At 33.1% G+C, this 121,896-nt stretch overlaps 4 protein-coding genes and 1 long non-coding RNA gene across 8 annotated transcripts; 3 read left to right on the top strand and 2 right to left on the bottom strand.

Annotated features, from left to right (window-relative positions):
* The first annotated feature begins 689 nt into the window (after positions 1-689).
* On the top strand, positions 690-55,938 carry LOC101898919 (potassium channel subfamily K member 1). Of its 2 annotated transcripts, XM_059122938.1 has the most exons (6): positions 690-897; positions 28,283-28,506; positions 50,948-51,088; positions 51,154-51,363; positions 51,985-52,188; positions 55,425-55,938. In XM_059122938.1, exons 2-6 carry the CDS (start codon positions 28,284-28,286, stop codon positions 55,706-55,708), a joined length of 1,062 nt encoding a protein of 353 aa, XP_058978921.1. In that variant the 5' UTR covers positions 690-897; position 28,283; the 3' UTR covers positions 55,709-55,938. The 2 variants fall into 2 exon arrangements, with proteins under 2 accessions (XP_058978921.1, XP_005175081.2); XM_005175024.4 differs by lacking the exons at positions 690-897; positions 28,283-28,506 and adding an exon at positions 43,703-44,388.
* Positions 30,249-37,600, bottom strand: LOC131802597 (uncharacterized). The gene is made up of 2 exons (XM_059122940.1): positions 37,404-37,600; positions 30,249-32,353 (listed from the first exon to the last, which is right to left on the bottom strand). Exons 1-2 carry the CDS (start codon positions 37,430-37,432, stop codon positions 31,597-31,599), a joined length of 786 nt encoding a protein of 261 aa, XP_058978923.1. The 5' UTR covers positions 37,433-37,600; the 3' UTR covers positions 30,249-31,596.
* A 13,306-nt stretch (positions 55,939-69,244) lies between the features above and the next one.
* On the top strand, positions 69,245-70,661 carry LOC131802599 (uncharacterized). Its single transcript, XR_009342284.1, has 3 exons — positions 69,245-69,945; positions 70,005-70,518; positions 70,578-70,661. It is a non-coding gene; the product is annotated as an uncharacterized LOC131802599 (long non-coding RNA).
* Positions 70,662-70,973: 312 nt separating this feature from the next.
* On the bottom strand, positions 70,974-84,436 carry LOC101898460 (nucleolar protein dao-5). 3 transcript variants are annotated; one of them, XM_059122936.1, is made up of 5 exons: positions 83,588-84,436; positions 73,587-77,013; positions 73,036-73,517; positions 72,800-72,974; positions 70,974-72,381 (listed from the first exon to the last, which is right to left on the bottom strand). In XM_059122936.1, the coding sequence occupies exons 2-5, from the start codon at positions 76,966-76,968 to the stop codon at positions 72,164-72,166; spliced, it is 4,257 nt and encodes a 1,418-aa protein (XP_058978919.1). In that variant the 5' UTR covers positions 76,969-77,013; positions 83,588-84,436; the 3' UTR covers positions 70,974-72,163. The 3 variants fall into 3 exon arrangements, with proteins under 3 accessions (XP_058978919.1, XP_058978918.1, XP_011290231.3); XM_059122935.1 differs by having other exon boundaries at positions 70,974-72,384; positions 84,204-84,436; XM_011291929.3 differs by having other exon boundaries at positions 71,577-72,384.
* Positions 84,437-90,878: 6,442 nt separating this feature from the next.
* LOC101898750 (HIG1 domain family member 2A, mitochondrial) lies at positions 90,879-91,540 on the top strand. The gene is made up of 2 exons (XM_005175023.4): positions 90,879-91,100; positions 91,183-91,540. Exons 1-2 carry the CDS (start codon positions 90,953-90,955, stop codon positions 91,347-91,349), a joined length of 315 nt encoding a protein of 104 aa, XP_005175080.1. The 5' UTR covers positions 90,879-90,952; the 3' UTR covers positions 91,350-91,540.
* The last annotated feature ends 30,356 nt before the right edge of the window (positions 91,541-121,896 follow it).

The raw sequence follows: 121,896 nt of genomic DNA, 5'->3' as shown, positions 1-121,896 counted from the left end.
TTTGATTAAAGTAAAAAGTTTTGTGAAATACGTCAAAAGTGGATTAAATTTTAAGTAACAAAGTTCTCACTCATTGCCTCTCGCTTGCTCGCTCACTCGTTCTCTTTCTCTGGAGGAGCCCCTCTAATCCCAAACAGATGTGTTTTGGTCCTACCTAAACTTAAACAGAACGTTTTTCGGCCCACCAGTAGAAGAGGAAGAAGAATTATTTTTGTAATTAACTTCGTGTTTTTTTCTTTCGTTTCTCGTTGGATACGAAAATACCCAATCGGTAAAAATACTCTTGGAGTTCTCACACAAACCGAACACCCACACAAACACAAAAAACAACCAAACACTCGCCTGGAATTCAATGTTAACAACATTCATTTAATGGCTGAAAGTGAAAACATCCTGTGATCCGTTCAATTAAAAATAGAACAACGACAGTAGCGACAGAGTGTGAGCGAGGAAGGAAGGAAGGCGCCGACAAAACCTATATGCCAACCTATGCCAACCTCCCCCACCATTAATTCATCTTTAAGGCGATTATTAAGTGATTTAAGGATTTAAGAAGCTTTAAAAGCACTACAACTTCTCAAGTAAATTGAAAATTAATTGCTTTGCTGCAACAAACTAAAGTGAAACCGAGTAACCGGAGGGCAAACGATTAAACGTTAAATGTGAAAAGAATATTCGAATTACTACAAAATCGTAACAGAAAGTTCCCAAATTACTTAAAGTACGCCGTCCGACCGAAAAAAAAAGTGTTTTTACTTATATTAAACCTTTTTAAAGTGCGAAGTTGACTGTGTGTTTTGCAGGCAACAACAGGAAAGGGAGAGAAGAGAAAAACCAAAAAAAAAAAACTACTAAATATTTTTTTTCGGCATCAACTTACAGCAGCGGAAGTTTCATGTAAGTAGCAAAAAAAAAAAAATACGAGAAAAAAATACGAAGGCAGAGAGTGGTTTGTGGTCTCTTGTTTAAAATATTTGAAATTCCTCCAAAGATTATTAACATTCCTGAAATTGTGAAAAGCTGAAGCAATGCTCAAAAGAATGTTTTAAATCCAAAAGGATATACTGGGTTACCGAAAAGCAAAAATATTTAAAGTTAGTGTAAATGTCAGCGTCAACCCACGTAAGCTTTAAACTATGATAATTTTTCGTAGAAAATTCGTATGTATATGTTTTTTGCGGTGTCCAAAGTATGAGATTTTGAAATGTATTTATAATTTTAGTTTGGCACTGAATTTGAGTAACACTTTGCTATAATTTAAAATGATTAATGTTTTTAAGAAACAGACTCGACCTCCTCAGCAAAGAATATAGGTTGCCGGACTATATAATCTGTTAAAATGTACTTCGTTTAAACTATATTTTTACATTAAATCATCCTTAGGGTAGTTGATAGAAAAGAATATCGGTACAGTTAAAGTATGGCCTCCTATCAAATGGTTATCAGAATTTTGAAGTAATTTCCTCCAATATCTGCTTAATATTGGTCTCCTATTAGGATGGATGGGGACATATCACAAAGTGGATTTTTATCCTCTGTACCTTTTTTATACCCTTCAACATACATAATATGGAGGGTATATTCAGTTCGTCATTCCGTTTGTAACTCATCGAAATAATAACTTTAGCGATGACAAAGTATTCTTGATTAGCGTAAAATTCCGTCCGTCTGTCCGTCTGTTGTAATCACGCTAGAGTCAAAACGAATTAAGATAGGAAGCTAATATTTTGCACAGATCAGTCTGTTGTCTGCAGGCAAAGATGGGCTATACGGTCCACGATATCGTATGGCCCCCATATAACGGTAACGCCCCGATATTCGGTATTTTGATGATTTTAGCACATTTTTCAATGGAATTGTCTAAAATTCTATACAAGGAGTTCTTTGTGGGCACTTTACCGCCTGTAACAGAATCGGTCCACGATATCGTATATTTCCCATATAACGCTACCTCCCGATATTCGGTATTTTGATGTTTTTAGCTGCATTTTTCAGTGGAATTGTTGGGTGTACTTTACCGCCTGGAAAATAATTGTTTATATAGGTCCATGATATCGTATAGCCCCCATAAAACAGTACCTCCCGATATTCGGTCTTTTCATGATTTTAGCGACAATATTCAGCGGAATTATTTCATATTTCGTATTCAAAGTTAGTAAGGGGTACAACAGTCTATGCCGAAAAATTCATATGCATATAACGGTTCCTCCCGATATTCGGTATTTTGATAATTTAAGCTACATTATTCACCGGAATTTTTTCAAATTTCGCATTTGAAAATTTTAATGGGTACTACATTCTATGACAAAAAACTACTTATTGTCCCCATATAACGGCTTTCATTTAAGCGGTATCTGTCGGTTTTTTTCGTAAATTTTCAATTTCCTTCCAAATGATGGAGAGTATTAAGAGTTCGGCCCGGCCTAATTTAGCTGCTTTTTACTGGTTAAATATTTAAAAAGTTAAAAAGTATCAGTCGATTTTGCCGACAGATGTATACCCTCCTCCCATACCAGCTTATTTATATATATTGACTGTTAAAGGTTTTAACTTTTTATGGGGGAGGTTCCGTATCAGACCTAAGTCTGATATAAACATTGCAAGGTTTGGCCTGTATCGACTAGCGCGCCATATACCAGATCCTAATATCTAGTATCTGGAAAATGGCGCACATTTAAACATTTTTCAAAAATTATCACATATTGAGTCGATACAGGCCAAATCTGGAATAGTGGTTAGTCAAAAGCTTAGCCAGAAGAATTGAACCGAAATATTTATAAGATATATGGTTAACAAAAATATTGAGACACACGAAATTTTATAAAAAAATCGCTGACTTCTCTCACATGTTATGAGAGATATAATTATTCAAAACTTTTATCCTTTGTGGACAAGATACCAGAAGGAGTGAACCAGATCTTGTGTTAGTAAAATATTGGAATGCATGAAGTTTAGAATGAATCGGATGCGTATTTCACATTTTATGATCGTTTCGGTTATTCAAAAATTTGACCCCTTGTAGGAGAGTTACCAGAAAGAGTCGGCGGATATCTATCCATCTCCGCAACAGATACTGTATTGATAGGAATATTGAGATGTGCTGAGTTTGAAAGATATCGGATGCTAATTTCACATTTTACTACTTTCATGGCTATTGAAAATTTTGAACCGTTGTGGGGGAGGTAACCGAAAGAGTGGACCGATATATTACGACTTCTTGGGATGTATGAAATTTGAAGAAAATTGAATGGCTTTTTCGTATTTTATAAGGCGTGTAACTATTCAAAATGTTAACCTTTTGTGTGAGAGGTATATGATGGAGTGGGGGGCAAATATTAGGATTTGCAAGTTGGAGCAGAATCGAATGATCCTTTTCTCTTTATGACCCCCACAAAGATTTAAAATGTTGACCACAAAAGGTCCTATAAAATGTCATGTAAAAGTGCGATTGTTTTCGAAGGATCGACATTTTGAGTAATTGTATCTCTCATAGCATGCGAAAGAAATTTGGTTTATCTAAATAAAGATATCTCTCAACAAGAGATCTGATGAGAATATGGTATTTATCGACCTACTCCTTCTGATACCATTACAAGAGGCTAATATTTCCGTCTGACAAGAGATCCTAAATTATTATAACACATGAAACAAGTCAGCGATTTTCATCCAACTTCGTATACATATATATACAGGGTGAGATAAAACAAATGCGACATAATTTTTACATTTTTTTTTATTTTATTGAATGAAAGCAAAAAATGTCGGAAATAGCATCAAATTTTAGAATAAGTTGAGATTTGTTCGAATTGGTCACCCTTGGCACGAACTATGGCCTTCAAACGGCCAATGAAACCGTCACACGCTGCCCAAATATTACTTTGCGGTATTTTGACCCATTCCCGGCGAAGCGCTTGCTTGAGGTGATTGACACTTTGGTATTTTTTAGTGCCAACCTTGCTTTCCAAAATTCTCCAGACACAATACTCCAACGGATTGGTATCCGGAGATTTTGGTGGCCATTGTGCACTGGAATTGAAGCGAAAAAACTCATTTTGTAACCATTCTTGGGTGGCGCGTGCTGAGTGTGATGGTGCTGAGTTCTGTTGGAATGTCCAAGGTCTACGGCAAAATGTTTGCTCCCCATGGCTTTAATACACCCTCCAGAATATTTTCGCGATAATATTCGGCATTTATTCTGATGCCACGGTCGTTTAATACGAGCGGAGAGTGACCATCGGCTGTTATGGCGGCCCACACCATCACCATGGCCGGCGCTTGAGTTCTGGTGGCCAACATAAGGTGCACATTTTCAACTGACCTCTTTGGCAAATAAACGCGATCATTCTGTTTGTTTACAAACTGCTGGACAACGAATGTTTTCTCTTCGGAGAGAACCGAATTCGGCAGTCCACCACTTTCGGACAAGCGAAGCATCTCTTTAGCTCCTTTGAGTCTATTTTCTTCCTGTAGCGTTGTAAGTTCTTGCACTTTTTGAATTTCAATGGCTTTAGCCCGAGCTCATTTTTCAAAATAAGCTGAGCTAAAATTTTGCACAGACCAGTCTTTTGTGTGCAGGCAGGTCAAGTTCCAAGATGGGCCATATCTGTCTACGATATCCTATAGTCCCCATAAGGGGACGGTACCTCCCCGATGTTCGGTATTTTGTGATTGTAGCCAAATTTTTCAATGAAATTGTCTTAAAATCCACACAAGGAGTTCCTTCTGAGTAGTTTGCTCCTCTGGACGAGAATTGTCTATATGGGTCCACGATATCGTATATCCTCCATATAACGATGCCTCCCGATATTCGGCATTTTGATGATTTTAGTCACATTTTCAAATGGAATTGTCTGAAAATTCACACAAGGAGTTCCGAGTACTGAGTGCTTTTATCTCCTGAAATTGAATGAAATCTATTCGGTATTTTTAAGATTTTAACAAAATTTTTAATGGATTTTATTTATTAGAACAGTGTGGCTTGTTTGTTCGGGATACCGTAATATGTTGTTGTTGCCAAAATGGTCAGGCTTTATCCCTTTATTGTTGTTTTTATGAAAACAACGTTTGTTTATTAGTGGAGAACGATGGTAATGTTTACCAGGGGGTAAGGCAGGGAATACCTAGGTTTCGGAAAGAGCCACCAAGTTTTTATTTATTTTTTTTTTGAAAATTTCCTAATTCGTTCCAAATGTTGGAGGGTATAAAAACTTTCTTACTGTTTTTTTACTTGTTTTTAAAATTGCATGCCACCCGAATACCAGCTGCTGGTATTGAACTAGCAATCCTCTGATCAACATCTTAGCCATTTTACAATTTGTTCTTTTGTTGTCGTTGTCGATGCCGAGTCTCGAACTCGCAACCTTCCTTTTTGGATCTAGCACATTTTTAAGGAAAACCCCGTTATTTTCAAACTACTGGTAATGCAGAATGTAGTTTGTTTACATCACCATATAATGACTTATTCGACGTATAAAGCTGCCAAATTTTTGCTGAGTATTTATATAAATATATTGTAGTGTATTACAACCATTTATAAAATCCCATCCCGCATGCCCATATCTCCGAAACTGGCATAATTTCCTTCCCCAGAATCTAAAATATTACAAATGCGTGCCTTAAAGAGTGAGTCATTTTCTTGTAAAATATTAAATAAGAATGTAATGTAGAAAATAGATTTGCTGCCGGCAGTAACTTATTTCAAAATGTTTTGCATATTTTTTTTTGTAATAACGATACTCCAACATTTTCTTCAATTCACAAACAACACAAATACACACACACCGAGCAGAGAAGAAATTTGTCAGATGCTCTTCTTGGTCCGGGGTAACGCCTACGGCTGAATTAAATTGGCCATTTTTAATGTCAAGAAATGTTTCAGAAAAAAAACAAACAAAAAAGTCCACAAACAAAACGGCAAAGTTTATTTTTAGTAATGAAGGCAGATGAATCGCACAAAAAGGATAATGAACGTGGCTTTACTTATTTTTCAATCTCTCTCTTATCTTTTGCAACTACATATTTGCGGATAAGTTCTAGCTTTGTAATGTAGGCCCAACAAAAAGTAGTGGCATGAATGGTTTATTTATTTTTAGCCACACCATTATAGAATTGTTGGAAATGTTTTCTTAAAACAAAAGGTATACAAATATGGAAATTAAAGTGTTTTATTAGAAAGATCTAGATTTAGGACCTGTTTATGTATTTTGATAGGAAATGAGTGCGAAGAATTATACATTCCGAAAATTTAAATTTTTATATCTAACAGGTTGTTAGTTAGACTATAATACTGAAAGTATTTTTTCCCAAAAGCATTTTTATACCCTACAACACAATGTGTTGGGGGTATTATAAGTTTGATTGGGCGACAATAAATTTGTAACACCTCGAAATACTGGTTTCCAACATAGGAAACTATATATGGATATTCCTGTCTGCAGTTGCTCTATAGGCCACAATTATGAACCAATCGACGCGGAAATTTTTCATGAAGTTAAAGTTTAGGGCTGGACAGAAGCTAACCAATTTGGATGGTAATTGAACAATATTTAGCGGTTAAAATAAACCATAACTTTTATGTTAACAAATACGACAATTTCCCGACCAAATCACAAATACATTAAAAGGTCACTTCTGGCCATTACAGGGATGCTAATAGTCAAGATATCGGGTATTCTTCTTATATCCAGCGTAAAAATATGCCAAAAAAGTGAATATTTTTTGTTACATTTTTATACCCTTCACCATAGTATGGAGGGTATATTAAGTTTGTCATTCCGTTTGTAACACCTCGAAATATACATTGTAGACCTCACAAAGTATACATATTCTTGATCAGCATAAAATTATATGTCGATTTAACGATGTCCGTCCGTCTGTGGAAATCACTCTAGCTTCCGAACGAATTTAAGTAGATTGATAGAATTTTACTCAAATGTATGTTATGTCTACAGGACTTTTGGCACGTTTTGGTATAGTTCTCATATAACGGTACCTCCCGATATTCGGTATTTTGATGATTTTAGCGACATTATTTACAGGAATTGTTTCAAATTTGATATTCGAAGTTCGTAATGGATACTACAGCATAAGACAGAAAGTGGGCCATGTAGGTCCACGTCTTCGTATAACGGTACCTCCCGATATTCGGTACTTTGACGATTTTAGCGATATTATTTACCGAAACTATTTCAAATTTAGTGTTAAAAGTTCGTAATGAATACTACAGCCAAAGACAAAAAATTTTCTGTGCAGGTCCACATCTTCGTATAGCCCCCATATAACGGTCCCCCCCGATATTCGGTATTTTGATGATTTTAGCGACATTATTTACCGGAATTGTTTCAAATTTCACATTTGAAGTTTGTAATGGATACTACAGCCTAAGACAGAAAATTGTCCATGTATGTCCAAGTCTTCGTATAGCCCCATATAACGGTATTCCCGGTATCAATTTTTTTATAGAAGTTCGTAATGGATACTACAGCCTATGCCAGAAAATTGTCTGTGCAGGCTTATGACAAAAGTTGCGTATGCAGATCCACGTCTTCGTATAGACCCTAATATACGGCTACTTTCAGTATTTTTAAGATTTTAACAGAATTTTTAATGGATTTTACTTTTTGAAAATTGCCAAATTTGTACCAAATGGTGGAGGGTATTCAAAGTTCAGCCCGGCCGAAATTATAGCTTTTTTACTTATTAGCTATAAATTGGACCACAACATTCGTTGTTTTTTGATAACCTAACAATTTGTATAAACTCCACCATTCTATTGAGGGCATATTAACTTTGTATTCCGTTTGTTACACCTCGAAATATTCATGTCAGACCCAACAGATTATATATATATATATATATGAGAAAATCGCGTATGCAGGTCCACATCTTCGTATAGCCCCCATATAACGATACCTCCCGATATTCTGTATTTTGATGATTTTAGCGACACTTTTTAGCGGAATTGTTCCAAATTGCATAGTTGCAACTTGTAATGGATGCAACAACCTATGACAAAAGTTTTTCTATGCAGGCCCACCTCTTCGTATAGCATCTACATGACTGTACCTCCTAATATTCGGTATTGTGATGATATTAGCGGCATTACTCAATTCGTATTGAGTTTCTAAATTGGTATTCAAAATTCGTATTCGTAAGTTCAGAATGGGTTCTACAGCCTATAACAAAACATTATAATAAAAGATCACGTCTTCGTACGGATTTTTTTTTTTTTTTTTTTAAATTTCAAGTTCCTTCAAAATGGTAGAAGGTATTAAAAGTTGGGCTCGGCTGAACTAAGCTTCTTTTTTAGTTGTTTTCTTTACTTATATTTGAGGGTATCAAAGCTTGGTCCCGGTTATACCATAATCCTTGTTATTAAATTCGAACTATAAGTGTACTAAATGTACTAAATGTGGTACATAGTGTAGAAAAAGCTGAATTTGCACATTTTGATATTTGTATAACTGTTAGTGTAAGGTGTTTAGATGGGGGCATGGATTTGTGTGTAACTATGGCTGAGATAATGCATAGTTTTTGGATAAACGAAAGTAGGAAATTCGGGAGTGTAGAAATAGAGCTAGAAATGTAAATTTTGGTATTAAGATCACGGTTTTACATAATGAGGCCGATTTGCAAATGCTTACTACAATATCTACGAATAATTATATCTCTCGTGAAATACAAAATGGCCACCAGATTCTCTTCAAATTTCACACACCACAATATTTTTACCAACGAAAAATCTGTTGTGAAAGTGGGATGTATCGGTTCACTCCTTCGGGTACCTCCGCAACAAAGGGGTTATAGTTTTGAATAACCAAAATGCTCACAAAATGCAAAGTAAGCATCCGTTTCCTTCTAAACAATATTGATACAACTACAACATCTGTGAAGACTGAATGTAGCGGCCTTTCGGGTACCTCTCTCACAAAGGGTAACAAGTTTCAAATACTTACATCTCTCATAACTTGCAAACCAGTTAGAGATTCTTTTCAAACTTGATGTGTCTTAATATTTTTCTCAACCAGATATCTGATGTGAATATCAATTTATCTCTCCACTCTTTCTCTTACATCTCCCACATAATCTTCAAATTTTGATTAACAATAATAACTCCCATAAAATGCAAAATAAGTATCCGTTTGTCTTCAAATTTGGCACGTCTCAATAATTTTACAAACTCAAGATCTGGTAACTCAGGCATATTTCAACAGTTTTTAACAAGTAAAAAAACATTAAGCTCGCCTGGGCCAAACTTTTAATACCATCCACCTTAGGGTAAAGGAAACATTAGAACCCATTGTGTCCCACAAATACCAATTTTTAGACATATTCGTGGGAAAATGTCACAAAATCATCAAAATATTGAATAGCGGAAGGTACCGCTATATGGGGCTATACAAAAACGTACATACAATGTTTCGCCTAGAGCTAGAACCTATTAACCGGGCTGTATCGTGATTTCAACAGACAGACGGACAGACATCGTTAAATCGACTTAAAATTTTATGCTGATTATGAATATATACTTTATGGGGTCTACGACGAATATTTAGGGATGTTATAAGTGGAAGGTATAAAAGTTATAATATATCTCATAAAATGTTGAGGAAATGCTCGATACAGTTCAAGTAGGCACGTTGTAAAATTTATATCAGACAATATTGACACACACCTTCGGAACCTCCCCCATAAGTGGTCAACAGTTTGAATAATCATAACGCAAGGCCGAGGGTATTTATACTTGAAGAAAAATTTGTTAATTTTTTCTCGAAATTTCCTGGACAAAATCGTTTTTAACTAGTTGCTAGCTAAAATTCTGTAAGTATAATTCTTTGAATACTTGAAGAATTTCAGCTGGGAACTCCTAAAAAACCATTTTCCCATGCCAAATATTACAAAACTTGGGAGATTTCTGTACTTTCCAAATAATAATAATTTTACCATATGGTAAGTAAATATGAACGTGGTTGGAGTTATAAATCTGTCTGCGTGAGGACTCACGTTAACTTGTATTATTTGAGTTTCCATCAACATTTAAAAATTTGCTTATCTTAGGCTAATTATTGACTTCAATTCAACAAACTTCAACGGCCCAAAGCCTTTAACCAAACATTAAATTAAATTATAATTAGTTTCCCTTTAAATTATGGCTTTAAATTGTTGCAAACAGTACCGCACCCTATAATCATTTACATATTCATCTCTGTTTTTTTGTTTTTGCGATATGTTTAAAAATAGTATCCCATATCAAGTAGTCTTTGTAATTTACATTTCATTATCATACATTGTCTGCCAAAGATTCCTCGGAGAGTGCTACTGAGAGTCAATGTTCTCCATGCCATAAGGAGCGACACCATCTGCAGCGGCTCTCCTGGGGATTTATGGCCAACCAACCAACCATAATAAGCAACGGGTCTTTTTGTTTTTGTTCTCCTTGTTCTTATTCCGAGAACAAGTAATTTTCTCTCATCTTTCAAGTTTGTCGTTCCGTTGTACATGGCGCGTATGATTTATAGATGTGAATGCAATTTAATATTCATATTGCTCATACGTAGGCGTGGGTGGCAGAGATGGGCAGATGTCAGTTCGGGAGTGTGTGTGTATTGTTGGTGTGATTGGTTGTCAGTTTGCTTGGCTGGATGGATGGATGAATGAATGAATGAACGAGCGAGCGAACGGTTGAATGTTAATGATATTTTTAACACTGAATCATTTATTCTCCACAAAGAGAGAGAGGGAGAGAGTGAGTGGCAGAGAGGAGGTCCATGATTACCTTATAATCGTTATCTTTTATGAGATAATCTAGGCAAGATTGAACAGGATGTCTGAATTTCCATTAGTGATATTATGGCGATAAAAATGCGGATATGCTAACAAGCTGCTTGTTTCTATTTTATGTGTGAAAAGATAAATTGATGTCAAGAAATATGTACAGAGAAACGGTGAAGACATCAAAGTATCTACGGCAGTGTATGTACATATGTATTGGTGCCTCTAAGGTATAGTAAAAAGGAAACAACATTGGCGATAATTGAGGAAATTCGATATATAAATATGTTAGAAGACATAAATATTTACTTCTCGGTGAGGAAGAAATGTCTATATTTAGCGATTGATATAAAAACATGTTAATAATTGAACAAGTTAGAAAATATTAACTTTGCTGTTATTTGCTTTGCTGTGATGTAAATTTGTTGCCATGGCATCATCAATTATTAAAAACTGTGAAAGTAGAATTTTTAACAAAAAAATTAAAAAAGGGTGAGATAAAAAAAACTATTGAATGAAAGCAAAAAATGTCGGAAATAGCATTAAATTTTAGAATAATTTAAGATTTGATCGAACTGGTCACCTTTGGCACGAATTATGACCTTATAATGGCCAATGAAACCGTCACACGCTGCCCGAATGTTGCTCTGCGGTATTTCGGCCCATTTCCGGCGAAGCGCTTGCTAATCGATAATCGACACTATGGTATTTTTTATTGCCAACTTTGCTTTCCAAAATACTCCAGACACAATAGTCCAACGGATTGGTATCCGGAGATTTTGGTGGCCATTGTGGGATGGAAATGAAGCGAGGAACGTAATTTTGTAATTATTCTTGGGTGGCGCGTGCTGAGTTCGATTATTCTGAGTCCTTTTGGAACGTTCAAGGTCTACGCCCAAAGTGTTTGCGTGCCCAAGGCTTTAATACATCCTCCAGAATATTTTCGCGATAATATTTGGCATTTATTCTGATGCCACGTTCGATTAATACGAGCGGAAAGCGACCATGTGCTGTTTTGGCGGCACACACCCTCACCATGGCCGGTGCTTGAGTTCTGGTGGCCAACCGAAGGTGCACATTTTCAGCTGACCTCTTTGGCAGGTAAGCACGATCATTTTGTTTATTTGTTTGCAAACTGCTAGACAAATAATATTTTCTCATCGGAGAAAACCAAATTCGGCAGTTCACCACTTTCGGCCAAGCGAAGCAACTCTTTAGCTCTTTTGAGTCTATTTTCTTTCTGATGCGGTGTAAGTTCTTGCACTTCTTGGAATTTCAATGGCTTTAACCCGAACTCATTTTTCAATATTTGCCGAATGGAATATTGCGATATGTTCAGCTCAAGAGCCATTTTTCGACCACTGCGACGCGGGTGTCGATCAAGTCGCTTCTTTACTTTTCGAACCATTTCTGCTGATGTTGCTGTTTTCTTCCGTCCACTTCCTTGACGTCGGGCTACGCTACTAATATCACGGTAACGAGCAATGGTACGAGACACAAAAGATTTATTCACATTTAAATGATGGAGTCACTTGTGGTTTTCCAGCCAGACATAAAGAAATCACTCTATCACGCTTAACTTTTTTTCTGGCAATTTCTCACCGAAATGCTTTTGTACACTTGTAAACAATATAATGAGTTGTCACTGGAACAATTTTAACAACTGTCGCACGAGTGGCATAGAAATGACAGCAGTCTGAAGTTGGTTGCAGTTTTTCTATCTCACCCTGTACTTATACCCTCAGCCAATTATTAATTATTTAAATTTATTTTGAATTCTGTTATGATTTTTCAAATTCTTGACCTTCTATAGAGTTAGTTCTGAAGGAAAGGACCAATATTTTCCATTTCGTATCGTACCTAAATAAATATGATATAAATATTGCGACGTGCCAGATTTGAACTTTATTGTTTACTTCCTACACTTTTTGTGAGATATGAAATAATTTTTTTAAAAATGTTAAAATTTGCGTGAGGTGTCAGATGTAGTCGACTGAAGTATTCCATTGTCATATTTCATCTAATACTGCTAAAATATTGGTATGAGTAAAATTGCAAGAAAATCGGAAATTTTTATATCCAATTTCATTCGAAATCATAAATTCCATATTCATCTCAGGTTTCTGGTTGAGAGAAATATTTATATATAGCAAGTTGTAAAGAATCGCTGACTTGTTTCCCAAGTTATGACAGATAAAAGTATTGAAAATTGTAACCTTTGTGGGTGAGGTACCAGAAGGGATTAGCATATATATATCATCTTCAAAACAGATCTTGTGTTATCTAAAATCTTTGGATATGTGGAATTTGAAGAGAGTTGGATGCTTATTACATTTTCTTTAGGTGTTTCGTTTCTCAAAACATGAACCTTGTGCAGGGGAGGTACCAGAAAAGATAGCCCGATTTCTACTATCTTTATAACAGATCTTGTGTTGATGGAAATATTGAGATGTACCAAGTCTGAATGGAATCGAATGTTAATTTCGCGTTTTATGAGCTTCATAGGTATTTAAAATTTTAACACTTTGTGGGGAAGGTACTAGAAGGAATGTACCGTTATATCCCATATCTTGTGTTGGTAGAAATAATGGGATGTGTGAAATATGAAGAGTACCGGATGCTTATTTCGAATTTTATAATCGTTTTGGTTATTCAAAATGTTGACCCTTTGTCGAGGAGATACCAGAAGGAATGGTCCGATCTCTACCATCGTTATAAAAGATTATGTGTTGATAGATATATTGAGATGTACCACGTCGAAATGGAATTGGTTTTTAATTTCGCATTTTATGAGCTTCATCGATGTTTAGAATGTTGAACCTTTTGTGAGTAGGTACCAGAAGGTTTGGACTCATATATTCTATCTTCCCACCAGATATTAGGTTAATAAAAATATTGCGACGTGTGTAATTTGGACTTTTACATCTTACTTTATAAGAGTTATAATTATTCCAAATTTTTGGCCCTTTGTGGGAGGTACTTGATGAAGTGGTCCGGTATTGTCCATTCTCGCACGTAACCTAACACTGATGCAAATATAAGGATTTGTAAAGTTGGAGCAAAATATGATTATCTTTTCTCTGTTTGTGCAGTAAAATATTTTCTTTGAAATGTTCGACCTTTTGGAGGGAGGTACCAGAAGGAGTGGACTGATATTGACCATCTCCAAACTCGATCTAACTTTGATAATAATATTACGATATACCGAACGGATGGACATCCCTAGATCGACTCCAAATGTCCTGAAACGAATTTGGTCCAAAGAGACCTAGGGTCTAAAACCGTTATTTCGAATAGGCACGTTTTGGCCGTATCAAATGATATATACCCTTTGTAACCATATGGCTGAGAATATAAAAATGTACAGGATTTCGATTTTGCCGACACGTTTATAGCATCAGTCAGGAATATACGCCAAAAGGCTGGGACCTTGATCTTTTTGAAAATTGTTACTTTTCGAAAACATTTTTAACGCTTTATGGGACAATTATTCATTCATTATACCCTCAGCTCTATGGCTACAGAGTGTATATATCATTTGATACGGTCAAAACATGCCTGATCGAAATAACCGTTTTAAACTATGGACCAAATTCATCCGTTTCAGGACATTTGGAGTCGACTAGGGTTGTCCGTCTGTCTGTATGACTGGCGCACGATAACTCTCGAAGGGGTATCCGATTTTGTCCAAACTTAGATCAAGTTCGGAGATGGGCAATATCGGACCACTTCTTTTAATACCTCCCCCAAAAATGGTCAAAATTTTCACAGAATGTAATTTACCTCATAGAACAAGAAAGGATTATCCATTTTTTTCCAAACTTTGGAAATCCTAATAATTGTATTAATGCTAGGTCAGGTGTGAAAATTGGCTTTATTGGCCCATTCCATCAAGTATCTCAACCACAAAGGGTCAATATTTTGAATATTCATAATGTAAAATAATATCCTAATTGTCTGCAAATTTCGCACATCCCAATATTTTTATCAACATAAGATCTGACAAGAAGATGGAATATGTCAGACCACTCCTATAAGTACCTCCCCCAAAAAGGGTCAACATTTTAAATAACCATGATACTCATAAAACGCGAAATGAGCATCCGATTATTTTCAAACTCGGCACACCCCAATATTTCTATGAACACAAGATCTGGTAAGAAGATGGAATATAGTGAACCACTCTTTCACGTACCTCGCCCCAACGGGTCAACATTTTGAATAGCCATAGAACTCGTAATATGCCAAATTAGCATCCGATTATTTTCAAACTCAGCACACCCCAATATTTCTATTTACACAAAATGCTGGTAAGAAAATGGAATACAGTGGACCACTCCTTCGAATACCTTCCCCACAAAGGGTCAACATTTTGAATAACCATGAAGGCCATAAAACAAGAAACGAACAATCGGATGTTCGTTTTTCAAAAATCAATCAATCAAATTCAGCACAACCCAATATTTTTATCAACACAAGATTTGTTGTGAAGATGTAATATGTCGAACAACTCCTACAACGTGTCAAAATTTCGAATAACCATGAAGCTCAAGAGCATCCGATTACTTTTAAATTTGCCACATCTCGATATTTCTATCAACACAAGAACTGTTGTGAAAATGGTAGATATCGGCCCACTCCTTCTGGTACCTCCCCCACAACGGGTCAAAATTTTGAATACCAAATCGCTCGTAAACTGCCAAATTAGCAATTTGCTAACACAAAAGGATGAAAGATATCGGTCCAAGCCTTCTGGTGTATTCCTCATAATTGTCAATATTTTCAATTACTATCAGAGGTCTGATGTAAAAATGGCCCACTACTTTCTGATACTTTCTCCACAAAAGATTAAAATTAAAATTGAAAATGTATGTTCGATTTTCCTTAAATATTGCACATATTTACAGATATTTTAATCAGTATTTGATGAAATGGAATACATGTAAAAATTTATTATAATAAACAGATATAGGCTGAGGGTCTACATCTGTCAGCAACACCGACTGATATTTTTTAATTTGTTTTTGAAGGGCTGTAACTGGATGACTCAAATTTGGATTGTGACCATATTATGTCTTAATGTTTTATGGTATATTTCTTAACAATTCCAGTCATACATATAAACCCAATTTCGAGATACAAACTTTGTAATGCGTATTTTTCAAAACAGACAAATGAAACACTTGAACCTGACTCTGACGAAATGCGAACATACATTCATATATTTAGTGGCATGTGTATGTATACAACAATGTTATATTGCCACAAAACTTTTTCGAACCATTAGGTTTGTTTGTAACATTCACTCGCATTTAACGAACTCCCATTGTCAACAACTTTTCCCAAATTAAAAACAAAAGTTTAACAACAAAATTAATTTTAAATGTAATTAATTAAATATTAATAACAAGACATGTGAATGGGTGTACAGGCGGGTGGATTTGGTCATGGTTACCTTACATAAATGTATCTGTGAAGAAATGGGAAGTGTAAATTAAATCCCTTATATGGAGGCTAAGCGAATAGATCTCAGCAGGTTTCTCAGGATTTATGTGCTAGAAATTGGGTAATACCGTTATGCAAAGGATTACATTAAAACATGAACCGATACTGTTCATTTTCACCTATGTCCTACCCACTGACAACAGACACTTATTTTACGTTTACGAAGCAGTTGGCCAATATTCTCCAATTCGTATCTGACACAAGTCTGATATAAATATTAGAATCTGCCATATTTGAACTATATTGCCTACTACCTATACTTTATATGAGATATGCGCAAAATTTTGGAAAATGTAGAAATAAACGTTAAGTGCCAGATATAGCGGACCGAAATATTCATCTAAAAAAATTAACGAAAATCGAATATTTATATACAATTTTATACGAAATCATAAATTCCGATAAATTACACATTTATATCAGATTTCTGGTTAAGAGAAGTATTTAGATATAGCTTGTTGTATAGAATCTCCGACTTATTTCTGCCATAACTTGCGAAAAAATCGGCGATTCTATACAACTTGCTATATCTAAATACTTCTCTTAACTGGAAATCTGATATAGGGGTTGTCAGATATCAGATTTTGCGTCAGAAAAAAGGTTCGTTTCATGAGCGTTTTGTTTTTAAAAATTTTGATGCTTTGTGGGGAAAGTACCAGAAGGAGTGGACCGACATATTCCATCTTCATAGCAGATTTTGTTTTAGTAGAAATAATGAAATGTTTGAAATAGGAAGAAAACCGAATGCCAATTTCGGATTTTATGATCATTTTTGTTATTCACAACTTTGACGATTCGTGGGGGAGGTATCGATCTCTACCATCCTTATAACAGATCTTGTATTGATAGAAATATTGTAATGTGCCAGTTCTGAATGGAATCGAATATTGATTTGGCGTTTTATGAGCTTCATTGATATTCAAAATTTTGACCCTTTGTGGGGGAGAAAGAGTGGACCGATATATACCATCTTCATACCAGATCTTGAGTTAATAAAAATAGTGTAATGTGTAAGGCAATCGGACTTATACATCACATTTTATAAGAGTTATATTTATTCAAAATTTTGACCCTTTGTGGGGAGGTACTTGATGAAGTGGACCGATATCGTCCATTTTCGCACCTAACCCAAAGTTTGAAAAAAATCAGATGACCCTTTCACGTTCTATACGGTAATTTTTTTACCTTGAAAATGCTGACCTTTTGTGGGGAGGTACCAGAAGGATTGGACCGATGTAGCCCATCTCCGAATTCGATCTAAGTTTGATAATAATATTAGGATGTACCAAGTTTGGGTTTGGGTCATGCGTGCCAGCCAACCAGAGAGACAGGCGGACGGACATCGCTAGATCGACCCCAAATGTTCTGGAACGGATTTGGTCCAAAGAGACCTAGAGTCTAGAACCATTATAATGGGTTCTAGCTCCGGCGGCGAAACATTTTTGTATAACCCCAATATTTGGAATTTAAGAAGATTTGGTTGATGACAATCCTTGAAGTACAAAATTATCTGTGGAGGTTCCCATTTTGATATGGCACCCATATAACGGCCCACTTTATGGCTTTTTTGAAAAGTTTAACAGCATTATCCAATCGGTCTTACTGGTATTTGTAGTTTAAAGTGGAACACGCTTGAATTCAGATATTTTTATAGGAAAATGTTTTCTTTATCCAATTGTGGAGAGTATTTAAAGTTCGGCCTGAACTTAATGTTTTTTAACTTGTTTTCCACTCATTTACACTCTTAGAGTAAACTCTTGCTCGATTTTGAGCGATTCTGCTCACACTATAATTTTTCAAACAGGAGTGACACGGGTGTGCTCCCACACAAAACAGTAGAGTGACGAGTAGATGCTCTAAAAAACTCCCACTATTCGAGCAATGCTGTTGACGAGCATGTTTCATGCTCGTGTGAAAATGAGGCAATACTCCTTTGGCATCTACTCCTTCTGGCATCTCCCCCTCTGATTCTCACTGGTTCTCTTCAAACAAATCATTTTTAAATATTTCTATCAACCCTATATCTAGAGCGAAATGGATCACCACTTCAAATCACCTTCCCGACAAAAGGTCATAATTTTGAAAGAGAAAACAATTAAAAAGGAAGCTAAGTTGGGCCAGGGCGATCTTTTAATACCCTCCACCATTTGAAAGGAACCTGAGAAAATTCAAAAAATTACTAAAAATACCGTTTTATTTTTATATGGCGGCTATACGAAAACGTGGACCTGCATAAGTTTGAAACAATTCCAGCGAATAATGTCGCTAAAATCATTATCAAAATACCGAATAAAGGGAGATACCGTTTTATGGGGGCTGTACGAAAACGTGGACCGACATGGCCCATTTACGAACTCAACCTGCATGCCTGCCTGCCTGGGAAAATACACATGCGTGCAAAATGTTAGCCTTCTATCTCAATTCGTTCGAAAGATAATGTGATTACTACAGACAGGAACACAGACAGATGGACATCGCTAAATCGTCTTAGAATTTTACGCCGCTCCAGAATATATTTACATTGTAGGGTCTACCATAAATATTTCGAGGAGTTATAAATAATCTGAATAAGTATCCTCTTTTCAAACTTCTCACATTTCAATAATATAATACCTAAAACTGCGAATATAAAATATGCGGTCAATTTCTTTTGGCGCCTCCTCTAAAAAGTTGAAAGATTTAAAAAGAAAATTCAAAAAAAAAAAAAACAAAAAAAAACTTTTAATTCGGCCGGGTCGAACTTTGAATACCCTCCCCCATTTGGAACGAATTTGGCACTTCACAAAAACAATAAAATCCGTTAAAAATTCTGTTAAAATCTTAAAAATACATGGACCTGCATAGGTAAATTTTGTCATAAGCATTACAATATTCAAATGTGAACCAAAAAAATCGGTGAATAATGTAGCTAGAATCATCAAAATGCCGAATATCGGGAGGTACCGTTATATGGGGGCTATACCAAAACGTGGACCTACATGCTCCATTTTCAATACCAAAAGTCCTGCAGACATAACATACATTTGAGCAAATTTTTTTTTTTTTAAACGGACAGTCGGACGGACATCGCTAAATCGATATAGAATTTTATGCTGATCAAGAATATAAATACTTTGTGGGGTCTAAAATGTATATTTCGATGTGTTACAAACGGTATGACAAACTTAATATACCCTCCATACTACGGTGTAGGGTATAAAAAACTTAGGTCAAACCATATGCAGGTATAAGATATATACTCTACTCCGCAAACCGACTCATGCTATCGTATCTTTAGTTTACGCAGAGTTTCGAGATGTAATCTACGTCAGTAACAAAACTTGACAACTCATATAAATCTTCTATCACACCCCTCGTCCTTCCCTTCCCTTCCCACAAAGTGTTCAAAATTGGAAAATTCATTTACGCTCATTGATTCTCAATCATGGCGACCATCCGTGTCCTTCTTTTCAAAAGTTTGGCAGGAGAAAAACCAATGCACGAACATTCTAACCTCATTACAGCACATATATATAATACTTACAAACACTGCCATATCAGTTTGACTTTTCTACCAAATTTTTGTAGCAATAAAGCGATCAATTTACGGGAACCGAGGTATATTTTTTTGGAGAAGGCTAAATATGGATGTTGGTTTTTTTGCACTTATATAAAATAAACCAGTAAGGTCAAAAGTCGGGCGGGACCGACTATATGATACCCTATACCACCACTATGCATATTTAGTAGAGTTCCCGTAACAAAATAATTTATTTGAAGTAGATCATACCACCTATCAACATTTGGCTTTAGAGCATTTATAGTTTTCAGAGGGAATTAATATATCAGAGGCATATCCAAATCTGAATCGATTTTCACTAAATTTGACGGAGACATTTTTATCATTTATACCGAATAACATTGCTATAGAGTGCATGATACCACCTTGATAAGGATCATATTGAACAAAAAATGATTATATCGGGGCCGAGTTCCACCAAATGAAAACGTAAGTCCTGAAATTCACTTCATTTGGGCTGATATCCAGTTCTGAGTCAATTTTGATAAAACTTAGCAACGGTATTTCCAAACTCTATAAGATATCAGGTACCAAACATCGTTGTTGTCGAATGCATATTACAAATGTGAGGGACTTAAACATCAAATCGGATGAAACATATATATGGGAACTATAGGTATATCTGAAACGATTTTCACCAAATTTAATGTACTTGCTTCTAGACTGAATTCGGTGGGATATGCAAAAATTCAGGTCATTTGGGTTGATTTTAGATTTAGATTTTGTCGGATTAAGAAAAATACAGGGTGAGATAAAGAACTGCAACAAAGTCAAACGCCATAATTTTTACATTTTTTTTAATTTTATTGAATGAAAGCAAAAATGTCGGAACTAGCATCAAATTTTAAATTGAGTTTAGATTTGTTCGAATGGGTGGCCTTTGGCACGAATTATAGCCTACAAACGGCCAATGAAACCGTCATACGCTGCCCAAATGTTGCTCTGCGGTATTTTGGCCCATTTCCGGCGAAGCACTTGCTTAAGTTGATCGACACTTTGGTATTTTTTAGTGCCAACCTTGCTCTTCAAACGACTCCAGACACAATAGTCCAATGGATTGGTATCTGGAGATTTTGATGGCAATTGTGCGCTGGAAATGAAGCGAGGAACCTCATTTTGTAACCAATCTTGGGTGGCGCGTGCTGAGTGCGATGGTGCTTACTGAATCCTGTTGGAATGCCCAAGGTCTGCGGCCAAAATAAGGCTTTAATACACCCTCCAGAATATTTTTGCGATAATATTCGGCATATATTCTGATGCCACGGTCGATAAATACAAGCGGAGAGCGACCATCGGCTGTTATGGCGTCCCACACCAACGCCATGGCTTATGCTTGAGTTCTGGTGGCCAACCGAAGTTGCACTTTTTCAGCTGACCTCTTTGGCAAGTAAACACGATCATTTTGTTTGTTTACAAACTGCTGAACAACGAATGTTTTCTCATCGGAGAGAGAGAAAACAAATTTCGGCAGTTCACCACTTTCGGCCAAGCGAAGCAACTCTTTGGCTCTTTTGAGTCTATTTTCTTTCAGATGCGGTATAAGTTTTTGTACTTTTTGGAACTTCAACGGCTTTAATCCGAGCTCATTTTTTAAAATTTTCGGAACGGAATATTGCGATATGTTCAGCTCACGAGCCATTTTCCGGCCACTGCGGCGTGAGTTTCGATCAAGTCGCTTCTTTACTTTTCGAGCCATTTCTGCTGATGTTGCTATTTCTTCCAAACCCTCGAATTAGACAACCCTGTTCTATTGTTTAAAATCCATTGTAACTCTTTTTACTGTTTTCTTTTTTTCAACTCAAGTTAAAAAGTAAAAGTATTGCATTTTTTTTTTGTTGGCTTCTCTGCGACAACACAACAGAGCTGAGCTGAGAACAAAAACAAAAGAAACACAACAACAAGAACAAAAACAAATACTTTTTTCAGTTGCAGTACGTAAAGTGTTTTAAAGTTCAAATCTTTTGACGTCAAAATTTATGTGGATACGCAAACTCAAACACACACAGACACATTAATGTACGAAATATGTATGTGTGAATGTTTAAAAATGTATGCATTGAATCGGAATGCCAACATACAGTGTCGGTTACAGTTTAGAAACTTTTTTCGGTGTTTTATATGGAGTGTAGTATAAATCGCTTGTAAGTTAAATAAAACAGAAAATATCATTTAGTTTGTGGACAGACCAATTATACATGTTTCTGCGATTGGAAAGGTATAGAAGAAAAATTTCATATTATTTCCTAAATATTTATCGAAATCCTGTGGGGTATTGATCCATACGCCTATATAGTGACTTCGGGAATTTTGAACTGAACTTAAAAATTCGTTTTAGGTTGTGAGTATCAAAAGAGCCAATATTCTACGCAAAATGTTGCTATAAATCTCAGGATAAACTATACCTCTAAGTACAATAGTTTTAAAGGAAACAAGTTAAAATGTATCAGTCGGTTTTGCCGACAGATGTGTTGTACCCTCAGCCAATGTTCGATGATTTAAACATATTTTGACTTCTGTAATGATAATTCAAATTGTTGACCCTCTATGAAAAAGATTCCGAAGGAATGGGCCAATATTGTCCATTTCGTATCGGATCTAAATAAATATGATATAAATATTGCGACGTGCTAGGTTTGGACTCTATCGACAACTTTCTTCACTTTATATGAGATATGTAATATTTTTTAGAAAATATTAAAATGTGCGTAAGGTACCAGATATAGTCGATGGAAGTATTCCATTTTCATACCTCATCTAATACAGATAAAAATACTGGTATGGGTAAAATAATAAGAAAATCAAACATTTATATCCAAAACCATAAATTCCATATTCTTATCAGATTTCTGGTGAAGAAAAATATTTGGATATAGCAAGTTGTGAAGAATCGCTGACTTGTTTCGCAAATTATTATAGACCAAATATTGAAAATTGTGACCCTTTGTGGATGAGGTGCCAGAGGGGGTCCGTAGATATATATCATCTTCACAACAGATCTTTCTATAGAAAAACAAGTAAAAAAACTGTAAGTTCGGCCGGGCCGGACTTTGAATACCCTCCACAATTTGGAACGAATTAGAAAATTTTCAAAAAAATTAAATCCGTTGAAAATTCTGTTAAAATCTTTAAAATACCTAATATCGGAAGGTGCCGATATATGGGGGCATATACGATATTGTGGACCTATATAGACAAATCTATGCCTGTGGGTAAAGTACTCACAAGGAATTCCTTGTGTGGATTTTCAGATAATTCCATTGGGAAATGAGGCTAAAATCATCAAAATAACGAATATCGGGGGTACCGTTATATGGGGGATATACGATATTGTGGACCTATATAGACAAATACCTTTCAGGGGTTAAAGTGCTCACAAAGAACTCCTTGTGTGGATTTACATACCATTGGAAAATATAGCTAAACTCATCAAAATACCGAATATCGGGGGTACCGTTATGTAGGGGCTATACGATATCGTTTACCTATATAGACAACTCTCTTTCAGGGAGTAAAGTACTCACAAAGAACTCCTAATGTGGAATTCCGTTGAAAAATGTGGCTAAAATCATGAAAATATCGAATATCGGAGGGTACCGTTATATGGGGTTACATCGTGGACCTATATAGACAATTCTCTTTTAGGGGGTGGAATACTCATAAGGGACTCCTTGTGTGGAATTCCAGACAATTAAATTGAAAAATGTGGCTAAAATCATCAAAATACCGAATATCGGGGGTGGTTACCTTTATATGGGGGCTATACGATATCGTCGACCTATATAGATAATTCTCATCCGAGGTATAAAGTACCCACAAGGAACTCCTTGTGTGGATTTCCAGACAATTCCGTTGAAAAATGTGGGTAAAATCGTCAAAATACCGGATATTGGGGGGTACCGTTATATGGGGCTATACGATATCGTGTATCGATATAGCCCATCTTCGAACTTGACCTGCCTGCAGACAAAAGAAAGATCTGTGCAAAATTTTAGCTTCCTATCTTAATTCGTTTAGACTGTAGCGTGATCATAACAGACGGACGGACAGGGCTAAATCGTCTTAGAATTTTACGCTGATTAAGAATATATATACTTTCTTGGGTCTAAAATGATTATTTCGATGAGTTACAAACGGAATGACGAACTTAATATACCCTCCATACTATGTATGGTGGAGGGTATAAAAAATCATCCTGAGAATTGTGGGTGAGGTACCAGAAGGAACTGGCTATATATCATCTTCTCAACAGATCTTATGGTAGCAAACATAAGTGGATGTGTGAAATTTGAAAAGAGTTGGATGCTTATTTCGATTTCTTTGAGCGTTTTGTTTTTCAAAATCTTGAACACTATTTGGAGGAGGTACCAGAGAATGGTCCGATCTCTATCATCTTTATAACAGATCTTGTCTTGAGATGTGCCAAGACTGAATGAAATTGGATATTAATTTCTTGTTTTATGAGCTTCATGAACATTCCAAATTTTGACCCTGAAGGAGGGGGGGGGGGGGGGGGGGTGGGTTGTACCAAAAGGACTGAACCGATATATCCCATCTTCACACCAGACCTTGGGTTACCCTGGAGTATCGGTCCATTGTCCATTTTCGCACCTGACCTAGCACTGATGCAAATATTAGAATTTGCAAAGTTGAAGCGAAATCGGATTATCTTTTCTCTTTTTGTGCACTAAATTATTTTATTTGAAAATCTTAACATTTTGTGGAGGAGGTACCAGAAGGAGGGGACCGATATTGCCCATCTCCGAACTCAATCTAAATTTGACAATAATATTACGGACGGCAGACGGACTAGCGGACTGACGTACATCGTTAGAGATCGACCCCAAATGTCCTGAAACGGATTTGGTCCAAAGAGACCTAGGGTCTAAAATCATTATTTCGATAGGACACGTTTTGGCCGTATGAAATTTATGTTGAGATAAAAAAACTGTAACCAACTTCAGACTGCTGTCAGTTCTAAGCCACTCGTCCGACAGCTGTTAAAATTATTCCAGTGACAGCTCATGATATTGTTTACATAAGCATTTTGGTGAGAATTTTCCAGAAAAAAGTTATTCGTAATGGAGTTCAAGCGTGATAGTGTGACTTTTTATACCCTACACCAAATAGTGGTAAGGGTATTATGTCTTTGTGCATTTGTTAGTAACATGGAGAAGGAAGCGAGATAGACCCATAGTTACTTTGAGGATCTCCATAGAATCACTTTCTGAGTTGATTTATGCATGTCAGTTCGTCTGTTCGTCCGTCCGTCTGTCCATGTATTCTTGTGAACAAAATGCAGGTCGCATTTATTATCCGATTGAGATGAAATTTTCCAAACAACATTCGTTTGGCCCAAGGACGAACCCTATTGAAATTGGAGATAATCGATCAAAATTCAGATATAGCTCGCATATATATATCTTCGTTCGATTTGCCTTTTATTGTGCACCAAACGTGTAATATCAGCTCGAATAGTATGGAATTTTGCACGTACAACCAAATCAGGCCTGAAATTAAGTATGCCAAATTTGATCGAAATCGGTTCAGATATAGCTATAGCTCCCATATATATTGTTCATCCGATTTGTTATTTTTGTCCTCCGCAGCCGTAATATGCACTCTGTAACAACAATATTTGGGGAAATATATCAAATACAGCTCAGAAATACATTTGCTAAATTTTATCGAGATCGGTTCAGATTTGGATATAGCACCCATATATAACTTCTTCCGATTTACCTTTTATTGTGCACCAAACGTCTAATATTTTTCCAAATGGGATGGAATTTGACACTTACGACCGAATTGAGTCTAGAAGCTAGTATACCAAATTTGCTGAAGATCAGTTCAGATATAGCTATAGCTCCCATATATATTGTTCATCCGATTTGTTATGTTTGTTACCCACAGCCGTAATATGCACTCCGTAACAACGATATTCAGGGGCATATATCAAATACAGCTCAGAAATATCTTTGCCCAATTTTATCGAGATCGGTTCAGATTTGGATATAGCTCCCATATATATCTTTATCTGATTTCAAATTAATTTTGCACCAAATGGGCAATACAATTCCGAATTTAAAAGATACAAATGCTTCGGCATATTTAGTCTTTTGAATTTTAAATAATAATTATAATCATAGCGTGTATGATTGAATTATCCCATAAAAACTTTTTATTGTTATGTGGAGCTCTACTAAATTAGCAAAGTGGTGTAGGGTATCATAAAGTCGGCCCCGCCCGACTTTAAGACTTTCATTAATGGTTTGTTATTATTTTCTCGAACTTTTTTCGATTTGATGCATGAAAGTAACCTAAAGTTTCGTTTAAGGCTGAAAGTGTCAAAGGCAGAAATATTCTGTACAAAATTTCTGCATAAAATCTCGGAATGAACCATACATCTAGGTATAATAGTTTTTAAGAAAATAACATTCGTAATTTATGTCGTACAAGTGAAAAATATATGTTCTCTCTCAGTCATATGGCTGATTATTGCCAAACTTAGATCATGTTCAAAGGTGTTACTTCTGGTACCTTCCACACAAAAGGTCAAAAATTTCACATACAATAATTTAATTTATAGAACATGGTAGGATCATCCGATTTTGTGCTAACTTGGCAAATTCTAATATTTTTATCAGACCTCGGTCATGTGCGGGCAATATCGCCCCACTTCATCAAGTACCTCAACAGAGTCAACATTTTAAATAATTATAACTCCTATAAAATGTACGACAAGAGTTCGATTGTAATCAAATTTGGTACGTCCCAATATTTCTACCATCAGAAGATTTGGTAAGAAGACGGAATATTGTGTCACACTCCATCTGGTATCTACTCCACAATGCACAGAGGTTTGAAATAACAACAAAAAAAACAAAAACAAGTTAAAAAGTATTAGTCGGTTTTACCGATTTCGTGTGGCAAATGCTAAATTGGGTACATTTGTATTCCCCTTCACAATACACAGTATAGAGGGTACAATAAGTTCTTCATTCCGTTCAAAATCATCGAAATAATAATTTTTTAATAATTTCGCCCTGTCCGTCTGTTGTAATCACTCTAGAGTATAAACGAAATAAGATAGGAAGTTAAAATTTTGGACCGATCTGTCTTTTACCTGCAGGTGAAGTTCGAAGATGGGCTATATCGATATATAATGGTGACGCCCAATACTCGATATTTTGATGATTATAGGCACATTTTTCAAAGTAATTGTCTAAAATTCTACATAAGGAGTTCCCTGTGAGCACTATACCCCTGAAAGGGAATTGTTTATGTAGGTCCGTATAGCCGCAATACAACGGTACCCACACCCCCTCACCCGATATTCGGTATTTTGATTATTTTAGCGGCATTATTCACCGGAGTTGTTTCAATTTTCGTATTTAGAATTTGTAATGAAAAAAATTTAACAGAGCAATTTTTCTTATTTCTAGGGATGGTTGGTATTGAAAATGAGATATATCGGTTCACGTTTTGGTATAGTCCCCATAAAACGGTACCTCCCGATATTCGGTATTTTGAAGATTTATGACACAGTTTTTCACAAATTTCTCTGAAAATTGGTAGTTGTAGGTCATAATGGGTCCCAGTTCGCGTGGCGAATCATTGTAATTATAGGTCCACGTTTTGGTATAGTTCCCATATAACTGTACCTCCCGATATTCGGTATTTTGTTGATTTTTGCCACATTTTTTCACGAATTTCTCTGAAAATTGGCATTTGTAGGTCATAATGGGTTCTAAAGTTTCCTTTACCCTAAGGTGGAGGGTATTAAAAGTTTAGCCCGGCCGAACTTAATGTTTTTTTAATTGTTTATGTGTAAAATTATTATTTTTTTTTTTTTGGAAATTTTCAAGTTCCTTCAAATTGGTGGAGGATATTAAAATTTACGCCTATTCGAACTTAGCTTCTTTTTACTCGTTTATATTTATGAGCCTTTGAAATAAAAGTTTACGTTGGGTGCTCTTGTATATTGTTGTATAAACTAGCCTTTTGTGGTAAATTTTACCTTCATATACAGATTTTCATATAACCCGATTTCGATTTTAAATCACTCCACTAAAATTTATCATATTTTCATTCCTATTAAATTATTTAAAAAAAATAAACTCAACAACACGCCATGTGTTTGACCCAGTAAAGCATGCACTCCTTATAAATTTAATAAAATACAATCACTACTGTGTTGACATCAAATGCACACACACACACACACGAGAGAATACACGTTATGTATGTTTATATATATTCACATATATGCACATGTCTCCTCTCGTTTTTTGTTTTTTTAATATGACTTGTCAAAACCATATTGCAATGCATGGTTAAAAATAATTCAATACCACAAACCTGTGCTGTGCTGCTGCTGCTGCTCTTCACATGAAAGTCAAACAATTTTTTAATATCTTTTTGTTTTCTTTATTTTTCAATTCTTTACAGCATGCTTTTAGGAGCATTTCCGATTAGCTCGAAAAATTCATCAGCCACGTCCGCCAACAAGAGCGGAAGATGTCGGTTTTGCTTTTTATGCGGCGGTTACGTTCTGTTTTTGGTCTTGGGCGCCGCCATGTTCTCAGCCATTGAAGCGCCAAAAATTGATGTGATTTCGCAACGGGTGGAAACGTTTCGCAATCAATTTCTGGATAAGCATTCGTGTTTAAATGGTAAGTGTTGTACAATTCTTGCGGTACTCGTTTTTTTTTGTTTTGTTTTAAAGATAAGGGTATGGGAGTGGGGTAGATATTGGATTGGAAGTGAGTGCTGAAAGGAAATCAAAGCGGTGGAAATATTTGAATGATCATGAAATTTGAATATTTATTTACGGTGGGCCCACCATGTGATTCAACCACCCTTGCTGTGTAAAGCACTGAAGAATATCCATTTACAAGAAACATTTACGGGTTGGTAATATTATATGTAATAATAACAAGTAAAAAAGCAGCTAAGTTTGGCCGACCCGAACGTTGGGTAAAGAAAATATTTTTATATAAAAGTATCGGAATTCAAACGTGTTCCACTTTAAACTACAAATACCAGTAAGACCGTTTGGATAATGCAGTTAAACCTTTAAAAAACCATAAAGTGGGTGAGGCCGTTGCTTGGGGGCCATACCAAAACGGGAACCTCCATAGACAATTTTATACTTCAAGGGTTGTCATCGACCAAATCTTTTAAAATGCTAAATTTCAAACAATTTCGTGGGTAGATGTGACTAGGATTATCAAAATACCGAATATCGGTGGGTATCGTTATATGTGCGCTATAGGAAAATGTGGACATATGCATTCAATGTTCTGCTGCCGGAGCTAGAACCCATTATGAACTACAAATACCAATTTTTAGACAAACAAAAAAGTGGCAAAAGTCATGAACATATCGAATATCGAAATATCGATGGCTATTCCAAAACGTGGACCTATATGTACTATGATCCGCCACCAAAGCTAGAACCTATTGCGAACAATAAGTACCAACTTGGAGACAAATCCATGTGGCAAACATCATCAAACTAACGAATTTCGGAAGGTACCGTTATATGGAGGCTATATAAAATCGTGGACCTATACTTAAAATATTTCGCGGCTGGAGCTAGAACCTATTACGAACAATAAATACCAATTTTTAAACAAATTCGTGCAAAATGTGGCAAAAGTCATCAAACTACCGAATTTCGGGAGGTACCATTTTACGGCGGCTATACGAAAACGTGCACCTATACATACAATGTTCCACCACAAGAGCTTAAACTCATTAAGCACTACAAACACCAATTTTTAGACAAATCCTTGGGAAAAAGTAGCAAAAATCATCAAAATACCGAACATCAGGAGGTATACGAAAACATGGACCGATGTATCTCATTTTCAATACACAATACAAAGTGTCCTGCCAAATTTTGAAGCTCTACGTCAAGTAATTTGGGCTTTATCGTTATTTCAACAGACAGACAGACAGACGAACATTGCTAAATCGACTTAGAATTTGATGGTGATCATGAATATACAGGGTGAGATAAAAAAAACTGCAACAAGGTCAAACGCCATGATTTTTACAAACTTTATAAATTTTATTGAATGAAAGCAAAAAATTTCGAAAATAGCATCAAATTTTAGAATAAGTTTAGATTTGTTCGAATTGGTCACCTTTGGCACGAATTATGGCCTTCAAATGGCCAATGAAACCGTCTCACGCTGCCCGAATGTTTCTCTGCGGTATTTTGGCCCAACCCCGGTGAAGCGCTTGCTAGAGGGGATCGACACATCGGTATTTTTTAGTACCAACCTTACTTTCCAAAATACTCCAGACATAATAGTCCAACGGATTAGTATCCGGAAATTTTGGTGGCCATTGTGCGCTGGAAATGTAGTGAGGAATCTCATTTTGTAACCACTCTTAGGTGGCGCGAGTTAACTTCCGTACCGCCGAAAAATCAGAAAACAAGAATTATTCTGTTTTAGATGCCAAATACAACTGATGCTTTATTCAAAAATTCTTATATTTAAGCGATTTTACAATTATTGATTTTTCTTAGAGTTAACAAAGAACAAAGGAACATAAAATCTAGAGCTATCAAGAAAAATACTTAAGCTAAAAATTTGTATTGGGTACAGTAAAAGTAAACATTTCTTTTTGGGTTATTTCCGTCATAGTTTTATTACTAGTGTTGTTATTGTGATGTTGAAGTGGAGAATTATTGCTGACGAAATAATGTCAACAATATTGGTGTTAGCTCTTTGGTGCTTATGACAATGTTGTAACTAATAATGATGTTAATAATAATGATATTAATAATAATGATGTTAATAATAATGATGTTAATAATAATGGTGTTAACAATAATGATGTTTTTAATAAATGAGGTTGTGGTTGAAAATAATGAACTTAATAATAATGTTGTTTATTGGTGGCTGTAGGTAACTCCTCCCTCTCCAGAATGAAGTGAGGGCCAAAGGGGCTTCGGATCATTTGTGGCCAGAACTTCATTATTGTTGTGGGTTATGGAGTAGATTAATTTTATAGGCTTTCTTATTACTAATATTATTGATAATATTATGATTATAGAACTAATTATACCAAATGCGGAATAAGAAATTGTTTTGTAATTGTCAGAGTCTGTTTGAAGAAATTCGATATTTGCTTTATTTTGGAATCTGTATTGATCTAGTTTGGGTAATGTTAGTTCGTCTCTTATGGAGAGTGTTGTAATATTGTTTGAGAAGCTAGTTTGGAAGGTTATTGTGCTAATGTTTTCTTGGTGAATATTCGGTTTATCTGTATACCAGACATTATTAAATAAGATTTTGCATTCATTAAAATTAATAACAGAGGAAGACTTGATTGGTAGACTCTTAGTTACGTTGTTACATACTGTGGTTATGTTTCCTATTGGAGGGTTTATAAGCACTAGGTAATTTGGTTCTGGATATATTATGTCCGTAGTTAATCCTATGTCTCTAAGGTGACATGCCACCGTTTCTTCTCTAAGCAAAATTGATTTTAGGCAATCTCTATTTCTTTCGTATTGAGTTTCATAGTTGCAGTAAAATTTTTGTTCTATTTGTTTGCATCGGTTGTCGAAAAGATAAAGGTTATCATTGTTTATTAAAGCGTATTCACCGGTTATTATTTCTAAGGTGTTATTTATGGGGGTTTTGATTATGTGTAATAATTTAAATAGTTCATTAGAAATTATAGGAATTTGTATGTCAAATATTATGTTTGTGTCGTTATAATATGCTGTCAGTTGTAGTAATTCATATATGTTCTGGTGATATAATGTCCGTTGCATTGTTAAGTATGTTGTGTATTTCATTCAGTTCGTCAGTAGTTAATATTAATTTTGGGACGGTGTTAAGCCTTGCTAATACTACTGATTCTGCGATATCATTAAGATGGTCGGTAAGTATATCTATGTTAAAACTGATTTGAAGTAAATTTTGCATTTGGATTATTGCATTAACCGAGGGGTTTATGGCATTTCTTGTCTGGTTTTGAATCATCATTATAGAACGTTCTATTAGGTTTTGTTCTTCATTTATGTGATTGGTAATGTTTTCGAATCTTGTTATCATTTTGTTATTTAACATCATTTGGTTTTTAAGCGTTGTTTTTATTTGGGTATTTCCTCTAGTTAAATTGTCAATGTTTTTATTTAGTTCTTCTGCATCTTTGTAGTCCATATTTCCCGTTATGAATTTGATTGCTGATCCTAAGGCATTTACAAGTCCCCGTTTTTTCCTATAATTTGGGGTTAATATATCCAATTTGGCTGAGAGATTATTCAGTTTCAGTTTCGTAGTTCTAAGTTGTGATGCTGTAAATCTTGTCTCCTCTATTCGATCCAAAGTTTGCTTTATAGTGTTAATATTGTCGTTATATGTTTTAAGGTTAATAACATGGATTAGATGTTGAAAGTCTGTGATTAATTTAGCATCGCCTAGTTGTAGTGGTATAAGTCCCTGAGTCTGCGTTATGTTTGTTATTGTGACGTCGGATTGTACAGGTACGAACCTAAAAGACAAATAGAAGTCAGTTTATGTAAGACGTTTTCTTTTAATTTTGGCTTTATGTAGTTTTTGGTTATTTGACGTTATCAGCGTCACTTTCTTGTTTTCCTTGACTACCCTCTTTGAGAAGCGAGGGGTCATTTTGTTCCTCCCTGATTCCCTTCTGTATATTGTCTGGTTTTCAGTTAAATCTTCTGGTTCTTCCCTATTTGCGTTTAGTTTTTTTATACGTTTGTCAGTGTCCATGGATAATTTATCTTTAATAATTTTGTGTAAGTCATTTTGAAATTCTTGTAGTCTATTTAAGTAGTCATGTTCAGAGTTATAGCTTAATGTCTTTTCGAAGTTATAAGTCCTACCATAGAAGAGTTCAAATGGGGTTAAATTTGTAGCACTATGGATTGCGTTGTTATAGGTAAAAATGACTTCTAATAGTATTTCGTCGTGATTTAGTGGTATTTCTGATGACTTATACTTTTCGTAAACTATTCTGTAGGTCTCGGTAATGGTTGAATGTAATCTTTCTACGGGAGAGTTTCCTGTACTTTGATGAAATGATGTATAATGTAAGGTTATCTGATGCATTTTACAAAAATCTTTTATAATGGATGCATTAAATTCAGCGCCCTGATCACAAACAATTTTCTTGGGTATGCCGTGTAGGCTTATGAAATGTTTGAAACTTTTCAGAATTGATAGGCTATTCCTAGAGTCTAAAGAGTAAGCGGCTGCAAATTTAGAAAATTTGTCTATGATGGTAAGTATATTACGCTTGTTTATACAATAGATATCTGTGTGGATAATATCCAGTGGTTTTTCGGGAATTTCAGGTTTTTGAAATTTGGGTTTTGGTGGTTTCCTGTCATATTTTAAAGTTTGGCATGTATGACAATGATTAATACAATTTTGTATTTTGTTTTTCATGAAAGGGAAGTAGTACTCTCGTTTTAAGTGTGCATATGTCTCTTGAATACCTCTATGGTTATGGTTCATATGGTATTCATTAATTATTTTGTCTTGCTCATCAATGGTTCTTATGTCTTGTAGAATGTCCATGCATCGTACTAACTTAAATAGTTTGCTGTTTGCAAAGTATTTTGAGTAGGTGCTTTGAATTAATTTAAATGTATCGTCATCTGCCATAAGCGCAGAGACTTTATTTGGTGTTATATAAATTTGGAAAATGTTAGTCAATGTTTGTTCGTCGTACTTTTCTCTACGTATAGTCTTGCGTATTTTATTTTTAAATATTGTTTCTAAGGTTATTGGTGAGCCACCGATTTGAGTTTGAAATATAATTTGAATATTAAATTCGTTAATTGGTCTTTCTGATATCGGTATTCCATCGTCAACATTTTCGTCGGAGGAATGGATTGTTGTTCCTTGTGTACCATGGTTTGAGATGTTATCAACTGAATTAGTGTTTATATCGACATGTTCATTTACAGATAGATTGTCTAATTTAATACGACTTAGTGCGTCTGCGTTAGTATTTAATTTTCCTTTTTTGTAGATAATTTCATAGTCATATTCTTCTAGTTTTAATCTCCAGCGGATTAATTTTGAATTTGGTTCTTTTAGACTCATGATCCATGTAAGGGGCCTATGGTCGGTAATTATTTTAAATTTCCTTCCAAAAAGGTATGGCCTGAAATATTTTGTCGCCCATACGATAGCAAGTAATTCTTTTTCTATCGTCGAGTAATTTATTTCGCTATTCGATAATGTACGACTTGCGTAACATATAGGCTTGTCACTACCTATTGGTCCTTGGGAAAGTATTGCTCCTAAAGCAAAGTCGCTAGCGTCGGTGGTTAAATTAAATGGTTTTGAAAAGTCAGGATATTGGAGCAGTGGGTCGTTCATTAAAAGATTTTTGCAAGTAGCAAATGTGTTCAAATATCTCTCGTTTAATATTATTTTTCTCCCTTTCTTAAGACATTCTGTGAGGGGTTTCGTTAATTTCGAGAAATCTTGAATAAATTTCCTGTAATAACCTAGTAGTCCTAAAAATGATTTTATTTGTTTTTGTGTTTTTGGTACGGGGAAAGCTTTTATGGCATGAATTTTATCAGGGTTGGGTTTAATACCATCAGTGGAAATAACATGTCCGAGAAAAGAACATTCTTTCTTTAGGAATTCTGATTTGTCCAGTTGTATCTTAAGATTGGCTGTACGTAATTTACCGAGTACTTTTTTCAAGTGTTGTATGTGCTCCTCTAAGGAAGTTGAATATATAACTATGTCATCTAAATATACAAGGCAGACTGTCCCGATCAAGTCACTTAATACATTGTCCATTACCCTTTGGAAAGTGGATGGAGCATTTTTTAATCCAAAAGGCATCCTTACGAATTCATAGTGACCTCTATCGACAGAAAATGCTGTTTTACCAATATCTTTTGGGTGCATTTCGATCTGGTGAAAACCGCTAGCTAAATCTAAAGTTGTGAAGTAGAGACTTCTCCCCAATTTATCTAATATGTCAGTTATGTTGGGTATGGGATATTTATCAGAAACAGTTTTCTCGTTTAATTTGCGATAATCTATAACAAGTCTCCATTTTTGTATATTGCTCGAGTCTAATTTTTTTGGTACGATCCATATAGGAGCACTCCATGGTGAAAAACTTCTTCTAATTACACCTTGTTGCAACATTTTATCGATTTGTTTGCGTATTTCCTCTTTGTGTATGTAAGGGTACCTGTATGATTTTGTAAAAATGGGTTTGTCGTCAGTTGTCCTTATTTGGTGTTTGATTTGATTCGAGAATGTCAATTGTTCTCCCTCCTTGAAAAACACATCTTCAAAGCATTTGCAAACCTTCAGCAAAGCTTGTTTTTCCTCTTTATTAAGATGACCGGTCCTTATCGAATCTAAAATGTCATGATTATCATTCATACAGTTGTGTTCTAAACTGAAGTTATTAACTTCGATGTAATTCTGGTCGTTGTATGGTGTCGTCTTTATTGGTTGTTCAATGTATGCAATTTTATCATGTCCAGAAGTATTAACTATTTCCACAAGGCTGTACCACTTTTTAGAATGATACAGTCCCTCTGAAATAAAGAGGTCAGAACCCAAAAAAGTCCTTGGGAGAAAAAAGCTACCATTTTGTGTGTCTACCGGTACATTAATAACAACTCTGGAAGAGCTTGGAATAATGAATTTCTCAGAAGTGAAATTGGGTTTGAGATGAATAGGTATGATGGCTTGACTTGTTACTAGAGTTTTGTTACCTAGGTCTATTTTAGCTTTGAGAAAATCTAATATGTCCAATCCTATTAGTCCATCGAAATAGTTGTGAAATTTGAAGACAAAAAATTCTGTATCTCCTTTTTGTTTGAATTCCGTAAATAAGGGTAGTTTAATTTTTTTTGTCCAGTGAGTGTTTAGTTAAAATTGTTGTGATTGTAATTGGTTTGCAAGTCATACACTCTTCGTCATTTACAAATTCTGGGTTTATGAATGATGACGATGCTCCAGTATCTATTAAAAATTTCAGGGGTCTACCAAATGGGGAGGATATGTTAATATAGGGTAATGTGTGTCCATGTTTGTTAATATCTAAGTATCCCGTTGGTGTGGGTAGGCATTCATATGAAAATTTTCATTATCAACTATTACATTTTCGTATTCCGTTCTAATACCATTATTTTGTTGGTCTTTTAGATCGTTCATGTCATTATCATCATTTTGATGATAAGTGTAGTTTTGTTCGAAGTCATTGTCATGTGTTTGTCCGTGGTAATATCCGTCTAGATCATTATGGTAAGCTTGAGACACATTGACGTTGTTTAGGTACGATGTCTGTCTCGTTTGTGTAGTCATAGGTTTTCTTAAATGACTATAACCAGAACTAACATCCATTGGTTCTGGTGGTGGTAAGGGTTTGGTCGTAAGCTGTTGCTGCCTGAAGTTGCTGAATTTGCTCTGTCCGGACCCATTGTGAGAAAAGGTATTTCCATTAGGTGCTTGAGGTCCCTTTTGTGAAAATGCATTAGTTATTGGATTATATTGATTTCTTCCCTGAGTATTAACCGTGTTTTGGAATCTATTTATATTGTTTTGTGCGTAATGGTGAATTTGTCCGTGTGTAAATCTATGTGTGTTATTCATATTTGGTTGGTAATTACGAGCAGGGGCATAATTCCGTGTATTCTGTCTATACCTTGGTTGGTAGAATGGTTGGTTGTAAGTAAGTCTTCTTGAATATTGTATATTTTGTTCCTGAATGCAGAATGTTAATGCTTCATCTAATGAATCGGGTCTCATAGACCTAATCATTGAGCCAAGGGGTTCTCGGAGGCCTATTAAGAATGCATCTAAGCACATTTTAGCGTTAAATTCGCGCCTCGAGTTTATGACATGTTTGTTAGTTTCATGAATTGATATATTATTATTTATTGCTGCCTGTAGCTCTATAACTGAACCATAAAATTCTTGCACAGTCTGATTATTTTGTCGTAAATTGTGGAGTTCACGCACAAGGGAGGTTTCACTCCTTTTATCCGAATATTTAAGTATTAGATTCGCTTTAATTACCTCCCAAACTAACGGAGTACCGGATGAATTAAGTACTTCATTAGCTTCTCCCACTATTTTGTTTCTGATGGCTCTAAGCACTACTGTTGCTTGGTTAGAACCATCGATATTCGCTAATATTCTTAAAATCTCTTCAACGTTTTCTAAAAAATCATTTAGTTGCCTTGGATTTCCATTAAATGTTGGTAAATCTTTTACGGCATCTGGAATTTTTAATGTTTCGTATGCTTGAGAGGATTGTGACGGTTGTTGAGATTGTAGCGCCTGAGGGGCACTAATGTCATTAACGGTAGTCATTTCTTGTTGTTCCGGTATTGCAGTTAAGTATCGAATAGAATATGGTCTTGGTCTTAGTCTTCGCATTTAATATAATTACCCTTTTTATTGATTTGAGATATTTTGATTAGCCTTTTTCTTTATAATTGAAATATTTCTTTGCTTATTTCTGTTTTATATTTTATAAAGTAATATAATAGTGATAAATATTATAATTTTCTTAAAATAATTACCCTAGTATTATCATAATAAATAATTTCATTGTTGATTTCCAAGGTTTTTATCTGCTTCTTTCCTCCGATGAGACCTGTATAAGTTGCTTGTAGATATGGACTGCTTCAGGACTATTTCTTGTTCTTCACTTGTAGTTGTTGTTTGTTGTTTTAATTGTTGCTTGTTTTTGTTTTTTTTTTTTTTTTTTTTTTTTAGTTTTTTTTTTTTTGTTTTTGTTACGGTTGTTGTTATTGTTATATGTTATTAACTTTTAATTGTTATTTTTAGTTGATTTTCCTTTTTTTTTTTTTGATCTTCACTGTATTGTTATTTGTTTTTGTTAGTTGGTTTTTTTCTTGTTTTATCTGATCTGATCCACTATGACCGTATTATTTGTTGATATTCCTTCAACGATTTTCATTAAATATTTATTCCAACCAAAAAGATATTCATTCTCTCCGGATGGTAATATTTGTTGATATTCCTTCAACAAAATATTATTTATGAATTTATATATATTTTTTATTTAAGATATAATTTGTTGATATTCCTTCAACAATTTTTATTAAATATTTATTCCAACCAAAAAGATATTCATTCTCTCCGGATGGTAATATTTGTTGATATTCCTTCAACAAAATATTATTTATGAATTTATATATATTTTTTATTTAAGATATAATTTGTTGATATTCCTTCAACAATTTTTATTAAATATTTATTCCAACCAAAAAGATATTAATTCTCTCTGGATGGTTATATTTGTTGATATTCCGTCAACAAAATATTATTTTTGATTTTAAATATATATTTTTATTTAAGAGATATTCCTTCTCTTCTTATAGTAAATTGTTGATATTCATTCAACAAAATACTATATTGTATTGGCACTTGATTTTCTCGGTTGTACGGACGTAGGTTCTTTTTTTTTTTTTCCGATTGTTGGCGCACGATTTTTCTCCTTAAGGATTACTTGATATACCGTCAAGCCTAATTAATTTAATATATTTTTTTCTTCACCAAATTTTTCTTAAAAAAAATTTTTATGTCCTTTAAAGGATAGTTCACTGTTTTTTCCACAATTAACTTGTCACTGTTTTTTTTTTTGGTTTTTTTTTTCTGTTTTAAGGATACATTTATTTAATTATATTTTTTTTTCACTTGAGAAAGACCGCACCAACAATGGCCGTACGACTGCGCCAGTTAACTTCCGTACCGCCGAAAAATCAGAAAACAAGAATTATTCTGTTTTAGATGCCAAATACAACTGATGCTTTATTCAAAAATTCTTATATTTAAGCGATTTTACAATTATTGATTTTTCTTAGAGTTAACAAAGAACAAAGGAACATAAAATCTAGAGCTATCAAGAAAAATACTTAAGCTAAAAATTTGTATTGGGTACAGTAAAAGTAAACATTTCTTTTTGGGTTATTTCCGTCATAGTTTTATTACTAGTGTTGTTATTGTGATGTTGAAGTGGAGAATTATTGCTGACGAAATAATGTCAACAATATTGGTGTTAGCTCTTTGGTGCTTATGACAATGTTGTAACTAATAATGATGTTAATAATAATGATATTAATAATAATGATGTTAATAATAATGATGTTAATAATAATGGTGTTAACAATAATGATGTTTTTAATAAATGAGGTTGTGGTTGAAAATAATGAACTTAATAATAATGTTGTTTATTGGTGGCTGTAGGTAACTCGCGTGCTGAGTGCGATGGTGCTGAGTCCTGTTGGAATATCCAAGGTCTGCGGCCAAAATGTTTGTGTGCACAAGGCTTAAATACACCCCTGCAGAATATTTTCGCGATAATATTCGGCATTTATTCTGATGCCATGGTCGATTAATACGAGCGGAGAGCGACCATCGGCTGTTATGGCGGACCACGCCATCGCCATGGCCGGCGCTTGAGTTCTGGTGGCCAACCGAAGGTGCACATTTTCAGCTGACCTCTTTGGAAAGTAAACACGATCATTTTGTTTGTTTACAAACTGCTGGACAACGAATGTTTTCTCATCGAAGAAAACCAAATTCAGCAGTTTCTGTTTTTTATTATTGCTTAAGATATGTGTTTGTTTGTTTTTTGTGGGAATGTAAATTGTATTTGCTCATTTGTGTACACGCTTATCTCTTTTTTTTACTAATGCTTATCAGTCGAATTTCAAACTGAAGAAAAGATCGCAGCGGATTTGTAAATACGAATGTCTGTATGTACGGATATCTACTAAAAAGTACACAAAAGTTAGTGTAATTCATAATCTTTAGGATGCCCATGCAATTGAATTGAATGGACCCCCATCTTGGTTTGTGTCCGCCGTTCATGTTTGACGAAATTGTAAACGTTACTTAATTAGTCGCATGTCTAAGCGGGATAAATAGCTGATTTGTTTTTTTTTTTATTTATGTAAACAATAAACACAACAACAATGGCAATAGCAATAACAATAAGCAATATGAGCAAATGCTGCACAATCAGATTCATTCTTTGCTTCCGAAGCATATATTCTGAGAATTTTTTTGTAAGCAATCCCAAGATTGGCGGTGATGGGGTGGCCAGGGTTGCCATTGGGGGTTTTTAAAGTTTTAAAGTGTTTGGGCTTTATAGCAAAGAGTATTATAAAGGGTGATTTTTATACCCTCCACAATAGTATGGAGGGAATATTAAGTTTGTCATTCCATTTGTAACACCTCGAAATGTACCACAAAGTATATATATATTCTTGATCAGCATGAAATTCTATGTCGATTTAGCGATGTTCGTCCGTCTGGGGAAATCACTCTAGCTTCCGAACGAAATGAAGTAGGTTGATAAAATGTTACTCAAATGTATATTATGTCTGCGGGACTCTTGGTACTAAAAATGGGCCATGTAGGTCTACGTTTTGATATAGGTCCCATATAATGTAACCTCCCTATTTTCGATATTTTGTTGATTTAAGCGGCATTATTCACCGGAATTGTTTCAAATTTGGTATTTGAAGTTCGTAATGGATACTACAGCCTATGACAGAAAATTGTCTGTGAAGGTCCACGCCTTCCTATAGCCCCTATATAACAGTACCTCCCTATACACCAGGGTTCGTGGTTTGTTTCAAATGTCTTTAGCTTGGTCTATAATTTTGCCATACATATAAAAGAGTGGTGAAATAACTGACTGAGAATCAATGCCCAGACGAAACGACTGAACCTAGAATATTGAAACTTTGCACGAGGGTCAGTCGTGGCGTATAGACGTGTGATATGAAATTCGTACTAAAACGGTACAGAAAATACTAAAATGCATTAAAAATTGGAAACTTTGTATTGGACAAACGGAATGAACTAGAAATTTAGAAATGAAAGTCACTGATGGTTTCCAGGATAAATGTACCAATAGGTTTTTGGAAATTCCATCTTTAGATAACGAAAAGTTCTAAAATGGTACTAAACCTCTAAAATGGTACCTTTTGGTATTACGTAAACGAAAACTTGAAATTTGGTATGAGAATCAAGGTTGGAAAGTATATTTAATATATGAAGGTAGCTTTTGAAATGTGTACCAAGTTTGCGAACTGTACCAAATGGTACCAAATTTGTAACTTTTTTTTGGGGTGAACGGATAAAGCAGGTATTTTAAAATTTTGTATCGGGGTCCCTTTTTGGGATAGGTTCGTGATACAGAGGTGTTTTTGGAAATGGGTACTGCAAGTGCACAAAATGTACTAAATAGTACAATATTTGCCCTAATTTTTTTCCATATGTGTAGCGTTGACATATGGAGGTAGTTTCGGAAATGTGTACTACTATTGTACGAAAAGTACTGAATGGTACTATACTTGGTATTATGTAAAGAAAAGAGATAAAGTTCTGAAATTTGATATTTCGATTACCGGTGGTATCTGTGTTTGAGATTTGGCGGAGATTTGAAAATGCGTCCTTTATTAGTACGAAAGTACTAAATGGTACTAAATTTTATGTTGGGTGAATGTAAGAGCTGGAATCCTGAAATGTGATATTTAGGTCTCTGTTGGTATCAGGAAAGAGAGATATGGAGATGGTTTTGTAAATGTGTACTATAATTGTAAGAAAAGTACTAAAAAGTACCTAAATTTGGTATTGGGCGAAGGAGTACAACTGAAATCCTGAAATTTTTTTTATAGATATCACAGTTGGTGTTCTTGGTTAAGATATGGAGGCTGCTTTGGAAATGTGTCCAGTATTTGTACGAAAAGTACTAAATGGTATTAAATTAGATATTGGGTGAAGGGATAGAGCTGAAACCGAGGAATTTTATATTGCGATAACTTATGTTGTATAGGATTGAGATATGGAACGTTTTCGAAAATCAGTACTAAAATTGTACTAAAAGTACCAAATGATACTTAATTTGGTATCGGGGGAAGGAATAGGCCTGGGATCCTCAAATTTGATATTGAGGGCTCTGTTGGTATCTGGAATTGAGGCATGGAGATGGTTTTGGATATGTGTACTATAATTGTATGAAAAGTACCAAATAGTACCTAAATGTGGTATTGAGTGAAAATTTGAAACAGATGTCAAAAATCTGAAATTTGATATACAAGTCTCTGTTGGTCTCAACTGCATACTATAATTGTTCGAAAAGTACTAAATGCTACTAATTTTGTATCACTGTTGGTATCTAGGTTGGAGAAACGCATATTAAACAGGATTTTAGATATGCGTACTAAATGTTACAAAATTTTGTATTGGCTGAAGAGATACATCACAAATTCTGAAATTTCATATAGAAGCCACTGTTGGTTTCTACGGCTTATTTATGGAGATTTTGACATAATTTCGGACAGCAACATTGGATGTGGGTCATTGTTCAATAATCTTGCTAATATCATCCTCGATAAACTACCGAAAAAAGGAAAAACTTGAACTTTATGATCTTCTGTCTTAGGAGCACCTGTAAAAGGGTTTCTGTCTATAAAATTTGTGTAAGATGTTTTCTGTCTGTAGAAGACCTAGGAGAGGTATTATATCTGAAGATGACATATCAAGGTGGCATATCAATAGAAGATCTGTTTTGTCCATAGAAGTCCTGTAAAAGGTCTTTAGTCTGCAGAAAGGGGGTTTTGTTTATAGAAGACCTATAAAAGGCTGTAGAAGATCTGTTAATGATCTTCTTTCTATAGAGGACCTGAAAAAAGGTTGCTATCTATAGAAAACATCTGAACGACCTTCTGTAATAAATCATTTGTCTGTAGAAACCCTGTAAAACGTTTAATGTTAATGTCTGTAGAAGATCTGTAAGTGATTTAATGAAGATTTAGAAGATTAGATAATGATCTTCTGTCTATAGAGGATCTGAAAAGAGTCTCATATCTATAGAAGACCTATAAAAGGTCTTCTGTCTACAGAAATGGTCTTCTTTCTACATAGGACCAGTAATAGATCTTCTCCCTTTAGAAGAACCGTAGAAGGTTTAATGTCTGAAAAAGATCTGTAAATGGCTTAATATCTGAAGAAGACTTATTAATGATCTTCTGTCTATAGTGGACCTGAAAAAAGTCTCCTATCTATGAAAGACCTGTAAACGATCTTCTGTCTTCAGAGGCCCTCTATAAGGCCTTCTGTCTATAGAATAGAGAAGAAGACGTTGTTTTATCTACGGAGAACCTGTAATAAATTATCTGTCTATAAAAAAACTGTAGTAGGTTAAATGACTGTAGAAGGCCTGTAAATGATTTAATGGCTGTGGAAGATCTATTAATGATCTTCTGTCTATAGTGGACCTGATAGAAAACTCCCATGCAGAGGCTTTTCTTTTTTTAAAGAAGACCTCTATAAGGTCTTCTCTCTGTAGAAGGACCCACAAACGGTATTTTGCTTATAGAGAACCTCAAAAAGGCCTTCGGTAAGATTATGGCCTATAAAAGGCCTGTAAATATCTTCTGTTAAAAGAGGTAATTTAAAGGCCTTCAAAGACATATAAAGGTCTTTTTGGATAGAAGACCTGTAAAAGGTATTGTTTAGGCTATCTATAGATGAAGCTTTTCCATTTATAGAATATCTCTAATATGGCTTTTATCTTTAAAAACTCCAAAAAAATTATCACAATAAATTCCGACCACTTTCTTGAAAAAAAAATCTCTAAACGGCAACCCCCATATACTGGACAACTAGCTGACTGATACTCTTCAGCAGACATAACTGAAAATGACAAAACAAAAACGCCAACGAAAACGAAATATGAGATAATACAGTAACGTAATAAAAAAAAACCTAGAAAGAACCCCACAAATGCAGCGAATGAATAAACAACAACAGATAACAGAGAAGCTAAAAAATTTGAATTCACATTTTAGTCTGATCTTGGACATGGACGGGTGTATTTATGACAGTGAAACCACATTTTAAGAAAGAATTCAAAAAAATATATATGCTACACATATATAAATAAATTGTTGATTGTGCAAAAATATTGAAACAAAACAAAAAATATTTAAACAAAAAAAAAAAAGAAAAATAAAACAAATCAAATACAAAAAAATAAAATGCCGCTCAAAGAAGGCTATGATAATTTGGAAGGCTTCGACAATGGCCATCCCGCATCAACGATAATAACAAATGAAACACCATCGTCCGCCCCAATTGGTCGTCTAATTTCCATGTCTGATCCTAGTATTTATAAAAAATCCACCTCATCGTTGCGAACACCACACAATTGCGTTCGAAAAAAATCTAATATAAGTTTAAATAACGGTGTCAGTATCGGTTCGATATGTCTGATACGTTCCACCTATCAAGAATCGGATGACGGTACAACGGCACATCTCGTGCCCGGTTCAACGATCGAGTGTTGCCCACCGAAATATCGCAAAGAACGTCTTCTGTTTATGACATTCGTATTATTTTATATCGGTTTCTTGGCCCTCGGTGCCGTGCTATTTCGTCACATAGAATATCCTATGGAGTTGAAGGAACGTTCAGCCATTACAGCCCTGCGAAATAGTTTTTTACAGAAATATACACAAGTTAAGGGTAAGAGAGGGAGATATAATTTTTATTTATTTTTTTTTTCTTCTGGATCAGAACACACTGTCAACTTATGTTTATTCGTCTGTTTTCAAATTATGCCTATTCGACTGTTTGTCTTTCTTTGAATTCCTGCTCTTGAGGGGAAATTTAAGCCATAAAAATATTTTCTACGATTCCACAATACGATTTGAAACAATAAAAGTTGACGCGCATATAAATACAATAGAAGCCCTGGCTGACCAAATTCAAGCTATAATTTTGAAATTCTGAGTTAACATAATTATCAACTTTGTTCCGTTTACAAACAATCTAGAAGAATTAGTCGATCCGCTGATAGATACATGTAATCAATATATAATCATTTATAAACATTGCGAAATGTTTTAAGGAAGTCATTGGAAAAAAATGTTTTCACAAAAAATCCAATTTTTTTGGCAGAAAGTTCTTAAACAACTTAAATCTTTTTGACATGAAATCTTTAACAGAACTTCTTAAAAACTTCACGAGTTTTGGGAATCAAGTCCTTGAATAAACAAAATCCATCCATGTTTTATACCCTCCACCATACTATGGAGGGTATATTAATTTTGTCATTCCGTTTGTAACTCCTCGAAATACTCATGTCAGACCCAACAAAGTATATATATTCTTGATCAACGTAAAATTATAAGACAATTTAGCCATGTCCGTCTGTGTGTCTGTCTGTCCGTCTGTCTGTTGTAGTCACGCTATCTTTCAAACGAATTGAGATAGAAGTCTAAAATTTTGCTTACATGTATATTTTGCCAGTAGGCAGGTTAAGTTCGTAAATGGCCCATGTAGGTCCACGTTATCATATAGCCCCCGGAATCGTTTCAAATTTTGCATTTGAAGTTCGAAATGGATACTACAGCCTGAGGCAGAAAATTGTCTGTGCAGGTCCACGTCTTCGTATAGCCCCCATATAACGGTGCCTCCCTATATGCGGTATTTTGATGATTTTAGCGACATTATTCACCGGAATTGTTTTAATTTTTTTGTTTAAAGTTCGTAATGAATACTACAGCCTAAGGAAGAAAATTGTCTATACAGATCCACGTCTTCGTATATGGGGGATATAACGGTACCTCCCGATATTCGGTATTTTGATGATTTTAGCAACGTTATTCACCGGAATTGTTTCGAATTTGCTATTTGAAGTTCATAATGGATACTACAGCCTAAGACAGAAAATTGTTTGTGCAGGTCCACGCCTTCGTATAGCCCCCATATAAAAGTCCCTCCCGATATTCGGTATTTTGATCATTTTAGCGACATTATTCACCGGAATTGTTTCAAATTTGGTATTTGAAGTTCGCAATGAATACTAAATCCTAAGACAGAAAATTGTTTGTGCAGGTCCACGCCTTCGTATAGCCCCCATATAACGGTGCCTCCCGATAATCGGTATTTTGATGACTGTAGCTACAATATTCCCCGATTTTTTTCTAAGTTTCGCATTTAAATATTGTAATGGCTTATAACCTACCTATGCAGGTCCATGTCGTCGTTTTTTTAACCAGAAAATCCTTTTTAATATATTAAAAAAATATTTTGGATCGAAGGTTGACAAAGATATTTAGATACGCAAAAATTAGACCATTAAAAAGTTTTTTTACAAATAAAAAAGCAGTGAGTTCGGCCGTAAAACATAAGCTTTGACAATATTCAAATATTAAAATTAAAAAAAAAAATCCTATGAATAAGGTAGCTAAAATTATCAAAATAGCAAATATAGGGAGGTACCGTTATATCGATACTATACGAAAACCTGGACCTGCATAGAACATTTTCTGTCACAGGCTGTAGTACTTATAAGGAACTTTAAATACGATATTCGAAACAATTTCGGTGAATATTTTACCTAAAATCATCATAATACCGAATAAAGGGTGGTACTGATGTATGGAGCCTATGCGAAGACCTGTCTTAGACTGTAGTTCCAATTACAAACTCCGGTGAATAATGTCCCTAAAATTGTCAAAATGTCGAATTTCGGGATGTACAATTGTATGTGGGTCAATTTAGACATTTCTTTTCCAGGAGGTAAAGTGATTGGAAAGAACATCTAGTAAACAATTCTAGCTACAATTTTCAATGGATTTTTAAACAATTCCATTGAAAATTGTAGCTAAATTCATCAAAATACCGAATATAGGGTGGACCTACATTGACAATACTTTTCCAGGCGGTAAATTACTCAGAAGGAACTCCTTTTGTGGAATTTCAGACAATCATAAAAATACCGAATATCAGGGGTACCGTTATATGGGGTATATATGCCATCGTGGACCGAACTTGACTTGCCTGCCTGATCTGTGCAAAATTATAGCTTTCTATCTTTATTTGTTTTGACTCTAGCGTGATTACATCAGACAGATGAACGGATCTGGCTAAATCGTCCTAGAATTTTACGCTGATCAAGAATATATACCTTGTTATGTCTAAAATTATTATTTCGATGAGTTACAAACAGAATGACAAACTTAATATACCCTAAAATGTCACCTTTTATTGGGAAAGATATATTGTTCTATATTTAAATTAAAATTAAATTTCATTATACTCCTTATTTGTAAGGAAGTTTTTTTTTGACAAATCCATCCAAAATAGCATGTTTTGGCAATATAGAAGATTGTTGAAATTGTTTTCATATATTTAACAATTTTTGACAAATTAATTATTTTTAAAATATTCTTAAAATTATAGCAATGGTCAATATTTTACCGAATAAATAAAATGTTCAACTATTGGACCATCCATTATCCAGTTCATCTAATTTCTTGTTTAATATATTTCATAATTTTTCAAAATGGAAGACATTTTCGCGGAGGTATTGTAAAAAAAAATTAACTGATATATACCGACTCAACACCAGCTCTAATATTGGAACTTCGGATCAAATAGTGGCAGAAATAGTGAAATATTGTGTGCCATTTGTTTTTTTCTTTTCACAAATTATAGAAAACAAGTAAAAAAGCTGTAAGTTCGGCCGGGCCGAACTTTGAATACCCTCCACCATTTGGTACAAATTTGGCAATTTTCAAAAAAATAAAATCCGTAGTATAGTATAAGCTGTAGTATCCATTACGAACTTCAAATACACAATTTGAAATAAGTCCGGTAAATAATATCGCTAAAATCATCAAAATACCGAATATCGGGGGTTCCGTTATATGGGGCTATACGAACACGTGGACCTGCACAGACAATTTTCTGTCATAGGTTGTAGTATCCATTACGAACTTCAAATGCGAAATTTGAAATAATTCCGGTAAATAATGTCGCTAAAATCATCAAAATACCGAATATCGGGAGGTACCGTTATATGGGGGCTATACAAAGACGTGGACCTAAATGGCCCATTTTCAATACCAAAAGTCCTGCAGACATAATACACATTTGAGTAAAATTTTATCAACCTACTTCATTTCGTTCGGAAGCTAGAGTGATTTCCACAGACGGACGGGCATTGCTAAATCGACATGAGTTTTATGCTGATCAAGAATATATACTTTGTTGGGTCTTAAATGTATATTTCGAGGTGTTACAAACGGAATGAAAAACTTAATATACCCTCCATACTATGGTGGAGGGTATAAAACTCCGTTAGATTATAAAAGTTGAGCCAAAGACAGTTATGAAAGGTCAGTCATACCGTACACCACTATTCATATTCAGTAAAGCTACCTGTAACACTAGAACCAATTATGACCAACAAATACCAATTTTTAGACAAATCCATGAAAAAATGTGGCAAAAATCATTAAAATACCGAATATCGGGATGTACCCTTATATGGGGACTATACCAAAACGTGGACCGATATATCATTTCATTTTCAATACCAACCATCCTAGACATAATACTAATTATTCTGTTAAATTTTGGCGCTCTACGTCAGACGGACATCGTTAAATCGTCTTAGAATTTTATGCTGATTATGAATATATATATATATATATATATATATATATATATATATATATATATACTAGCTGGCCCGGTCCGCGTTGCCGGCCCGTAGTTTTTTTCTATTATGCATAAATTTGTAGATATGTTGAAATTTTTGTATAAAATTTTCAACCTTTGAAATGTGGTCAAATTAGACGGTACCTTTCTATGGGCACTACTCCTAAACATCGACCTACATTGAAAACTTTCTTCTACCCCTTATAATCCAAGATGACAAATAGAGGCCAAATCCAAAAAATGTAGCAGAACAACATAGCATGTCAAACCGAAAAAAATCGCGTGATTTATATAAGTAAAAATGGTTTTATCCACCTCATAATTGAGGGCAGAATGATTTCAGAATAGTCAAATATAATTACTATTTTACACCATTACCGTAAGATGGGAATTAATTTTACTTGCCATTTAAATTGTAATTTGGAGACCCCATAAAATCCATATTTTTCATCATAGTATAATTCAATGACGATTCAACAAATATTCGGTCCAGTGCTACTTTCTTATATTTGTAATTTATTCATGTTTTCATAATTTATTTCATATAGATGTACATCCCGTTGCCAAAGAAGAGGTTCTCCACACCCTTAGAAACAAAAATGCCAAATAAGGGCCGAAGAGGTTCTCCACCCCCCTAACTGATTTTACTCCCAAAGTATTTTGCATTTCGAGCTCTCATTGGACGGATTATTGAAATGAGCCCCAATAGGCTTTTTCGTTCATTTTTGTTTGTTTAAATGTGTTCGCATCTTCCAGCTGAACTACGATGCAGGCCCTGGAGTTGAAAGGTAGATGTCAGTTAACATCGTATTTATTTTTGAAAAATTGACAAAAGCAGATCTTCAACTTCAATCTTCAACTTGTTCGCTAATTTTTTACAGCAAATGTTTAATGATCCTTACAAAGTTTGTCAATAGAATGTACTACTATTTTAAAATTAGATTCCATTGCATTTCTTTTTTCGATTTTTTCCCGATTTGAAAATTTTTGCAATGACATTTTTTTCAAAATTTTTTATCGATTTCTAAAAAAAAAAAATAATTATCTTTTAACTTTGGTGTGACCGCGTTAAATTATTTCGATATCATCTATTCCGTTTCGCCACCACATAATTCGGTACTACACTTCCATTTAACCTGCCATCAATTTCAGTTCTCAAGAAATCAAGTCAATTAAATAAATTGGTATTAGTATTCGAATTCAAAAAAAAATATAAAAACACTACAAATGTACATTAGAAAAAAGTAAGTCAAAATTAGAAAAAATCATGCAAAATAAAACATTACTATTGTACATTTGAAAAGTCAAAATGAACATTTTAATATATAACATTTTTACGCGTTTTTTTTTTTTTTGGATATTATCATTTTCGGAGAAGAGACAATTCCGTAAATATACCCTCCTTTCTAGTATAAAATTTCGTTTTAGGAAATGGGTGTCAAAAAAAATATTCTGCACAAATTTTAAATAGAAAACTCAGAATAAATTTAGATGTATGAGTTGAATAGTATTTAAGAAAGTAAATTCCTTTTTTATTTTCGACAAATTCAACACTTTTTCCGGACATAAACACATACATAGAAATAAAATCGAATTTTGCTCGCACTTTAAAACGAACAATTCAAGTTTGCTCTTATATGAGCGAAACCGTAAATAGAGTTTTGCTCGTTTTGTATTTTTAACACACACAGGACTGCTCCCGCTCAAATTCGAGCAGGTTTTTTGCAGGTCTGATTGGTACCTTTTGCAATGTTTCTGGTTTATTTTCACTCCAAAATCTATTATTCTGCTAGTTCTTTTGGAAGCGTAATCATCGAGCCAAAAATGAAACTGGAACAAACTCTCGATGAATTTACTTATCTTATCACGCATTTTGTTAATAAAATTTAATGAAATTGAATGCGTTTTCGTTTTGCAATAGTTATATTATAGACCAAACTGAGATGTTTGACAGAGAAACCAAAAATGAAACCAGCGTGAACTGCTTAGACTAGTGTTGCCAAAAAGATAAGTGGTAAAAATCACTCTTTATATGAACTTAGTTTGAAGTGATTTCACATAATTAGAGTGTAATGAATATTAAAAAAATCAATGTGAGGTCCAGAAAGATTCCTCCAATATTTTTTTATTTCACATCTGATTTATGTTTGATACAAACAATTGCCCACGTTGCCTAATTCTTTGTTGGATATTAGCTGTTGTTTTAAACAGATTTAAGAAAATGGAAAACTAAGGGTGGAAATACATAACGGACATATTTTGCTGGCTTAAGTCTTAAGAGTTTTAGGTTGACTTAGTTCGATTTTCGCCCTAGGCTCCGTTGTTCATTTCCGAAGAAGCCGGCCGATGACTAAAGCCAGCCACATAAGCGCTTTATGTATCCCCACCTTAATAAATAATAAGCATTTTATTGAAACTGTCCTATTTCGATTCATAGCGTTCGCCTCCGTCCCTGCAGTCCTGCTAAAAACTCTTGTGCCATATTGAGTTACAATGGACCACATTTAGCTATATATCTAATTTTTTTTACTTTTAGTATCTCTATTGATATACATATTTTCCTTCTTTGCAGATGACGATTTGGAGGAATTCCTTAAGGCTGTTATTACGGCCAATGATCGCGGCATTTCGCCGCTGCGCAATGCCACAAATGAAATGAATTGGAGCTTTGGCCAGGCCTTATTCTTTTCCAGCACGGTCATTACGACAATTGGTAAGTAATCCATTTAAAAAAGCTATAGTTTTTAAATAATTATTGTTTTCTTTATTTTTTTACAGGTTATGGCCATGTAACACCACTCAGTCAAACGGGCAAAATATTCTGCATGATTTATGCTGCCATTGGTATACCACTGACGTTGGTCCTGCTGAGCGCCATGGTGGAGAAATTACTAATACCGGCTAATTGGCTGTTGGGAAAGCTGAATTCGAGATTAGGTCATTTGTATCAACCGTTCAATATTCGTGTTATGCACTTGACCATAATCGGTGAGTTGGAGGGACATGGACATTAGGGTGGTTCGAGTTGGTGAAGTGAAAAAAATCTATTTAGGAAATTTGTGAAAATGCTTAGCTAAGAAGAATTGTAAGAAATGTTGAACAAAAATCATAAATCCAAATGTAGGTAGAATTTATAGTGAGTAAATTTACTGTTTGTAAGAGAGAGAGAGAGAGAAACGTAAGGGAAATGGAAAAGTTAAAAAAATGCTTGTACTGATGATTTTCCGACGATTTCCGAGAGAGGGAGAGAGAGAAAGACGTAAGGAGAATGGAAAAGTAAAAAATTGCTTGTACTGATGATTTTACGATTTATCACAAAAATATAAATAACCTTGACATAAAACACAATTATGAAAAACGAAAATCGCAAGATAAAGTGACTTCTATAAATGGAAGAGGAAAGTCAAAAGAGAGGGAGAGAGAGAGCCCGAATTTTCCTTATATTTTTATATTACCATTCCTTTCCTTATAATAGTTATTGTAATACAACTTTTTCACTATTTTTAGGAATAATTTGAACCACCCTAATGTACATATATATATGCTCACCAGCTATTAACGAATTTTGTTATTTACCACCACCATCTTTTACCTCTCCTACCATTTCAGTGATAATTGTTATAATTTTATTCTTCGCCATACCAACTGCTGTTTTCAGTTATTTGGAACCCACATGGGGCATATTGGATGCTTTCTACTACTGCTTTATATCGTTGACAACAATTGGCCTAGGAGATTATATACCCGGTGATGGCGTGTCCATAGATAATCGTTCTTTGTATAAAATGTTAATAACCGCCTATTTAGTATTGGGTAAGTGTATTTGTATTTGTTGCATGCGAGATAGGAAAATACAAACAAAAATTTACACTGATAATCGCAGAGAACGTGACACACAGCTTGGTCTTTGGAGGGTAAAATCGGGCAAGGGTAAAATTAAAGTTACTGACGTATTGGAATAATGATCCCAGACCTGACATAATTATGCCATAGGAGGGTAAAATTAAAGTTTCTGACGTACTGGACTATTGACCCCAGAACTGACATAATCTTGCCAAAGGATTTTTTTTAACTCTTAGACTTAGGTAAGTCACTTCGACTAGATCACACCAACACTGAACCGTAGTGTAAATTTTCAGGATTCTACTTTCATTTATTTATTTTTTTTTTTATTTTTATTTATTTATTTTTTTTTTGTTGGAAAAATAAATTATTCAACCAGACAGTCATAAAGTCAATCAACCATTTCATATTCAATACGTCGAATATTTGAAATAAAACATTTCAGAAAAACAATGTTTAGCAAAGATAACTGCAGTCAAAACAGAAATGATGACACATTTGTTCACGAAATCAATTTTCTTTTATTCCAAAGTGCAAAGACCCAATTGTCAAAATAAGAAATGAAATATTCGGAATTCTATTCAGGCCAAGATCCATATTATACACATGCGGTTTATTAACACATTTATACCCTACCCCAAACTGTGATACTGTGCGTTGTGGCTTTGTGCATTTTTCCGAAAGTATGCATGATAAACAAAACAAGTTACAAAGCAGTAAGTTCGGCCGGGCCAGACTTTGAATACCCTCCACCGTTTGGAACGATTTTGGAAATTTTCAAAAAATAAAATCCTTAAAAAATTCTATTAAAATTTTAAAAATACCGAGTATTGCCGTTATGTTGGTGTCTATACGATGTGGACCTACATAGGCATTGTTTGCCATAAGTCATTACCACATTCAAATTCGAAACTTGAAATAAATGGTGCATAATGTAGCTAAAATCTTTAAAATATCGTATATAGGGAGGAACCGTCTGTCATAGGCTGTAGTATCTATTACGAACTTCAAATACCAAATTTGAAACAATTGCGGGAAATAATGTCGCTAAAATCATCAAAATATCGAATATCGGGAGGTACCGTTATATGGGGGCTATTCGAAGACGTGAATCTGCATAGACAATTTTTTGATATAGGCTGTATTTTCCATCAAGACCTTCAAGCACGAAATTTGAATCAATTCCCGCGAATAATGTTGCTAAAGTAATCAAAATTCCGAATTTTGGGGGATACCATGATATGGGGCTATATGAAAGCGTGGACCGACATGGCCCATTTACGAACTTAACCTGCTCACTGACAAAATAAACACGTGTACAAAATATTCGCCTTCTATCTGCATTCGTTCGAAAGCGTGATTATAACAGGCAGACAGACAGATGCGCAGACATCGCTAAATCGACTTAGAATTTCAAGGAGTTAAAAACGAAATGACAATGTTAGTAAACCCTCCATAGCATGGTAAAAGAATATAGGTAGATGCATCAACGCTTGGGAACATTGATTTTTTTTTTTTTTTTTTTTCAAAAATACGTATATTTATATTTTTTTCTATCCGACCCCAATCAGAGGTTGTTATCATTTGTATTTTTTAAGAATTTTTTAAAATTTGAATAATTTTGCTTTCAAATTTTTAAATTTCAAAATAAATTTGACAGTTCATTGTCCCAGCAGCTGTGTCGATGCGACTACCTGTATTTTATGGTTGAGGATACAAAAATATTCTACGTTCTATATATACAGGGTGAGATAAAAAACTGCAACAAAGTCAAACGCCATAATTTATACATTTCTTTTTTTTAAATTTTATTGAATGAAAACAAAAAATGTCGGAAATATCATCAAATTTTAGAATAATTTTAGATTTGTTCGAATTGGTCACCTTTGGCACGAAAAATGGTCAATGAAACCGTCACACGCTGCCCACATGTTTCTCTATTGGGTATTTTGGCCCATTCTCGGCGAAGCGCTTGCTTGACGTGATCGACACTTTGGTACTTTTTAGTGCCAACTTTGCTTTCCAAAATACTCCAGACACAATAGTCCAATGAATTAGTATCCGGAGATTTTGGTGGTCATTGTGCGCTGGAAATGAAGCGAGCAGCCTCATTATGTGACCATTCTTGGGTGGCGCGTGCTGAGTGCGATGGCGCTGAAGGGCTAAGTACATAAGAAGCTAGAAGTCATGGCTAGGCGTATTTTGTGACATTTCACAATTTGACATTATAATTTGACATTAATATGCCTAGCCATGACTTCAAGCTTCTTATGTACTTAGCCCTTGAGTCCTGTTGGTGCGTGCCCAAGGCTTTAATACACCCTTAAGAATATTTTTGCGATAATATTCGGCATTAATTCTGATGCCACAATCGATTTATACGAGTGGAGAGCGACCATCGGCTGTTATGGCGGCCCACACCATCACCATGACCGGCGCTTGAGTTCTGGTGGCCATCCGAAGGTGCACATTTTCAGCTGAACTCTTTCGCAAGAAAACAGGATCATTTTGTTTGTTTACAAACTGCTGGACAACGAATGTTTTCTCATCGGAGAAAACCAAATTCGGCAGTTCACCAATTTCGGCCAAGTAAAACAACTCTTTAGCTCTTCTGAGTATATTTTCTTTCCGTGGCCGTGTAAGTTCTTGCGATATGTTCAGCTCACGAGCCATTTTTCGGTCACTGCGACGAAGATTTCGATCAAGTCGCTGCTTTACTTTTCGAACCATTTCTGCTGATATTGCTGTTTTCTTCCTTCCACTTCCTTAACGTCGGGCTACGCTACCAGTATCACGGTAACGAGCGGTGGTACGAGACACAAAAGATTTATTCACATTTAAATGCTGGAGTGCTCTAACGATGGCCACTTGTCGTTTTCCAGCCAAATATAAAGAAATCACACTATCACGCTTTAATTCCATCACGAATAACTTTTTTTTCTGGAAAATTCTCAACAAAATGCTTTTTTACGCTTGTAAACAATTTAATGAGCTGTCAATGGAATAATTTTAACAGCTCTCGGGCGAGTGGCTTAGAAATGACAGCAATCTGAAGTTGGTTGCAATTTTTTCAACTCGCCCTGTTCATCAAATAAATGACACTTCTTCGTAAAGTCTTAAAGTCTCTCCCAATTATAGATGACGCAACAGATATTTTCATAATTCCCAGAATTTTAGTAACAAAACTTTTTAATTTTTCCTTACAGGTCTCATTGCCATGATGCTGGTTCTTACAATCTTTTACGATATTCCACAGTTGAACTTGGGTCAACTATTCACCGAAAGTACACTGGGCGAAACAGAGAAACTACGCTTATCGGGAAATAATACCACGTGCTATTCGGGACCGTCTGGCCTTTATATGCCACAGCGTAATGAAGATACAAGACGTGCTGTTGTTCGTATACGTCCACATGGCGGCGATGATTCACCCAGTCCCGATGAAATGCCATCTTCGTCGTCACAAAGTAGAGATTTACGCCTGCCATAAGGTAACGGAAGACAGAACGATAAGGCGGCAGAAGGCAAAGAATGAAAACAAAATGTTAAAGTATTCGAACTACTGGTCTCATTACTCTCTATATCTAGATATCATTTGAGCAGGAGTGGTGCTGCATACATCAAGGCAATGCCACTGCACATGCATAAGTATGTAGAACAAGAAAAGATTACAAAAACCCGGGAAAGCACAACAAAAACGTTTCATGAAGATCAATTTAATCAACTAAACTTAAAACATGTGGCAACATTCGATAATTCCTTTTTATTGCATTTTTTCAAAGCAGTGTTGCCACTTGTTTTGTGGACACAAAAGTAAATTAAACGCGGTTATAGAAATCATATCCTTGAAATTGACACATATGACCCAACAATACTGCAGGCCTCAATTCATAACTACTTACTAAGTCGCTTCCCATAGAGCAAAACCTGACAAATTACTATTACATTGTAACCACAAACTGGATATGGATGACATGCATAACTACCTACAACCAAAACAAAACCAACTACAATTAAATACCAGCATACCTATCTACCTGCATAAGTAACATTAACTGTAGAATTTATTAAACTTAGCTGTTAAAAAAAGCGGAGATAACCAGTTCTCCTTCATCCTATTATCATTAGCCAATCTTTTTGGTAAAAAAAGAAATGAATCTCTCCAATCATTGGATCAAAAGAATCTGAAATAAAGGCATTAAAGTAAAGATAATATTTGAATTTTTGAGTACAACAAGAACTGTCCTAGAAATGTATTGAATGCCATTTTCTGATATTCAAAAGCTTCGCCATCCCATTCAATGTTGTGCTCAAGCTTTCAATGAAACGATTAAAGGCTCTATGTATAGTGTAAGTCTAGCTTTGTGTTTCATAGGAACATTGTCCAAAAAGCTTAAAGCTATATATTTGTTTTCTTTGTGATGCACTCAATGTATTTGGTTTAGTTAAGCTTTTTTAAAGGTGAGAATACATAAAATGTTTTTTGGCTGGCTTCTTCGGAATATATCAAAGGAGCGTAGGGTCAAAATCGAACTAGCTCAACCTAAAACTCCTTTGTTCCTCTACAAGGAAGCCAGCCGATGGCTTATGTCAGTCAAAAAAGCGTTTTATGTATTCTAACCTTAAAAATTCCGCTGGATTTATGAATACGTTTAACGTGAGGCATACGCTATAGAAATGACATTTGAAATCGGGTGGATTTAGTAGTCTTAACGTGCTCTTAAATATACATAAACACTAGAGGGGGCAGATCGATAAGTCTGTGACATTTCCAATATCCCTTGTAAATATAAGAAACGCCCCTTATAACAAATAGAATAATTGACCCACCAAGTACCATCTGTTAATAGTTTACTGTAAAATTTGAGAGAGAGAGAGAGTTCCCTTTAACAGCTTTGATTGAAAGCTAATTCCGAAACTAAAAAAATTAATAAAACAATAGAATAATTTTGACATTTTTATTATGTTTACACATACGAAATCAAGTGGATTTCAGTGGCATATCCATTACGTAAAATCATGGTAGAAGAATACGGGTAGATACATCAACGCTTAAACGCTTAAAAAATAAGTAGATTTGTTTGTTTTTCTATACGACGCCAATCGGAGGTATGTTATGCATTTTTTAACAATTTTTACAAATTTGAATAATTTTTCATTCAACAATTTCAGGCCATAACCATGCTTGTCACAATAAATTCCATTCTATTTATCACAGCTGTTCACCAGACAAGCTGTCAAATTACATTATTTTTATTGAAATTACAGTATGAGAGTTTAACAAATTGTCCTACATCTTTCCTTTGTCTTTGCCTTACTTTAGGAAAAGTGAAGGATAAAGTTCACACTATCGGGTTTTCATGATTACTTTTCGTTAAAATATATGCATTTTTTCGGATGTATGGCAAGCTTTTTGTAAATGTAACTGGTAGTCACTGCATTTGTTTCACAGTGGCATCTTTATTTTAGTTTAAAATAAACAAATGAGCAAATCGAAATGGTAATTAATCATACATTGATAGCTGACATTTTCAAGATTTTGTATGTGTAAACATGCTTTTAGTGTGATTTGTGAACAACCTTACCCTCGGTAACAAAATACGGTGCAGTAGGATGATAAATTGTCGAAATACCAAAAATAACGGGTGAAACAGATCAAAGCTTAAAATCGAGACTTCGCCTTGCAAATACAACACTGTTGCCATTTGTGGCTGAAGGAAACGAGAAATTTCAATACTGTTGTCAGCTACATGTGGAGACACTGTTGTATTTGCAAGCCGAAGCCTCGATTTTAGCTTAAATCCATGGTAGAAAAATACAGGTAGATGCATCAACGCTTAGGAGCATTGATATGTCAAAAATTTTTAAATTTCTTTTCAAATATAAGTAGATTTTTACATTATTTCTTATACGGCGTCATTCTGAGGTTATTATAATATGCATTTTTCAACAATTTTTACAAATTTAAATAATTTTTCATTCAACATTTTCAATTCCCAAATTGGGTTGACAGTTCATTGTCCCAGCAGCTGCGTCGATGCTTCTACCTATATTCTTCTACCATGCTTAAATCCGTTTAAGTTATTAGGAATACGTAGCCAAAAACAAAAGTCGACTTTTCGTTTTTTCCTTCAACGAAAAGTCGACTTTTCGATTGTTCGATTTTATGGTAGAAGAAAAAAATGTTATTAATTTATTTTTTTATTTTTTCAAAAATAAGTAGATTTTTATATTTATTCTTATACGAAGCCAATTGGAGGTGATTATGATATAAGTTTTCAAAAGATTTTAGAAGTTTCAATAATTTTTCATTGAAAATTTTCAATTCCAAAGTTGGTTTGACAGTTGTTTTTAATGTGATTTGCGAGAAACCTTATTCTGCGTTTCCAAAACACAGGACAATAGGTTTTATTTATTAATTGTCAAAATACCAAAATCTGTTTTTGTGACACAGGCGTTAAGGGTGAAACAGATCAAAGCTTAAATAGTGACTTCAGCTTGAAAATACAAAACTATTGTCAGCTACATGTGCAACAGTGTTGTATTTTCAAGCTGAAGTCACTATTAAAGCTTTGATCTGTTTAAGTGAAAAACAAAAGTCGACTTTTCAATTGTTCGATTTGTTGTAGTCAGTCATTTTCAATTATAACTTTTCAATCAAGAGTCGACTAAAATCGATTTAAAATTTAATTTTTTTGAGGTTTAGTTCCGCCAAACAACCAAATTTAATTCACAAAAAAAAAAAAGAAAATTAAAACAAAAACATTTTAATCGTTGTATATTATTTCGTCGCTCATATGAAAATGAAAAGGCGAACAAGGAGCTATTGTCGAAAATCGATTACAAAAAGCCGACTTTGGAAATTTCATTAATCAAAAATGCGATGATGTTATGACACCAGTTCTGACAGTTGTCTTATAGCTCGTTTAGATACAAAATTTTATCCGCATTAACACGCATTATCAATATGAAATCAGATTTGGCGTACAAAAATAGATTTTCTCACGACTGAATTTATTTTAAATCCGGCGAGGAATCTGCATACTAACGGAAAACATCACTGGTACGGCAGTACACTCAACATCGGCACTGCGACATAATCCCAAATTTGCCATTAGGCTCTTATATTTTTGTCTTCAACGAAGAAAACGACATTTTGATCTTTCGATTTTGTCTAACCAACACAAAATCCATTTTCAATTTTAGCACTTCAAACTAAGGTCTACTTAAATCGATTTCGACACGTAGTTCTGACAAACAGCTGATAAGGTCGATCTTAATTCACAAAAATAGAAAATTAAAAAAAAAAATGCTTTAATCGTTGCATATTATTTCGCTCATATGAAAATGAAAAGTCGAACAAAGAGCTATGATCGAAAGTCGACTTTGGGAGTCTTTACTACAGAAAAGTCGACTTCCACTTTCTGCCTTGCCAACACTAAAAGTTAATAGAAAATCGATTTATATATCCCTAGTTGGTGGATGTCTCGACAAAATTATTAAAGCTGCTAACAGACGATAAGTGTTTTACATATGTGCTGTTACTTTTATTATCCATGTGTATTTCCATGTGTATGTCAAAGATGCCATTTTACACATGACTCATAATTCTTGCTAACACACTCTTGCATATGTTATTTTTTATTTCCTTTGGTTACATTGTGAATATATCGTATTTTCAAAAAAATTATAATACTTTACCACGAATTGAATTTTATATATTTTCACACAACAAACCATGCTAGGAGAATACAGGTAGATGCATCAACCGTTGGGAACATTAATATGTCAAAATATTTTAAATGTCTTTTCAAATATAAATATTTTTTATATGTTTTCTTATACGACGTCGTTCGGAGGTTATTATAATACGCGTTTTCTTATAAATTTAAATAATTTTTCATTCAAAATGTTCAATTCCAAAAGTGGTTTGACAGTTCATTGAACCAGCAGCTGTGTCGATGCGTCTACCTATATTCTTGCATGCAACAAACAAACAATTCTTTTGATTAAATTATTTTTTCCGATGAAAATAAATTTTAAATTTAAATAATTTTTCATTAAAAAATTTAAATTCCAAAATTGATTTGACAATTTATTGATATAAACAAACTAATTTTGACTTTTAGTTTATCATGATTACTGTATATTACTGGGTAAATAATATTTTTTCGAATCTAATTAATGGGCTTGAAGAGGGAAAATATTAATTTCAAACTACGAAATTATTGATAAAACAGACCTATGTATATCAATTAATTTTCAAAATGTATATTCATCCATTGTATATACACAAGTCAGAGATGGAAACTAGTTTTCTATGCAATCAAATTTGACAAGGAAAATTAAAGAAAATACAGAGCTGAGACTACCTATATATATAGATATAATTGTATAATAGAAAAGATATACAACATATGAGACTCTCAAAATCTTACAGAACCATTAAAGTTTGTGCTAGATGGGAGCAATGTTCGAGGAAGTTGGAAAAATCTCGAGGAAGTTGGAAAAATCTCGAGGAAGTTGGAAAAATCTCAGACATATTGATCTGTCCTCATATGACAGTTTTTTTTTTAAGAAATATTATTAAATGGATTGGTTAGTCCTAGTTCGCACGTAGAAAGTTTGTCGTAAGGGAACAACACATTTTCCACTCAACTCCCTTCATTCCCATAGCACACACTTTTACTGCCGGCAAACTTTGTACGCGAGAAGTTTGGACTTATTTGTTGTAGTCTTGGGGTTGGGTGGCCACACTTTTGACAAATTCGTATTATTTTTTCAAATATATTTTATGAAAAATTATTGACATTTGTAAATGTTCCTGACATGTGGCAACACAATACCGAGTAAAGAACAAGAAATAAACGATGTGTGCGAACACTGTATTAAAACACATTTTCTTTTTTAATATTATAATTGTTAATAAGTACTAAGGTAATTATTATACGTCCACTCACATACATATATATTTGTTATTATTATTTTAAGAAAACATTTGTTTCTTAAGAAAAAAAAAACACCTATACACTCATCGAAAAGTTATTAACACATTTTTATATTAATATTTTTATTTGTTATTTATTCAAACAAATGGAGACATATTTAAGGAATTCTACAATAATATATTATTAATAATTGAAAACATGCATAGAACAACAATAAAACTATAATGAATAAAAGTATAAACAAAAATATATACAAACACAAACATAGCATAAAGAGAGCAACAAAAAGAACGTTATTTTATTGCAAATAAATCTATGTAAAAACACAAAACTTAAAATTATTAACATTATTAATTACCTGTGTTACCACTAAACAATATCTTCATCCTTTTGTTGTAACCAAAGTCGATTCGACATTGATCAAGAGAATTAAGGTGAGAATACACAGACTGGCTTTTTTGACTGGCTTAAGTCTTCAGAACAAAGGAGCGTAGGGCCAAATTCGTACTAAGTTAACCTAAAACTCCTTTGTTCAAAGACATAGAAGTATAAAGATACGACAAGACAGAGACAAAATATGGCAACCCTGTGAAAATACCTCTGTTACGATATCATAACAATAGTTACCAATGTCAACTGATTTAAACTGCAATATGCGCAATATTGCAAAGGCAATATGCAAATTGTTCAAAGATCTATGGAATAGAATTTTGAAATCAAAATTTTGTCTCTGCCATGAGGTATGTATTGTGGACCCAAACCATTTGCTCAGAATTCATTTTGTCTAGTCTTTACAATTTTACTTTTTTGCCTTGTTCCTCTACGAAGAAGCCAGCCATCTGATGACTTAAGCCAGTCAAAAAAAGCGTTTTATGTACTCTCGTCTTTACACATAAACTGTGCAAATTGTATGGTTTTAATGGGTTTTCCTTAAGCTGCTATCAGACGAAAAGGGGTTTACATATGTGCTGTCACTTTAATTATCCATGTGTATTTCTGTGTGTACGTCAAAATTGCCATTTTACATGTGACTCATAATTCTTCCTATCACACTCTTGCATATGTTTTTTATACCATCCGCCATACATAGTATGGAGGGTATATTAAGTGCGTCATTCCGCTTGAAAAAATTTGTGGGCCCCCAGTCTTTAATACACCCTCCAGAATATTTTCGCGTTAATTTTCGGCATTTATTCTGATGCCACGGTCGATTAATACGAGCGGAGAGTGACCATCGGCTGTTATGGCGGCCCAAACCATCACCACGGCCGGACATGAGTTCTGGTGGCCAAGCGTAGGTGCACATTTTCAGCTTACCTCTTTGGCAAGTAAACACGATCATCAAACTGCTGGACAACGAATGTTTTCTCATCGGAGAAAACCAAATTCGGCAGTTGACCACTTTCGGCCAAGCGAAGCAACTCTAGCTCTTTTGAGTCTATTTTCTTTCCGTTGCGGTGTAAGTTCTTGCACTTTTTGGAATTTCAATGGCTATACCCCGAGCTCATTTTTCAATATTTGCCGAATGGAATATTGCGATATGTTCAGCTCACGGGGCATTTTTCGGCCACTTCGAAGGGGGTTTCGATCAAGTCGCTTCTTTACTTTTCGAACAATTTCTGCTGATGTTGCTGTTTTCTTCCGTCCACTTCCTTGACGTCGGGCTACACTAACGGTGGTACGAGACACAAAAGGTTTATTCACATTTAAATGCTGGAGTGCTCTAACGATAAGTGTGGTTTTCCAGCCCAATATAAAGAACTCACACTGTCACGCTTGAATTCCATCACGAATAACTTTTTTTCTTTAAGATTCTCTCCCAAATGCTTTTGTACGCTTGTAAACAATATATGAGCTGTCACTGGAATAATTTTAACAGCTGTCGGACGAGTGGCTTAGAAATGACAGCAATCTGAAGTTGGTTGCAGTTTTTTCATCTCATCCTGTATTAAGCTTGTAACTCATCGAAATAATAATTTTAGGCGTGACAAAGTATATATATTCTTGATCAGCGTAAAATTCTAAGACGAGCTAGAGTCAAAAAGAACAAGGATAGGAAGCTAAAATTTAGCATGGATCAGTCTTCTTCAGAGTTCGTAATAGGAACTACACTCTATGTCAGAAAATTGTATATGCAGGTCCAGGCCTTCATATAGGTACCATATTCACCGAATTTTTTTAAATTTTGTATTTGAAGTTTCTAATGGTGGTACCATGGCACAATAAAAAGGTAAGGTAGAGCTTTCAGCTGATTACAATTTTTTTCTAAGTGTACCCGACTTCTGTCAATTTTGGGTATGTATTTATTGTTTTGAAAAATAAAAACAAAATATTTTCAAAATCAATGATAGGAAGAAACTCAAATTGCGGGGCGCACATTAATGATATTAACCAGGTTTGCCACGGAATTGAAAGATTGAAAACTTAGGATCACATTTTTGAGAGAACATCTAGGCATTTCATTCAATTTTCGCGCTATTTAACTAATTTTAAAAATGAACAAAAAATATCAAATAAATGAAAACAACTTGTTGGATATAAGTTTGAATAATTCTGACAGGAAGCGGGCATCGCCTCAGGGCTGTATTTTTGTAGTTTTACGAAGCTGCTCTACCTCCTTATTGTACCATGGGTGGTACTACAGCCTGATATAACAGTACCTCCCTATATTCGGTGTTTTGATGATTTTAGCTACATTATTCATCGGATTTTTTTCAAGTTTCATATTTGAATATGGTAATGGCTTATGGCAAAATTGGCCTATGTAGTTCCACGTCTTCGTATCGACCAACCATATTCGGTATTTTTAAGATTTTAGCAGAATTTTTAACGGGTTTAATTTTTTTGAAAATTGCGAAATTCCAAAATCGGTTTGACAGTTCATTGTTCAAGCAGCTGTGTCGATTCTTCTACCATGGTTGTAATGTTGCAACAATTGAGAAGGTTTAGCCCAGATCAATTGGTTTTTACGCCATTAAAGAAAGTGTGATGTTCAGAGTTTAGAATAACGGACGCGATGCCCCTTTCGCGATGTCCCTTTCTATTTTCTTAAATCGTTTTGCCATATTTGTCATGCATTTGCATCTTTTTGACTCAATAAAACGAGAATTTTCTTTTTATTTTTTATATTTAACCCATTTATATAACGAAATAAAAACCCTTACATAAAAATTATGGTTTCATTTCAATTAATTATAAAAAAAATACATTTACACACCAGCACAGAAAATGTTCTTTGGACACATTGTTTTAAAATAAATAAAATAAAAAAATACTTTTTATTTGAAAATATTAACTTACTAGTTGTAAATATTTGTTATGCAAAACGAAACATTAAAAATCCCAGCCTCATGTAATCCCAAAACTCATATCATTCCACAATCCCATGCCTTTCGAAATCAAAATGTATTATACAAAAAACGTAAACGTTATATTTTTATTTCCAATAATGAAAAAAAAAACGATTTTACAAATAAACTTAATCGAAGTAAAACAAAAACTTAAAAAAAGCGACAACAACACAAAACATTTTAAGGAAATCCCGCAAATTATTGGCATTTGTTTAAAAAGAAAACGACATTGATACAATATACAAATTGAAATAATAAATATATATACAAAAAGGATGATATACTCGTACGTACTCGTCGTATACATGCATATATGCACTCAAAACTATATATGTATTTATGTAAAATAACAAAAATAAACATTGAATTGTAGAATGTAGATCGAAAAACTATTGTTTTATATTCCTAGCCAAGTTGGAGGTGAGGTAAGTAAGAAAACGCCTGAAAATATGCTTCATTTGACTGAAATAACACAATGGACAACAAGATCTTTTACACCAGTCCAATATCTCCTAGTTCTTTAAATCATCAACAAATCAGTGTTGAAATAATTTGTATACCCTCCACCATACATAGTATGGAGGGTATATTAAGTTCGTCATTTGGTTTATAACTCATCGAAATAATATTTTAGAAATAACAAAGTATACATATTCTTGATCAACGTAAGTAACGTAAGTATTTTGATTATTGTAGGCAAATTTTCCAATGAAATTCTTTAAAAATCCGCAAAAGGAGTTAGTTCTAAATACTTTACCCCCTGAAGGAGTATTCTCTATATAGATCCACGATATCGTATATCCAAATATAAAGAATAAAGAATATAGGAAGATTCGGTATTTTGATGATTTTAGCTACATTTGTCACTGGAATTTTCTATAAATACATACTAGAAGCTTTTTCTAAGCACTTTACCCCCTGGAAGAGAAATGTCTATATATATCGTATAGCCCACTTACAACGGAACCCCACGATATTCGATATTTTGACGATTTTAGGGACATTATTTACCGGAGTTGTTTCAAATTTCGTAATTAGAGTTCGTAATGGTAGCTACAGTCTATGACAAAAAATTGTCTAGTGTTCGTGTACAGACTTCCACAATGACGAAGGATCTGTAATTTGGGTTCTAAAAAAAAAAACACACCTATACACTCATCGAAAAGTTATTAACACATTTTTATATTAATATTTTTATTTATTCAAACAAATGGAGACATATTTAAGGAATTCTACAATAAATATTATTAATAATTGAAAACATACATAGAACAACAAAAAAATTATAATGAATAAAAGTGTAAACAAAAATATATAAAAAAAAAAACATAGCAAAGAGAGCAAAAAAGAACGTTATTTTATTGCAAATAAATTTATGTAAAAACACAAAACTAAAAATTATTAACATTATTAATTACTTATGTTACCACTGAACAATATTTTCACCGTTATGTTGTACCCAAATAATATTCGATGTATATCAAGGGAAGGGTTTTCCTTAAGCTGCTATCAGACGATTAGGGGTTTACATGTGTAATTTCGTGTGTACGTCTAAGTTGTCATTTCACATACGACTCAATATTCTTGCTATCACACACTTCCATATGTTTTTTATACCCTCCACCATACATAGTATGGAGGGTATATTAAGCTCGTCATTCCGTTTTAATTTTAGACATAAAAAGGTATAAACATTTATTCTTGATCATCGTAAAATTCTAACACGATTTAGCCCTGTCCTTTCGTCCATCTGTTTTAATCACGCTAGAGTGAAAACGACTGAAGATAGGAAGCTAAAATTTTGCACATATCTGTATTTTATCTGGAGGCTGGTCAAGTTCGCAGATGGGCAAAAAATTGTCTAGTGTTCGTGTACAGACTTCCACAATGACGAAGGATCTGTAAACTGTGTAAACTGTACGAACCTTGAAAATGGTTGTTGGCGGTAACTGCAACAACTAATACACATCAAAAATGACACCACAAGCATACGAAATATACTTACGTGATGTTCACTCAAATAGCACAAAAGTCACTTCATTTTAAATAAAAGAAATATTGTCCGTCGACAAGTTTATTGGTTGTTGATCCTTTATTTAGCAACTAACTTTTCTAGTGACGACACAACTTCGATCACCTTCTGTTTAGAGGTCAAGGTCTATCAAGTCATTCTCATTATCGGGGTCCATTGGCGTGGATCGAAGAGGGGGGGTCTGATTGCGGTTGTGGAGAGGGGTTTGGCTTGGACTTCGACATGCTCCCCCCTTTGCACGTGTGCAACATTGACGGCAGAAGCTAATACCTTCATTTCAGTTGCAATTTCTTTTAAAATCTTTTTAGTTGTCTCTACTTCTGATGACTCGTTAGGCTCTGCTTTTGGTCTTGTTATCCTTGGCGTCCTTCGGTGTAGCAATGGCGTTTGACCTCCTGGATTTTGTGAGTTGTGTTGCGGTAGCCTTTGATCCCTTAACTGTTGTTGATTTTGCGCCTGTGGGTTTTTGTTGCTGCCCCGTTGCTGGATATTGGTGCTAACTCTGCCCCGCGTTTGATTCCTGTTGGATGTGCTCTTAGCAATGGGAGGGTACTTAGATTGCTTTGGTTTCTGATGGTACTGGGTACTTGAGGTTCGCCGTTGTTCTGGATGGAGTTTCCGGAAGCGTTGCAAAAACGTACAAAATGATCCCGAGATAGGCAAGTAAAACAGTACTTATGTGCCCTCGGCGCATATTCTCTGTCCTTTTGAGCCATCTTCTTAAACATGCTACACTGCTTGAGTGGGTGATGTTTATAACAAACGAGGCATTGCTCCCATGGCCCGTTCATTTTCTGGAAAGAAACGAAAACAAAGCAACGAATTTGACCATACGACATATGGTCCGTTAATAAATCTCATTCTTCTTTTCAATCACCGTCGCCATAGACCTATGATGTTAAACGATTATTCGATGAGACATATTTTGATTGTATGAAGTGATATAGACACTCTGTAGTCATGAGGATAAGGGTATATAAATTGGTTACATTCAAATTGGATATATTCAAATACATTAATGTAATCTCGTCCTATGCCTATGCCAATAAACTCTAACGACGAAATCGCTGCCAAAACAAAACCAGTGAAGTAACGCCAAAGCCGGGCTGGACCGACTTTATGATACCCTAAACCACTGTACATACATAGTAGAGCTACATATAACAAAAAAATGTTTTTTTATGGGTAATTTATGAGAATTAAAACATACCATGATGATGTTAAAGCAGATATAATTTAAAGCCGAAAGGAACTAACATATGGCAGGCTTTTGTCATATTCTACTAAATTTGATGGAGACATTTGTGCCTGAACAGATATTCATCAAGATCCATCTTATTCGAGCTGATATTACAATTTTTAGGCACAATAAACGTGAAGTCGTATAAAGATATATATCAGAGCTATATCCAAATATGAACCGATCTGATAGCTCATACCAAATATTGTTTTTGTGGAGAGTTTTACGGGTGTGAGGGAGTAAAATACAAAATCGGATGAAACATATATATGGGATCTAGAGCTATATCTTAACTGATTTTCACCACTTTGTTACACTTTCTTCCAGACTACATTTCGTTCGTGCATGTGTCAATATACATTCAATTCGGGCTTATATTAACCATTTGGTAAACAAACTTGAGATCGAGTAAAGATATGGGAAAATTTGGGAAATGTGTTTCTCAGCTGTATTTGGAAATTGGACACACGAGTGTCTAGGCTCATTCTTCCTATTTGGGCTAACGTTACACCATAAAAGGCAAATCGGGCGAAGATATATATATGGAAGCTATATCTAAATTCCGATTATCTCCAATTTCAATAAGGGTTGTCCTTGGACCAAATAAATGTATTGTGCAAAATTTCATCTTGATCGGGCAATAAATGCGACCTGTACTTTGTTTACAAAAATACATGGACAGACGGACAGACATGAATAAATCGACTCAGAATGAGATTCTATGCAGATCATCAAAAGGAACTATGGGTCTAACTCGGTTCCTTATCTATGTTACAAACAAATGCACAAAGACATAATACCCTGACCACAGTGTGGTGTGGTGATTTGGATATTCTAGATAGACTGAAGAAATTTTTTCTCTGAAGGATTTTCTTCATTTTGAAATAATTTTACCGATTGATTGATTTCTATTGTTATTGAAGAGCTTGCACAAATTGCCACATTACAGCCAATTCTGTTGGAACTGTTATTTGGGTAAATGTGGAGCCTGCACAAATTGCCTCATTACAGCCAATTCTGTTGGAACCTTTATATTCGTAAATGTGGACCGTTAAAGATCATTAATAATACCAAACATCCTAGGAGTATTACAAAAGTCTAGGCCAAATGTATTCCTATTAATATTTAGTTTGTAGCAAGATTTTTTTGTTGGGATTAGTTTTTAAGCATTTCAACCTCATGCTGATACTATTCTCATTTGCCATCTATTATCCATTTTTAAAAAAAGCTACTCCATAAAATATGTATCTACATCACCTCCGACCATCCCAATAATTAATGCACACAAAAACATAGAAACTTTTGTTAAAACACACCGTTCTGTTTTTTTGTTTGTTTTTATTATTATTATATTTATTTATTTTAATATGTTTAAATTGTTAATTTTGTTTAATTAAAAATCTTAAGATATTTAAAGATTTTTAATTTTGAACGTTATTTTTCATCTGTTCTGCTTTTTGTTGTTGTTATTATTATTATTAAATCTATTAATCTTAAAATTGATTATATTTTAATTTATTTGTTATTGATTAAAGTTAAATGTCATGTTCTTGCATATATGTGAGTGAATAGCAATTAAGAGGGGGTAGGGGGGGGACAATATTTAAACTTATACATGAGAATTACTGTTGTTGTTGTTCTTTTTATATATTTGCATTTCGTTCTTAAAATGTTGATTATTGCCAAAAAGTAATTGTGGCAGCAGCAGGGGGAAGAAGTTTATATAAATTTCTACAACTATCTTTCAATAATCTTGTTAGAAGCTTAAAATCTAAAGGGGGAAAATTGCTGATTTTTTCTGTTCTTTCCCAACATACCAAAAATACAATACAGCTTGAGAACAATATTATAAAAATATAATTTTTCAACAATGCTTGAGAAACACTTATGTTCCACAAACATTTCTCAAATCTGTCCTTTCCCAACATACCAAAAATACAATACAGCTTGAGAATAATATTATGAAAATAGTTTATCATAAGAATTTTTCAACAATGCTTGAGAAACACTTTTTTGCACAAACTTTTCTCAAATCTGTCCTTTGTTGACAAATTTGTTTTGATTTTTTTTTGTGAAAATTGTCAACAAAAAATTATTTTCTTTGGTTAAAATCAAAATCACGCGAATTTAGGACCCATTTCCGGACGAAACTCTAAGGTAATGATGAATAATAAATCTGGGAATCTGTAGTATAAATTATTTCAATCTCATTTCAGAATGGAGGCGTCAAAAAGTTGCAGGAATTCAACAGAAGTGAAGAATAAGTGGAGGAGATACAGAAGCTCAAATAAGGGGAAAGAAAGCATCTAGGTATCAAGGCAACAGGATGCAGTGACAGCTGGGATGGCAATCAATGAATGAAATGTGTAAAATAATTAAAAAATGAATAAATAAATATTTTTTACCATTGAAAAAATAAGCTTTATAAAATATTACTTTCGTAAGCTTATTCTGCAATTACAAGAATAAGCTTATGAATAAGGGTTCCTTTTCGATTATTCTATAATTGTTAAACAAACATTTCTCAATACATTCTCAAGATTTTCTCAAGCTTTAGGCTTATGTTTGTAAGCTTATTAAAATATTATTCTCAAGTCAATTTGGTATGTTGGGTTGTTGACAAATTACTTTTAATTTTTTGTGAAAATTGTCAGCAAGAAATTGTTTTCTTTCATAAAAGAAAACCAAATCACGCGAATTTAGGACCCATTTCTGAACCGAACCCTTAAGGTATGGATGAATACTAAATCCGGGAACCTTTCACATAAATTATTCCAATCCCATTTCAGATTGGAAGCATCAAAAAAGTTGCAGGAATTCAATACATGTGTAGTCTTAGTGGAAGAGATGCAGAAGTTCAAATAAGGGAGAAGAAAGCGTCAGGGTATCAAGGCCACATGAGGCAGTGATTACTGGGAGGTCCATCAAGAAAAAAATGTGAAAAATGATTAAAAGTTAAAAAAATAATATTTTATACTATTACAAAAATAAGCTTATTTTAATATTATTTTTGTAAGCTTATTCTACAATTTCAAGTATAAGGTTATAAATAAGGGTTCCGTTTCGATTATTCTATACTTGTTACACAAACATTTTTCAATGTTTTCTCAAGATTTTCTCAAGCTTAAGGCTTATGTTCATAAGCTTATTGTAATATTATTCTCAAGCCATTTTGGTATGTTGGGTTATTTTAAATAAACAAACACACGTGGGAATTAATTGTACGAAATTATTACATTTGTAAAATGTTTTTTGTTTTTCTTTTTTTTTTTTTTTTTTGGAAAAAAATGAGGTTATAAACAGTTTGTGTATCGGCAATGGAGTTTGGGTTTCCAGAAGTTTGAGTAAAAACATACAAAAAAATATGGAAATCACGAACAATTGAACTTTTAAAGGAGACGAATTACAACATATCCGAACTTAATTTATTTACAATTATATATATGAAAAAAATTGTATTGAAAATCATTATAAAATATACAAAAAATGATTTTGCATGATTTGCGCAAAAAAAAACATAGAATATTTCACTGAGTAATAAAAATAAAACTGCAACTTCAATAATCATTAACTGGGTTAATCATTATCGAAATTTTGGGCAACACACTATGGATCATATTGCACATACACCCCATAGACTCCATTTTATCAGATAAGTTATCTCCAAAAGAGACTATGGGTTTGCCTTACAACGTTAATCCATGCATGCTCAAAAATATTTAAAATATTGAAAATGATTTCCATTTTTTAGTTTGTATAGATATTTTGAAATTGTTACAAATAGTACATTCTTATGAATTTCATAGACTAAACAATATATTTATTACTTGTACATTAAATGCACAACAAAACACGTTTTAACATAAAAAATTATAAAAAAAATTAAATTCCGCTTAAATTTACAATGTTTTGTTAAAAAATCCAAATCAAGTGAAAAAATAGTAATAATTATATATATAAATACGCACTTAATTGTCGTACACATAGAGGGTTTCTTCATCATCATCATTCATTGTCTTAAATTATGAGAAATATTACACAGATTTTGTTGTCAATTTGCATTTGAAAATGAAAACTGTTCATAAGTTTTGGAAAAAGGCAAAGTATAAGGAAGAGTTTTGTTTTTATGCTTTAGGGTCCTACTAACAACTAAATTCTTTTAAAATATAATATAGATTGGGTTTCGTACAAAGGAGGAGGACAAGGGGAATATCAAATATATATAAAAATAAAACATAAATAGAAACTTAAAAATACCAACTAAACCTAATAGAGTTTACCTTTTTAAGTAATTCATCATACATTCTACATTTAATTTGTGTATTTTATTTTCCTTTGAGTTGGTGAATATCTCTAATTGTTTTTGTTTCATGTTTTACTTTCGACTTCGGGAAGTCCGATTAAGACTGCCAGCGGTACCACCATTATCACCCAGAGTTGTTGCAGCACCATTACTACCACTGGCAGATGAAGAAACGGTGGCGACAGATTTTGTGGAGCTTGTTGAATTGGAATTCGATACCGTCGTTGGGTTTGACTCGTTAGTGTTGGATTTATTTGAAGGCTGGGATTCCTCCATCGAAATATTTTCATCTGCTGAAAATATTACACACACACATATTGTGAAAAACAAAAAAATAGCATTGCATACGAAATGAAAATGTTTTATGGTGGTCCAATGGAATGATGTGTTATAAAATGTATGACAAATTTGAAAAAAAAAATTGCTTAGTGGGAGTGTGTGCGGGTGAATATTATGATCATTAACAATAATTCCAATGCAGCATTAGAAAATTGAGAAGGTTTTGTATGATGGTATGAGTTTGGTAACTCCAAAGTATTCAATTGATATTCATAGAATTTCCTATAGTTTCTCTAGGGCAGATATATGCATGTTGAAAATGACAATTGATGTTACAAATATATGGAGACCCATGACATGATTTTTTAAGTGATTAAACTATATCGCCTCTTTCTGTGGAGTTTCCAGTGTCTCACTTCTTCGACTTACTCTTGGATTTTGTAGAAGATGATTTTGTATTATTAATTGAGGTTGCTGGTTTTTTAGCTGGTGTTGAGGATTCTTCGGAGGAGCCAGCATCTGTAAGAGATTTCCTTTTGGCTGCTCGCTCACCTCGGGTAGCCTTTGATGTCGATGGGGATGGTGTAGGTGTGGGAGATGTGGTCTATAAAAACAGATATATTCATAACAATATGTTTGTATAACATTATTTCCTAGATACTCACTTTTTGAGGTACATTTCTAGATCTAGATGTTGTAGGCGTAATGGGCGATGCAGCTCTGGCCTTGGCCAAAGGTGATCTTTGTGCTCTTGGCGTCGCCTTTGTTGCACTCGCTTGAACCGTGGTACGCTTTTGTGTTGGTTTATATTCTGCATCAGATTCATAATCATCTGAACTTTCCTCATCATCTTCATCGTCGCTGTGATTTGTCCTCTTCTTTTTACGTTTGGTTAAAGTTTTCCTTTTCTTCGCTGGCGATTTGCGTGAACCCGACGATGATGTTGCCCCAACACTTCTCTTTCTTTTATTTGCATTGGTTTTGGTCGAAGGTGTTTGCGACGCAGGTGCTTTTGCTAACGTTGATGAACTGCCTCCTTTTCGGGACTTTTTACCACCACCCGCACCAGATGGATTTCCACTTTCACCATCAACCTGGGATGATTTCTTTTCGATTTGAGATTCATCTTTGAATAGGGAAATATCAACTAAAAACAAAAACAACATTAGAATCAATTATAAGCAAACCTGCACAACTGCATTCAACAAATACTTACGTCCATCGGGATTTTCTTCCGTCAACTCGGGTCTTGGCACTATACCCTTTTCCACATCAATTGCCTTCTTCAATATACTCTCAATGCGCGTTCTTTCCGACTTCGGCAAACGCATATGACCTTTATCAATGCGCTTCAGTTCGACTGTTGTTAGCACACATTCAATATCGGTGTGATCATAAAAATCTGGAATATATACATTGCTGTCCTTGGGATCTTCAGACAGCCAGCGAATACTAATGCGTGGTGACGTGCGATAAACGTTTTGCATGGTCTGACACAAATAGAATGTGCCTTCGGCATTGCGCACCGCCATATACTCATTCTTATAGAAAACAATGAGACGATCTTCACTTGACATAGGCTTGGGTGAATTTGAGGCCTCGCTGGCCGACAGTTTGGTAATGAAGGCCAGTTCTGGAAGTGGACTTTGGTACAGAATTGTCTTGAGACGATGACGTTTTGATTTACGATCTGAATCATCATCTTTAGGCGTTGATGGAGCAGAATCGGACACCTGGGGTTCGGGTGCTTTTGATTTACGTTTAGGTCTGGCTGGCGTCAGTTTTTCTTCTGTCGGCTTTTCAATGGATTTATTTTCACTAGTGGTGCTGCTGGTGGCTGCTGTGGAAGGTGTCTTTGTTTTGACGGTTGACTTCGGGGCACGAGTTTGTTTTTTGACTGGCGTGGAAGTTTCAACTGAAGTTGATGTAACAGCTGCCGAACTGGAAGTGGTTTTGCTGCTATCTGTTGATTCCTTTGTAGGAGTAGTCTCACTAGCATTTGTTGACGTCGCCGTGTTGCTCTTTGTCTGAGAACTAGATTTGTCCTTCGCAACGTTCTTGGGTGCTATCGCCTTTGTTTGCTGCTCTTTTGGAACATCTTTAGCTGCAGCGATTGATTCATTGCTCTCTGCTGCTGCACAAGCAACCTTTTTGGGAGTCACTTTCTCTTTATCTTGCTCTTCTACCACGTGTTCTTTTGTTTCCTTTGCTTTCGTTTTATTTTCATCTTCTTTATCCGTCTTCTTTTCTGGGGCCTTTGCTTCTTTTGCCTCCACTTTTTCAACGGATTTGGTTTCAGTATTGGCAGGTAAAACTGTTTCCGAAATAGTTTTGGATTTTGTTTGACCATCAACGCTGTCCGATTTTTGGGGTATGGGTGATACTTTTGCTTCTTTTGTAGTGGTGTTTGATTTCTCGTTACTATCCCCTTTCTTTTCTTCGGGTTTCGACTCAACATTTGCTTTATTCTCAAGAGGTTTCGGCGAATCGTTTTGTTTATCCGTTTTGGCTTCTTCAACTACTTTTGTGTTTTCTGTTTTCTTTGAAGCTTCAGTAGCAGTTTGTTCTGGCACAACTTTCTCTTGTTGTTTAGTTTCCACATGCTTAGGCTGATCCGCTAGAACATTCTTGGGAGCAATTTCCTTTGTGGATTCGGCTGCTTGCTTTTCAGGTTTTGATACTTTCGCTTCTACTTCCTCCGTTTTGGATTCAGTTGCTTTTGATTCAGCTACTGGTGTTTCTGTCTTGGATCCATTCTTTGTTTCAGCCACTGAAACTTTGGTGGTTACCGATGTTTCTGTTTTATTACTTCCACTAAGCTTTTCGGCAACTTTTCCTTGTCCTTCAGGAACAACTGGTGTTGGTGTTGAATTGACCCCTTCTGCGACATTTTTATTGCTGCTACTTTGCTCTTTTACTGGTGGCTCTTTTTCAGAAACATTTGGTTTTGCCGCATCCGTTAATTGTGGTGTTGATGGTCCCGTTGCAGTTGGTGGTGTAGCTATGGGTATTGCTGGCGGAGTTTTTAAAGCACTGCTACTGGGAGGAATCGTATTAGTCTGTTGAGGTGGAACAGGTGGAGCTGTTACAATCGAAGCAGTGATATTAGCTGGCGTGGTCGGTGTCACTTTGTGAGGCGATGCTGTTGTTGTGACAGTGGCCGTCGTTGGAGACGCCGACGTAGTGCTGTTGCTACCCACTTTATTGGTCATTGCATTGGCTGTATTGGCCGCCACAGGCGTTTGCTTGGTCAACTGCACTGGTGTGGACTGTGGTGACTTTAGGGCAGCCCCTGTAGCCCCTGTATCTGCATTTGTTGCAGAACCCGGTTTAGCTGGACTAGTCGCATTGTTGTGTGCACTGCCACCAGCATAGGGCTTTTGCAAATTTTGGTTATGCCCTGGAGGTGGAGCGGCAGATGTGTTTTTATTCGCCAAATTTGTGGGTGGTGTGAATTTGTTTTGTTGATGCGCGGCACTAGGCATCGCCGACGTGGTAGGAGGTTTTGAGGGTGTCATTGATATGGATGGTGGGGGAGCTTGGGGATTTTGGTGTTTATTCATGCCAGAAGTATGACCCATATTGGCGGAACCACCCCCCTTTTGATGTGAGCCAGAGCTGCTGGTTGGCGGTGGTGTTATTAAACTGCCACCTCCTACATTGGCACCTGACACTGGTGTAATTTGGGCGTTTGTTGGTATATTTGGAGTCTTCATCTGATTAGTTAAAGGCGGCGGTGGTGGAGCTGCCGAAGCCAATTTATTATTGCTGGCCGCCGCTACTTGTACAGCAGCTGACAAATATCTCTGTTGGAATTGCTGCACAGCGGCTGCTGTCGACAGTGCAGCAGCGTTCTGCTGTTGTTGATGTTTCTGCTGCTGTTGTTGCTGCTGCTGATGTGACATTGCCGTCGTAGTGGGAGTTGGTGGCACACCCTGTGGCATAACTTGTTGTTGACCCAAATGTGAGCCACCTTGAGGATTAACTCCACCATGCTGTTGTTGATGCATTTGTTTAGCTTGCATTTGATACTGGAAAGCTTGTAATTGTTGCACAAAATTGCTTGGCAACGCCTGCAATGTCTGCTGTAGCTGGTTAAATGTGGGATTTGCAGCTGGATTGCCATTCGCCTGTTGTTGATAGGTTTTGTTTAACAGTTCGGCGGCACCAGGAGTACGTGTTAATGCCAAAGGTTCGCCACCTCCGCCAGAACTAGAACCTCCACCGCCTCCCCCTAGAGGAACGCCACCAACCGGAACCCCACCACCAACACCACCCATATTGTGATGTTGCTGCTGCTGTTGTTGTTGGTGTTGCTGTTGTTGCTGCTGCATTTGCTGTTGAAATTGCAAAAACTGATGTTGTTGCTTCAACATGTTCTGTATGCGTTGTTGTTGGAAAAATGCATTCAAGTCAGCCTGCGAAGACTGTGGCAAAGGATTTTGGCCATGAACTAAATTTTGCATTTGTTGTTGAATGCCTGCAAATGTTTTTGCTACTTGTGGCATATTATTGGGGCCATTGGGAGGGCCTCCGCTACCACTACCACCTCCCATGCCGCTGCCACCAGATCCAGGCGGTTTTTGATTGTAACTCATCTTGACATTCAATTAAATGTGTGTATAGTTGCGATAAAATAAAAACTGCAAAAGATGGAGAAAAAAGATCATTGGGTTTGGATTAGATATAGACTAAGTAATTTTTAAAGCTAACTAAGACAAGTGAAATAGTATCAGTCGGTTTTGCCGACAGATGTATAACCCCAGGCTTGAGTTATAATTATTCAAATTGTTGACCCTTTATGGGTCAATATTGACCAAGTCCTAGGACATATATAAATATTACAACGTGCCAGATTTGGACAATATCGACTACTTCCTATACTTTATATGAGATATGTGCAAATTTTTGGAAAATGTGGAAATATGCGTGAGATAACATACAGGGTGAGATGAAAGAACTACAACCAACATTAGACTGCTGCCACTCCGGCAGCTGTTAGAATTATTCCACTGACAACTCAATATATTGTTTACAAGCGTACAAAAGCGTTGTGGTGAGAATTTTCCAGAAAAAAAGTTATTCGTGATGGTATTCAAGCGTGATAGTGTGACTTCTTTATATTTGGCTGGAAAACCAAAAGTGATTATCGTTAGAGCACACCAGCATTTAAATGTGAATAAATCTACCATCGTACCATCGTTCGTTACCGTGATACTGGTAGCGTAGCCCGACGACAAGAAATTGGACGGAAGAAAACAGCAACATCAGCAGAAATGGTTCGAAAAGTAAAGAAGTAAAGAAACCCGCGTCGCAATGGCCGAAAAATGGCTCGTGAGCTGAATATATCGCAATAATTGTCCAGCAGTTTGTAAACAAACAAAATGATCGTGTTTACTTGACAAAGAGGTCAGCTGTGTGACCATGGTGATGGTGTGGGCCGCCATAATAGCCGATGGACGCTCTCTGCTCGTATTAATCGACCGTGGCATCAGAATAAATGCCGAATATTATAGCGAAAATATTCTGGAGTATGTATTAAAGCCTTGGGCACGCAAACATATTGGCCGCAGACCTTGGACATTCCAACAGGACTTAGCACCATCGCACTCAGCACGCGCCACCCAAGAATGTTTAGAAAATTAGGTTCCTCGCTTCATTTCCAGCGCACAATGGCCGTCAAAATCTCCGGATACCAATCCGTTGAACTATTGTGTCTGGAGTATTTTGGAAAGCAAGGTTGGCACTAAAAAATACCAAAGTGTCGATCACCTCAAGCAGGCGCTTCGCCGGAAATGGGCCAAAATACCGCAGAGCAACATTCGGGCAGCGTGTGACGGTTTCATTGGCCGTTTGAAGGCCATAATTCGTGCCAAAGATGACCAATTCGAACATATCTAAACTTATTCTGAAGTTTGATGCTATTTTCGACATTATTTTGCTTTCACTCAATAAAATAAAAAAAAATGTAAAAATTATGGCGTTTGACTTTGTTGCAGTTTTTTAAGTTCACCCTATATACTTTGTGGGGTAAAAAATGTATATTTCGAGGTGATATAAACGAAATGAAAAACTTAATATGGTGGAGGGTATAAAAAGAAGGTATAATCAGGACCAATATTGTCTAGGAGGATCTCATAAAGTATCAGCAAAGTTATGAAACCTGCAGAGCTTTGCGGTCCTATACCTTGGATATTTTAAAACTTGTCTCAAGTTAGAAACATTCAATACTTTCTATTTTTCCATTTCAACTTAACTTCTAAGGGGAGGAAGAAATTAGAGTGCACGAAGCAAAATCAAATCGAAAACAATTCCCAAATTATGTGTATAATTAATTCGTACATGTAAAATTTGCCAAGTACATATGTATGTGTAAACATGTGCGAATACTTTTGAAATGTGTGTTCATCAACACACACACACATCAACACAATAATTAGTGGTAATAATCATAAAGTTAATGATGTCTCCACTCTAATGCAACACATTGTGATTTTTAAAGTACCGGTGATTGACTTCGTAACTTGGGTTTGGTTATTGCCAAATATTCTTACATTGAATGTAAGTTGACAAAAATATAAACACACACACACACACACGATTGAATACTTTCATTGAAATGGCTGCAACATTTACGCCAAAAAACCAATAACAATTTTTCACGTTCAACGAACTTTTGTTTATATTTGTTTGTTGCTTTTGTGACCGAGTTCTCTTCAATGGCCAAATGGGCTGTGCCATTTCTATTGTAATACTAACATTTAAAAGTAGCAAAAGATTCCTTTGATGGTATTTAAGTGTTTGCATGCTATATCGAGGGTATAGGTATATTGAAAGAAAAGCACTATTCCTGTACGAAATGAAAAGAAAATGTACATCGGGAAATAATTTGGAGGTCATTGTGCCAACGATATTTGTTTTTTTTATACCCTACACCCAAAAAAGAAGGGTTTATTAACCCCCGTAGACCCCATAAGTCTTTATTTTCAGGATTATCATAAAATGCTGAGTCAATTGAAAGATGTCCGTATGTGTATCTGTTGAAATCACGATACAGCCCACATTATTTGACATAGAGCTTCAAAATTTGGCACAACAATTCGTGTTGTGCCTAGGATAGTTGGTATTGAAATTGAGATATATCAGTCCATTTTGGTATCGTCGCCATATAACGGTACCTCCCAATATTAGGTATTTTGATGATTTTCGACCCATTTTTTCACGGATTTGTCTAAAAATTGACATTTGTAGATAATAATGGATTCTAGGTCCGATGGCGGAACATAGTAAGTATGCGTCCACGTTTTCGTATAGGCCCCATATAACGGTATCTACATATATTCGGTATTTTGCCACATTATTCCACGAATTTGTCTAAAAATTGGTATTTGTAGGTCATAATTGGTACTAGCTCCGGTGGTGGAACATTTTATGTATAGGTCCACGATTTTGTACAGTCCCCATATAACGGTACCTCCCGATATTCGGTGTTTTGTTGATTTTTGCCAAATTTTCCACGAATTTGTCTAAAAATTGTTATTTGTAGTTCTTAATGGGTTCTAGCTCTGGCTGTCCTAATACCAAAGATGTAGTATATTTTCAATATTAAGAATATACTTTTTGAAATTTTGACCTTAAGACTATTAAACCAGAAGTTATGCGAAAGATTCTATTCAGAAAATTAATTCCTTAAAGGAAGAGGCCGCCATCAATCTTACAACACATTCCAATACCGGCTGTGCGACAAGGTTGCCCTCGACAGTTAAATCTTATTTGGCGAAAAAATTTAAATATAACAAATAAAAAATAACTAGAGTTTGGAAATTCTTATAAGGTTGGGACAAGACAATGAAATATAATTAGACAACAAAATATCAAAAAAACAGCGATTTGGTTAGAAATTGGGACCAAAAGGCTTCAAAATACCGAAAAACAAGTGGTTCCGTTATAAATCTTGGGAGTATTAGAAACACCTATGCCATTCCTTTAATGCTTTAGAATTTCCAACGAATATTTCGAGGTATTGTCAATGGACAAGAAAATGGCGGAATGTAAAACAAATTATGCTTGGAAAAACTTTGGTTTAATTGTGGGCATGTACACTGGAGGTAGTCACTGCTTACATCTTCGACAACAGACTTTTTGAAGCAGATGATCCATAGATCAATCTACTGGGAGCCACCTTGAACTAATTCATTAGCCTTCTTAATTACCCACTATGTTGCTATGTACTGGAGTCAAGAATTGCTCTTGCATTCAAGAATGGCTCTCGCTTTAATGCCACTTCACTTGACATGTATAGTCACTGGGCCTTTTATGTTATTGCAGAATTCTCTTATCATTTCGACTGTCTTCTTAATTGCAAGAATGTGAGTGTTTAGTCATTGGGTTGATGCAGAATATGCCAAAATAGGTGTCATCATTCATAATGGAACTGTCTGTGTAAATGGCCAGACCGTCCAAAGGAGGTTCACCATGAGGCGCCCATATTGGGTATCGGGTCAATGTAATTAAAGTGGATCCTGGATTCCAGCTTCCCGTAGTCTCAGCGCACTCCTTGATCCTTGAAAATTAGCAAAAATACTAAGCACATTTAATGCAGATTGGGGAGTGTTTTTGAGAGCTCCGATTGTCAGTAAGCGCGTGGCTCTCTGCACTGAGGTTCATTTCGACATGAGAGCCCTGGACTTAATCGCATGTCACCAGACGAGGAACCCATAGATCGGAAAAGGACGGACCCCAGCTCTTCCCTCTAGCGTTCCTTTTTGTACGCTCCTCGATATTCGTTCTAAAGATCGTATCGAAGTTTATGGCCTTTTCTGTAAAGTTCACTCTTTTTATTGTTTACTCCCAGATCATTATCAAGAGGCCAAGGAGACAGTTGTGCTAGTGCACTTGGCAGTAGGTTTGAAGTAGTTGGAAGAGATCTACAACTTATCCGCTTTACTACGTCATCGGTATACGAAATTATCTTCAAATGCTACCATATGCGACCCCTTGTTGGAAAGGTATATTCATATATTATCTAAATCGATATAGTAGGTTCGGGTCTGTGGCCTGTATTTTTTGGTCCGAGCTTCAAGTAAAACATACGTTTTTATAGTTATTGCAAAATTTTACTGAACCAAGATTTGTATATTTCCCTTTGCGACAGTATTGGGTTGGTAGGTTGTTTGGTAAGTAAATTTTTTGTCATAGGCTGTAGTTCCCATTACGAACTTCAAATACGAACAATTCCGGTGAATAATGTCCCTAAAATTATTAAAATACCGAAAATCGGGAGGTACCGTTATAAGGGGGCTATACGAAGACGTGGACCTGCATTCGATTTTTTTTTTGTCATAGACTGTAGTACCCATAGCGAACTTTAAATACGAAATTTGTTACAATTCCGGTGAATAATGTCGCACAAATCATAAAAGTACGAAGTATTGGGAGGTGCCGTCATATGGGGGGCTATACGAAGACGTGTACCTGAATACAAAAAATTTTGTCATAGGCTACAGCACCCATTACGAACTTCAAATACGAAATTTGAAATAATTGCGGTAAATACTGTCGCTAAAATCATGAAAATACCGAATATCGAGAGGTACCGTTATATCTGGGCCATACGAAAACGTGGACCTGCATACGAAATTTTATTCCATAGGTTGTAGTAACCATTAAGATCTCCCAATACGAATTCTGAAACGTTCCAGTGAATCAAGTCGCTGAAATCATCAAAATACCGAATATCGGGAGATTCCGTTAAATGGGGGCTATTCGAAGACGTGCGCCGGCATACAAAAATGTTTGTCATATGCTGTAGTACCCATTGCAAACTTCAAATACGAATTTTCAAATAATTTCGGTAAATAATGTCGTTAAAATCATGAAAAATACCGAATATCGGAAGGACAACAGACAAACATACGGACTTCGCTAGACCGTCTCAGAATTTTACGCTGATCCTGAATATATATACTTTGTAGGGTCCATTATAAATATTTCGAGGAGTTACAAACGGAATGGCAAAGCTAATATACCCTCCATAGAATAGTGGAGGGTATAAAAATGTCTCGACAGCAAATGGTTAAGATTTATGCTAGCATTTTTCAAACTTTGATACAAGATATGAATCAGACGCACCTACGATCGGACGTTCTCAATTAACAAACTAAAATCCCATTCATCGTAAAAAAAATTAGAAGTTACTACTACTCTAAAATATTGTAAACATGTGTAGTATGGAAACTAATAGCGGAATACGCTTTTAGTGCTGTAAACACAATATAACCATTACTTCTTCATATTCAACATAACAGCCACTAATGATTTCAAAGCAATGCAACAAAAATGTACCTGAATATCAATTCAAAAACCTATTAGAAGTCAATAGGGACAAATCAATATTTCTTCAGGGTTAACGCAGGTATAGAAAATTTCACTGTGGTGTATTTGTTGTTTCAAATTGAAACAATAACGACCGACCAACACACAAATGTGGGAATTTCAATCGATCAAGATACACAAACGCAAGATAGGTACAAAAGAAATCAATACAGAAGACACAAAATGACCGGGAATATTTTCAAATCGCTTGTAAAGGATGGGACGACATCCAACAATAAATCATTCATTCGAAACCAAAAAGTTTAGATTTTAGTTTGAAAAATAAAACCCACACTCTTCAGAAGCAAAAACACAACGCATGGCTAAGTGATGTGGCGCGGCTTTTGAACGAGGAGATGATGATGGAGCACTAAACACAACCATGCACAGCTAAACACGCACACACACCACAAAAGTCAAATACACCACACTGCAAAACCCAACAACATTGTAGATTGAACGCGCAAACATTTAAACACCAATACGCGGAAACGCCAAGTAAAAGCCCCCCCAAAAAAGCAAAGCAGTCAATGTGGATCACTCGAATACAGCATATTTCGCGCAAATACACATCGACACTTGTACAACAACAACAACACTAAACGTATTCCACCGACTAAATGCTAAAGAAATAAAGCGAAATGTACAAACAAAAGTGGATGGAGTTTGTTAAGGCAGAAGCAAGTAACGCGTTCCATCGCTCTGGCCTGCGTCAATATGGCTAACGTGGTCGCGCGCGCATTTTTCATTGTGGCCAAAATGTAATCACATTTCTAAAATTGTAACAGAGAACACCAACAAAAACAATAATCCGAACAACTCTTTAATCTGGGGTACACTTACACTTGATTAACTTTGTCGTGTTCTGGTTTTTTACGGTTCGTCTTGCTGGCCAAGTTAGAAGGAAAAAAACAAAGGTCGCGTTTTAAAATTTGTTTTAATCAATTTCTGTACTGTTGTCACCACCGTCAGGCTCTCTCTCCCTCTATCGCTCACACAATCTCTGATTACCGGTTTTGGTTTTTGTTGATGTGATTGCCGCTGCCGCCGATCACTCTCCAGTAATTATTGTTGTTTTTATATTTCTATCTCGTACAGCAAATTTGTATCGGAGTTAAGATTATACTTTTTACTTGATTTGATTATTTCATTCAAAGATTTTGTGAACTATTTTGTCAATTTGTCCCATGTAGCGCGCCATACATGCATCCCCATACAAATTAAAGCAATACAAATTATTTTGTATTTTTCCCACAGCGTTTGCTGCTTCTGCTGGCGTTTTCTTTTTTGTATTCTGTTTCCTACACGTCGTTTTCTTGTTAATAATGTTGTTTGGCTATGCTATTACGTTGTTCATCATTATTTGTTTCTCCTCGTTTTTTTTTTTTCTTCCTTTCTGAACACACAATATTACAACAAACACACAAACGAATATATGTACATAACTAGCGGCACGAACCAGCAAAAAATGTTTTCCTCGAATTGTTCACATGCACTTATTTTTGTGTAAAACACTGTACTTTTTGCGATATTTTATAGATCATGTATTCTCCATGGCAAATATTACATTTTAGTGCAGATTATTTTGTTTAACAATGACACGTAATGTAAAAATTTGTTAAATTTTTCTTCAGCGAGACGAAAACGAAATTTTTTCACAAAAACCGAAAGCACACGAATAAACGTAGCATTGCCAATCGTTGGCATTAGGAGAAACAGTGTTGTATTTATTATAAACAGAGATGCTACGTGATGCCAATGGGCGAAGTTAGTGGACGACGTATTGTATGGTGAATGTAGTAACTGTCGTGTAAATGATGCGTTTACATTTGTTGAGTGAACATTTTCCATAAAAAAAACAGTAAAGAATTGTCAAAAGTCGGGCGACGCCTATCATGGGACACCCTAAGGTAAAACAACTACCTGATTCCATTTTATTTCTAAATAGGCCTAAATAGGCAGAGGTATTTCTGCGTTGTATGAGATACCTATTGCCATATATCATTGTTTTGGAAAGAAACACATAAATGGGAACTAAAGCAAGATATTTTCACCAAATTTGAAATACTTGCTTTTAGGCAAATACTTTAGGTCTGTCCTTCGACAATTGAACAAAAAATGCTCAAGGAAAAATTAGTCCATGCGGAAAACTTGTAGACTAATATTGCTTATAGCTTAAAACTCCTGGCATTATTACTACCATGGTAGAAGAATACCGGTAGTCGCATTGAAACAGCTGCTGGGACAATGAACTGTCAAACCAATTTTGGAACTGACATTTTTGAATGAAAAATTATTCAAATTTGTAAAAATTGTTAAAAAAAACGTTTACCATATTTACCTCCAATTGTCGTCGTATAAAAATCTACTTATATTGAAAAGAACATTTTAAAATTGTTGACATATCAGTGTTCCCAAGAGTTGATGCATCTACCTGTATTCTTCTATCTATTTTACTACAAAAAATAGATGTAAACTTATTTGCTAAATCGAAAATGGCAACCCTATTCTAACGAACTCGATTTTGTCATTTTTCAAATTAAAATTATTTGAATACATATAATATTTCGGTATTACGTGAAATATCTCCGTAATCTATTATTTTCGGCCTTCCTTGGCACACAAAATTTGTCTTTTTCCATTTATCTTGATAAAAAAACTTTTGAGTTTTGCCTTATTAAGGCGAAGATCATATGTTTTATGATTTAAGTGTTTGTTGGCAACCCTGTTGTGATTAGTTCAAAAAATTGTGGTGCTCCGTGCTTTTGAAAAAAAATTAATAGTTATTGTGTTATTAAATTAATTAATCTGGTAAAAAAGTGTTTAAAAGTGTTCAATAGTGATTTGTAACTCAAAGTGATAATTGGTGTAGTGTTTTAAAATCTTGTTTTGTGTTTTAAAGTTATATCAATTTTAAAATTGTGTAGTTTTACATTTTCCTTTTATCCTCTTTCTTTTGTTACATTAGCTAATTAGTTGTTGTAACATTATCGTCTTGTTTTGTTTGTCATCTCAAAAGAGTTGCCAACATTTAAAAAAAAAATAAATAAAAAAGAATAAATATAAATAACAAAAATTCCAGCTACAGATCTAATCTTAAATAAAATATTTGGAACTTGTGTATTAAAAAAGAAATAGTTATAATTAAAATAAAGAAAATGTCGTGCCCTTTTGAATTGTGTAATATTGTTGCTGAGGATGAATTGTGTGTTACCTGTTGGTTTTGTCTTAATCAATGGCATGCAAAATGTGCTAGGATTAATGCAAAAGTAGTAGACACAATTAGAAATAATGTTGGTGTTCGTTGGTGTTGTGTGCAATGCAGGAAACTCTCTGCAGACTTTTATAATTTTGTAAAGGATTTGCAGTCGGAATTGACATCGATGAAAAAAGATTTTTCCTCATTATCACTCCGATTTGAGAATTTCTCTACATTGTTTGAGAAATACCAAGAGTTAGATGAGTTTGTGTCGTCACCGTCAGTTTCTGGACAGAAACGCAAAAGGGCTGCGAAAAAGGCACCAACTAAGGGAATGCCTAGTCGCAAAGCAATAGTTTCTGTTGAGAACACTGTTCCACAACCGGTCTCAGTTAATATCACTGATACAACTGAGAATGGACGTGAACAGTCGTATGCCAGTGTTATTACACACCCAGTTCCGGTAGATAACAGCGGTATAGGTAAAGGGGTAATTAATCCTGATGTTATGAATATTGATAGTGAGGTTTCTAAGAAAACCTCACAATCTACTCGTGACATACAGGAATTATCATTTCCTTCACTTATCACTAGTGATCGTCCCGAGACTGCTACTGGCAAAACTCAACCTGTCCAAAGATCATTATCGATGGCCCCCGCCATGAAAATGATATTTGCAACAAGGTTTGCACCAGAAACAACGGCCGATGACATAAACTATTATATAAAATCAAAAATTGAGGGAGATTACTTTTTGAAATGTTATAAGCTCCGATCTGCATTTTCTGAAAGTAGATCTTCTTTCAAAATCGTTGTGCCTGACAATATTTTTGTACAGTTGATTTTAAAAGAATTTTGGCCTGCTAGGGCATTTATTAAAGAATTTGTGGAGAGATCCGATAATTTAGCTCATTTGCCTCTTAGACCAGACTCGGTGCCAAAAAACTAAATGACTCATTTTCTATCTGCTATCAGAATGTAAGGGGGCTTAAGACAAAATTAACCAGTTTATATACTGATAGCATTGGTTTCAATTATAATGTATTGGTTTTCTCCGAAACTTGGTTAAAAACATCTATATTAAATAGTGAAATATTATGTTCAAAATATCAAATATTTAGAAAAGATCGTGTTTGTAAAAAAGGTGGTGGCGTCCTTATTGCAGTTGATACCAAATATACCACTAATTTAATTGATCTAAATGATTTTCTTGATATAGAATTTGTTTGTGTTTCCATTGAATTGGGCAAATCTAAATTGTTTGTAACTTGCTCTTATATTCCCCCCTCATCTTCACTTGACATTTATAATCAGCATTTATCAGAAATAAATTTAATTACTGAAAAAATGAAAGATTCCGATCGCATTCTGATCCTTGGTGATTTTAATATGCCCTCCATTAAATGGTTTCCAATGCCAGATTCTGAAGCTTTGATTCCTTTGCCATCTGAAATGAACAGTACCCAGTATACATTTGATGTTGTAAATAGTTTGTGTGACTTAAATCTTTATCAAATAAACAGTGTAAAAAATTCGCATGGCAAAATTCTTGATTTGGCGTTTGTAAATATAACACAGCATTTTGATATATTCAGAATTCCTCCAATATGCACTCCTGAAGATATATACCATCCAACTTTATATATCTCCATGACTCACAGTTATGTAATTGAAGAAAGTCAGTCCGACTCATTTAAAACTGTCCTTAATTACAAAAAAACTAATTTTCGAAAAGATTAAAAATAATGTTAAATCCAATCCTAAATCTTTTTATGATTTTGTTAATCTAAAACGAAAAGTTTCCTCAAAGCCCTCAGTATTGAAATATAACAATAAAGAATTTGTCACAGGCACAGATATTGCTGAATGTTTCGCAGATTTTTTTGCCACAACCTATTCTAGTACATCTTGCCAAATTAAAGATTCGTATCCTTATAAGTTATCACAGGCTGATCAAATTTGTATGCCTTTTCTACAACGTCATGATGTGTCCAATAGTCTGCGTAGTTTAAAATCGATTAAATGTCCAGGACCGGATGGCATACCTAATATAATTCTTAAATATTGTTCAGAAACATTAGCACTTCCGTTAACTATATTGTTTAATTATTCACTTAAATTTGGTCACTTTCCTACTTTTTGGAAAAAATCTTATATTATACCTTTACATAAGTCTGGTAGTCTTACTAATGTGTCAAATTATAGAGGAATTGCAAAATTAAGTGCCATACCAAAATTGTTTGAAAAATTAATTACTGCAGTAATTTCACAGAAAATTCAATCTATATTGAGTCCATATCAGCATGGTTTTCGTAGTGGTCTTTCAACTACAACAAATCTTATAGAATTTACGTCAACAGTAATAAAAGGATTTGTTCAGCGTAAACAAACTGATACAATTTATACCGATTTTAGTAAAGCTTTTGATAGGGTTAACCATGAACTCCTAATATATAAATTAAATTATATGGGTTTCAACACAAACTTAGTCAAATGGATATCATCTTACTTACAAAATAGATCACAACTAGTTTTGTTTGAAGGGTATCTATCCAAAACGATTAACGTTCCATCGGGTGTTCCGCAAGGAAGTCACCTTGGACCGGTCCTCTTTCTTTTATTTATCAACGATTTACCTAATTCCATAAATTACTCGAAATTGTTAATGTACGCAGATGATGTTAAATTATTCATTTCCCATAATTGTGATAAACGAGCGAGTTTACTTCAAAACGATTTAGATAGCCTTTTTAAATGGTGCACGTTAAATTGTATGGAGTTAAATTTAAGCAAATGTAAGCATATGTGCTTCTCCAGATCTTCTTCTCTGATATTAAAATATAATATTGACGGTCATTCATTATCAACTGTAGATTCATTTGTTGATCTTGGCCTCTTGATGGATCCAAAATTAAATTTTAATAGCCATGTAATAACAATGGTAAATAAAGCAAATGGTGTTTTAGGTTTTGTTAAACGGTGGGCCAAAGATTTTTCTGATCCATATATAACAAAACAGTTATTTACGTCTCTTGTTAGACCTATATTGGAATACGGTTCTGTTGTATGGGATCCCCAATATGCAATATACTCAGATAAAATAGAATCCGTGCAAAAACAATTTCTGCTATTTGCCTTACGAGGTTTACATTGGAATAGTGATTTTGTTTTGCCTTCTTATGCTAGCAGGCTAAAATTAATTAGATTGCCTACACTTAAAAGCAGACGTATTATGTTGAACTCCATGTTTGTACTAAAAATATTAAATGGTAATATACCCTCAGATTTTCTGATTTCATCTATTAGAATTAATGTTCCGTTTAGATCTAGTAGATACTACCAATTATTATATACTGATTTTCACCGCACGAATTATTCAATGGGCGAACCTCTTAGTAAAATGTGTGTTGACTTTAATTCTGTGTACTGTAATGTAGATTTTGGTATGAGTTTAGAAGTTATTAAATCTAGAATAATTTTATTTTTAAACAATTAACATACATGTGTTATTATTTGACAAACTAGCTGATGAATTAAATTCTGTAGCTGGTTTTAAATTTCCTACTGAATTCCCATTATGATGCGGATCATGATGTGTACGCGATCCCTCCGTAAAGGGAGGTCGCCCCCTCGGTCGGCAGGGGTGGGAATGTGAGGCGTGGGAACGTTCGAAGTGTTTGTTTTCTCTTTCGAGACGAGCTTAATGATCTGAAATTTGCAGTGAAAAGGAAAGCCAGATAGACACTATCACACACTCACCACTATGCGACGCGTTTCGCCGTTGGTTAAGCGGCTCATCAGGCATATTTGATGTGGATGATGGCTTACAAGGGCCGTTCTCTGGAAAGTAGTATATATTTCGAACTAATTGCAAATTAGTATATGCGAATTATACACTAGAAATTCTCCAGGTTCGACTCAAGTTCTATTGGCAGATCTTTTTCACAGCAACGTTTTGTTTTTGTAGTGATGGATTTTTTGTCCACAACAACTACATTGCTTCAATGCATACACTTGTTTTAGTGCTGCTTTAGGAAGACGGGTTAATGGCTCTGAACGTAGAGACGGCAACTTCTAGTTGGCTGCACACAGAGGTCCGCGGTTCAAATCCCACAGCCAGGCTCGGCTGAATTTTTGAGTTTTGCCTTATTAAGGCGAAGATCATATGTTTTATGATTTAAGTGTTTGTTTTCTCTTTCGAGACGAGCTTAATGATCTGAAATTTGCAGTGAAAAGGAAAGCCAGATAGACACTATCACACACTCACCACTATGCGACGCGTTTCGCCGTTGGTTAAGCGGCTCATCAGGCATATTTGATGTGGATGATGGCTTACAAGGGCCGTTCTCTGGAAAGTAGTATATATTTCGAACTTATTGCAAATTAGTATATGCGAATTATACACTAGAAATTCTCCAGGTTCGACTCAAGTTCTATTGGCAGATCTTTTTCACAGCAACGTTTTGTTTTTGTAGTGATGGATTTTTTGTCCACAACAACTACATTGCTTCAATGCATACACTTGTTTTAGTGCTGCTTTAGGAAGACGGGTTACTTTTATTTAATTTTTTTTTGGCGTAAACTTAGAAAAAACCGTAAGGATACTTTCTCTGAGTTGTTGTATAGTGCCCCTTAAGGTGCAAGTACACAAAAAGCTTGAAGTAAAGGCTAGGCATATTAATGTCAAATTATAATGGAAAACGACGGGTCTGTTGTCCCTTTATGAAATGTCATAAAATATGCCTAGCCATGACTGCAAGCTTCTTATGTACTTACAACTTTAAAGTTGTGTGTTCTTGTAATTATTCCCTCTTTATATTTTTACTGCATTGTCAAATAAAACACGCCTTTTATAAACATACTTAGAAAGCAAACGCCGTCATTTTTATAACACGGCTTTAATATTTATCGTTTTCATAACATTCCAGACCAAATAAAAATACGTTTTCCAACACTACATTTCATATTTCACCAGAAAGAAGGAAAACAAAACATAAAAACACGGCAAAATGAGCTCCCAAACACCCGAAAAAGTGCAATTACCCGATGAGGAATTGGATTGGATACAAATGCGCATTGAATCTGGGCCTGTGTTCCCGGAGTCAACCAAAGAGAAGATGATGCGCAAGATTAAGGAAAATCCCTTGGTACCAATCGGTAAAGCAGCCATGAAATTTACTTATATAAGAAAATAATTGCAAATATGCACATATCGTCATCCACCCGTTCTCTATTATAGGATGTATAGCTACAGCGTGTGCCTTGGGTTATGGCCTGTATAACTTCCGTACGGGGAATCGTAGAATGTCCCAAATGATGATGAGAGCACGTATTGCTGCTCAAGGCTTTACAGTTGTGGCCCTGATTACTGGTGTGGTGATGACATACGGAAAGAAGGACAAGTGAGTCTTGAGCAATGTGTCATCGGCGTTTTCGTGAAATATTTGGTTTGAAGAAAAGTGTAACAGTCGTAGCCTGTTGCATTATTTCATATGTTAATGCAGAAGTTAGTGTTGAGTATAACTATCTAGTTTATAGTATTTTGTAAAGAAAAAAAAACTTAAATGTTGAAAATAAATAGAGCTGTGGGAATTGTATTACTGTATTTAAAGTGCACTTATCGAACATGGTTTTAAATAATTTTATGTGTAATTATATGTATTATGTTTGTAGTTGAACATTTTTGATAATCTTGTCCGCAAATAGACATTTTGAATGAAGCAGCCAAATTCGGAATATTCTTTTTCAGGACAAAGAGTTACTACTTTCGTTTCTTTGTAGGCCACTAAAAACGATCTAAACTTTTGCAAATCCACGTCACATATTTCACTTTTATATTGAACGGATCGCTTGTATCGAACTCCTCAAAATCACACCTAAGGCCTCAGCGAGCAAGTATCTACGAATACCAAGTAGCAGTGAGTTGTGCAAATAAAAATAGTAGTCCCTAACGTGTATATCCCGTCGATTCCGACCACATCAGCACTGGATGTGATAAACATGGAATGCGTGTGCTCTTCTGTAGTCGGTAAAACATTGCCGATATAGGTAGATACACAGGATTGTTGTCTTTTAGAAATGTAAAAAATAAAACCCTAGTGTTCTCACAATACGTTAGTTTAGTAAAATTATAACCTTAGTCAATTATAGCTTTGGGAGTCGATTGAAGTTCCTCGATTTGTGGGTGAACTAATAAAAACTCCTTAAATATTGAGCTTTCGGCGTTTTTAGCTATTATTTGTGATCGCTTTTATAAGAGTGAATTAATAAAAACTTTAAAATGCCCATAACTCCTTAAATATTGAGTTTTCGGCGTTTTTAGCTATTAGTTGTGATCACTTTTATAAGAGTGAATTAATAAAAACTTAGAATGCCCATAACTTCTTAAATATTGAGTTTTCGGCGTTTTTAGCTAATATTTGTGATCAATTTTTTAAGCACGAATTAAGAAAAACTTTAAAATGCCCATAACTCCTTAAATATTGAGTTTTCGGCGTTTTTAGCTATTATTTGTAATCACTTTTTTAAGCACGAGTTAACAAAAACTTTAAAATGCCCATAACTCCCTAAATATTCAATTAATAAAAACTTTAAAATGCCCATAACTCCTTAAATATTGAGTTTTCGGCGTTTTTAGATATTAGTTGTGATCACTTTTTTAAGCACGAATTAATAAAAACTTTAAAATGCCAATAACTCCTTAAATATTGAGTTTTCTTTAAAATGGCCATAACTCCTTAAATATTGAGTTTTCGGCGTTTTTAGCTATTATTTGTGATCACTTTTTTAAGTACGAATTTATAAAAACTTTAAAATGCCCATAACTCTTAAATATTGAGTTTTCGACGTTTTTAGCTATTATTTGTGATCACTTTTTTAAGCACGAATTAATAAAAACTTTAAAATGGCCATAACTCCTTAAATATTGAGTTTTCGGTGTTTTGCTATTATTTGTGATCACTTTTACAAGGGTGAATTAATAAAAACTTTAAAATGGCCATAACTCCTTAAATATTGAGTTTTCGGCGTTTTTAGCTATTATTTGTGATCACTTTTATAAGAGTGAATTAATAAAAACTTTAAAATGGCCACAACTCCTTAAATATTGAGTTTTCGGCGTTTTTAGCTATTATTTGTGATCACTTTTATAGCGGTGAATTTATAAAAACTTTAAAATGGCCATAACTCTTTAAATATTGAGTTCTCGGCGTTTTTAGCTAATATTTGTGATCACTTTTATAGGGTTGAATTAATAAAAACTTTAAAATGGCCATAACTCCTTAAATATTGTGATTTCGGCGTTTTTAGCTACTATTTGTGATCACTTTTATAAGAGTGAATTAATAAAAACTTTAAAATGGCCACAACTCCTTAAATATTGAGTTTTCGGCGTTTTTAGCTATTATTTGTGATCACTTTTATAGCGGTGAATTTATAAAAACTTTAAAATGGCCATAACTCCTTAAATATTGAGTTTTCGGCGTTTTTAGCTATTATTTGTGATCACTTTTATAAGAGTGAATTAATAAAAACTTTAAAATGGCCACAACTCCTTAAATATTGAGTTTTCGGCGTTTTTAGCTATTATTTGTGATCACTTTTATAGCGGTGAATTTATAAAAACTTTAAAATGGCCATAACTCTTTAAATATTGAGTTCTCGGCGTTTTTAGCTATTATTTGTGATCACTTTTATAAGAGTGAATTTATAAAAACTTTAAAATGGCCATAACTCCTTAAATATTGTGATTTCGGCGTTTTTAGCTATTATTTGTGATCACTTTTATAAGAGTGAATTAATAAAAACTTTAAAATGGCCATAACTCCTTAAATATTGAGTTTTCGCCGTTTTTAGCTATTATTTGTGATCACTTTTATAAGAGTGAATTAATAAAAACTTTAAAATGGCCATAACTCCTTAAATATTGTGATTTCGGCGTTTTTAGCTATTATTTGTGATCACTTTTATAAGAGTGAATTAATAAAAACTTTAAAATGGCCATAACTTCTTAAATATTGAGTTTTCGGCGTTTTTAGCTATTATTTGTGATCACTTTTATAGGGTTGAATTAATAAAAACTTTAAAATGGCCATAACTCCTTAAATATTTAGTTTTCGGCGTTTTTAGCTATTATTTGTGATCACTTTTACAAGGGTGAATTAATAAAAACTTTAAAATGGCCATAACTCATTAAATATTGAGTTTTCGGCGTTTTTAGCTATTATTTGTGATCACTTTTATAGCGGTGAATTTATAAAAACTTTAAAATGGCCATAACTCCTTAAATATTGAGTTCTCGGCGTTTTTAGCTATTATTTGTGATCACTTTTATAGGGTTGAATTAATAAAAACTTTAAAATGGCCATAACTCCTTAAATATTGAGTTTTCGGCGTTTTTAGCTATTATTTGTGATCACTATTATAGGGTTGAATTAATAAAAACTCTAAAATGGCCATAACTCCTTAAATATTGAGTTTTCGGCGTTTTTAGCTATTATTTGTGATCACTTTTATAGGGTTGAATTAATAAAAACTTTAAAATGGCCATAACTCCTTCAATATTGAGTTTTCGGCGTTTTTAGCTATTATTTGTGATCACTTTTATAAGAGTGAATTAATAAAAACTTTAAAATGGTCATAACTCCTTAAATATTGAGTTTTTGGCGTTTTAAGCTATTATTTGTGATCACTTTTATAGGGTTGAATTAATAAAAACTTTAAAATGGCTATAACTCCTTAAATATTGAGTTTTCGGCGTTTTTAGCTATTATTTGTGATCACTTTTATAGCGGTGAATTTATAAAAACTTTAAAATGGCCATAACTCCTTAAATATTGAGTTTTCGGCGTTTTTAGCTATTATTTGTGATCACTTTTATACGAGTGAATTAATAAAAACTTTAAAATGGCCATAACTCCTTAAATATTGAGTTTTTAGCTATTATTTGTGATCACTATTATAGGGTTGAATTAATAAAAACTCTAAAATGGCCATAACTCCTTAAATATTGAGTTTTCGGCGTTTTTAGCTATTATTTGTGATCACTTTTATAGGGTTGAATTAATAAAAACTTTAAAATGGCCATAACTCCGTAAATATTGAGTTTTTAGCTATTATTTGTGATCACTATTATAGGGTTGAATTAATAAAAACTCTAAAATGGCCATAACTCCTTAAATATTGAGTTTTCGGCGTTTTTAGCTATTATTTGTGATCACTTTTATAGGGTTGAATTAATAAAAACTTTAAAATGGCCATAACTCCGTAAATATTGAGTTTTTAGCTATTATTTGTGATCACTATTATAGGGTTGAATTAATAAAAACTCTAAAATGGCCATAACTCCTTAAATATTGAGTTTTCGGCGTTTTTAGCTATTATTTGTGATCACTTTTATAGGGTTGAATTAATAAAAACTTTAAAATGGCCATAACTCCTTAAATATTGAGATTTTAGCTATTATTTGTGATCACTATTATAGGGTTGAATTAATAAAAACTTTAAAATGGCCATAACTCCTTAAATATTGAGTTTTCGGCGTTTTTAGCTATTATTTGTGATCACTTTTATACGAGTGAATTAATAAAAACTCTAAAATGGCCATAACTACTTAAATATTGTGATTTCGGCGTTTTTAGCTATTATTTGTGATCACTTTTATAGCGGTGAATTAATAAAAACTTTAAAATGGCCATAACTCCTTAAATATTGAGTTCTCGGCGTTTTTAGCTATTATTTGTGATCACTTTTATAGGGTTGAATTAATAAAAACTTTTAAATGGCCATAACTCCCTAAATATTGAGTTTTCGGCGTTTTTAGCTATTATTTGTGATCACTTTTATAAGAGTGAATTTATAAAAACTTTAAATGGCCATAACTCCTTAAATATTGTGATTTCGGCGTTTTTAGCTATTATTTGTGATCACTTTTATAGGGTTGAATTAATAAAAACTTTAAAATGGCCATAACTCCTTAAATATTGAGTTGTCGGCGTTTTTAGCTATTATTTGTGATCACTTTTATAAGAGTGAATTAATAAAAACTTTAAAATGACCAGAACTCCTTAAATATTGAGTTTTCGGCGGTTTTAGCTATTATTTGTGATCACTTTTATAGGGTTGAATTAATAAAAACTTTAAAATGGCCATAACTCCTTAAATATTGAGATTTTAGCTATTATTTGTGATCACTATTATAGGGTTGAATTAATAAAAACTTTAAAATGGCCATAACTCCTTAAATATTGAGTTTTCGGCGTTTTTAGCTATTATTTGTGATCACTTTTATACGAGTGAATTAATAAAAACTCTAAAATGGCCATAACTCCTTAAATATTGAGTTCTCGGCGTTTTTAGCTATTATTTGTGATCACTTTTATAGGGTTGAATTAATAAAAACTTTTAAATGGCCATAACTCCTTAAATATTGAGTTTTCGGCGTTTTTAGCTATTATTTGTGATCACTTTTATAAGAGTGAATTTATAAAAACTTTAAATGGCCATAACTCCTTAAATATTGTGATTTCGGCGTTTTTAGCTATTATTTGTGATCACTTTTATAGGGTTGAATTAATAAAAACTTTAAAATGGCCATAACTCCTTAAATATTGAGTTTTCGGCGTTTTTAGCTATTATTTGTGATCACTTTTATAAGAGTGAATTAATAAAAACTTTAAAATGACCATAACTCCTTAAATATTGAGTTTTCGGCGGTTTTAGCTATTATTTGTGATCACTTTTATAGGGTTGAATTAATAAAAACTCTAAAATGGCCATAACTCCTTAAATATTGAGTTTTCGGCGTTTTTAGCTATTATTTGTGATCACTTTTATAGCGGTGAATTTATAAAAACTTTAAAATGGCCATAACTCCTTAAATATTGAGTTCTCGGCGTTTTTAGCTATTATTTGTGATCACTTTATAGGGTTGAATTAATAAAAACTTTAAAATGGCCATAACTCCTTAAATATTGAGTTTTCGGCGTTTTTAGCTATTATTTGTGATCACTTTTATAGGGTTGAATTAATAAAAACTTTAAAATGGCCATAACTCCTTAAATATTGAGTTTTTAGCTATTATTTGTGATCACTATTATAGGGTTGAATTAATAAAACTCTAAAATGGCCATAACTCCTTAAATATTGAGTTTTCGGCGTTTTTAGCTATTATTTGTGATCACTTTTATAGGGTTGAATTAATAAAAACTTTAAAATGGCCATAACTCCTTCAATATTGAGTTTTCGGCGTTTTTAGCTATTATTTGTGATCACTTTTATAAGAGTGAATTAATAAAAACTTTAAAATGGTCATAACTCCTTAAATATTGAGTTTTTGGCGTTTTAAGCTATTATTTGTGATCACTTTTATAAGAGTGAATTAATAAAAACTTTAAAATGGCCATAACTCCTTAAATATTGAGTTGTCGGCGTTTTTAGCTATTATTTGTGATCACTTTTATAAGAGTGAATTAATAAAAACTTTAAAATGACCATAACTCCTTAAATATTGAGTTTTCGGCGGTTTTAGCTATTATTTGTGATCACTTTTATAGGGTTGAATTAATAAAAACTTTAAAATGGCTATAACTCCTTAAATATTGAGTTTTCGGCGTTTTTAGCTATTATTTGTGATCACTTTTATAGGGTTGAATTAATAAAAACTTTAAAATGGCCATAACTCCTTAAATATTGAGTTTTCGGCGTTTTTAGCTATTATTTGTGATCACTTTTATAAGAGTGAATTAATAAAAACTTTAAAATGGCCATAACTCCTTAAATATTGAGTTTTCGCCGTTTTTAGCTATTATTTGTGATCACTTTTATAGGGTTGAATTAATAAAAACTTTAAAATGGCCATAACTCCTTAAATATTTAGTTTTCGGCGTTTTTAGCTATTATTTGTGATCACTTTTATAGGGTTGAATTAATAAAAACTTTAAAATGGCCATAACTCCGTAAATATTGAGTTTTTAGCTATTATTTGTGATCACTATTATAGGGTTGAATTAATAAAAACTCTAAAATGGCCATAACTCCTTAAATATTGTGATTTCGGCGTTTTTAGCTATTATTTGTGATCACTTTTATAGCGGTGAATTAATAAAAACTTTAAAATGGCCATAACTCCTTAAATATTGAGATTTTAGCTATTATTTGTGATCACTATTATAGGGTTGAATTAATAAAAACTTTAAAATGGCCATAACTCCTTAAATATTGAGTTTTCGGCGTTTTTAGCTATTATTTGTGATCACTTTTATAGGGTTGAATTAATAAAAACTTTAAAATGGCCATAACTCCTTAAATATTGAGATTTTAGCTATTATTTGTGATCACTATTATAGGGTTGAATTAATAAAAACTTTAAAATGGCCATAACTCCTTAAATATTGAGTTTTCGGCGTTTTTAGCTATTATTTGTGATCACTTTTATAAGAGTGAATTAATAAAAACTTTAAAATGGCCATAACTCCTTAAATATTGAGTTTTCGCCGTTTTAGCTATTATTTGTGATCACTTTTATAGGGTTGAATTAATAAAAACTTTAAAATGGCCATAACTCCTTAAATATTTAGTTTTCGGCGTTTTTAGCTATTATTTGTGATCACTTTTATAGGGTTGAATTAATAAAAACTTTAAAATGGCCATAACTCCGTAAATATTGAGTTTTTAGCTATTATTTGTGATCACTATTATAGGGTTGAATTAATAAAAACTCTAAAATGGCCATAACTCCTTAAATATTGTGATTTCGGCGTTTTTAGCTATTATTTGTGATCACTTTTATAGCGGTGAATTAATAAAAACTTTAAAATGGCCATAACTCCTTAAATATTGAGATTTTAGCTATTATTTGTGATCACTATTATATGGTTGAATTAATAAAAACTTTAAAATGGCCATAACTCCTTAAATATTGAGTTTTCGGCGTTTTTAGCTATTATTTGTGATCACTTTTATAGGGTTGAATTAATAAAAACTTTAAAATGGCCATAACTCCTTAAATATTGAGATTTTAGCTATTATTTGTGATCACTATTATAGGGTTGAATTAATAAAAACTTTAAAATGGCCATAACTCCTTAAATATTGAGTTTTCGGCGTTTTTAGCTATTATTTGTGATCACTTTTATACGAGTGAATTAATAAAAACTCTAAAATGGCCATAACTACTTAAATATTGTGATTTCGGCGTTTTTAGCTATTATTTGTGATCACTTTTATAGCGGTGAATTAATAAAAACTTTAAAATGGCCATAACTCCTTAAATATTGAGTTCTCGGCGTTTTTAGCTATTATTTGTGATCACTTTTATAGGGTTGAATTAATAAAAACTTTTAAATGGCCATAACTCCTTAAATATTGAGTTTTCGGCGTTTTTAGCTATTATTTGTGATCACTTTTATAAGAGTGAATTTATAAAAACTTTAAATGGCCATAACTCCTTAAATATTGTGATTTCGGCGTTTTTAGCTATTATTTGTGATCACTTTTATAGGGTTGAATTAATAAAAACTTTAAAATGGCCATAACTCCTTAAATATTGAGTTGTCGGCGTTTTTAGCTATTATTTGTGATCACTTTTATAAGAGTGAATTAATAAAAACTTTAAAATGACCATAACTCCTTAAATATTGAGTTTTCGGCGGTTTTAGCTATTATTTGTGATCACTTTTATAGGGTTGAATTAATAAAAACTCTAAAATGGCCATAACTCCTTAAATATTGAGTTTTCGGCGTTTTTAGCTATTATTTGTGATCACTTTTATAGCGGTGAATTTATAAAAACTTTAAAATGGCCATAACTCCTTAAATATTGAGTTCTCGGCGTTTTTAGCTATTATTTGTGATCACTTTTATAGGGTTGAATTAATAAAACTTTAAAATGGCCATAACTCCTTAAATATTGAGTTTTCGGCGTTTTTAGCTATTATTTGTGATCACTTTTATAGGGTTGAATTAATAAGAACTTTAAAATGGCCATAACTCCTTAAATATTGAGTTTTTAGCTATTATTTGTGATCACTATTATAGGGTTGAATTAATAAAAACTCTAAAATGGCCATAACTCCTTAAATATTGAGTTTTCGGCGTTTTTAGCTATTATTTGTGATCACTTTTATAGGGTTGAATTAATAAAAACTTTAAAATGGCCATAACTCCTTCAATATTGAGTTTTCGGCGTTTTTAGCTATTATTTGTGATCACTTTTATAAGAGTGAATTAATAAAAACTTTAAAATGGTCATAACTCCTTAAATATTGAGTTTTTGGCGTTTTAAGCTATTATTTGTGATCACTTTTATAAGAGTGAATTAATAAAAACTTTAAAATGGCCATAACTCCTTAAATATTGAGTTGTCGGCGTTTTTAGCTATTATTTGTGATCACTTTTATAAGAGTGAATTAATAAAAACTTTAAAATGACCATAACTCCTTAAATATTGAGTTTTCGGCGGTTTTAGCTATTATTTGTGATCACTTTTATAGGGTTGAATTAATAAAAACTTTAAAATGGCTATAACTCCTTAAATATTGAGTTTTCGGCGTTTTTAGCTATTATTTGTGATCACTTTTATAGGGTTGAATTAATAAAAACTTTAAAATGGCCATAACTCCTTAAATATTGAGTTTTCGGCGTTTTTAGCTATTATTTGTGATCACTTTTATAAGAGTGAATTAATAAAAACTTTAAAATGGCCATAACTCCTTAAATATTGAGTTTTCGCCGTTTTTAGCTATTATTTGTGATCACTTTTATAGGGTTGAATTAATAAAAACTTTAAAATGGCCATAACTCCTTAAATATTTAGTTTTCGGCGTTTTTAGCTATTATTTGTGATCACTTTTATAGGGTTGAATTAATAAAAACTTTAAAATGGCCATAACTCCTTAAATATTGAGTTTTCGGCGTTTTTAGCTATTATTTGTGATCACTTTTATAGGGTTGAATTAATAAAAACTTTAAAATGGCCATAACTCCTTAAATATTGAGTTTTCGGCGTTTTTAGCTATTATTTGTGATCACTTTTATAGCGGTGAATTTATAAAAACTTTAAAATGGCCATAACTCCTTAAATATTGAGTTCTCGGCGTTTTTAGCTATTATTTGTGATCACTTTTATAAGAGTGAATTTATAAAAACTTTAAAATGGCCATAACTCCTTAAATATTGTGATTTCGGCGTTTTTAGCTATTATTTGTGATCACTTTTATAAGAGTGAATTAATAAAAACTTTAAAATGGCCATAACTCCTTAAATATTGAGTTTTCGGCGTTTTTAGCTATTATTTGTGATCACTTTTATAGGGTTGAATTAATAAAAACTTTAAAATGGCCATAACTCCTTAAATATTGAGTTTTTAGCTATTATTTGTGATCACTATTATAGGGTTGAATTAATAAAAACTCTAAAATGGCCATAACTCCTTAAATATTGAGTTTTCGGCGTTTTTAGCTATTATTTGTGATCACTTTTATAGGGTTGAATTAATAAAAACTTTAAAATGGCCATAACTCCGTAAATATTGAGTTTTTAGCTATTATTTGTGATCACTATTATAGGGTTGAATTAATAAAAACTCTAAAATGGCCATAACTCCTTAAATATTGAGTTTTCGGCGTTTTTAGCTATTATTTGTGATCACTTTTATAGGGTTGAATTAATAAAAACTTTAAAATGGCCATAACTCCGTAAATATTGAGTTTTTAGCTATTATTTGTGATCACTATTATAGGGTTGAATTAATAAAAACTCTAAAATGGCCATAACTCCTTAAATATTGAGTTTTCGGCGTTTTTAGCTATTATTTGTGATCACTTTTATAGGGTTGAATTAATAAAAACTTTAAAATGGCCATAACTCCTTAAATATTGTGATTTTAGCTATTATTTGTGATCACTATTATAGGGTTGAATTAATAAAAACTTTAAAATGGCCATAACTCCTTAAATATTGAGTTTTTAGCTATTATTTGTGATCACTATTATAGGGTTGAATTAATAAAAACTCTAAAATGGCCATTACTCCTTAAATATTGAGTTTTCGGCGTTTTTAGCTATTATTTGTGATCACTTTTATAGCGGTGAATTAATAAAAACTTTAAAATGGCCATAACTCCTTAAATATTGAGATTTTAGCTATTATTTGTGATCACTATTATAGGGTTGAATTAATAAAAACTTTAAAATGGCCATAACTCCTTAAATATTGAGTTTATTGAACTCTAAAATGGCCATTACTCCTTAAATATTGAGTTTTCGGCGTTTTTAGCTATTATTTGTGATCACTTTTATAGGGTTGAATTAATAAAAACTTTAAAATGGCCATAACTCCTTAAATATTGAGTTTTTAGCTATTATTTGTGATCACTATTATAGGGTTGAATTAATAAAAACTCTAAAATGGCCATAACTCCTTAAATATTGAGTTTTCGGCGTTTTTAGCTATTATTTGTGATCACTTTTATAGGGTTGAATTAATAAAAACTTTAAAATGGCCATAACTCCGTAAATATTGAGTTTTTAGCTATTATTTGTGATCACTATTATAGGGTTGAATTAATAAAAACTCTAAAATGGCCATAACTCCTTAAATATTGAGTTTTCGGCGTTTTTAGCTATTATTTGTGATCACTTTTATAGGGTTGAATTAATAAAAACTTTAAAATGGCCATAACTCCGTAAATATTGAGTTTTTAGCTATTATTTGTGATCACTATTATAGGGTTGAATTAATAAAAACTCTAAAATGGCCATAACTCCTTAAATATTGAGTTTTCGGCGTTTTTAGCTATTATTTGTGATCACTTTTATAGGGTTGAATTAATAAAAACTTTAAAATGGCCATAACTCCTTAAATATTGTGATTTTAGCTATTATTTGTGATCACTATTATAGGGTTGAATTAATAAAAACTTTAAAATGGCCATAACTCCTTAAATATTGAGTTTTTAGCTATTATTTGTGATCACTATTATAGGGTTGAATTAATAAAAACTCTAAAATGGCCATTACTCCTTAAATATTGAGTTTTCGGCGTTTTTAGCTATTATTTGTGATCACTTTTATAGCGGTGAATTAATAAAAACTTTAAAATGGCCATAACTCCTTAAATATTGAGATTTTAGCTATTATTTGTGATCACTATTATAGGGTTGAATTAATAAAAACTTTAAAATGGCCATAACTCCTTAAATATTGAGTTTATTGAACTCTAAAATGGCCATTACTCCTTAAATATTGAGTTTTCGGCGTTTTTAGCTATTATTTGTGATCACTTTTATAGGGTTGAATTAATAAAAACTTTAAAATGGCTATAACTCCTTAAATATTGAGTTTTCGGCGTTTTTAGCTATTATTTGTGATCACTTTTATAAGAGTGAATTAATAAAAACTTTAAAATGGTCATAACTCCTTAAATATTGAGTTTTCGGCGTTTTTAGCTATTATTTGTGATCACTTTTACAAGGGTGAATTAATAAAAACTTTAAAATGGCCATAACTCCTTAAATATTGAGTTTTCGGCGTTTTTAGCTATTATTTGTGATCACTTTTATACGAGTGAATTAATAAAAACTCTAAAATGGCCATAACTACTTAAATATTGTGATTTCGGCGTTTTTAGCTATTATTTGTGATCACTTTTATAGCGGTGAATTAATAAAAACTTTAAAATGGCCATAACTCCTTAAATATTGAGTTCTCGGCGTTTTTAGCTATTATTTGTGATCACTTTTATAGGGTTGAATTAATAAAAACTTTTAAATGGCCATAACTCCTTAAATATTGAGTTTTCGGCGTTTTTAGCTATTATTTGTGATCACTTTTATAAGAGTGAATTTATAAAAACTTTAAATGGCCATAACTCCTTAAATATTGTGATTTCGGCGTTTTTAGCTATTATTTGTGATCACTTTTATAGGGTTGAATTAATAAAAACTTTAAAATGGCCATAACTCCTTAAATATTGAGATTTTAGCTATTATTTGTGATCACTTTTATAAGAGTGAATTAATAAAAACTTTAAAATGGCCGTAACTCCTTAAATATTGAGTTTTCGGCGTTTTTAGCTATTATTTGTGATCACTTTTATAGGGTTGAATTAATAAAAACTTTAAAATGGCCATAACTCCTTAAATATTGAGTTTTTGGCGTTTTTAAGCTATTATTTGTGATCACTTTTATAAGAGTGAATTAATAAAAACTTTAAAATGGCCATAACTCCTTAAATATTGAGTTTTTGGCGTTTTTAGCTATTATTTGTGATCACTTTTATAAGAGTGAATTAATAAAAACTTTAAAATGGCCATAACTCCTTAAATATTGAGTTTTTGGCGTTTTTAGCTATTATTTGTGATCACTTTTATAAGAGTGAATTAATAAAAACTTTAAAATGGCTATATCTCCTTAAATATTGAGTTTTCGGCGTTTTTAGCTATTATTTGTGATCACTTTTATACGAGTGAATTAATAAAAACTCTAAAATGGCCATAACTACTTAAATATTGTGATTTCGGCGTTTTTAGCTATTATTTGTGATCACTTTTATAGCGGTGAATTAATAAAAACTTTAAAATGGCCATAACTCCTTAAATATTGAGTTCTCGGCGTTTTTAGCTATTATTTGTGATCACTTTTATAGGGTTGAATTAATAAAAACTTTTAAATGGCCATAACTCCTTAAATATTGAGTTTTCGGCGTTTTTAGCTATTATTTGTGATCACTTTTATAAGAGTGAATTTATAAAAACTTTAAATGGCCATAACTCCTTAAATATTGTGATTTCGGCGTTTTTAGCTATTATTTGTGATCACTTTTATAGGGTTGAATTAATAAAAACTTTAAAATGGCCATAACTCCTTAAATATTGAGATTTTAGCTATTATTTGTGATCACTTTTATAAGAGTGAATTAATAAAAACTTTAAAATGGCCGTAACTCCTTAAATATTGAGTTTTCGCCGTTTTTAGCTATTATTTGTGATCACTTTTATAGGGTTGAATTAATAAAAACTTTAAAATGGCCATAACTCCTTAAATATTGAGATTTTAGCTATTATTTGTGATCACTTTTATAAGAGTGAATTAATAAAAACTTTAAAATGGCCGTAACTCCTTAAATATTGAGTTTTCGGCGTTTTTAGCTATTATTTGTGATCACTTTTATAGGGTTGAATTAATAAAAACTTTAAAATGGCCATAACTCCTTAAATATTGAGTTTTTGGCGTTTTTAAGCTATTATTTGTGATCACTTTTATAAGAGTGAATTAATAAAAACTTTAAAATGGCCATAACTCCTTAAATATTGAGTTTTTGGCGTTTTTAGCTATTATTTGTGATCACTTTTATAAGAGTGAATTAATAAAACTTTAAAATGGCCATAACTCCTTAAATATTGAGTTTTTGGCGTTTTTAGCTATTATTTGTGATCACTTTTATAAGAGTGAATTAATAAAAACTTTAAAATGGCTATATCTCCTTAAATATTGAGTTTTCGGCGTTTTTAGCTATTATTTGTGATCACTTTTATAAGAGTGAATTAATAAAAACTTTAAAATGGCCATAACTCCTTAAATATTGAGTTTTCGCCGTTTTTAGCTATTATTTGTGATCACTTTTATAGGGTTGAATTAATAAAAACTTTAAAATGGCCATAACTCCTTAAATATTTAGTTTTCGGCGTTTTTAGCTATTATTTGTGATCACTTTTATAGGGTTGAATTAATAAAAACTTTAAAATGGCCATAACTCCTTAAATATTGAGTTTTCGGCGTTTTTAGCTATTATTTGTGATCACTTTTATAGGGTTGAATTAATAAAAACTTTAAAATGGCCATAACTCCTTAAATATTGAGTTTTCGGCGTTTTTAGCTATTATTTGTGATCACTTTTATAGCGGTGAATTTATAAAACTTTAAAATGGCCATAACTCCTTAAATATTGAGTTCTCGGCGTTTTTAGCTATTATTTGTGATCACTTTTATAAGAGTGAATTTATAAAAACTTTAAAATGGCCATAACTCCTTAAATATTGTGATTTCGGCGTTTTTAGCTATTATTTGTGATCACTTTTATAAGAGTGAATTAATAAAATCTTTAAAATGGCCATAACTCCTTAAATATTGAGTTTTCGGCGTTTTTAGCTATTATTTGTGATCACTTTTATAGGGTTGAATTAATAAAAACTTTAAAATGGCCATAACTCCTTAAATATTGAGTTTTTAGCTATTATTTGTGATCACTATTATAGGGTTGAATTAATAAAAACTCTAAAATGGCCATAACTCCTTAAATATTGAGTTTTCGGCGTTTTTAGCTATTATTTGTGATCACTTTTATAGGGTTGAATTAATAAAAACTTTAAAATGGCCATAACTCCGTAAATATTGAGTTTTTAGCTATTATTTGTGATCACTATTATAGGGTTGAATTAATAAAAACTCTAAAATGGCCATAACTCCTTAAATATTGAGTTTTCGGCGTTTTTAGCTATTATTTGTGATCACTTTTATAGGGTTGAATTAATAAAAACTTTAAAATGGCCATAACTCCGTAAATATTGAGTTTTTAGCTATTATTTGTGATCACTATTATAGGGTTGAATTAATAAAAACTCTAAAATGGCCATAACTCCTTAAATATTGAGTTTTCGGCGTTTTTAGCTATTATTTGTGATCACTTTTATAGGGTTGAATTAATAAAACTTTAAAATGGCCATAACTCCTTAAATATTGTGATTTTAGCTATTATTTGTGATCACTATTATAGGGTTGAATTAATAAAAACTTTAAAATGGCCATAACTCCTTAAATATTGAGTTTTTAGCTATTATTTGTGATCACTATTATAGGGTTGAATTAATAAAAACTCTAAAATGGCCATTACTCCTTAAATATTGAGTTTTCGGCGTTTTTAGCTATTATTTGTGATCACTTTTATAGCGGTGAATTAATAAAAACTTTAAAATGGCCATAACTCCTTAAATATTGAGATTTTAGCTATTATTTGTGATCACTATTATAGGGTTGAATTAATAAAAACTTTAAAATGGCCATAACTCCTTAAATATTGAGTTTTTAGCTATTATTTGTGATCACTATTATAGGGTTGAATTAATAAAAACTCTAAAATGGCCATTACTCCTTAAATATTGAGTTTTCGGCGTTTTTAGCTATTATTTGTGATCACTTTTATAGGGTTGAATTAATAAAAACTTTAAAATGGCCATAACTCCTTCAATATTGAGTTTTCGGCGTTTTTAGCTATTATTTGTGATCACTTTTATAAGAGTGAATTAATAAAAACTTTAAAATGGTCATAACTCCTTAAATATTGAGTTTTCGGCGTTTTTAGCTATTATTTGTGATCACTTTTACAAGGGTGAATTAATAAAAACTTTAAATAACTCCTTAAATATTGAGTTTTCGGCGTTTTTAGCTATTATTTGTGATCACTTTTATAAGAGTGAATTAATAAAAACTTTAAAATGGCCGTAACTCCTTAAATATTGAGTTTTCGCCGTTTTTAGCTATTATTTGTGATCACTTTTATAGGGTTGAATTAATAAAAACTTTAAAATGGCCATAACTACTTAAATATTGTGATTTCGGCGTTTTTAGCTATTATTTGTGATCACTTTTATAGCGGTGAATTAATAAAAACTTTAAAATGGCCATAACTCCTTAAATATTGAGTTCTCGGCGTTTTTAGCTATTATTTGTGATCACTTTTATAGGGTTGAATTAATAAAAACTTTTAAATGGCCATAACTCCTTAAATATTGAGTTTTCGGCGTTTTTAGCTATTATTTGTGATCACTTTTATAAGAGTGAATTTATAAAAACTTTAAATGGCCATAACTCCTTAAATATTGTGATTTCGGCGTTTTTAGCTATTATTTGTGATCACTTTTATAGGGTTGAATTAATAAAAACTTTAAAATGGCCATAACTCCTTAAATATTGAGATTTTAGCTATTATTTGTGATCACTTTTATAAGAGTGAATTAATAAAAACTTTAAAATGGCCGTAACTCCTTAAATATTGAGTTTTCGCCGTTTTTAGCTATTATTTGTGATCACTTTTATAGGGTTGAATTAATAAAAACTTTAAAATGGCCATAACTCCTTAAATATTGAGATTTTAGCTATTATTTGTGATCACTTTTATAAGAGTGAATTAATAAAAACTTTAAAATGGCCATAACTCCTTAAATATTGAGTTTTTGGCGTTTTTAGCTATTATTTGTGATCACTTTTATAAGAGTGAATTAATAAAAACTTTAAAATGGCTATATCTCCTTAAATATTGAGTTTTCGGCGTTTTTAGCTATTATTTGTGATCACTTTTATAAGAGTGAATTAATAAAAACTTTAAAATGGCCATAACTCCTTAAATATTGAGTTTTCGGCGTTTTTAGCTATTATTTGTGATCACTTTTATAGGGTTGAATTAATAAAAACTTTAAAATGGCCATAACTTCTTAAATATTGAGTTTTCGGCGTGTTTAGCTATTATTTGTGATCACTTTATAAGAGTGAATTAATAAAAACTTTAAAATGGCCATAACTCCTTAAATATTGAGTTTTCGGCGTGTTTAGCTATTATTTGTGATCACTTTTATAGGGGTGCATTAATAAAAACCTTAAAATGGCCATAACTCCTTAAATATTGAGTTGTCGGCGTTTTTGGCTATTATTTGTGATCACTTTTATAGCGGTGAATTAATAAAAACTTTAAAATGGCCATAACTCCTTAAATATTGAGTTTTCGGCGTTTTTAGCTATTATTTGTGATCACTTTTATAGGGTTGAATTAATAAAAACTTTAAAATGGCCATAACTCCTTAAATATTGAGTTTTCGCCGTTTTTAGCTATTATTTGTGATCACTTTTACAAGGGTGAATTAATAAAACTTTAAAATGGCCATATCTCCTTAAATATTAAGTTTTCGGCGTTTTAGCTATTATTTGTGATCACTTTATAGGGTTGAATTAATAAAAACTTTAAAATGGCCATAACTCCTTAAATATTGAGTTTTCGGCGTTTTTAGCTATTATTTGTGATCACTTTTACAAGGGTGAATTAATAAAAACTTTAAAATGGCCATAACTCCTTAAATATTGAGTTTTCGGCGTTTTTAGCTATTATTTGTGATCACTTTTATAGGGTTGAATTAATAAAAACTTTAAACTGGCCATAACTCCTTAAATATTGAGTTTTCGGCGTTTTTAGCTATTATTTGTGATCACTTTTACAAGGGTGAATTAATAAAAACTTTAAAATGGCCATAACTCCTTAAATATTAAGTTTTCGGCGTTTTTAGCTATTATTTGTGATCACTTTTATAAGAGTGAATTAATAAAAACTTTAAAATGGCCATAACTCCTTAAATATTGAGTTTTTGGCGTTTTTAGCTATTATTTGTGATCACTTTTATAAGAGTGAATTAATAAAAACTTTAAAATGGCTATATCTCCTTAAATATTGAGTTTTCGGCGTTTTTAGCTATTATTTGTGATCACTTTTATAAGAGTGAATTAATAAAAACTTTAAAATGGCCATAACTCCTTAAATATTGAGTTTTCGGCGTTTTTAGCTATTATTTGTGATCACTTTTATAGGGTTGAATTAATAAAAACTTTAAAATGGCCATAACTTCTTAAATATTGAGTTTTCGGCGTGTTTAGCTATTATTTGTGATCACTTTTATAAGAGTGAATTAATAAAAACTTTAAAATGGCCATAACTCCTTAAATATTGAGTTTTCGGCGTGTTTAGCTATTATTTGTGATCACTTTTATAGGGGTGCATTAATAAAAACCTTAAAATGGCCATAACTCCTTAAATATTGAGTTGTCGGCGTTTTTGGCTATTATTTGTGATCACTTTTATAGCGGTGAATTAATAAAAACTTTAAAATGGCCATAACTCCTTAAATATTGAGTTTTCGGCGTTTTTAGCTATTATTTGTGATCACTTTTATAGGGTGAATTAATAAAACTTTAAAATGGCCATAACTCCTTAAATATTGAGTTTTCGCCGTTTTTAGCTATTATTTGTGATCACTTTTACAAGGGTGAATTAATAAAAACTTTAAAATGGCCATATCTCCTTAAATATTAAGTTTTCGGCGTTTTTAGCTATTATTTGTGATCACTTTTATAGGGTTGAATTAATAAAAACTTTAAAATGGCCATAACTCCTTAAATATTGAGTTTTCGGCGTTTTTAGCTATTATTTGTGATCACTTTTACAAGGGTGAATTAATAAAAACTTTAAAATGGCCATAACTCCTTAAATATTGAGTTTTCGGCGTTTTTAGCTATTATTTGTGATCACTTTTATAGGGTTGAATTAATAAAAACTTTAAAATGGCCATAACTCCTTAAATATTGAGTTTTCGGCGTTTTTAGCTATTATTTGTGATCACTTTTATAGGGTTGAATTAATAAAAACTTTAAACTGGCCATAACTCCTTAAATATTGAGTTTTCGGCGTTTTTAGCTATTATTTGTGATCACTTTTACAAGGGTGAATTAATAAAAACTTTAAAATGGCCATAACTCCTTAAATATTGACTTTTCGGCGTTTTAGCTATTATTTGTGATCACTTTATAAGAGTGAATTAATAAAAACTTTAAAATGGCCATAACCCCTTAAATATTGAGTTTTTGGCGTTTTTAGCTATTATTTATAATCACTTTTATAAGAGTGAATTAATAAAAACTTTAAAATGGCCATAACTACTTAAATATTGAGTTTTCTGCGTTTTTAGCTATTATTTGTGATCACTTTTATAAGAGTGAATTAATAAAAACTTTAAAATGGCCATAACTCCTTAAATATTGAGTTTTTGGCGTTTTTAGCTATTATTTATAATCACTTTTATAAGAGTGAATTAATAAAAAGTTTAAAATGGCCATAACTCCTTAAATATTGAGTTTTCGGCGTTTTTAGCTATTATTTGTGATCACTTGTATACGGTTGAATTAATAAAAACTTTAAAATGGCCATAACTCCTTAAATATTGAGTTTTCGGCGTTTTTAGCTATTATTTGTGATCACTTTTATAGGGTTGAATTAATAAAAACTTTTAAATGGCCATAACTCCTTAAATATTGAGTTTTCGGCGTTTTTAGCTATTATTTGTGATCACTTTTATAAGAGTGAATTTATAAAAACTTTAAATGGCCATAACTCCTTAAATATTGTGATTTCGGCGTTTTTAGCTATTATTTGTGATCACTTTTACAAGGGTGAATTAATAAAAACTTTAAAATGGCCATAACTCATTAAATATTGAGTTTTCGGCGTTTTTAGCTATTATTTGTGATCACTTTTACAAGGGTCAATTAATATAAACTTTAAAATGGCCATAACTCCTTAAATATCGTTTTTAGCTATTATTTGTGATCACTTTTACAAATGGCCATAACTCCTTAAATATTGAGTTTTCGTAGTTTTTAGCTATTATTTGTGATCACGTTTACAAGGGTGAATTAATAAAAACTTTAAAATGGCCATAACTCCTTAAATATTGAGTTTTCGGCGTTTTTAGCTATTATTTGTGATCACTTTTACAAAGGTGAATTAATAAAAACTTTAAAAATGGCCATAACTCATTAAATATTGAGTTTTCGGCGTTTTTAGCTATTATTTGTGATCACTTTTACAAGGGTCAATTAATATAAACTTTAAAATGGCCATAACTCCTTAAATATCGTTTTTAGCTATTATTTGTGATCACTTTTACAAATGGCCATAACTCCTTAAAAATTGAGTTTTCGGCGTTTTTAGCTATTATTTGTGATCACTTTTATAGGGTTGAATTAATAAAAACTTTAAAATGGCCATAACTCCTTAAATATTGAGTTTTCGGCGTTTTTAGCTATTATTTGTGATCACTTTTACAAGGGTGAATTAATAAAAACTTTAAAATGGCCATAACTCATTAAATATTGAGTTTTCGTAGTTTTTAGCTATTATTTGTGATCACTTTTACAAGGGTCAATTAATATAAACTTTAAAATGGCCATAACTCCTTAAATATCGTTTTTAGCTATTATTTGTGATCACTTTTACAAATGGCCATAACTCCTTAAATATTGAGTTTTCGGCGTTTTTAGCTATTATTTGTGATCACTTTTACAAGGGTGAATTAATAAAAACTTTAAAATGGCCATAACTCCTTAAATATTGAGTTTTTGGCGTTTTTAGCTATTATTTGTGATCACTCTTACAAGGGTCAATTAATATGAACTTTAAAATGGCCATAACTCCTAAAAAATCTTGTTTTTAGCTATTATTTGTGATCACTTTTACAAATGGCCATAACTCCTTAAATATTGAGTTTTCGGCGTTTTTAGCTATTATTTGTGATCACTTTTACAAGGGTGAATTAATAAAAACTTTAAAATGGCCATAACTCCTTAAATATTGAGTTTTCGGCGTTTTTAGCTATTATTTGTGATCACTTTATAGGGGTGAATTAATAAAAACTTTAAAATGGCCATAACTCCTTAAATATTGAGTTTTCGGCGTTTTTAGCTATTATTTGTGATCACTTTTACAAGAGTGAATTAATAAAAACTTTAAAATGGCCATAACTCCTTAAATATTGAGTTTTCGGCGTTTTTTGCTATTATTTGTGATCACTTTTACAAGAGTGAATTAATAATAACTTTAAAATGGCCATAACTCCTTAAATATTGAGTTTTCGGCGTTTTTAACTATTATTTGTGATCACTTTTACAAGGGTGAATTAATAAAAACTTTAAAATGGCCATAACTCATTAAATATTGAGTTTTCGGCGTTTTTAGCTATTATTTGTGATCACTTTTACAAGGGTCAATTAATATAAACTTTAAAATGGCCATAACTCGTTAAATATCGTTTTTAGCTATTATTTGTGATCACTTTTACAAATGCCCATAACTCCTTAAATATTGAGTTTTCGGCGTTTTTTAGCTATTATTTGTGATCACTTTTACAAGGGTGAATTAATAAAAACTTTAAAATGGCCATAACTCCTTAAATATTGAGTTTTCGGCGTTTTTAGCTATTATTTGTGATCACTTTTACAAGGGTGAATTAATAAAAACTTTAAAATGGCCATAACTCCTTAAATATTGAGTTTTCGGCGTTTTTAGCTATTATTTGTGATCACTTTTATAGGGTTGAATTAATAAAAACTTTAAAATGGCCATAACTCCTTAAATATTGAGTTTTCGGCGTTTTTAGCTATTATTTGTGATCACTTTTACAAATGGCCATAACTCCTTAAATATTGAGTTTTCGGCGTTTTTAGCTATTATTTGTGATCACTTTTACAAGGGCGAATTAATAAAAACTTTAAAATGGCCATAACTCCTTAAATATTGAGTTTTCAACGTTTTTAGCTATTATTTGTGATCACTTTTACAAGGGCAAATTAATAAAAACTTTAAAATGGCCATAACTCCTTAAATATTGAGTTTTCGGCGTTTTTAGCTATTATTTGTGATCACTTTTACAAGGGTGAATTAATAAAAACTTTAAAATGGCCATAACTCCTTAAATATTGAGTTTTCGGCGTTTTTAGCTATTACTTGTGATCACTTTTATAAGAGTGAATTATAAAAACTTTAAAATGGCCATAACTCTTTAAATATTGAGTTTTCGGCGTTTTTAGCTATTATTTGTGATCACTTTTACAAGGGCGAATTAATAAAAACTTTAGAATGGCCATAACTCCTTAAATATTGAGTTTTCGGTGTTTTTAGCTATTACTTGTGATCACTTTTATAAGAGTGAATTAATAAAAACTTTAAAATGGCCATAACTCCTTAAATATTGAGTTTTCGGCGTTTTTAGCTATTATTTGTGATCACTTTTACAAATGGCCATAACTCCTTAAATATTGAGTTTTCGGCGTTTTTAGCTATTATTTGTGATCACTTTTACAAGGGTGATTAATAAAAACTTTAAAATGGCCATAACTCCTTAAATATTGAGTTTTCGGCGTTTTTAGCTATTATTTGTGATCACTTTTACAAGAGTGAATTAATAAAAACTTTAAAATGGCCATAACTCCTTAAATATTGAGTTTTCGGCGTTTTTAGCTATTATTTGTGATCACTTTTACAAGGGTTAATTAATAAAAACTTTAAAATGGCCATAACTCCTTAAATATTGAGTTTTCGGCGTTTTTAGCTATTACTTGTGATCACTTTATAAGAGTGAATTAATAAAAACTTTAAAATGGCCATAACTCCTTAAATATTGAGTTTTCGGCGTTTTTAGCTATTATTTGTGATCACTTTTACAAGGGCGAATTAATAAAAACTTTAGAATGGCCATAACTCCTTAAATATTGAGTTTTCGGTGTTTTTAGCTATTACTTGTGATCACTTTTATAAGAGTGAATTAATAAAAACTTTAAAATGGCCATAACTCCTTAAATATTGAGTTTTCGGCGTTTTTAGCTATTATTTGTGATCACTTTTACAAGGGTGAATTAATAAAAACTTCAAAATGGCCATAACTCTTTAAATATTGAGTTTTCGGCGTTTTTAGCTATTATTTGTGATCACTTTTACAAGGGCGAATTAATAAAAACTTTAGAATGGCCATAACTCCTTAAATATTGAGTTTTTGGTGTTTTTAGCTATTACTTGTGATCACTTTTATAAGAGTGAATTAATAAAAACTTTAAAATGGCCATAACTCCTTAAATATTGAGTTTTCGGCGTTTTTAGCTATTATTTGTGATCACTTTTACAAGGGCGAATTAATAAAAACTTTAAAATGGCCATAACTCCTTAAATATTGAGTTTTCGGCATTTTTAGCTATTACTTGTGATCACTTTTATAAGAGTGAATTAATAAAAACTTTAAAATGGCCATAACTCCTTAAATATTGAGTTTTCGGCGTTTTTAGCTATTATTTGTGATCACTTTTACAAGGGTGAATTAATAAAAACTTTAAAATGGCCATAACTCCTTAAATATTGAGTTTTCGGCGTTTTTAGCTATTATTTGTGATCACTTTTACAAATGGCCATAACTCCTTAAATATTGAGTTTTCGGCGTTTTTAGCTATTATTTGTGATCACTTTTAGAAGGGTGAATTAATAAAAACTTTAAAATGGCCATAACTCCTTAAATATATAGTTTTCGGCGTTTTTAGCTATTATTTGTGATCACTTTTACAAGGGCGAATTAATAAAAACTTTAAAATGGCCATAACTCCTTAAATATTGAGTTTTCGGCGTTTTTAGCTATTACTTGTGATCACTTTTATAAGAGTGAATTAATAAAAACTTTAAAATGGCCATAACTCCTTAAATATTGAGTTTTCGGCGTTTTTAGCTATTATTTGTGATCACTTTTACAAGGGTCAATTAATATAAACTTTAAAATGGCCATAACTCCTTAAATATTGAGTTTTCCGGCGTTTTTAGCTATTATTTGTGATCACTTTTACAAGGGTGAATTAATAAAAACTTTAAAATGACCATAACTCATTAAATATTGAGTTTTCGGGCGTTTTTAGCTATTATTTGTGATCACTTTTACAATGGTCAATTAATATAAACTTTAAAATGGCCATAACTCGTTAAATATCGTTTTTAGCTATTATTGTGATCACTTTTACAAATGCCCATAACTCCTTAAATATTGAGTTTTCGGCGTTTTAGCTATTATTTGTGATCACTTTTACAAGGGTGAATTAATAAAAACTTTAAAATGGCCATAACTCCTTAAATATTGAGTTTTCGGCGTTTTTAGCTATTATTTGTGATCACTTTTACAAGGGTGAATTAATAAAAACTTTAAAATGGCCATAACTCCTTAAATATTGAGTTTTCGGGCGTTTTTAGCTATTATTTGTGATCACTTTTATAGGGTTGAATTAATAAAAACTTTAAAATGGCCATAACTCCTTAAATATTGAGTTTTCGGCGTTTTTAGCTAGTATTTGTGATCACTTTTACAAATGGCCATAACTCCTTAAATATTGAGTTTTCGGCGTTTTTAGCTATTATTGTGATCACTTTTACAAGGGCGAATTAATAAAAACTTAAAATGGCCATAACTCCTTAAATATTGAGTTTTCGGCGTTTTTAGCTATTATTTGTGATCACTTTTACAAGGGCGAATTAATAAAAACTTTATAATGGCCATAACTCCTTAAATATTGAGTTTTCGGCGTTTTTAGCTATTATTTGTGATCACTTTTACAAGGGTGAATTAATAAAAACTTTAAAATGGCCATAACTCCTTAAATATTGAGTTTTCGGCGTTTTTAGCTATTACTTGTGATCACTTTTATAAGAGTGAATTAATAAAAACTTTAAAATGGCCATAACTCTTTAAATATTGAGTTTTCGGCGTTTTTAGCTATTATTTGTGATCACTTTTACAAGGGCGAATTAATAAAAACTTTAGAATGGCCATAACTCCTTAAATATTGAGTTTTCGGGTGTTTTTAGCTATTACTTGTGATCACTTTTATAAGAGTGAATTAATAAAAACTTTAAAATGGCCATAACTCCTTAAATATTGAGTTTTCGGCGTTTTTAGCTATTATTTGTGATCACTTTTACAAGGGCGAATTAATAAAAACTTTAAAATGGCCATAACTCCTTAAATATTGAGTTTTCGGCGTTTTTAGCTATTACTTGTGATCACTTTTATAAGAGTGAATTAATAAAAACTTTAAAATGGCCATAACTCCTTAAATATTGAGTTTCGGCGTTTTTAGCTATTACTTGTGATCACTTTTATAAGAGTGAATTAATAAAAACTTTAAAATGGCCATAACTCCTTAAATATTGAGTTTTCGGCGTTTTTAGCTATTACTTGTGATCACTTTTATAAGAGTGAATTAATAAAACTTTAAAATGGCCATAACTCCTTAAATATTGAGTTTTCGGCGTTTTTAGCTATTATTTGTGATCACTTTTACAAGGGTGAATTAATAAAAACTTCAAAATGGCTATAACTCTTAAATATTGAGTTTTCGGCGTTTTAGCTATTATTTGTGATCACTTTTACAAGGGCGAATTAATAAAAACTTTAGAATGGCCATAACTCCTTAAATATTGAGTTTTTGGTGTTTTTAGCTATTACTTGTGATCACTTTTATAAGAGTGAATTAATAAAAACTTTAAAATGGCCATAACTCCTTAAATATTGAGTTTTCGGCGTTTTAGCTATTATTTGTGATCACTTTTACAAGGGTGAATTAATAAAACTTCAAAATGGCCATAACTCTTTAAATATTGAGTTTTCGGCGTTTTTAGCTATTATTTGTGATCACTTTTACAAGGGCGAATTAATAAAAACTTTAGAATGGCCATAACTCCTTAAATATTGAGTTTTTGGTGTTTTTAGCTATTACTTGTGATCACTTTTATAAGAGTGAATTAATAAAAAACTTTAAAATGGCCATAACTCCTTAAATATTGAGGTTTTCGGGCGTTTTTAGCTATTATTTGTGATCACTTTTACAAGGGTGAATTAATAAAAACTTCAAAGTGGCCATAACTCTTTAAATATTGAGTTTTCCGGGCGATTTTAGCTATTATTTGTGATCACTTTTACAAGGCGAAGTAATAAAAACTTTAGAATGGCCATAACTCCTTAAATATTGCGTTTTCGGTGTTTTTAGCTAGTACTTGTGATCACTTTTATAAGAGTGAATTAATAAATACTTTAAAATGTCCATAACTCCTTAAATATTGAGTTTTCGGGCGTTTTTAGCTATTATTTGTGATCACTTTTACAAGGGTCATTAATATAAACTTTAAAATGGCCATAACTCCTTAAATATCGTTTTAGCTATTATTGTGATCACTTTTACAAATGGCCATAACTCCTTAAATATTGAGTTTTCGGCGTTTTTAGCTATTATTTGTGATCACTTTAGAAGGGTGAATTAATAAAAACTTTAAAATGGCCATAACTCCTTAAATATTGAGTTTTCGGCGTTTTTTAGCTATTATTTGTGATCACTTTTATAAGAGTGAATTAATAAAAACTTTAAAATGGCCATAACTCCTTAATATTGAGTTTTCGGCGTTTTTAGCTATTATTTGTGATCACTTTTACAGAGGCGATTAATAAAAACGTTAGAATGGCCATAACTCCTTAAATATTGAGTTTTCGCTGTTTTTAAGCTATTACTTTGTGATCACTTTTATAAGAGTGAATTAATACAAACTTAAAATGGCCATAACTCTTAAATATTGAGTTTTCGGCGTTTTTAGCTATTATTTGTGATCACTTTTATAGGGTTGAATTAATAAAAACTTTAAATGCCATAACTCCTTAAATATTGAGTTTTCGGCGTTTTTAGCTATTATTTGTGATCACTTTTACAAGGGTGATTAATAAAAACTTTAAAAATGGCATAACTATCCTTATATATTGAGTTTTCGGCGTTTTAGCTATTAGTTGTGATCACTTTTACAAGGGCGAATTAATAAAAACTTTAGAATGGCCATACCTCCTTAAATATTGAGTTTCCTGGTGTTTTTAGCTATTACTTGTGATCACTTTTATAAGAGTGAAGTAATAAAAACTTTAAAATGGCCATAACTCCTTAAATATTGAGTTTTCGGCGGCGTTTTTAGGCTATTATTTGTGTCACTTTTACAAGGGTGAATTATAAAAACTTTAAAATGGCCATACTCCTTAATAGTGAGTTTTCGGCGTTTTTTAGCTATTATTTGTGATCACTTTTACAAGGGTCAATTAATATAAACTTTAAAATGGCCATAACTCTTAATATCGTTTTAGCTATTATTTGTGATCACTTTTACAAATGGCCATAACTCCTTAAATATTGAGTTTTCGGCGTTTTTAGCTATTATTTGTGATCACTTTTACAAGGTGAATTAATAAAACTTAAAATGGCCATAACGCCTTAAATAGTGAGTTTTTCGGCGTTTTTAGCTATTACTTGTGATCACTTTTATAAGAGTGAATTATAAAAACGTAAATGGCCATTAACTCCTTAAAATTGAGTTTTCGGCGTTTTTATCTATTATTTGTGATCACTTTTACAAGGGCGAATTAATAAAAACTTTAGAATGGCCATAACGCCTTAAATATTGAGTTTTCGGTGTTTTAGCTATTACTTGTGATCCCTTTTATAAGAGTGAATTAATAAAAACTTAAAATGGCCATAACTCCTTAAATATTGAGTTTTCGGCGTTTTAGTCGTAGTATGTTGGGAGCACTTTTAACAAATGGCCATAACTCCTTAAATATGTTGATTTTCGGGCGTTTTAAGTAGCTATTATTTGTGATTACTTTATAGGGGTTGAAATTATAAGAAAACTTCAAAATGGCCATAACTCCTTAAATAATTGAGTTTTCGCGGCGTTTTTAGCGATGTATTTGTGACACTTTTGACAAGGTTGAAATTAATAAAAACCTTTAAAATGGCCATAACTCCTTAATATTGAGTTTCGGCGTTTTAGCTATTATTTGTGATCACTTTTACAAGGGTCCAATTAATATAAACGTTAAAATGGCCATAACTCCTTAAATATCGTTTTAGCTATTATTTGTGATCACTTTTTACAAATGGCCATAACTCCTTAAATATTGAGTTTTCGGCGTTTTTAGCTATTATTTGTGATCACTTTTACAGGGTGAATTAATAAAAACTTCAAAATGGCCATAACTCCTTAATATTGAGTTTTCGGCGTTTTAGCTATTATTTGTGATCACTTTTACAAGGGTGAATAATAAAAACTTTAAAATGGCCATAACTCCTTAAATATTGAGTTTTTCGGCGTTTTTAGCTATTATTTGTGATCACTTTTACAAGGGCGAATTAATTAAAAACTTTAGAATGGCCAGAAACTCCTTAAATATTGAGTTTTCGGTGTTTTTAGGCTATTATTTGTGATCATTTTATAGGGTTGAATTAATAAAAACTTTAAAATGGCCATAACTTCCTAATTTTTGAGTTTTCGCGGGCGTTTTAGCTATTATTTGTGATCACTTTTATAGGGTTGAATTAATACAAAACTTTAAAATTGCCATAACTCCTTAATATTGAGTTTTCGGCGTTTTAGCTATTATTTGTGATCACTTTTATAGGGTTGAATTAATAAAACTTTAAAGTGGCCATAACTCCTTAAATATTGAGTTTTCGGGCGTTTTTAGCTATTATTTGTGATCACTTTTACAAGGGCGAATTAATAAAACTTTAAAAATGGCCAGAACTCCTAAATATTGAGTTTTCGGCGTTTTTAGCTATTATTTGTGATCACTTTTACAAGGGTGAATTAATAAAAAACTGTAAAATGACCATAACTCATTAAATATGAGTTTTCGGGCGTTTTTAGCTATTATTTGTGATCACTTTTACAATGGTCAATTATATAACGTTAAAATGGCCAGAACTCCTGAAATATTGAGTTTTCGGAGTTTTAGCTATTATTTGTGATCACTTTTAACAATGCCCATAACTCCTTAAATATTGAGTTTCCGGCGTTTTTAGCTATTAGTTGTGATCACTTTTACAAGGGGGAAGTAATAAAAACTTTAAAATGGCCATAACTCCTTAAATATTGAGTTTTCGGCGTTTTTAGCTATTATTGTGATCACTTTTACAGGGTGAATTATAAAAACTTTAAAATGGCCATAACTCCTTAAATATTGAGTTTTCGGCGTTTTAGCTATTATTTGTGATCACTTTTACAAATGGCCATAAACTCCTTAAATATTGAGTTTTCGGCGTTTTTAGCTATTATTTGTGATCACTTTTATAGGGTGAATTAATAAAAACTTAAAATGGCCATAACTCCTTAAATATTGAGTTTTCGGCGTTTTTAGCTATTATTTGTGATCACTTTTACAAATGGCCATAACTCCTTAATATTGAGTTTTCGGCGTTTTTAGCTATTATTTGTGATCACTTTACAAGGGCGAATTAATAAAAACTTTAAAAATGGCCATAACTCCTTAAATATTGAGTTTTCGGCGTTTTTAGCTATTATTTGTGATCACTTTTACAAGGGCGAATTAATAAAAACTTTAAAATGGCCATAACTACTCCTTAAATATTGAGTTTTCGGCGTTTTTAGCTATTATTTGTGATCACTTTTACAAGGGTGAATTAATAAAAACTTAAAATGGCCATAACTCCTTAAATATTGAGTTTTCGGCGTTTTAGCTATTACTTTGTGATCACTTTTATAAGAGTGAATTAATAAAACTTTAAAATGGCCATAACTCTTAAATATTGAGTTTTTCGGCGTTTTTAGCTATTATTTGTGATCACTTTTACAAGGGCGAATTAATAAAAACTTTAGAATGGCCATAACTCCTTAAATATTGAGTTTTCGGTGTTTTTAGCTATTACTTGTGATCACTGTTATAAGAGTGAATTAATAAAAACTTTAAAATGGCCATAACTCCTTAAATATTGAGTTTTCGGGCGTTTTAGCTATTATTTGTGATCACTTTACAAGGGCGAATTAATAAAAACTTTAGAATGGCCATAACTCCTTAAATATTGAGTTTTCGGTGTTTTTAGCTATTACTTGTGATCACTTTTACAAATGGCCATAACTCCTTAAATATTGAGTTTTCGGCGTTTTTAGCTATTATTTGTGATCACTTTACAAGGGTGAATTAATAAAAACTTTAAAATGGCCATAACTCCTTAAATATTGAGTTTTCGGCGTTTTTAGCTATTACTTGTGATCACTTTTATAAGAGTGAATTAATAAAAACTTTAAAATGGCCATAACTCCTTAAATATTGAGTTTTCGGGCGTTTTAGCTATTACTTGTGATCACTTTTATAAGAGTGAATTAATAAAAACTTTAAAATGGCCATAACTCCTTAAATATTGAGTTTTCGGCGTTTTTAGCTATTACTTGTGATCACTTTTATAAGAGTGAATTAATAAAAACTTTAAAATGGGCCATAACTCCTTAAATA

Source organism: Musca domestica, unplaced genomic scaffold, assembly GCF_030504385.1.
Source record: "Musca domestica strain aabys unplaced genomic scaffold, Musca_domestica.polishedcontigs.V.1.1 22, whole genome shotgun sequence".
Classification (NCBI taxonomy): domain Eukaryota; kingdom Metazoa; phylum Arthropoda; class Insecta; order Diptera; family Muscidae; genus Musca; species Musca domestica.
The sequence above is the reverse complement of the archived record's forward strand: the minus strand, read 5'-3'. Positions and strand labels throughout refer to the sequence as shown.

What these genes read in the sequence shown, in the direction of transcription:
- LOC131802597 (XM_059122940.1), bottom strand. Translation starts at nt 37,432, where the DNA reads ATGAAATTATTTATTATGATAATACTAGG. An exon ending in TTTATTATGATAATACTAGG is followed by an intron (nt 32,354 to 37,403) that starts GTAATTATTTTA and finishes TTTGTCTTTTAG; the next exon opens with GTTCGTACCTGTACAATCCG.
- LOC101898919 (XM_005175024.4), top strand. Translation starts at nt 43,902, where the DNA reads ATGCCGCTCAAAGAAGGCTATGATAATTTGGAAGGCTTCGACAATGGC. An exon ending in GAAATATACACAAGTTAAGG is followed by an intron (nt 44,389 to 50,947) that starts GTAAGAGAGGGA and finishes CCTTCTTTGCAG; the next exon opens with ATGACGATTTGGAGGAATTC. An exon ending in AACCGCCTATTTAGTATTGG is followed by an intron (nt 52,189 to 55,424) that starts GTAAGTGTATTT and finishes TTTTCCTTACAG; the next exon opens with GTCTCATTGCCATGATGCTG.
- LOC101898460 (XM_059122935.1), bottom strand. Translation starts at nt 76,968, where the DNA reads ATGAGTTACAATCAAAAACCGCCTGGATCTGGTGGCAGCGGCATGGGA. An exon ending in GGAAGAAAATCCCGATGGAC is followed by an intron (nt 73,518 to 73,586) that starts GTAAGTATTTGT and finishes TTTTGTTTTTAG; the next exon opens with TTGATATTTCCCTATTCAAA. An exon ending in ATCTTCTACAAAATCCAAGA is followed by an intron (nt 72,385 to 72,799) that starts GTAAGTCGAAGA and finishes TAATATTTTCAG; the next exon opens with CAGATGAAAATATTTCGATG.
- LOC101898750 (XM_005175023.4), top strand. Translation starts at nt 90,953, where the DNA reads ATGAGCTCCCAAACACCCGAAAAAGTGCAATTACCCGATGAGGAATTG. An exon ending in AAATCCCTTGGTACCAATCG is followed by an intron (nt 91,101 to 91,182) that starts GTAAAGCAGCCA and finishes TCTCTATTATAG; the next exon opens with GATGTATAGCTACAGCGTGT.